The following is a 144,179-nucleotide window of genomic DNA, read 5'->3' on the forward strand; positions in this document are numbered from 1 at the left end:
TCCAGCAGATGGCACATTACTCCAGATTCCAGCCTCTGCAGTCTCTTGTGTCTCCATACTACTGTAGGTGGTTTATTTCCATGGTCTGAAAGGATTGGATCCATGCACTTTAAAACACAGGAAAGAGATTGCATAGGCATAGATATATTTCATGCAAGTAGGAGCAGAATCGTATGTACTATCACTCAGATATGTCCTGAAATTTGTTGTTCTGCAGCAGTCGTATAGCACAAAACATTAAAAAAAAGCTGTTATAATAAATATACACTTAGTGGCCACTTTATTAGGTATACCTGTACATCCACTCGTTAATGCAAATAGCTAACATACTAATCACCTGGCAGCAACTCAATGCATAAAAACATTCAGACTTGGTCAAGAGCTCCAGTTGTGTTCAGACCAGACATGAAAAATGTGATCAAAGTGACCGTGGAATGAATGTTGGTGCCAGACAGGGTGGTTTGAGTATCTCAGTAACTGCTGCTCTCCTGGGATTTTCATGCACAGCAGTCTGTAGAGTTTACAGGGAGTAGTGTGAAAAACAAACAAACAAAAAAAAATCTAGTGAGCAGCAATTCTGAGAACAAAAATACCTTGTTAATGAGAGAAAACAACAGGAATTCTGCAGATGCTGGAAATTCAAGCAACTTTTATGTGTGTTGCTTGTTAATGAGAGAGGTCAGAGGAATGACCAGACTGGTTCAAGCTTATGGGAAGCTGACAATAATGCAAATAACCACATGTTACAACAGTAATGTGCAGAAGAACATCTCTGAAATCACAACATGTCGATCCTTGAAGTGGAAGGGTTACCGCAGCAGAAGACCATAAGCATACACCTGGTGGCTACTTTATTAGGTACAGGAGGTAGTGTTCGTGGGTTCATTTTCTGTTCAGAGATCTGACAGTGGAGGGGAAGAAATTGTTCCTAAGACTTTGAGTGTGAATCTTCAGGCTCTGATAGTAGTAATAAGAAGAGAAGTACACAACTGTAAAGGAGAATGAAATAATTATTACTCTGGATATGATGCAGCACAAAATAACAGAGACAAAAAATAATATACAAAAGAAACTGCAAATACAAAAAGGAAATAATAATAAATAAATAAGCATTGAGAAAATGGGATGAAGAGTCCTTGAAAGTGAATCCATACATTGTGGGAACAGTTCAGTGATAGGCAAGTGAAGATGAATGAAATTATCCTCATTGGCTCAAGAGCCTGATGGTTCTGGGGTAATAACTTTTCCTGAACCTGGTGGTGTGGGTCCTGAGGCTTCTGTACCACCTTTCTGATGGCAGCAGCGAGGAGAAAGCATGGCCTGGGTGGTGGAAGTTCCTGACATGGATTTTGCTTTCCTGTGACAGCGCTTTATGTATATGGGCTCAGTGCTAGGGAAGACTGGGGATAGACTGGGCTATAATCTGGTACTTTTTGTAGAATTTTCCATTTCAAGGGCATTGATGTCCCATACCAGGCCATGAAGCAACCAGTCAATACACTCTCCACCACACATTTATAGAAGTGTGTCCAAGTTTTAGATATCACGTCAAATACCTGCAAATCTCCAAGGAAGCCCTGAGTTTATTTTATTGCACTTATGTGCTGACTCCAGGACAGATCCTCTGAAATGATAACACTGAGTAATTTAAAGTTGCCGACCCTCTCTACTGACAAGGACTAGCTCATGGGCCTCCAGTTTCCTCCCTTGAAGTCAAGTATCAGCTCCCTGGTCTTGCTGAGAGGTTGTTGTTGTGGCACCTCACAGCCAGATTTTCAGTCTCCCTCTTAGATGCTGACTCATCACCACTTTCGATTTGGTCAACAACAGTGGTGTAGTCAGCAAACATAAATATGGCATTGGAGATGTACTTAGCCTGACAGTCATGCATAAAGCTGGTAGAGCAGAGGGCTAAGCACATGGCCTTGTGGTGCACCTGTTCTAAAGGAGATTGTGGAGGAGATGTTGTCAATCTGAACTGACTAGGGCCAGCAAATGAAGAAATCCACATTCCAATTGCACAAGGCAGTATTGAGGCCAAGGACTTGATGCTTATTGATTGGTTTTGAGGAAATGATGGCATTGAAAGCAGAGCTGTAGTTGATAAAGAGCATTCTGATTTGTGCTTCTTTGCTGTCCAGATGTTTTTCTGTGGATCTGTTTTGCTGGGAGGCAAATTGGAGTAGATCCAAGTGGCTTCTCAGACAGGTATTGTTATGTTTCATCACCAACCTTTCAAGAGATTCACGAAATTGAGTGTATTAGCCACTTATAAGTGACTTATAGTTGACTTATCACCTAAATTCCGGTCATGATTAACACCCCCCACCCCATCAGCTGGTCCACAATAATTTTGTCAATATTAAACTGGTCCACGGTGAAAAAAAGGTTGGGGACCCCTGTCTTAAAACACTTCATTACAGTGGATGTAAATGCTACTGGACGATAGTCATCGAGGCCAGTTACCACGCCCTTCCACAGTGAAGACTGATGCAAAATACTTCTGAAGTTTGTCTGTCATTTCTATGTCCCCAATTACTCCCTCTCCAGTATCATTTTCTACTAGTCTGAAATCTACTCTTGCCTCTTTTACTGCTTATACATCTGAAAAACTTTTGGTATCACATTTTATATTATTGGCTAGCTCCCCTTCATATTTCATCCTTTCTTTGCTTTTGGCCTTTCTAGTTGTCATCTGTTGGATTTTAAAAACTTCCTAATTATCTAACTTCACAGTAACATTTTACTATATGTCCTCTGTTTTCCGTTCATGCTGTCTTTGATTTTCTTTGTCAGTTGTGGTTGTGTCATCCTCCCTTTAAAATGCTTCTTCATCTTTGTCAATGATCTAGTCTCTGCCTTCCAATTTGCATCCGGAAACTTCAGCCAGTGCTGTTCTGCTGTCATCCCTGCTAGTGTCCCCTTCCAATCAACTTTGGCCTGCTCCTCTCTCATGCCTCTGTAATTTTCTTTACTCCATGTTAATATTGATATATCTGATTTTAGCTTCTTCCTCTCAAACTGCCCGCTGAATGTTATTGTATTATGATCACTGTCTCCTGAGGGTTCCTTTACCTTAAGAACTCGAATGAAATGTGGTTCATTACACAATGCCAAATACAGAACTTCCTTTCCCTTAGTGCCAGTCCTGATGAAGGGTTGCAGTCCAAAATGTTGACTGTTTACTCTTTTCCATAGATGCTGTCTGGCCTGCAGAATTACTCCAGCATTTTGCGTGTGGTGGATTCAGATATAACAGCTTCAATCCCATATTTATCACCATTTTTATTTTTCTCAATTCTTCCCATTGACTGCAATTTTGCCCCATCATCTGCCTGTCCTTTGTCACAGCCCCACTATATACTATCTACTTGTATACCAATTGCCCCATCCTCAGCCCTATTACTTCAGTTCCCAACCCTCTGCCAAATTAGTTTGTACACTTTCCAACAGTTCTAGCAGATCTGCCCACAAGGATATTGGTCCCCCTAGGGTTCAGGTGTCACCCATCCATTTCATACAGGTCATGCCTTCCCCAGAACCTAATGATCCAGAAGTCTGAAACTCTGCCCACCTGCACCAATTTCACAGCAATGCATCCATCTGTACTGTCATCCTGACTAGCCTGTGGCACTGGGAGTAATCCGGAGATTACTACCTTAGAAATCACTACCTTAGAGGCTCTGCTCTTCAGCCTCTTCCCTAACTCCCTATGCTCACTGTGTAGGACCTTTTCCCCCTTTCTACCTGTGCCATTGGTGCCAATGTGCACCCTGATCTCTGGCTGCACACCCTCCCTTTGAGACTATTCAGCAACCGCTCTGAGACATCTTTCACCCTATCACTGGGGAGGCAACACACCATCCTGGCATCCATTACATGGCTAGAGAATTTTCTGTCTGCGTCCCCGACTATTGAGTCTCCTATCGCTGACACTTTACCTAACTGTATCCTTCCCAGCCAAGCCTCAGAGCTGCCTACCGTGTCACTGGCTTGGCTGCTGCGCCGTGAAACTACCCCCCCCCCCCACCCACAAACAGTATCCAAAGGGGTATATTTGTTGTTGAGGGGAATAGCCAAATTGAACCCTACACTAACTGGTACTCCTCTTACTTGTCCTGCTGGTCACCCATTTACTCTCTGAGGCCTGCATTCTGGATGTGACCACCTCAGTAAGAGTCTCATAAGGTTTTCAGCCTCCTGGATGGCCCTGAGTACATCCACCTCCAGCTCCATTTCCTTGACCCTGTCAGTCAGGAGCTGAAGTTGAATGTACTTCCTGCAGATTTAGTCATCAGGGAGATTGCTAGGTATCTTGCAGTCCCACGTTTTACAGGAGGAACATTTCACTGCCTTAACTACCATCCTGTCTACACTGTTATACCTTTGGCTCTAATTTCTTAGGCTTAAGTTGTACAATCAAGTAAATGATTCCAAATAACTCGGCATCCTTGACCTCCGGCTGTTCTTGCCGAGCCTTTTGAGCCAAAGCCTGCCCACTCTAACACTGGCCCACTCCTTCAGTGGCCGCTCTGCTTACACCTTGCTTCTTTTTTGTATTGGCCCTTGGTAATTTAATAGGTTACTAACAATCCAAACAATCTCCTGCTCAGCAGAGAAGTCTCGACAGGCCCCAACTGCTTCTCCCTGACAAGTTGGAATAGGGCATTCTTACTGAAAGAATCCAAGTGGACATATAAGTGCCACCTTCTCTTTATCAGCTTCATTCATGGGTATCTGATAATACCTACTCCTTAGGTCCAACACACTGAAACATTTGTCTCCACTCAGGCAGGCCAAAGCATCCTCGATCTGTGGAACAGTATATTGGTCTGGAATGGTACATCAGTTCGGTGTTCCATAATCAACCATCCCATTCTTCCTCACTGCCACTATGGGTGATGCATAGGGACTCCTGGACTCAAGTGATAATTTCAGCTTCCTTCAGTTTCAGATGCTGCCGGTGCCAGTGCTAATTGTCGAGATCTTTCTCTGAAAGGGGTGTCCTCTGTCACTCGAATATTAGAACATAGAAATTTGGAGCACATCACAGGCCACTCAGCCCACAATGTTGTGCTGTTACATGACCACGGTTTCGCTTACCATGGGTGTCACTTTAAAACCGGGATGAGGCGGGACTATGACGCCAGTATAACAAGCTGCGACAGACCGCTGGACTTTGAGGAGAAGGAGCGAGGGCGAGAAAGTGAGAAAGTTTTGGACTGCAAGCTGCCCGCAGGAGCTTGCTGCAACAATGGGTAAAGTCTGATACTTTCCCATGTCCAAAGGATTGGGTTGTTCAATGGCACACAGTGCATATTGGATGTGGGACTATCACTTCCTATGATCCATACATGGATTTTGTTTGAATACCCTGTGGCAACCACTTTTGTTAGCCCTTACACGGTTTCAGGTATCTTAAGTGGTAACCACTTGTGCTAAGAAATATTCCGTGACTGTCACCTTGTGATAATTCTACTGGATTTTGGGACAACTCGATGGATAAGATCTTTGGCGATCGTTACTTCGTTTTCTCAGCGTGGAACTTGTGAAATTCTTTGTGATCGCCTCCTCTCTACATTTTAATGTAGATTTACAAGTTTCTCCCCTCACCTATTCCGTGGATTACTGGACCTTTCTAGTTTGCCAACTTAAGACTTTAAGAACTGTTCCTAAACTTGACGATTTGGGAGCCACACACACATAAAACAGTTAACTTGTGTTTATTTCATTTAATTTTCTATATTTTGAGTAGATACTAATAAACAGTGTTTTAACATTAAAACCTGACTCAATTTCGGATCTATTGCTGCTGGTACGTAACAGTGCCGACAATATAACTTACTCTAGAGACTGCCTAGAATTTCCCTCTATTTCCCTAAGCTCCTTGTACCAATATTGTGGCAATTCCTCTTGGAGCAACCCACATCGAAGTCGACAATAGAAAAGACACCTTCGAACTTCAATATCTCCTCCGCTAGTCTCCTCGGGTACCAGGAGTCACCAAAGTTGACTGATTTACTGTTCAGTTTCCCGATCCAGGAAACTGTCTTTCTCCCGGTTTTCTCACTGGAAAACTATACATTACGGTCAGCGGGAGAAGATGTGCCAACAGCCTTCCACCTTTGAGCATGGCCTCTCTCTCCGGGCAGTTCCTGACTATCACTGTCATCCTGTTTACATGTACAGCCGGAAGTTTCTACAGTCAGGTCTCACCAACACTCCAGCAGGTAAGCGCGACTCTTCGTGATCCCCCGGATCGTTCACCAGGAGGGACTCGGCATCGGGTATTCTGGGGAATTAGGGGTTTCCCAACACTCTAGCTGCTGACCTAGGATGTAACATGACAGGTTTAGACAGGGTGTACCGCACATTTCCTCGTTTAAGCTCATCGTCCTGCCTAGGTGGAACTTGCGTTTTCTCAAAGCAGCTCTGAACACCAGGTAAATGGACACGGTTTTCAGATTATTCTCTCCATTTCTCTCCTTGCATGCTCCCACGAGCCTTCTCACAAATGCACGTATTCATCCCCACGTCAATGGAAGCGTCACCTTTTTCAACCAGATCCGGACAGACCAATTCTAATGTATCCAGGGCCTCAGCTACTCCAACACCTGCTTCCGAAAACTCCAGCACGAGGGCAAGCGACCATCGTACCGGTAATCATCAGTACTAAGACGCCAAATTTCTAGGTCACAGAGTGGCGTCAATGGTAAATGCGGCAAATACTGGTTGTAAAACCAACGGTACGGCAGAGTAACCTGAGAACCTGTGTCGAATATGGCTTTAGCATAAATACCCTACACCCAATTTTGATCCCACTAAACCTTCAAAGTTTTGCACATTAGTGTTTTCCTGGATACACTGATTGGAACGTGTTCTCTACGAGACGCCAGACCATTCTCTTATTGGGTCTCTCCGACGTTTTCAGACTTCCTTTTCTATTTAAACGACTGTTGGGTTACTTTCCGAAGAATTTCCTGCCCATCACGCTCCTGCTTGAAATGTCCATCCCCATCACATTTCTAACACAAAATACCAGTTGTTTCCCTCGTCAAAAGACCCCTGTCAGCAGCAGCCACCTGCTTCGTACGCCCTACCGGTGGGTCCGGTTTCCTTTCGAACTTGTCACGCCTGGTGACATCAACCTGGAGATCTCGACTTGCAGGTTTTTCACCACATTCTGCAACCCCCCCCCCCCCCCCCAACTTGTGTGGTATCAGGGGTCGCTTCAGCAACAGAGGCTACAACTGAGGACACTGCCCGACTGGTGGAGGCCTCCCGCTCCTCCCTCGTATTTTCTTCCTCTCTTACTTCTCTGATCAGTTCAACAAATGGGGGGGGGGGGAGATACGTCTTTGAGTCATTCGATGGCTTTACGCGATCACGTCGTGTGACAATGTGCCGCTGACAACTTGCTCCATCCTTAATCGATCTATCTCAGTCAGTTGAACGGCCCCCTCTACGGCACAAGCAATGCAGTTGTCTCTCTACCCTGAATACGTAGGAAAAGAGTTTCTCCACTTTCCCCTCAAATGTGAGTTTAAACCTCATCATCAGCTCCGCTGGGCTGTCCATCGTGCCAGAAACGTTTTCTAACGCTTGCACGTACTCCATGAATGGGAGCAACGGGTTTTCTGCCTTTAAAGACCTCAGCAACCTGACATTTTAAACTCTCTACCAGTCGCCATTTTTTCCCATATTATCTGAGCACTGCCACTCATCCAGTACCTGAGACATTTATTCACCCAAGCCTCATATTCTTCTTCCCCATGCGGGGTGGGCTTGACTCCCGAGAACCCTCTCGGCCTACTGTAACTTTGGCTCTCCGCATTTACCAACCAATGATGTCATAGCTGAAACCAGCTCAGAATTTACATCAACCTCTGAAGGACCCATTAGACCCCAGACAACTCCTTTCCCTCATTTTGCAGAAACAAGAACAACTTGTCTTTAAAGTCTTCAGCTTCAGCTATATGTAACTTGTCTTTAAAGTCTTCACCCTCAGCTACATTCCCCTTTCTCAAAAAAAAAAGAAAAAAAAAACAAACATGAACTGCCCATGGCCCCACTGCTACAGGATCTAACGTAGTGGACAGTGCAAGTTCAGTTACAACGCTGCTAGTCTGGACTAACACAACATCCTTACCAGCCAATTGGTCAAAACCACTGTTCAACCAGTGCAGCTTTCCCCAATACTTTTACAGAACTCAGCACTATGAGCAGCAGTTCGTTGGGGCTTCAAATATCCACCCTGTTCAGAACACAAACATTATTTGTCAATAACCTCTTAGAATTGCACTTCACACTGGGGTTTAAACATACAAACCTACAATTCACCTACCAACACAACCAATCGACAGATGATGCAATAGCCACAGCTCTACACACCGTCCTTACACATCTGGAGAAGAGGGATGCTTATGCACTAAGGAGAAGGATATTGAATTGTGTAAGGTAAAGGAAACAAGGGTAGTTATGGAAAGTATGCAGATTAGGAAAAGGGGAGGTGCAACGAGACCTGGGTGTCATTATACACCAGTCATTGAAAGTGGGCATGCAGGTACAGCAGGCAGTGAAAAAGGCAAATGGTATGCTAGCATTTATAGCGAGAGGATTCGAGTACAGGAGCAGGGAGGTACTACTGCAGTTGTACAAGGCCTTGGTGAGACCACACCTGGAGTATTGTGTGCAGTTTTGGTCCCCTAATCTGAGGAAAGACATCCTTGCCATAGAGGGAGTACAAAGAAGGTTCACCAGATTGATTCCTGGGATGGCAGGACTTTCATATGAAGAAAGACTGGATGAACTGGGCTTGTACTCGTTGGAATTTAGAAGATTGAGGGAGGATCTGATTGAAACGTATAAAATCCTAAAGGGATTGGACAAGCTAGATGCAGGAAGATTGTTCCCAATGTTGGGGAAGTCCAGAACGAGGGGTCACAGTTTGAGGATAGAGGGGAAGCCTTTTAGGACTGAGATTAGGAAAAACTTCTTCACACAGAGAGTGGTGAATCTGTGGAACTCTCTGCCACAGGAAACAGTTGAGGCCAGTTCATTGGCTATATTTAAGAGGGAGTTAGATATGGCCCTTGTGGCTACGGGGATCAGGGGGTATGGAGAAGGTTGGTGCAGGGTTCTGAGTTGGATGATCAGCCATGATCATAATAAATGGCAGTGCAGGCTCAAAGGGCCAAATGGCCTACTCCTGCACCTATTTTCTATGTTTCTATGATTAAAGAGGAAGTACTGGCACTTTTAAGGAATATAAAAGTGGATAAGTCTCCAGGTCCGGACAAGATATTCCTCAGGACCTTGAGGGAAGTTAGTGTGGAAATAGCAGGGGCTCTGACAGAAATATTTCAAACGTCATTAGAAATGGGCATGGTGCTGGAGGATTGGCATATTGCTCATGTGGTTCCATTGTTTAAAAAGGGTTCTAAGAGTAAACCTAGCAATTATCAGCCTGTGAGTTTGACGTCAGTGGTGGATAAATTGATGGAAAGTATTCTTGGAGATGGTATACATAATTATCTGGATGGACAGGGTCTGATTAGGTACAGTCAGCATGGATTTGTGCGTGGAAGGTCATGTTTGACAAATCTTATTGAATTTTTTTTGAAGAGGTTACTAGGAAAGTTGACGAGGGTAAAGCAGTGGATGTTGTCTATATGGACTTCAGTGAGGCCTTTGACAAGGTTCCACACGGAAGGTTAGTTAGGAAGGTTCAATCGTTAGGCATTAATATTGAAGTAGTAAAATGGATTCAGCAGTGGCTGGATGGTAGATGCCAGAGAGTACTGTTTGTCAGATTGGAGGACGATGTGTAGCAGTGTGCCTCAGGGATCTGTACTGGGTCCAATGTTGTTTGTCATATATATTAATGATCTGGATGATGGGGTGGTAAATTGGATTAGTAAGTATGCAGATGATACTAAGATAGGTGGCATTTTGGATAATGAAGATGATTTTCAAAGCTTGCAGAGAGGTTTAAGCCAGTTAGAAGAGTGGGCTGAAAGATGGCAGATGGAGTTTAATGCTGATAAGTGTGAGGTGCTACATTTTGGTAGGACTAATCAAAATAGGACATACATGGTAAATGGTAGGGCATTGAAGAATGCAGTAGAACAGAGGGATCTAGGAATAATGGTGCATAGCTCCTTGAAGGTGGAATCTCATGTGGATAGGGTGGTGAAGAAAGCTTTTGGTATGCTGGCCTTTATAAATCAGAGCATGTGTATAGGAGTTGGGATGTAATGTTGAAATTGTATAAGGCATTGGTAAGGCCAAATTTGGAGTATTGTGTACAGTTCTGGTCAGTGAATTATAGGAAAGATGTCAATAAAATTGAGAGAGTACAGAGGTGGTTTACTAAAATGTTGCCTAGGTTTCATCTCCTAAGTTACAGAGAAAGGTTGAACAAGTTAGGTCTTTATTCTTTGGAGTGTAGAAGGTTTAGAGGGGATTTGATAAAAGTGTTTAAAATTATGAGGGGGATAGATAGAGTTGACGTGGATAGGCTTTTTCCATTGAGAGTGGGGGAGATTCAAACAAGAGGACATGAGTTGAGAGTTAAAGGGCAAAAGTTTAGGGGTAATATGAGGGGGAACTTCTTTACTCAGAGAGTGGTGACTGTGTGGAACGAGCTTCCAGCAGAAGTGGTTGAGGCAGGTTCGATGTTGTCATTTAAAGTTAAATTGGATAGATATATGGACAGGAAGGGAATGGAGGGTTACGGACTGAGTGCAGGTCGGTGGGACTAGGTGAGAGTAGGAGTTCGGCACGGACTACAAGGGCCGAGATGGCCTATTCCCGTGCTGTAATTGTTATATGGTTATATGTTTGTTGTATGGCTATGTGAGAATGCTGTTCTTGGACTACAGTTCATCATTCAACACCATAGTTCTCTCCAGGCTCAACAAGAAGCTCAGACACCCGTCTTCATTCTGCTTTGTGTAGCTGGATCCTGGACTTCCTGTCCGATTGCCAGCAAGTGGTAAGAGTTGTCTCCCTCAGCTCTGCCCTTCTGACTCTCAACACAGGTGCCTCTCAGGGCTGTGTACTAAACCCCCTCTTTTACTTTCTGTATACCCATGACTGTGTCGCCACTCTCAGCTCTAATCTGCTAATTAAATTTGCTGATGACACTACACTGATTGGTCTAATCTGAAATAGAAATGAGGCAGCCTACAGAGAAGTCATTACCCTGACACAGTGGTGTCAAGAAAACAACATAGAAACATAGAAAATAGGTGCAGGAGTAGGCCATTCGGCCCTTCGAGCCTGCACCGCCATTCAGTACAATCATGGCTGATCATCCAACTCAGAACCCTGTACCAGCCTTCCCTCCATACCCCCTGATCCCTTTAGCCACAAGGGCCATATCTAGCTCCCTCTTAAATATAGCCAATGAACTGGCCTCAACTGTTTCCTATGGCAGAGAATTCCACAGATTCACCGCTCTCTGTGTTAAGAAGTTTTTCTTAGTCTCCAACCTCCCCATCAATGTCGCACAAAGGAGCTGGTTGTGGACTACAGGGGAAATGGAGTCAGGCTGCCCCCTATTGACATCAATGGATCTGGAGTTGAGAGGGTGAACAGCTTTAAGTTCCTCGGCATAAACATCACTGAGGATCTCACTTGGTCTGTACCTACTGGCTGTGTGGTGAAAAAGACACAACAGCACCTCTTTCTCCTCAGATGGTTGAAGAAATTTGGTATGGGCCCCCAAATCTGAAGAACTTTTTAATAGTGGCACCATTGAGGGCATCCTGACTGGCTGCATCACTGCCTGGTCTGGGAACTGTAATTGTCCCAATCGCAGGACTCTGCAGAGAGTGGTGCGGACAGCCCAGCGCATCTGTATATGTGAACTTATCACTATTCAGAACATTTACAAAGACAGGTGTGTAAAAAGGACCCGGAGGATCATTGGGGACCCAAGTCACCCCCAGCCACAAACTGTTCCAGTTGCTACCATCCAGGAAACATTACCACAGCATAAAAGCCAGGACCAATAGGCTCTGTGACAGCTTCTTCCACCAGGCCATCATGTTGTATTTCTATGTTATATTGATGGTCCTGTTGTACATACTATTTATTACAAATTACTACAAATTGCGCATTTAGTTGGAGACGTAATGTAAAGATTATTACTCATGTATGTGAAAGATGTAAGAAATAAAATCAATTCAATTCGATTTCAATTCAAACACAGAAACCACTTAATCAATCCTTGAACAGCATTCACACAGCATCCAAAAGCCTGGACGAACCTGCAAAAATGTATTTTTCTCACCAGGGCTCATATACCAGCTAGGCTCATTAGCTAGTTCTGTTTACAGCCATGCCACACAGCAGTGAGAAGGCCACATTCCATAAGCAATATGAGTCTAGGGTCAGTATATGATTTGGGGTTCAATCATTCAGGAACATTGAATTCTGATTAAAGGAATCTCAAATTGAACTGTGTAATTACAGCCCATACACAATTATCTGTTGCCAAGCAATAACAGATCATACACCGCATAAAATAGTACAGGAGTATTTACCAATTTCAGCTTTATCAAACAGTTACTCAGAAAAAGAGCCCATTACAGTTAAACAAGTTCAATGTAACATAAACGTTGGAGCCAATCTCTAGAAACTTCTCTCATCCTACAATCCTGATTAGCTGATAAAACATTCCTAAGTTTGACAACATGGTTCCTTATCTTTAGCTGAAGCCAAAATACTCTTTCCAACAGGAAATATTGCTTTTACAGAAAACTACTAAAATACCTCAGAGCATAGCAGTATAAATCTTAACCTGTTTTATATTATTGGCTAGTCTGCCCTCAGAAATCATCTTTCCCCTTCTTATAGATTTTTAAGTTGTCTTTTGTTGGATTTTAAAAACTTCCCCATCATCCAACTTCCCACTCACTTTTGCTATCTTACATGCCCTTTCCTCAGCTTTTATGCAGTCCTCAATTTCCTTTGTCATCCACAGTTGCCTACCCCTTTATATTAAGCTCCCAAATGAGATCTGAGTTATTACACAAAACCCAATCAAAGACCGCCTTTCCCCAAGTAGGCTCAAGCACAAGCTGTTCTAAAAACCCATCTCATAAGCACTTAACAAATTCCGTCTCTTGCAATTCAACACCAACCTGATTTTCCCCAATCCCCTTGCATATTGAGATCCCTCATTACAATTGTGTCATTACCCTTATTACATGCCTTTTTCAGCTCCCTTTGCAGTCTCAACTCCACATCTTGGCTACTATTTGGAGGCCTATATATGATCCCCATAATGGTTTTTTTTTTACACTTTCAATTTCTTAACTCCACCTTCAAAGATTCAACATTCTCTGACCCTATGTCACCTCTTTCTAGAGATGAAACTCCATCTCGTACCAGTAGAACCATACCACCAGCTCGGCATACCAGCCTGCCCTTTTGATACAAAGTCTATCTTTTGACGTTTGTTACGTAACCGGCAACAACGAATATTAATCCAGACAGGTTTTAAAAAGACAACCGAACATTTATTAAACACGTATAAACGATAAGGAGAAAAAACAAAGGAAAACTTTGACCGGAGGTTAAACAGGTACACAGCCGTTCATCAACTCCACTCGGCTCTGGTTCTTAAAGCGATAGTCAGATATAGTTCTTAAAGCGATAACTTCAAAAGTCCAACAGTTTCACACATTCAGTGGGGAGAGACTTCTCTGGAGAACGATTTCTTCACCGACGCACCTTTACTGCCGGTTCTGTCCACAGGATTCCTGATGCCGAAAATAAACAGTTTAAATCAACTGACCTTAAATTGTTTAGTGAGAGAGAGCCTTTATGCATGAACTCATTGCGCTATTGCAAGAGTTAACTCAATGCAGCTTCTCTTCAACGAAGACTCAATAAGGTCGATCCTTTATTAAACTGCCAACCGATGCCGACTTCTCTCGATCCTTCACTTCGATGAGTTCACTCTCCCTTCAAAACTGTCGGAATTGAGTAGATTGGCACTTCCAGCCACAAATTTCCAGTCCAAGTAATATGGAATCTTTCAACAGAATGCACAACCGTTTTAAAAATGAAACTGCGTCACAAAAACAAACGCAACAGAAACGGAGATACAACATGTCCTACCCGGAAATCTACAAACTCAAAATCCCACTGCGTCACCTGAGTCGACCCTTATATAGTCACCGCCCCACATGTCGTCACGTGACCCCACGACGGTGGGAAAGTCACATCAGGTGACCTCCAAAAGATCATTACAGCATTCTCACCAAAAAAACGGATCTCCTTGAGCATGTAACACTTTAAGCTTCCAACTATAGTCTTCTTTCAGCCATGACTCAGTGATGCCCACAATATCATACCGACCTATCTCTCAATGTGCCACACGTTTGTCCACCTTATTCTGAATGCTATGCACATTTAAACATGGTACTTTCAGTCCTGCATTCTTTGCCCTTTTGAATTTTGCCTCTGCGGTACAATTTAACTCTTCGCTCTGTTAGCATTTGTACCCAATTATTGGCTTGTCTTTCCTTATATTCATGTTACATCCATCATCTACTTGTAAGTCTGCTGGCTCATCCTCAGCTCTATCATCCTGGTTCCCATCCCCATGCCATATTAGTTTAAACCACTCCCAATAGCTCTAGTAAATCTGCCCGTAAGAATATTGGTTCCCTTTGGATTCAAGTGCAACCTGTGCCTTTTGTACAGGTTCCACCTACCCCAGAAGTTGTTCCAATTATCCAGAAATCGAATCCCTGCCCCCTACTCCAATTCCTCAGCCATGTGTTCATCTGCCACCTCATTCTATTCCCAACCTCAGTGTCATGTGGCGCAGGCAGAAACCCAAGATTACTACCCAAGAGGTCCTGCTTCTCAGCTTCCTTCTTAACTCCCTGTATTCTTTTTTCAGGATCTCCTCCCTTTTTCTTCCTATGTCATTGGTACTAATATGTACCTCCACTTCTGGTTGCTCACCCTCCCTTTTCAGGACACATCCAGAAACATCTCGGACCCTGGCATCTGGGAGGCAAACTACCATCTGTGTTTCCTTTTTGCATCTGCAGAATCATCTGTCTGTCTCCCTGACTGTAGAGTCCCCTATATCCTCTTCAGTTCCCTACCCTTCTGAGCCACAAGGCCAGATTCAGTGCCAGATGCACGGCTGCTGCTCATTCCCCCATTACAGCCCCCACCCACAACAGTACTCAAAATGGAGCACTTATTGTTGAGGGGAACGGCCACAGATGTGCTCTCCACTATCTGATGTTCCCCCTTCTCTCTCCTGACAGTCACCTGTTTATCTGTCTCTGTAGCCTTGGGGTGACTTCCTCTCTGTAGCTCCTGTCTATCACTGCTTCACTTTCCCTAAAAAGCCGAAGGTCATCGAGCTGCAGCTCCAGTTCCCTAACACGGTCTCTAAGGAGCTGCATCTCGATGCAACTGGGGCAGGTGTGGCCATCGGGGAGGCTGGGAGTCTCCTGGAAATCCCACATCTGACACCCAGAACAGAACACTGCCTCTATAGACATACCCGCTATTCTCTCTAGAGTTCAGTAAGAAACAAGGAATGAACTTGCCGAGACTCTGCCTGCTCTCGCCGAAGCCCTGCTTGAGCCAAAGCCTTCCTACTGTGTCTTAGACTACTCCAACAACTGCTCTGCTAGGCGGTACCTCTCTTTTAAAGAGGCTAGGTTCCCTGTTGAACATCTTAGGAGGACCTGCTCCTGTTGTGTCTGCCGCAGTACTCCAATGCATCTACCCTACCTCTCATAATTTTATATACCTCTATCAAATCTCCCCTCATTCTCCTACGCTCAATGGAATAAAGTCCTAACCTAATCAGCCTTTCCCTGTAACTCAGGTCCCTAAGTCCCAGGAACATTCTTGCAAGTTTTCTCTGCACTGTTAAAATCTTATTGACTGAAGTCAGTGATAATTGATTATGTCGGTGATGATAAATCTGATTCTGATTTATCGCTTTCCGTACCTAAGGGATACAGGTGTCCTGCTGAAGGTTTCAGCCTGAAGTGTCGACTATTCTCTTTCCCATAGATGCTGCCTGGCCTGCTGAGTTCCTCCAGCATTTTATGTGTGTTGCTCAGATTTCCAGCATCTGCAGATTTTCTCTTGTCGGTGTTCATCAAAACATCAAAACACTTCTTACACTCTGCCAACAATCCTTTACCCACTTTCTCAGCCACCTTTTTCTACTTGTACCATCAATTCATCAATCTTCTTTAATTTATTCACCATTTATCACTCTAATTGAAGTCTGGTGCATCTCCTCTGCCATTCAATAAAATCATGGCTGATCTGGCCATGGACTCTACTCCACCTACCTGCCTTTTCCCTATAACCTTGAATTCCCTGCTATGCAAAAAATATGTCTAGCTGCGTGTCTTAAATATATTTAACGAGGTAGCTTCTATTGCTTCCCTGGGCAGAGAATTCCACAGTTTGGCCACTCTCTGGAAAAAAGCAGTTCCTCCTCACTGCTGTCCTTAATATATTCCCCCAAATCTTGAGACATGTCCCCGAATTCTATTCTCACTTACCGGTGGAAACAGTTTTCCTGCCTCTATCTTATCTACTTTTTCCATAATTTTATATATTTCTACAAGATCCCTCTCATTCTTCTCTAACTGGAAATAAACACCAGTGTTTGTATGCGCCATCCCTTCCTGAGACACTCTTGTTGTTGGTTACCCACCTTACTCCCTGCGCCATCCTTTTTCTGCAACATTTCTGAGCTCTCCTGACTCAAATCTCCCCTGTCCTCACCACATTTATACAACCAAATGAAGCACTGTTCCTCTGGCCTCGGTGCACCCACAAAACACATATCATATACGCACATAAAACAAAAATTATATTTCAAAATTCATGTATTACACAGCACAGGCAAATAGTAAACAGTAAACAGTAGATAGTACAGTAAACAGCTCATTGCCTTGGTGACGAGACCTCGGTGGTGACAGGGTATTGATTAGTCTCTCAGTCTGAGGGAAGAAGCTGTTACCCAGTCTGGCAGTCCTAGTCCTGGAGCTTCTGTGTTCCCTTCCTGATGATAGTGGATCAAAGAGATTGTGGGATCCTCAACAATACTTCGAGCTTTTAATCTACAACACTCCCAGTAAATATCATAACTGGTGGAGAGGTGGTGATCCTTTTGGTGGAGTTTATTGTCCTCTGTAGCATCTTGCTTATGGAAGCCTTACAACTTCCGTAGCACAAAATGATGTAACCAGACAGGGCACTCTTGATGGTGCTCCTGTAGAAAGTTATTAGAATGGGGACAGGGAACCTTGCATAGCTCAACCTCCTGTGCAAGTGTAGACACTGCTGTACCTTCTTGGCTAATGAGGAGGTGTTGTGAGTCCCGGTTAGATCATCCATTATGTGCACACCAAGGAACTTTGTGCTCTTCACTCTCCTCAGGGCAGAGCGATGGATGTGCAATAGAGTGTGGTCGACCTGTGCCTTCCTAAAGTCCACAATCATCTCTTTTGTCTTGTCCACATTGAGACTCATATTGTTGTTTGACAAGCCTCTCTACCTCCCCTCTGTATGCTGACTTATCATTATTGCTGATGAGGCCAACCACTGTTGTATCATCAGCAGGTTTAAAAAAATGGTTTGAAATGGATCTGACAGTGCAGTTATGAGTTAACATTGTGAACAGAAGTGAGCTGAATGCACCAGTGTTCAGGACAAAGGAGCTTGAGATGTTGCTGCCAACTCAGTCTGCCTGAGGTTCTTCCATTAAGAAGTCCAAAATCCAGTTGCAGAGAGATGTTCAGTTCCAATGAGGGCAGTGTACCTGCCAGCCTCTGAGGGATGACTGTGTTAAATGTCAAGCTGAAGTTTGTTGTGTTCTTTATATTTATACGTACCGTGGCTTAACAATAAAGAATCATATTCTGGAAGAATTAGAACTTTTATTTACAGCAACGAAACCAAACCATGTTTTTACCAAGCCATGTTCCAGATCATTCTAACATTTCTGCGCATGCTCAGAACTTTCTCCAATCACATTCTGACACGACATTACACTTGATATCACCACAGAAGTTGATTAAAAATATCCCTGAGATCATGGTTGATTTATTATCCCTCTCAAACCCATTCTTCTGCCTTCTCCCCGTAACCTTTGATACCCTGACTAATCAAGAACCTCTGCTTTAAATATACTCAATGACTTGGCCTCAACAGCCATCTGTTGCAACGAATTACACAGATTCACCACACTCTGGTTAAAAAATTTCCCCTCATCCCTGTTCTAAAGGGACGTCTTTGTATTCTGAGGTTGTGCCCTCTGGCCCTCTTGTCCTAAACTACTCCACTAAAGGAAATACCTTCTCCAATTCCACTCTATCTCAGCCGTTCAATATTTGATAGGTTTCAATGAGATCCCCGCTCCCGCATTCTTTTAAACTCCAGCTAGTTAGCAAATCCTTAGAAAGTGCTGTCACAGGATTGGAAGATGTAGAATCCTTGTGGGTAGAGTTAAGGGTAAAACAACTCTGATGGGATTTATATGCAGGCCCCCAAACAGTAGTCAGGGTGTGGGATATAAATTACACCAGGAGATAGAGAAGACATGTAATAAGAACAATGTTGTGAGAGTCATGGGGGATATCAATCTGCAGGTCAATTGTGAAAATCAGGTTGGTGCTGGATCCCAATCTGTAGAATGCCCATGCGATGACTTTTTAGTGGGTTTGTGGTTGAGCCCACTTAGGCATCTTGCAACGGGTGTTGTGTAATGACCTAGCTTTGATTATGGAGCTTAAGGTAAAGAAACATTTATGAGGTCATTATCATAATATGATGGAATTCACCCTGTAGTTTGAGAGGGAGCAGGTGTATCAGTGTTACAGTGGAGTAAAGGGAATTACAGAAGCATGAGAGAGGAGCTGGTCAAAGTGCATTGGAAGGGGACACTAGCAGGGATGACGGCAGAACAGCAATGGTTGAAGCTTCTTGGAGCAATTTGGAAGGTGCAGGATAGATGTACCCTAAAAATGAAGAAATATCTTAAAAGGAGGATGAGTGACAAGGGGAGCCAGAGACAGCATAAAAGAAAATGAGAGTGCATATAACACAGCAAAAATTAGTGGGAGTTTAGAGGATTGAGAAGCTTTTAAAAAACAATGGAAGGCAACTAAAAAAAACCATAAGGAGAGTAAAGATGAAGTATGAAGATAAGCTAGCCAATAATATCAAAGAGGATACCAAAAGATTTTTTCTGATATATAAAGAGATGTGGGAGTGGATTTTGGACCACTGGAAAATGATAGTGCAATGGGGAGAAAGAAATATTGGACAAACTTAATAAGTATTTTGTGTCAGTCTTCACAGTGGAAGTCACTTGCAGTATGCCAGGATTTCAAGGGTGTCAAGGGGCAGAAATGAGTGCAGTTGCTATTACAAGGGGGAAGGTGCTTGGAAGCTGAAAATCTGAAGATAAATAAGTCAGCTGGACCAGAGGGTCTATACCCCACAATTCTGAAACAGGTAGATGAAGAGATTGTGGAGGCATTAGTAATGATCTTTCAAGAATTGCTAGATCCTGGAATGGTTGTGGAAGTCTGGAAAATTGCACTTTTTAAGAGGGGAAGGAGGCTGAAGGATGGAAATTATAGGCTAGTTAGCCTGACCGCAATGATTGGGAAGATTTTGAAGTCCATTATTAAGGATGAGGTGCCAGCGTACTTGGAAGTGTATGATAAAATAGACTAAAGTCAGCATGGGTTCTTTAGGGAAAATCTTGCCTGACAAATCCGTTTGAATTCTTTGAGGAAATAACAGGCAGGATAGATGAAGGAGAGCTGTTGGATGTTGTTTAGTTGGATTTTCAGAAGGTGCTTGACAAGGTGCAACCCTTGAGGCTGCTTAGAACCACAGAGCCATAGAACATTACAGCACAGAAACAGGCCTTTTGGCCCTTCTTGGCTGTGCTGAACCATTTTTCTGCTTAGTTCCACTGACCTGCACCTGGACCATATCCCTCCATACACCTCTCATCCATGTACCTGTCCAAGTTTTTCTTAAATGTTAAACGTGAGCCCATATTTACCACTTCATTTGGCAGCTCATTCCACACTCCCACCACTCTCTGTGTGAAGAAGCCCCCACTAATGTTCCCTTTAAACTTTTCCCCCTTCACCCCTAACTCACGTCCTCTGGTTTTTTTCCTCCCCTAGCCTCAGTGGAAAAAGCCTGCTTGCATTCACTCTATCTATACCCATCATTATTTTATATACCTCTATCAAATCTCCCCTCATTCTTCTATGCTCCAGGGAATAAAGTCCTAACCTATTCAACCTTTCTCTGTAACTGAGTTTCTCAAGTCCCGGCAACATCCTTGTAAACCTTCTCTGCACTCTTTCAACCTTATTAATATCCTTCCTGTAGTTTGGTGACCAAAACTGCACAAAATACTCCAAATTTGGCCTCACCAATGCCTTATACAACCTCGCCATAACATTCCAACTTTTATACTCAATACTTTGATTTATAAAGGCCAATGTACCAAATGCTCTCTTTTTGATCCTATCTACCTTTTGCCACTTTTAGGGAATTTTGTCTCTGTATTCTCAGATACCTCTGTTCTACTGTACTCCTCAGTGCCTTACCATTTACCCTGTATGTTCTACGTTGGTTTGTCCTTCCAAAGTACAATACCTCACACTTGTCTGTATTGAACTCCATCTGCCATTTTTCAGCCCATGTTTCCAGCTGGTCCAAATCCCTCTTCAGGCTCTGAAAACCTTCCTCACTGTCCACTACATCTCCAATCTTTGTGTCATCAGCAAATTTGCTGATCCAGTTTACCACATTATCACCCAGATCCTTGACATAGATGACAAATAACAATGGACCCAGCACTGATCCCTGTGGCACACCACAATTCACAGGCCTCCGCTCAGAGAAGCAATCCTCCACTACAACTCTTTGGCTTCTTCCATTGAGCCAACGTCTAATCCAATTTACTACCGCTCCATGTATACCTAGCGACTGAATTTTCCTAACTAACCTCCCATGCGGGACCTTGTCAAAGGCCTTACTGAAGTCCATGTAGACAACATCCACTGCCTTCCCTTCATCCACTTTCCTGGTAACCTCCTTGCAAAACTCTGATAGATTGTTTAAACATGACCTATTACGCACAAAGCCATGTTGACTCTCCCTAATAAGTCCCTGTCTATCCAAATACTTGTAGATCCTATCTCTCAGTACTCCTTCCAATAATTTACCTACTACCAATGTCAAACTTACCGGCCTATAATTTCCCAGATTACTTTTCGGTCCTTTTTTAAACAACGGAACAACATGAGCCATTCTCCAATCCTCGGCACCTCACCCATAGATACCGACATTTTAAATATATCTGCCAGGCCCCCTGCAATTTCAACACTAGTCTCCTTCAAGGTCCGAGGGAAAACCCTGTCAGGTCCTGGGGATTTACTTACTCTGATTTGCCTCAAGATAGTAAGCACCTCCTCCTCCTCAATCTGTATAAGTTCCATGACCTCACTACTTGTTTGCCTTACTTCCATTGACTCCATGCCAGTTTCCTTAGTAAATACAGATGCAAAAAACCCATTTAAGATCTCCCCCATTTCTTTTAGTTCCATACATAGCCGACCACTCTGATCTTCAAGAGGACCAACTTTATCCCTTACTATCCTTTTGCTCTTAATATATCTGTAGAAGCTCTTTGGAATATCCTTCACCTTGACTGCCAAAGCAACCTCATGTCTTCTTTTAGCCCTCCTGATTTCTTTCCTAAGTATTTTTTTGCAGTTCTTATACTCCTCAAGCACCTCATTTGCTCCTTGTTTCCTATACATGTCACACATCTCTCTCTTCTTTTTTACCAGAGTTCCAATATCCCTTGAGAATCAAGGTTCCTTATTCTTATTCACTTTGCCTTTAATCCTGAAATGAACATACAAACTCTGCACTCTCAAAATTTCTCCTTTGAAGGCCTCCCACTTACCGATCACATCCTTGCCATTGAACAACCTGTCCCAATCCATGCTTTTTAGATCCTTTCTCATTTCTTCAAATTTGGCCTTTTTCCCACTTAGAACCTCAACCCGAGGACAAGATCTATCTTTATCCATGATCAAGTTGAAACTAATGGTGTTATGATCACTGGAACCAAAGTGTTCCCCTATATACACTTCCGTCACCTGTCCTAACTCGTGTCCTAGCAAGATAAGAACCCACAGATTTATAGGAAAGATACTAACATGGATAAAGAATTGGCTGATTTGGAGGAGGCAAAGAGTTGAAATAAAGGGGCCCTATTGTGGTTGTCTGCCAGTGACTAGTGGAGTGTTGTAGGGGTCAGTATTGGGACCACTTCATTTCATGTTATTTGTCAGTGATTTGGATGATGGAATTGATGGCTTTGTGGATAAGTTTGTGATAATACGAAGATAAGTGCAGGGGCAGGTAGTGTTGAGGAAGCAGGGAGTCTACAGAATGGCTTGGACAGATTGGGAGAATGTGCAAAGAAATGGCAGATGGAATATAGTGTAGGGAAGTGTAAGATTATGCACTTTAATAAAAGGATTAAAGCCATAGACTATTTTCTAAATGGGAGGAAAATTCAAAAATCAGAGCTGTAAAATGACTTGAGGGTCCTCATGCAGGATTCCCGAAAGGTTAACTTGCAGGTTGAGTCAGTGGCAAAGAAGGCAAATGCAATGTTAGCATTCATTTCAAGAGAATAAGACTATAAGAACAAAGATATGACGCTAAGGCTTTATAACTCATTGGCCAGACTACACTTTGAGTATTATAAGCACTTTTGGACCCCTTATCTAAGAGAAGGTGCTGACATTAGAAAGGGTCCAGAGGAGGTTCATGATAACTATTCTGGGAATGAAAGGGTTAACATATGAGGAGTGTTTGATGGTTCTGGGCCTGTATTCGATAGTGTTTAGAAGAATGAAGGGGGGAGGTCTCATTGATCGGTCTGACCAGCTGAGAATTTGCGGCATTTTCTGTTTTTATTTCTGTACAGGTTGCTGTTGGTTTAGTTGAATGAAGGTTGAATTCTGTCCTGTAATTAGCTGGTCATGGATACAAAACTTTCCACATGTTGGTTAACCTTAACTCCAGTCTCCTTGCTATATGAACATCCTCTCAATGTCCACTCTATCTACTTTTCAATATTTGGTAGATTTCAATGATATTCCTCCTCCACGCCCCCCCACCCCTATTCTTCTAAACTCTAGTGAGTGCAGGCCCTGAGCATCAAACGCTCCTTGTATGTTAACCCTTTCATTCCTAGGATCATTTTTGTGACTCTTCTCTGGATCCTCTCTAATACCAACACATTCTGTCTTAGATAAGTGGCTCATAATGCTCACAATGCTCCAAATGCAGTCTGACCAAAGCTTTATGTAGCCTCAGCATTCGATCGTTGCTTTTATATTTGTCATTTTTTCCCTCATCTTTTACCCACCAAAAATAGTTTTTTAATTAATTCAAGGGTGTCGCCTTCAGAGACTGAGGCAGCATTTAATTGTCCATCCCAAATTGCCCCTTCAGAAGGTGCTTTCTTGAATTGCTGCAATCCCCTGGTGTGGCTACATCCACAGTGCTGTTAGGGAGAGATTTCCGGGGTTTCAACATGGAACATAGAACAGCAGAGTCCCTTCAGCCCATGATGACCTTTTAGTCTATGATCAATCTAACCCTTGTCTCACACAAATCCCTCCATTTTTCTTTCATCCATCCATCTATTTGAGAATCTCTTAAATCTCCCCAATCTATCTACCTCTACCACCAGCTCTGGGTGCACTCCCACCACTTTCTATGTAAAAAAAATCTAACTCTTATATTCCCCCTAAATTCTTTCCCAATCAAATTAAATGTCCTCTTGTAGTAGCCACCTTCACCTAGGAATAAAGGTACTGGCTGTCCACTCGATCTATACCCCATCATCTAGTACATCTCTATCAAGTCACCTGTCATCCCCCTTCACTCCAAAGAGAAAAGACCTAGCTCACTGAACCCTTGTCCATAAGGCATGATCACCCAGGATCACTCACTTTGTCTCATAATACATTTTGGTAAAAGGAACAATAGTGCAGACTATTATTTAAATGGGGAGATGGTTCAAACATCAGAGGTGCGGAGGGACTTAGGAGTCCTCGTGCAAGACTCCCAGAAGGTTAATTTACAGGTTGAGTTTGTGGTAAAGAAGGCAAATACAATGTTGGCATTTATTTCAAGGGGAATAGAATATAAAAGCAAGGAGATTATACTGAGGCTTTATAAGACACTAAGCAGGCTGCACTTGGAGTATTGTCAACAGTTTTGAGCCCCAAACTTCAGAAAGGATGTGTCGTCATTGGAGAGAGTCCAGGGGAGGTTCACAAGGATGATTCCGGGAATGAAGGCGTTAACATATGAGGAGCGTTTGGCAGCTTTGGGCCTGCACTCACTGGAATGTAGAAGAATGCAGGGGTATCTCACTGAAATCTACCAAATGTTGAAAGGACTAGATAGGGTGGATGTGGAGAGGATGTTTCCTGTGGTGGGGGTATCCAGAACCAAAGGGCACAGCCTCAAAATTAAAGGGTGACCTTTTAGAACAGGGATAAGGAGGAATTTTTTTTTAGCCAGAGGGTAGTGAATCTATGGATTGCTCTGCCACATACTGCAGTGAAGGCCAAGTCCATCCATATATTTAAGGTGGAAGTTGATCATTTCCTGATCAGATATGGCGAGAAGGCAGGTGTATGGGGTTGAGTGGGATCTGGGATCAGCCATGATGGAATTGCAGAGTAGATTCGATGGGCTGAATGGCCTAATTGCTCCTATGTCTTATGGTCTTATCTTTAATCCAGGCTGCATCCTGGTTAATCTCCCCTGCATCCTCTCCATAGCTTCCACATCCTTCCTATAATGAAGTGACCAGAACTGAACACCACACTCCAAGTGTGGAGCAGCAAAATTAGCTCGTACCTCCCAAACCCAGTCCCTGACTGATGAAGACCAATACAGCACATGCCTTCTTAACACCCCTATTAACTTGTGTGGTGATTTTGAGAGGCCTATGGATGTGGACCCGACGATTCTTCTGTTCTTCCACACTGCCAAGAATCCTGCCATTAACTCTGTATTCTCCCTTCAAGTTCAACTTTCCAGAGTGAATCACTTCCCACTTTTCTGCATTGAACTCTTGATAGTGTGAGTAAATAGCAGCACTCCCAGCTTCCGACTTATCCATCACAGAACGTTGGCTCAGATTCACACCTGAAGGTGACATCGGGTTGAATTAATCTACAATGAATAAGAAAGAAGCTATTCAGGAAAATATCGCCCTCCATGAAAATGCTGGAAAGATCAAACTTCCCTCAGCATCTGCACATCTTTTTGTCTGTTCCAGCAGGGTGGTACATTGAAAGAAAGAAACTCAAATATGTAAGTAAGCACATTGTCATCCCGGGGTAGCAGTCATGAGTCGTGCAGATGGTACAAATGGCTGCAGATATGTGTCTGTGGAGGAGTAAGTGAATGGTTGTGGGTTGTTTTGAAATATGCTCTACAACATTTAATTATTCCAGACCCAACAATCTGCTTGTGGGGTGGGGTGAGATTCCAGCATCCATTCCCCATTGCATAATGATATTTCCTGAGCTCAGCCCAAAGTAATGGGACTGTAATTTTGAGTTATTACCCTTGATTCTGCCTTCCCAAGAGGAGCTAGCAACAGATCTGGACAACACACACAAAATGCTGGAGGAACTCAGCAGGTCAGGCAGCATCTATGGAAATGAATAAACAGTTGACGTTTCAGGCTGAGACCCTTCATCAGGACAGAAAAGTCCACTGCTTATTCCTGTCCATAGATGTTGCCTGCCTTGCTGAGTTCCTCCAGCATTTTGTGTGTCTTGGTTTTGATTTCCAGCATCTGCAAGATCTCGTGTTTAAGATCTGGGTAGCCATGGTGGACTGTTACCTGTATTTGCAAAAGCAGTTACTGAACTGTAATGGATCGATTGTGGAAACTTCACTGGTGCACACGCGGCCAGTCGATCGTGCAGTTAACTGATTTGGGCCTCCAAAGTGTGGAGGGTTCTTTTTTGCGTGGGCTTTTGAGTGCGCATGTGGCTGATTGATTGTACATTGCATCGATTGGGCTTTCCTTACCCGAAGGGCTCTTTTGCTGGTGAACGCAGCAGGCCAGGCAGCATCTCTAGGAAGGGGTACAGTCGACGTTTCAGGCGAGTCTCGGCCTGAAACATCGAATGTACCTCTTCCTAGAGATGCTGCCTGGCCTGCTGCGTTCACCAGCAACTTTGATGTGTGTTACTTGAATTTCCAGCATCTGCAGAATTCCTGTTGTTTGCTCTTTTGATGGCGTGTGTTTTGGAGTTGTCATGTGTTTCAACTCAGTGGACCTGGTGCATCGATTCGGCACCGTAAGTTGCCCAGAGTGTACCTTCACGAAGACAGTAAAAACCTTTAATCATACTACTCTGCTGTCGTTCTTGCTCTGCGCATATGTAATAGTGCCTTTCTCTCTAACTAGTCCACCATTTCTTGGTCTCCTTGGACACTTCAGTTGGCCATTACTTTATTGTTTACACTTAAGCAGGTTCAAGCCTTCTCTGGTACCACTACCCAACTTTTCTCCATTAAAATGATGACTTCATTGGTGCTGCTTCCTGTACCCATGAAGAACTCATCAATTTTATCACCTTTGCCATTCCAACCAGATTCAAACCTTTCATCCTACAATCATCTTGGGTTAGGAAAATCATTTGGGTGCATATGAAGTTTGGCCTCTCTTGTCTTTGTTCCATTGACTAAACTCTCTGATTTCTCTGGGTGATCAATATTATTGGTGTTACTGTGGAAGGATTGGGGAGTGACTGAAGGTGGATAAGACACTTGGACCAGATGGACTACACGCAAGTGTTCTTAAAGAACTAGTTGAAGAGATTGTGGAGACATTGGTAATGATCTTTCATTAATTATTAGAGTCAGGAATGGCTCCAGAGGACTGGGAAATCATAAATGTCACTCCCATATCTATGATGGAAAGGAAGCAGAAGAAAGGGAACTATGGGCCAGTTAGCCTGACTTCAGTGGTTGGGAAGACGTTGGAGTCCATTATTAAGGTGAAGTTTCGGGTACTTGGAGACCCATAATAGAATAGGTTAAAGCCAGCATGGTTTCCTTAAAGGGAAATATAATAGAATAGGTTAAAGTCAGCATGGTTTCCTTAAAGGGAAATCTTGCCTGACAAACCTGTTGGAATTCTTTGAGGAAATAACAGGCAGGATAGACAATGGAGAGTCAGTGGGTACTGTTTACTCAGGTATTCAGAAGGGCTTAGACAAGATGTTGCACATGAGGCTGCTTAACAAGATAAAAGCCTGTGGTATTACAGGAATAATACCAGCATGGTGAAGATTGGCTGACTGGCTGGAGGCAAAGAGTGGGAATAAAGAGGGACTTTTCTGGTTTGCTGCTAGTGACTAGTGGTGTTCCGTAGGTCTGTTTTGGGACTCCTACTTTCCATATTATACATGTAATGCCCTGGGAAAGATTTCTACTGCAGTTTTCTGTAAAAGTACTGTGCACTGCTAGTAAGAGTATTTTGTCTTCAGCTAACAATAAGGAGCCACGTTGTCCAACTTAGGAATGTTGTGTCAGCCATTCAGGACTGTGAATGTGTTGTAACTTTCTGCTTAGTGGGATGTCAGAGAAGATTCTAGAGAGCTGGGTGGGATGAGATTTCTGAAGGACAGTAGCCTGGTTTGGGGTCTATTGGCAGATGGCATGGAGAGAAGAGCACCAGGGAAGATCCCATCTAAAAGGGAGACCCTAATGCGAGGAGTGCTTTGCAAGGTGAAGGATTCCAAGAAGAGAAGTTCTACCTGTGGTTGGTGATGGGAATTCAGTGCTGCGAGTAAAGCGATACACTCAGCTACTACAGAAACAAGCTCCAACGTTTATGTGCACATTCACAATGGTTGACTGTAATGAGCCCTTTTATTTATTTTCTTTCTTTTCCTATTAATTGTTCTATAAAGTTGAAAATTGGTAAATATATTTTCTTTGCGATTTTATACTGGGGTACGGTCTGTCATTTCTTAGTGACCATTAATTGTGTATGGGCAGTATTTACACAGCATTCACTACAATCAACATTCCCTAATTAGGACATACCAACCTTCTATAGACATATTTTGCTTTTGTAAAGTGGCCTTCTCACAGCTGAGTCAATTGGGTATTAGTAGAGTTAGCCAACAAGGCGAGTAGGTATATGAGTCAGGCGAGAGGGTTGCATATGTACATGATTTGGATGATGCAATTGATGCCATTGTGGCCAAGTTTGCAGATGATACAGAGAGAGGTGGAGGGGAAAATAGTGCTGAGAAAGTAGGAAGTCTTCAGAATGGCTTGGACAGTTTAGGAGAATAAGCAAGAGAGTGGCAGATGAAATACAGTGTAGGGAAGTATGTATATGGTCATGAACTTTGGTAGAAGTAATAAAGGTGGAGAATATTTTCTAAATGGGGAGAAAATTTTGAAATCAGAGGTGAAAAAAGAATTTGGGAGTCCTTGTGCATGATTCCCTAGAGGCTAACTTGCAGGTTGAGTTGTTGGTAAGGAAGGCAAATGCAATGATTGCATTCAAGAGGACTAGAATATAAAATCAAGCATATAATGCTGAGACTTCGTAAGGCATTGATCAGAACACATTTGGAGTATTGTGAGCAATTTTGTGCCCCATATCTAAGGAAGGACGCACTGGCACTGGAGAAGGCCCAAAGAAGATTCATGAGAATGACATCTGTGATGAAAGGCCTAACACATGAGGAGCATTTGATGACTGTGGACCTATACTTTCCAGAGTTTCGAAGAATGAGGAGGGTTCTCATTGAAATCTAATGAATATTGAAAGGCCTGGTTAGAGTGGACGTGGAGAGGTTGTTTCCATTAGTAGGAGAATCTCGGACCAAAGGGCATAGTCTCAGAATACAAGCATGTCCCTTTAGAATTGAAATGAAATGAAATTTCTCTCGCCAGAGGGTGGAGAATCTGTGGAATTTAGTGCCACAGATGGCTGTGGAGGCCAAGTCATTGGGGATATTTAAAGCAAAGGGTGATAGCTTCTTGATTAGTAAGGACATCAAAGGTTACGGGGGGAAGGCAGGAGAACGTGGTTGAGAGGGAACAATAGAACAGCTATGATCAAAAGGTGGAGCGGACTTGATGGCCAAGTGGCCTGATTAAACTATTGTGTCTTATGGAGTCGATGCTTGTGCCTTGTGGGGAAGGTGGGAAGGGGTTCTTGTGGTGTAGTCTTAAATTTTATTTAATAAGACTGGAAAACCTAGTGTTAATGCATGCTCCCAAATGTCTTTAACCACTGAGATGTAAATGATATTGATGTTACCTCCCCAATTATTATCTATTCTCATGTGTAATGGAGGCTTCTGTGATTAAACCTGCACTGAGCTATTCAGTCCCATTTACTTGTAATGACTAATCATCCATCTTTTCACTTGACATGATCTAATCTGCCGAGGGGCTATAAAAGGGGAAGGAATTGAACAGAATCAGAACTGTTACATGGGGACGACAATGTATTTCCTTCTGCCTTTGAGTTTCTTTCTTTCATTGTGCCACACTGCTGAATCAGACGAACGAATGTGCAGGCGCCGAGGGAAGTTTGATCTTTCCCACATTTCCATGGAGGGAGATGTTGTCCTGAATGGCTTATTTCCGATTCATTTTAGATTAATCCAACCCAGCGTCTCCTTCAGGTCTGAACCAGAGCCACCTTTCTGTGATGGGTAAGTCAGGAGCTGTGACCGGTGCTGTTTGCTCACACTGTCAATCACTCAGTCCAGGAAAGTGTGGAGTGATTCACTTTTGGAAAGTTGAACTTGAAGGCAGGGTACATGGTTGGGGACAGGATTCTTAGCAGTGTGGAGGAACAGAGATATTGTGAGGTGCACATCTATAAATTCTCCAAAGTTGCTGCGCAAGTTGTACGAGTGAAAAGAAGGTGTTCTGTCTTCTGGCATTCGTTAGCTGGGGGATTGGGTTCAAAAGCCATGAGGAATTCTTAGAGGACAAAGGAGAGCCAGGGGGTGTTGTTTACTTGGATTTTCAGAAGGCTTTTGAAAAGGTGGTGCACAGAACTGCTTACAGCTATAAAACCATGTTAGATCTCCCTTTTAATACTCTGTTCAGTTTTGGTCACCTCATTATAGGAAGGACGTGGGAGCTTTAGAGAGCGTGCAAAGGAGATTTACCATGATGCTGCCTGGATTAGAGGGCATGTCTTATCGAGAGAGGTTGAATGAGCCTGGGCTCTGTGGAGTGAAGAAGGATGAGAGGTGACTTGAAAAAGTTGTATGAGATGATAATTATTAATCTCTTATCTTTTAACCAGCATCCTTTTCCCAGGGTGGAAATCACTAATATGAGAGGGCATAACCCTAAGTTGATTGGAGGAAAATATAGAGGTGATGTCAAAGGTAGTTTTGTTCACAGAGTGAGTGGTGGGTGTGTTGAATGTGCTGTCAGGAGTGGTTTAAGTGCAGAGAAGAGACATAGGAGACATTTAAGAGACTCTTAGTCACGCGGATGAAAAAACGGGTTATGAGGGAGGGAAGCGTTAGATTGATCTTGGATTAGGGTAAAAGGTTGGCACAATATTGTGGGTTGAAGGGCCTGTATTGTGCTGTAATGTTCTATATTCTAGAAACTATTTGATCAAATAATGTGAATAAATATTTCTAGGTGGCATTAAAATCATTCACCTATTAAGTTAATAGGAAGTACAACAGAATTCTCTGTGTCTGCTAAAAGTAACCACTTAATAACAATGGTAAATTGGTAAATTAGACTGGTAAACTGGTTTATTTTTGCCACATGTACCAAGGGTCAGTGAACAACTTGGTTTTGCATACCATCTACACAGTGTGTTGAGGTAGTACAGGGGAAAACAATAACCAATGTAGAATAAAGTGTTACAGATGCAGAGGAAGTGCAATGCAGACAGGCATTAAGGTGCAAGGTTACGAAGAGGTAGATTCTGAGGTTAAGAGCCCACCTGATGAAGAGGCTAGAACAAGAGTTTTTGCATATAAGTGAAATTTGGGAAATTAAATTCTCTGAAGCAAGCGAGCAGGAAAGCTGGACCAATGTGGATAATGTCAGAAATTAGTGACAGGGAAGAGCTGGGAGCCTGGAAAATGCTGTAAATGTTCAGCACATCAGATAACATCCATGGAGAGGGGAAACAATTGTTTCAGTGTGATATCCTTTCATGAGAAATGAAAATGGTCAGCGATAAAGAAATTTAAGGAGATAAAGGAAATATGAATGGGAGGAAAGAGCAATGGAGCAGCTCTGTGAGAAGACTACATGGGGACAAGTGATGGCAGTACAAGGCAATAGGTCTATATAACGTAAGTGTGGACGAACCAGAAAGCTGATAAAAAGTTCACAATTTGAAATGAACTCAATGCTGAGGCTTGGGCATTTAATTTTGGGAGAAAGATGTATTATTACCTGAGATAACTGACCACCATTGACTACATCTACAAAGAGCACTGACATAACAAAACAGCATCGGTCACCAAGGACCTCCACTGTCCAAGCCATGATCTCTTGTTGCTGCTGTCATCAGGCAGGAGGTACAGGAGCCTTTGGTCCCACACCACCAGGTTCAGGAACAGTTACTACCCTTCAACCATCAGGCTCCTGAATCAGTGTGGATAATTTCACTCACCACAACACTGAATTGACTCCACAACTAATTGAATTGAATTGACTTTATTACTTACATCCTTCATATACACGAGGAGTAAAAATCTTTCCATTATGTCTCCGTCTAAATGTGCAATGTGCAATTTATAATAAATAGTATGTTCAACAGGACAGTCAAGATTACATAGAAATACAATTGTATCAGCATGAATTAATCAGTCTGATGGCCTGGTGGAAAAACTGTCCCGGAGCCTGATGGTCCTGGCTTTTATGCTGCGGTACCGTTTTGGAGGATCGATCAGTGGCTCTCGCAGTGTGAAAAGGATGTGACCGGGGGGAGGGGGGCAGTTATTCGTGTGTCCGACCCTCGCCTGGGTTGATAATTCCACCACAGAAGATTGATCCCCTTTGTTGTGGTCACAGTCAGTGACTTCTAAAGGATTTCAGGGAACAACGGGAAGATCGATGGTGTCAGCTCACCTGAAGTCTCAAACCTCTCTCTCTCTCCATCCCTACTCAACTCAATACCACACACTGAACTGAACTTTACTTATCATCGTAAGACTATTTACCCCTAGACTTGAAGAAGCTTGGTTTTCATATATTTCCACACTTATACGTATCTAATCATTGCTAACCTGTTTTATATATCTGATTTTATATTACTGTATTGTGTAGTTACTAATAAATACCATTAGTTAATAGCAATACTGGACTCCAAAGTGTTTTCCATCTCTGCTGGTTCTTGAATCCGTCACGGGGTATGTGACAAAATTGGGGCCTGCATCCGAGATATGAATAAATTGGTTGGGGGGGGGGGATTGTTTGAATTGATTGGGGAAAATCCCTTTTGATTTGGTTGTGCGGAAAAACAGCAGAAATGGACGTTAGTGCTGAGAGGTTTCTGTTGGAACCAACCCCTGAAGCACTGGATGATGCTACGAGGAATGTGCTGTTGGCAATCGCTCAAAAGTTAAGACTAAAGGTGTCCACTAGAATGGGGAAAGCTCAGATGCAGACGGTAATAGCTCAGCATTATATAGCTAAGGGAACGTTTGATGAGGAGGCGTTCGAGTTATTCGCTGAAGGTAAGGTACTTACTGAGGCTGAGGTTCAGTTGCAATTGCAATTAAAACAGCTCGAGGCTGATGAAGCAGAAAAGCAGAGGATCCATGAGGCTATAGAGGCAGACAAATGGAGAGAGTTTGAGAGAGAGATGGTGCGGCAAGGAGTTCCAGTGCCAAGCTGTAGCAGGGAGCCAGTTGTACTGTTTAATGTTAGCCGCAAAATTAAGTTGGTACCTCCATTTGGGGAAACAGAAGTCGATAGGTATTTCTTACATTATGAAAAAGTGGCCATAAATTGAACTGACCGAGAGATCAGTGGGCTGTTCTGTTACAAAGTGTGAATAAGGGGAAGGCCCAACGAGTGTATTCAGCGTTGTCTGTTGCCAGACGCAAATGATTATGATGTAGTGAAAGGTGCTGTACTTAAAGTTTACGAGTTGGTTCTGGAGGCATTCAGGCAAAGGTTCCGAAATTTGAGGAAGCCTTGGGACCACACGTATTTAGAGTTTGCCTGTGAGATGCAGATGTCCTTTGATCGCTGGTGTACCTCGAAAGGGGCAAGTGAGGATATTGACAACCTGAAAGAGTTGATATTGATTGAACAGTTTAAAGGTTGCATCCCTGATGGTATAAGGACATACTTAGATGCAAGACTGGACTCCAAATTGTTTTCCATTTCTGCTGGTTCTTTAACCCGTCATGGGGTACGCGACAACAGAAATGGATAGTTGTTGTTTTGGGTTGAGACCCTTTACTTGCACTGAAAAACAGTGGTATCATTCAGTCCAGATGAAGGGTCCCAATTTGGAACATCAACTGTCTATTTCCCTCCACAGATGCTGCCTGACCTGCTGTGTTCCCCCAGATATTTTGTGCATTGTTTCAGATTCCAGCATCTGCAGTCACTTGTGTCTCTGAAGTTTTATCATCTATTTCCACGTTAAATCAATTATAGTGCACTATTGTAGAACTTAATTTGATAATATTGAGAAAATGTGTCAGGAATACGTTGCACATGAGGGACCAATGAGACTGCCCTTTGAAAGAGTTGACTCGGACTCTATGATCCAGTTGGCCAATCTGTAGTCCTTGATGACACTGTACTGCTCATGGACTGTTCGTCCCACTCCCCTCAGGGAACAGACTACACAGCATCCACAACAGCATCACTAGACTCCAAAACAGTTACTGCCCCCAAGCCATCAGGCCGATCAACACCTCCCCCACTAACCAACCCCACTGCCCCCCAGCTTTATGCACATCATTACTCCTGTCATTTTGTGCTTATACTCCACACCTCATACATGCACTGATACTGTCACTGTCCTACTGTGTTTTCATATGCCCTGCTGCTACCTGGTATAACAGTTCTTTTTGCCAGGTCACTTTTTTCGGTTTATCATTTCCCGTCAGAGACACCTTATGAACAGATACACCTGCACCTAGCATCACTTTATGTACATACAATCACTCTGTATATATGAACTTATGTACGTACGGCCACACACAAGCAGTTTCTTGTTTTATAGGATTTCTTTTATATTTATAATTATTGTGTTCTTTATACTTATTGTGTATATTTATGCTGCATCGGATCGGAGTTACAGTTATTTTGTTCTCCTTTACTCTGAAGTAGTGTTGAATGACAGTAACCAATCTTGAATGTTGAATCTTGAAAAGACTCTTGTACGATGAGATGGACTCTTGACCTCACAATCTACAATGTCCTGGCTTTTCACTTTATTGTCTGCCTGCACTGCACTTTCTCTGTAAATGTAACACTTTATTCTACAGCTTGTTATGGTATTTCCCTTTTACTACTGTACCTCAACGCTCTTTTGTAATGAAATTATCTGTATAGGTGGCAAAGATCATCAAGCATTTTGTATGTTGGTGCGTGGACAAGTGGTTAAGGCATCGGTCTAGTGATCTGAAGGTCGCTAGTTCGAGCCTCAGCTGAGGCAGCGTGTTGTGTCCTTGAGCAAGGCACCTAACCACACATTGCTCTGCTATGACACCGGTGCCAAGCTGTTTGGGTCCTAATGCCTTTCCCTTGGACAACATCGGTGGCATGGAGAGGGGAGACTTGCAGCATGGGCAACTGCTGGTCTTCCATACAATCTTGCCCAGGCCTGCACTCTGGAAACCTTCCAAGGTGCAAACCCATGCTCTTACAAGACTAACGAATGCCTAAAAAAAAGTTTGAGTGAGCTAGAGCTTTTCTCTTTGAAGTGTAGGAGGATGCAATGCGACATGATAGAGGTGTACAAGATGAGAACGAGGCATAGATCAAATGGCTATCACAGGTGTAGTGTTGAGACTTTGAAACACTGGTGAGGTCTCACTTCGAGTATTTTGAGCAGCTTTAGGCCCCTTACCTTAGGAAGGATGTTCTGAAACTGGAGGGGGTTCGAAGGAGGTTCACAAAAATGATTCCAGGATTGAATAGCTTGCCATATGAAGAGCATTTGATGGCTCTGGGCCTGTATTCACTGGAATCAGAAGAATAAGGGGTGACCTCATTGAAACCTATCAAATGCTGAAAGGCCTTGATAGAGTGAATGTGCAGAAGCTGCTTCCTGTGGTGGGAGAGACTAAGACCAGAGGGCACAGCCTCAGAATAGAGGCTGACGAGGAGTTCCTTTAGCCAGAGATTGGTGAATCTGTGGAATTCTTTTCCACAGGCAGCTGTGGAGGCCAAGTCTTCATGTACATTTAAGGCAAAGATTGATAGATTCTTGATTGGACAGAGCATGAATGGATACAGGAAGAAGGCAGCAGATTGGAAAATTGGAAAATTGGATCAGCCATGATGAAATCGCAGAACAGACTAGATGGGCCAAGTGTTCCTATATCTTGTGGTCTTATGGATAACCAGTGAGTTTTATCTAATGCAGAAATGGCTAATACAAGAGGACATAATTTTAAGGTGGATGTCAAATTTTAAGGTGATTGGCAGAAAGTGTAGGGTGGATGTCAGTGTTGTTCTACGCGGGTGCGCAGGGTGTGCAACTTTAATGCTCCCATGCACGTAACCTTTGTTGCCATGCAGCTGGAATTTTCTTTAACCCAACGTTAACATAAAATGCTCCAATTTTCTGATATAAACCTTTCAAACAAAATCAACATTTACACTTGTTAACATAAAGTGCTGTGCAATTTTCAGGCCATGTAAAAACTTGCTGCTCAGAGCAATAGTTGGTCTGTGCAACTGTTAAAAAAATTAAAGGTAATGTTGGATGTCAGAGGTAAGTTTTTTTTTAAGTAGTGTGATGAATGTGTGGAATGGGCTGCAGGTAGTGGTGGTAAAGGCAGTTACATTTGGGACATTTAAAAAAACTCTTAGATAGGTATATAGATGGTAGGAAAATAGAGGGTTATATAGGGCAGAAGAGTTAGATTAATCTTAGAGCCGGTTAAATGGTTGGCACAATATTGTGGGCCAAAGGGCTTATCCTGTGCTATAATGTTCAATGTTCTATGTAAAACAAGCTTTTCACTATACGCTGTTAATAAACTGTATCGATTTATTCAAAGTGCTCAAATCTTCCGACATAAAGCTGCCAAGCCAAATCATCATCTACTCAACAGACACAAAATGCTGGAGGAACTCGGCAGGTCAGGCAGCATCTATGGCAGAGAGTCAATGTTGCGGGCCGAGATACTTCATCAGGACTGGAGAAAAAAAGATGAGAAGTTGGAGTAAGAAGGTGGGGGGGGGCAGGGGATGAAGAAATACAAGGTAGTAGGTGATAGATGAAACTGGGAGGGGGAGCGGTGAAGTAAAGAGCTGGGAAAAATGATTGGTGAAAGAGATGAAGGGCTGGAGAAGGGGGAATCTGACAGGAGAGGACAGAAAGCCATGGAAGAAAGGGAAGTTGGGGGAGCACCGGAGGGAGGTGATGGGCAGGTAAAGTGAGAGAGGAAAATGGGAATGGGGAATGGTGAAGGAGCAGGGGGCATTACTGTAAGTTGAAGAACATCAATTTCTTTTGCTTGTGATTGTTTAACTTCTACTCTTTAGTTTCAATTCAAGGTCATTTCGCTGGTTACAGACAATGCTCTTCACATTACAAGAAATAAATGAAGACTCATCGCTCCTGCCAAACATTACACTGGGCTACAATATTTACGACACATGCACCACTCCCGTGCACTCTATGAGGGCAGTATTAATGTTAGCTAGTGGACCAAATGAAGACGTCTCCAATTACAACTGCAAGGGGACCTCATCCATCCCTGTGATTGTTGGTGACTCCGGGTCCACCCAGTCACTGGTGGTGGCAAACATAATGTCACCTTTCAAAGTCCCAATGGTAAGATTTGTGTGGGGTGTGGGGTGTGTGTGTGTGTGTGTGTGTGTGTGTGTGTGTGTGTGTGTGTGTGTGTGTGTGTGTGTGAGAAGTTTTGTACACGGGCAATCTTAGAACGAATAAAAGAATTTGGACAGGATGTTGTAAAGCAACTACTTTTAATGTGTAGTCACATATACTTTATACTTTATTGTCGCCAAACAATTGGTACTAGAAAGTACAATCATCACAGCGATATTTTGATTCTGCGCTTCCCACTCCCTGGATTACAAATATTAAATATTAAAAATAGTTAAAATTAGTAAATATTAAAAATTTAAATTATAAATCATAAATAGAAAATAGAAAAATGGGAAGTAAGGTAGTGCAAAAAAACCGAGAGACAGGTCCGGATATTTGGAGGGTACGGCCCAGATCCGGGTCAGGATCCGTTCAGCAGATTCTGGTAAATGCAACTGATTCTAGTAAATGAAATTGGTGGGTTGGTTTGTTCTTGTCTCATACTGAGCTACAGTAAAAATCTTGTCTTGCACATTGTTCACAGAGATTATTTCATCATAACAGTGTGTTACAAAGCTAGTTACAGAGAAAGTGCAGTGCAGGAAGACAAGAAGGCCATGACAAAATAGATTGTGAGATCAAGAGTCCAACTTATCACACTGGGGGATAATCCAATATTCTTAAATAACAGGGTCAAAGCTGGCCATGTGCCTGATGATACGTGTTTTCGTGTTTCCCTATCATCTACCCAATGGGAGAGAGTCAAGAGAGAAAGCTCAGGGTGTGTTGGCTACTTTACTAAGGTGGTGTGCTTCGAAGGTTGGCTGGTTCCGGTGATGTGCTGAACTGTGTCCACAGCCCTCTTGCTGTCACAGGCAGAGCAGTTGCCATACCAAGCTGTGATGCATCTACAAACTTTGTAGATAGGACGCTTTCTATTGTGCATCAATAAAAACTGGTGAGGATCAAAGGAGACACCAAACTTCTTTAGCCTTCTGAGGAAGGAGATGAGCTAGTGAGCAATTACTTTTAATGTGCACTCATTATTGTTGGGCAAATGTGGAACTTATTCAGGTGAACAACTTTGGTGGATTGGATTATTATTGTCACATGTATCAAGGTACTGTCTTTAAAAGATAATACCCTGATACATGTGACAAAAGAAAGTCATCATGAAAATGCTTAAAGATATTAATATCGACGGAAAAGATCTAAGAATAATCAGGAATCTCTACTGACAACGAGGTGCAGCCAGACGGATAGACAACGAGATTGGTGAATATCAGCCAATAAAGCGAGGAGTCAGACCGGGTTGTGTTCTATCACCAGACCTGTTCTCCCTGTACAGTGAAAACAACATGAGAACCATACAAGACCTACCTGGAATAAGTATAGGAGGATACAATATCAACAACCTCTGCTACGCGGATGATACTGTACTGATAGCAAACAGTGAAGTAAATTTACAGAAACTAGTATCTACCGTCAACACAGAGAGCGAAAGACTTGGCCTAACCTTAAACAAAAAGAAAACTGAAGTAATGGTAATATCAAAGAAACCTGATATCCCAAGCTGTAGGATCATAATGGGAAATGAAATCCTGAAACAAGTTCACAACTTCAAGTACCTTGGATCATGGTAACATCCGGTGGCAAATGTGAAACAGACATAAAAGCAAGAATAGCAATGGCAAGAACAGAATTTACAGAAATGAGAGACACCCTAACGAACAAGAAATAGCAATTGACATCCGCCTTAGAACTCTCAGCTGCTACATTCTTCCTGTATTGATGTATGGCTGCGAGTCATGGACCATCACAAATGCAATGGAGAAAAGAATCAACATAGCAGAGATGTGGCTCCTCAGAAGAATGCGATGCATATCATATATGGACAGGATAACCAACGAAGAAGTTCTACAGAGAATGAAAACAAAACGTACATTACTTAAAAAAATCAGAAAACAGCAATCAAAATTCTTTGGACACATCATACAAAGCAAGACATTAGAACATTTAGTTACAACTGGAAAGCCGGAAGGAAAAAGAAGCAGAGGCAGACTGGGAATGAAAATGATCGATGGAATAACATCATGGTTAGAAACAGGGGAGGCAACAACTACAATTCAGAAGGTCAGGGACCGTGATGGATGGAGAGACATGATTGCCCATTTCAAACGGCAAGGCACCTGAATGAATGAAGGTACAGTGAGTGAAAAACTTCTCAAAAACCAAGGGGTATAGATTTAGGCTGAAAGGGGAAAGATTTAAAAGAGACCTGAGAGGCCACGTTTTTACGCAAGTGCAGTAACTATTTGGAATGAGCTGCTAGAGGAAGTGGTTGAGTCAGATACAATAGCATCATTTAAGACGTGCGTAGATAGGTACCTGAGCAGGGCTTGGAGGGATATGAGACAAACATAGGATGTTGGCTCTAGCTGGGTGGGCACTGTTGTCAGCATGGACTGGTTCGGCCAGAATAAGGATGATACACACTGCGGGCACTGCAGGCTAATGGTGGAGTGAATGCCTGTTTCGGGTGGTACATGGGTGGTCGATCAAGTAGCCCTGCTTTGTTTGGATGCTGGAGGAAGTCAGCACCTACAAAGGGAGGTGGCTCAAGAAGGTGGCATCCATCATAAGGACCCTTATCATTCAGGATCTGCCTTCTCCTCATTATGACCATTGAGGAGGAGGTACAGGACCCGGAAGACACACACTCAATGTGTTAGGAACAGTTTCTTCCCTTCCACCATCAGATTTCTGAATGGTTCATGAAAACTACCTCAATATTCTTTTTCTGAACTCTGTAACTTATAAAAAATTTTTTTGTCTTGCAACAAAAACTAAGTTTTACAACATACGTTCAGAGGTAGTAAACCTGATTCTGACACCGGTGGAGGGAAAGAAATTGACAAAATTTTGGGTCAAAACTCCATCCATCTCATTTCACCAGTACAGTGATTTTATATTAAATATTCAATATTTCAACACCATATTAAAGTGGCATATCTGCTTTAATTGTGCTATAATACATAGAGCACTACTGCACAGCAGGCCCTTCGGCCCCTCTAGTCCATGCAGGACTATTGATCTGCCTAGTCCCAATGACCTGCACCAAGACTATAGCTCTCTATACCCCTCCTATCCATGTACCTGTGCAAGGTTTTCTTAAATGCTTAAATTTAATCTGCATCCACCACTTCCTCTGGCAACTTGTTCCTCACCCTCACCACTTCTGAGTGACAAAGTTCCCCTTCAGGTTTCCCTTAAACATTTTACCTTTCACCCTTAACCTATGACCTCTATTTCTCATCTCACCCAACATCAGTGGGAAGACCCAGCTTGTATTTACCCTGTCTGTGCCCCTCAAAATTTTGTATACCTTTAATAAACCACCTCTCATTTTCCTACGCTCTAGGGGATGAAGTCTCAACCTGATCAAACTTTCCCTATAACTCAGGTCCTCAAATCCTGATATCATCCTTCTAAATTTTCTCTGTGTTCTTTCAATCTTCTTGATACATGAAGAGGTACCTGACGTTTTGACATGTGTTTCCACCAGGTTAGCTACTTCTCATCCTGCACCTGCCTCGGCGACAAGCACGAGTTCCCGGCCTTTTTCCGCACGATACCAAGTGACACTTACCAGGCCCAAGGTGTGGCCCAGCTGGTGCACCGGTTTGGCTGGACATGGGTGGGTTCGGTGGCCGGCGACGATGACTACGGCCGCAATGGCATTCAAGCGTTCAGTGATGAAGTCAGAAGGCTGGGGGTGTGCATCGCCTTTGCTGAGATAATTCCAAAAATGTACACCAGGCAAAAGATCCTTCAAATTGCAGAGACGATTAAAGCATCGACCGCCAGGGTCATCGTCATGTTTGCCATTGAGGGAGACGCGTATCCTTTAACCCAAGAAATCGTGAGACAAAATATCACTGGAAAGCAATGGATAGCGAGTGAGGCCTGGGTCACCTCTGCTTTGATAGCAGCCAGAGAGAATCTCGCCTCTCTGTCCGGGACAATAGGGTTTGCAATTCACAGAGGTGAGATTCCGGGCCTGAGGAATTTTCTGCTTGAGGCCCATCCATTCAAAACTCCAAACAATATTTTTGTGAATGAGTTGTGGGAAACAATATTCAGGTGTTCACTTAACAGCTCAGTTAAGCGCAAGGGGCAGGGGGAAGAAAAGTCATCTCTAAAGAAATGCACGGGGCTGGAAGAATTAAACAGCACCTACAATATATATTCTGATGTATCAGAATTAAGGATTTCATACAATGTGTATAAGGCAGTGTATGCAATTGCTCACGCCCTTCACAAATTTCGGATAAACAGAAATAATGGAGGCCTGTTTGACAATCGGACCTACGCAGACATCTTCAATCTTCAACCATGGCAGGTAAGACATTAGAGGGGCTTAAAAAATAATTTTGAAGTGTGCTCACAGTACTTGGTCCATGTTGACAAAGGGCAGAGAGAATGACGAGACAAAGGAACAAGTCAGGTTGGAAATCGGAAGGCCAGAAGGCTTGTTGATCTTCAAGCTGTTACTACCTCCAGCATACTGTGTCACCCCAGAGAAACCCCTCTAATAACAGTATGGTGTTAAAGTAGACTTTATTGCCCAATGCACAAGAACATAGCATCACAGGAACATAGCATCATGTAAGCGGCATTCACAAGAAAGATGTAAATTATACACAAATTTTATGAGAAAGGACACAATTTGAACAAGGAAGTCCATTTTAATGCAACGTGGTCATATTGCAAAACTGTTACGATTATGGTTTGGCTAGTTGCTTCAAGAACCAAGTGGTTGAAGGGAAGTAGATGTTCTGGAATGTAATCATGTGGTAATTTTTTTTATCTCCTGCCCGATGGTAACTGAGAATATGACATGGCCTAGATGGTGTGGATCTTTGAAGAAAGGTGTCGCCTTCTTGAGGCTGAGTTCTCTACACATTGCAGCTTCTTATTTGAAAAGGGTGATGAATGCAGGACTGAAGGTGTTATATTTCAATGCATGGAGGATACGGAATAAGGCAGGTGATCCTGTTGTGCAGTTTGAGATTGGCAGATATGAAGTTGTAGGCATCACTGAGTTGTGGATAAAAGAAGGTTATAGCTGGGAGCTTCGTATCCAAGGATACACCTTGTATCGAAAGGACAGGCAGATGAGCAGAGGGGGTGGGGTCACTTTGTTGGTAAAAAATGAAATCAAATCCTCAGAAAAAGATGACATAGGATTGGGAGATGTAGAACCCTTGTGGGTAGAGTTAAGCATCTGCAAGGGTAAAAAGACCCTGATGGAAGTCATATATAGTCCCTGAACAGTAGCCAGGATGCAGCATATAAATTTCATAAGGAAATAGAAAACGATTTAATAGGGACAATGTTATGATAGCCTTAGGGGATTTCAATATTCAGGTAGATGGGAAAATCAGGCTGGTGCCACATCTCTAGAGAGGGAATTTGTAGAATAAGAATATAAGACCATAAGACATAGGAGCAGAATTAGGCTTTTCAGCCCATCGAGTCTGATCTGCCATTCCATTATGGCTGATCCCGGATCCACTTAAGCCCATACTCCTGTCATCTCGCCGTATCCTTACATGTACCCACAGACTTGGCCTCCACTGCAGTATGTGGCAGAGCATTCCACAGATTCACTACTCCCTTTTGCTGAGAATATTTCTCCTTACCTCTTACAAACAAGAGAAAATCTGCAGATGCTGGAAATCTGAGCAACACACACAAAATGCTGGAGGAACTCAGCAGGCCAGGCAGCGTCTGGGAAAAGAGTACAGTCGGCATTTTGGGTTGAAACTCTTCGACAGGACTGGTGAAAAAAGCTGAGGAATAGATTTAAAAGCTGGAGGGAGGGGAGAGACAAACACAAGGTGATAGGTGAAACCTTAAGGGAGAGGGGATGAAGTTACGAGCTGGAAAGTAAATTGGTAAAAGAGACAGAAGGCCATAGAAGAAAGAAATGGTGGGGGGGGGGAGGAAAACCAGAGGGATTCAATAGGCGGGCAAGGAGATAAATTAAGAGAGGGAAAAGGCGATGGGAAATGGTGAAGGAGAGGGGGTGGTGGGGGCATTACTCGAAGTTGAAGAAATCAATCTTCATGCCATCAGTTTGGAGGCTATCCAAGTGGAATATAAGGTGTTTTTCCTCCAGCTAAAGCATGGCCTCACTATGATAGTGGAGGAGGCCATGGACAGACATATTGGAATGGGAATGGGAATATAGAACATAGAAGATAGAATAGTACAGCACAGTACAGGCCCTTTGGCCCACAATGTTGTGCCGACCCTCAAACCCTGCCTCCCATATAACCCCCCAATTTAAATTCCACCATATACCTGTCTAGTAGTCTCTTAAATTTCACTAGTGTATCTGCCTCCACCACTGACTCAGGCAGTGCGTTCCAGGCATCAACCACTCTCTGAGTAAAAAACCTTCCTCTACTATCCCCCTTCAACTTCCCACCCCTTACCTTAAAGCCATGTCCTCTTGTATTGAGCAGTGGTGCCCTGGAGAAGAGGCACTGGCTATCCACTCTATCTATCCCTCTTAATATCTTGTATACCTCTATCGTGTCTCCCCTCATCCTCCTTCTCTCCAAAGAGTAAAGCCTTAGCTCCCTTAATCTCTGATCATAATGCATACTCTCTAAACCAGGCAGCATCCTGGTAAATCTCCTCTGTACCCTTTCCATTGCTTCCACATCCTTCCTATAGTGAGGCGACGAGAATTGGACACGATACTCCAAGTACGGCCTAACCAGAGTTTTATAGAGCTGCATCATTACCTCGCGACTCTTAATCTCTATCCCTTGATTTACGAAGGCTAACACCCATAGTCATAGTCATAGTCATACTTTATTGATCCCGGGGGAAATTGATTATAAGCTTTCTTAACTATGCTGTCTACCTGTGAGGCAACTTTCAGGGATCTGTGGACATGTACCCCCAGATCCCTCTGCTCCTCCACACCACCAAGTATCCTGCCATTTACTTTGTACTCTGCCTTGGAGTTTGTCCTTCCAAAGTGTACCACCTCACACTCCTCTGGGTTGAACGCCATCTGCCACTTCTCAGCCCACTTCTGCATCCTATTAATATCTCTCTGCAATCTTCGACAATCCTCTACACTGTTCACTACACCATCAACCTTTGTGTCATCTGAAAACTTGCCAACCCACCCTTCTACCCCCACATCCAGGTCATTAATAAAAATCACGAAAAGTAGAGGTCCCAGAACCGATCCTTGTGGGACACCACTAGTCACAATCCTCCAATTTGAATGTACTCCCTCCACCACGACCGTCTGCTTTCTGAAAGCAAGCCAATTCTGAATCCACCTGGCCAAACTTCCCTGGATCCCATGCCTTCTGACTTTCTGAATAAGCCTACCGTGTGGAACCTTGTCAAATGCCTTACTAAAATCCATGTAGATCACATCCACTGCACTACCCTCATCTATATGCCTGGTCACCTCCTCAAAGAACTCTATCAGGCTTGTTAGACACAATCTGCCCTTCACAAAGCCATGCTGACTGTTCCTGATCAGACCATGATTCTCTAAATGCCCATAGATCCTATTTCTAAGAATGTTTTCCAACAGCTTTCCCACCACAGACGTAAGGCTCACTAGTCTATAATTACCTGGACTACCCCTACTACCTTTTTTGAACAAGGGGACAACATTTGCCTCCCTCCAAGCCTCTGAAGTGGAAACAAAATGGGTGACCACTGGGAGGTCCCACTTTCTCATGCGGATGGAGTGTTGGTGCCTGGTGAAGCGGCCTCTCAATCTACGTCGGATCTCAGCAATATACAGGAGGCCGCACTGTGAGCTCTGGACACCAACAGACTGAAAGGTGAAGTGTTGCCTCATCTGGAAGGACTGGTAGTGAGGGAGGAGGTGTAGGGGCAGGTGTAGCACTTGTTCCGTTTGCAAGGTAAATGCCAGGAGAGTGATCAGTGGGGAGGGACGAATGGATAATGGAGTCATGCAGGGAGCAATCCCTAGTTATAGGCCAATTGCCCTGATTTCAGTAGTTGGGATGATAATGGAGTCCTTTGTTAAGAATGAGATTTTGGGGTACTGGGAGGCACGTGACAAAATAGACCCAAGTCAGCATGGCTTCCTGAAGGGGAAATCTTACCTGACAAATCTGTTAGAATTCTTTGAAGAAATAGCAGGCAGGGTATACAAAAGAAGTAAGTGGATATTGTTTACTTGGATTTTAAGAAGGCATTTGACAAGGTGCCACATATGAGGCTGCTTAACAAGATAAGAACTCATGGTATTACAGGAAAGATGCTAGTATGGATAGAGGATTGGCTGACTGTCAGGAGGCAAAGAATGGGAATATAAAGGGCCTTTTCTGGTTAGCTGCTGGTGACTATGGTGTGCCACAGGGGTTTGTGTTTGGACCACTTCTGTTCATGTTATATATCAAAATTTCGATGATGGAATTGATGGCAATGTGGCCAAGTTTACAGACAAGGCAATGGTAGGTGGAGGGGCTGGTAGTGTTGAGGAATCGGGGAATCTGCGGAAGGACTCGGACGGATTGGGAGAATGGTAAAGAAGTGAGAAATGGAATATAGTGTAGGGAAATATCTGTTCATGCACTTTAGTGGAAGGAATAAATGCATAGACTATTTTCTGAACAGGGAAGAAAATTTAAAAAAAATAGAGGTCCAAAGGGACTTGGGAGCTCTTGTGTAGAACTTCCTAAAGATTAACTTGCAGGTTGAGTTAGTGGTAAGGAAGGAAATTGCAATGCTAGCATTTGTCTCATATGTCTAGAATATAAGAGCAAGGATTTGATGCTGAGGGTTAATAAGAATCTGATCATACTGCACTTGGAGTATTCTGAGCAGTTTTGGTGTCTTTGTTGAAGAAAAGGCATTGGAGAAACTCCATTGGAGGTTCATGAGAAAGATTCTGGGAATGAAAAGGTTAATGTGTGAAGAGTGTTTGAGGGCTGTAATCACTGGAGCTTAGAAGAATGAGGGGGCATCTCATTGAAACCTACTGAATATTGAAAGGTCTTGATAGAATGGATGTGGAGAGCATGTTTCCTATCGTTGGTGAGCATAGGACCACAGGGCACTGCCTCAGAGTAGAGGGACTTCCATTTAGAACAAGGACTTTCCATCTCATATTGTTGATACTTATTACTCATTTATTTATCATTAATACTTCATTATTTTTGTATTTGCACAGTTTGTGTCTTTTGTACATTGGTTGAACACAAGTTGCTGCTGTCTTCCATTGATTCTATTATGGTTATTATTCTATAATGGAATTACTGAGTAAGGATGCAAGAAAATGAATCTCAGGGTAGTATAAGATGACAGATATGTACTTTGATAATAAATTTACTTTGATTGTGACTTTGATGAGAAGAAATTTCTTTAGCTAGAGGCTGGTGAACCTGTGCAATTCATTGTGTATATTTAAAACAGAGGTTAATAGATTCTTGGTTAGCCAGGACGTCAAGGATTATGGGGAGAAGTTAGGAGAATGTGGTTGAGAAGGATAATAAATCAGCCATGATTGCATGATGGAGCTGACTTGATGGGCCGAGTGGCCTAATTCTACTCTTTCTTCTAGTCTTCTGGTCTTATTCATAGTAATATGGAGCTAGCAAGAATGTAGGTGTGAATGAATATACTGTAGGTTAATATAAGGAAAGCTGGATAAACAGGTGAAGACAAAAGGAGGAAGCTTACCAGCATGAGGTGGAAGGGAGGGATTTCTTGTGCATCAGCACTAAAGTCGATCACTTTGTCTACCTGTGAGATCCCTGTAGTTCTGTGAATGACTGTAGAACTGATAGGATTTGAGATGATGAATTGACAAAACTGAATAAGTGGGAAAACACACACAAAGTCTGGAAGAACTCAGCAGGTTAAGCTGCATCTATGGAGAGGAATAAATAGTCAATGTTTCAGGTCGAGACTCTTCAACAGGACTGGAAAGCGAGGGGAAAGATGCCAGAATATGAAGGTGGGGAGAGGGGAAGGTATTGGTGGAACTGTTGCTTTATGGTTTATCAGTTGATTCTGTGAAGACATTGTCCATCTGACCTAACTCTAACCCTTTGCTAAGCTCTTAAGTTACCTGAAGGGACTGAGATACACCAGTAAAGGGGGAGAAGAGATTTATTTTGACGAGAATGGCGATATTGTGGCAACGTATGACATTGTGAACTGGCAGAGGATGGAAGATGGATCAGTCAAGTTTGTGCGCGTGGGACGTTATGGTGCAGCTTCAGCATCAGGCCATGATCTCGAGCTGGATGAAAAGGCTATCGTTTGGACCAGTGGAAAGACTGTGGTAAACCACTCTAATTCTTCTTAAGGCGACAGGGAGTAAGTTCAGAAGAAAAATGATGGGCAGGAGTTGTTACACAGAGACAGAAACAGGCTGCCTGGGGTGGTGGTGGAGACAGATATGATAGAGGTGCTTAATAGGGACATGAATGTGCAGAGAATGGAGGGACAGAAAGGATTAGCATTGAGCAGAAAGGATTAGAATTTGTGGGCATTTAATGACTAGTTTAATTAGTTTGGCACAACATTGTAGGTCAGAGGGTCTGTTCCAATCCTGTGTCATCTACACTCAGTCGCCACTTTATTAGGTGTAAGCCTGTGGTCTTCTGCTGCTATATCCATTCACCTCAAGGTTCAGTGATGCTCTTTTGTTTACTATTTAGAGATCCAGCGGATATAGGCCTTTGTGGCCCTTTGAGCCTTGCCGCCCAGCAACCCACAAATTAAACCCAAGCCTAATCATGGGACAATTTACAATGACCAATTAACCTACTAGTCTTTGGACTATGGGAGGAAACCAAAGCATCCGGAGAAAACATACATATTTGACAGGGAGGGCATACAAACTTCTTACAGAGGATGCTGGGTTTGAACTCTGAACTCCAGTCCCTTGCACTGTAAAAGTGTCAAGCTAACCACAATGTTACCATGGCACTCTTCTGCACACCATTGTTGTAAGGATTGCTTATCAGAGTTACTGTCACTTTTTTGTCAGCTTGAATCGGTCTGGCCATTCTCCTCTGACCTCTCTCATCAGTTTTGCCCACAGAACTGCTGTTCACTGGATTTTTTTTTGTTTCTGTAAACTCTAGGGACTGTTGTGAGTGAAAATCCCAAGAGATAAACAATTTTTGAGAGACTCAAACCCATGTCTGGCACCAATAATCACTCCACGGTCAAAGTCACTTAGACTACATTATTATGTAATCTGTATTGGAAAAATTTGTGTGGTTGGTCTGAACAAGAACTTAAGTTCTGCTGGTATAGAGAGGAAGATTGATCTATACAGAATGGAAGCAGGCCTTTTGACCCAACTGGCCCGTGCTGACAAAACTGCTCATCTAAAATAGTCTCATTTACATATGATTGGCCCATATTCTTTCTCTAAACTATGTCCAATCTATGTCCCTTTCCAAATGTCTTGTAAAAGTTGGTTATTGCGCCTGTCTCAAGCACTTCCTCCGGAAGCTAGTTTCTTATACCCACCGGCCTCTTGTGCAAATGTTCCTCCTCAGGTAGATTTCAATCTTTCCGCTCTCACTTTAAGCTTATGCCTGGTAGTTTTTAGTTCCCTTTCCATGGTTATACAAATTCTGAGGAGTTATTCAAGTTAGGAAGGACGTGGAAACCTTAGAAAGGGTGCAGAGGAGATTTACAAGGATGTTGCCTGGATTGGGGAGCATGTCTTATGAGAATAGGTTGAGTGAACTCAGCCTTTTCTCCTTGGAGCGACGGAGGATGAGAGGTGAGCAGATAGAGGTGTATGAGATAATGAGAGGCATTGATCGTGTGGATAGTCAGAAGCGTTTTCCCAGCTAGCACGAGAGGGCATAGTTTTAAGGTGCTTGAAAGTAGGTACAGAGGAGATGTCAGGGGTAAGTTTTTTACGCAGAGAGCGGTGAGTGCGTGGAACGGGCTGCTGGCGGCGGTGGAGGTGGATACAATAGGGTCTTTTAAAAGACTCCTGGATGGCTACATGGAGCTTAGAAAAATAGAGGGCTATGGGTAAGCATAGTAATTTCTAAGGTAGGGACATGTTTGGCACAGCTTTGTGAACCGAAGGGCCTGTATTGTTCTGTAGGTTTTCTATGTTTCTATGTTTAGACAGTTTTTGAAACACACCAATTTCTCATTGTAAAAGAAATCAGCCTGGAATCTTATAATTGCACTAATTAAACATGAATTGTTCAGTATTGTTTCACTGAAATAATTGCGAGCAGATTTAATGAAATTATCCATGGTGCTGATCTGTATATTTGAAATACTTAAAAAATTAATACAGTGGATTCCAGTTAATTGGGCTATCAGTTAATCAAGGTAGCCACTTATTTGGGAAAACTTTTAAAGAATAAAAACTAATTGAGAAAATAGCTGGGATTCTCTTTGTTTATTTGGGACAGTATGTGGCCTAATTGGGAAAGGAGGCTGTTGCCGAAAAGATTCTACTTGTGTCAGTTGCGTGCAGTTGTGTGGCTGTTAGGCAGTACACCACGCTAAGAGCAAACTGATTTTAAATATCGTCATATCCGTGTACTTGTGTTCAAAAAGCAGTTATTGTCACTGGTGGTTGGTAAGAAATAAGCAGAACAACAATTAAGAACTGATCTGCTCACTGCAGTTTCAAGCATTGAGGCTTGGATATACTAGAAATGGCCGGGAGTGAAAAAGAAACTATTTTCCTAATTCAACTGCAAAGAATTGGTAGTTATCTTGAATGTCACTGTTGGTCCCCGTTAGAGACTCAGCTCTCTCTTGTGGCTCCAAGTAACTGCTTGTATGTGACAGCAGCCACACCGATTCACTGCTTTGACTGGCAGGCTAAACCAGGTCAGAGTAGCTGGCGGGTCACATCCCCGGTCTTGGTCTGTGAAGTCAGCACCAGCAGTTTGGGCAAATGAGATCTAAGGTGAGATCCAGCAGCCAGGAAGGTAGCTCTGCAATGCTATGTGAAGTGCGCAGGGCATAACAAGGTACAGAAGAAGTCATTGTCATCCATTGCAACCAGGGAAGACCCCAGCTGTGACAAATACTCATACCCCTGGACCTGGAACTCTGAGGTTGACAGAGTAGAACTGCCCCAGTGGAATAGCTTTTCCACTTTAAAAATTCTCCCACACAGGTTTCCTGTCACTGTCGGATATGATGGACAACCAGCAGTAGTATTGGTAGTGTTCTAATTTGTTGTGTATACATAATTTGTTTCTCAGTTAAATAGTCTTTATTATATTGTCTTATACTATATTGTCTTTATTATATCTTTTTAACTATTTCCATCAAACTTTGGCTGATTGGGGCAGCTGCTTAATTGGGCCAAAATGTTCTGGTCCGATGTGTTATATTAATATATTAATCTCAGTACTACTAATAAATTTGCACAAGGTATTTGTTCAGACGTTAGGGAATATATTTTAACTGAAAGAAATTAAATGAAATGACTATATTCTATTCCTTTTCTTCATCGACAAGATCCACATATATGTAATTAGATATGTAATTATGCAAATTAATTTCAGAAGTAACTATGTGGAAACAGTAAATGGGAAAAAGATTGGGACACATGACATACTATTTATTGAGCAGCAGATAAAGAGAGGAAAGTTAGAGAAATTTCCGTAGAAGTGGCAACTAACTGGACCAAACTTGAAGACCAAACTTCAGGATCACTGAAGGATGCTCAACGGTTGTGGCAGAGCTTCCATGCTATCAGCCCCTACAAAGTGAAACCAAGTGATATACTGTATGTGACAACAAGGCTTCACTCCTAGATCAGTTCACTGCCTTTTATGCTCGCTTTGACCATCAGATCACGGAGGCACCGTCACAAACTCCCACAGCCACGATGACCCTGTCTCTCAGGCCAACATGTGAGCATCCTTAATGAGGGTAAGCCCACGGAAAGCTTCTGGGCCCGACGGGATACCTGGCCATGTATTAAACACCGACAAAAAAAAGGAAAATCCTACAAAAATAGTGGATATGGCTCAGTCTCTCGTGGGCAAAGCCTCCCTGGCACTGGGCACATCTACATGGAGTGTTGTTGCAGGAAAGCAGCATCCATCATCAGGGATCCCCACCACCCAGGATATGCTCTCTTCTCACTACTGCCACCAGGAAGAAGGTTTAGGAACTTCGGGACTCAATCCACCAGGTTTAGGAACAGTTACTATCCCGCAACCATCAGGCTCTTAAACCAAAGGGGATGCCTTCACTTATTTCATTTAACCACACAACCATCTAACAATTACAGCACGGAAACAGGCCATCTCGGCCCTTCTAGTCCGTGCCGATCTCTTACTCTCACCTAGTCCCACTGACCTGCACTTAGCCCATAACCCTCCATTCCTTTCCTGTCCATATATCTATCCAATTTAACTTTAAAAAGACAACATCGAACCTGCCTCAACCACTTCTGCTGGAAGCTCGTTCCACACAGCTACCACTCTCTGACTAAAGAAGTTCCCCCTTACGTTACCCCAAAACTTTTTCCCTTTAACTCTCAACTCATGTTCTCTTGTTTGAATCCCCCACTCTCAATGGAAAAAGCCTATCCACGTCAACTATATCTATCCCCCTCTTAATTTTAAATACCTCTGTTAAGTCCCCCCTCAACCTTCTACGCTCCAAAGTATAACGACCCAACTTGTTCAACCTTCCTCTGTAATCTAGGAGATTAAACCCAGGTAACATTCTAGTAAATCTTTTCTGTACTCTCTCAATTTTGTTGACATCTTTCCTATAATTCGGTGACCAGAACTATACACAATACTCCAAATTTGGCCTCACCAATGCATTGTACAATTTCAACATTACATCCCAACTCCTATACTCAATGCTCTGATTAATAAAGGCCAGCATACCAAAAGCTTTCTTCACTACCCTATCCACATGAGATTCCACCTTCAGGGAACTATGCACCATTATTCCTAGATCCCTCTGTTCTACAGCATTCTTCAATGCCCTACCATTTACCATGCATGTCCTGTATGTCCCATTTGCCCCATCTTTGAAATGTTCCCACAACCAATAGACTCACTTTCAAGGACTCTTCATCTCCTGTCTTGATATTTATTGCTTATTCATTTATTATTATTCTTTCTTTCTTTTTTGTATTTCTTCGGTTTGTTGTCTTCTGAACTCCAGTTGAACGCCTCAGTTGGGCGGTCTTTCATTGATTCTATTATGGTTATTATTCTATACATTTATTGAGTATGCCCGCAAGAAAATAAATCTCATTGTTGTATATATTGACATTTATAGTAAGTTTACTTTGCACTTTGAACTTCTGAACATTGTGCTGGTCAGCTGGCTAGAGAATTCATTAATATCTTTAACCTCTCGCTTTGATAGTCTGGGGTACCCAACTGCTTCAAGCAGGCTTCAGTTTTGCTGGTGCCTAAGAAGAACGTGGTAACCTGCTTCAATGACAATTTTCCAGTGGCACTTACATCTACTGTAATGAAATGCTTTGACAGCTTGCTGTTGAAGCATATTAACTCCTGCCTGAGTAGTGACTTAGATCCAATCCCATTTGCCTACCGTCACAACAGGTCAACAGCAGATGCTATCTCATTGGCTCTTCACTCCCGGAACATCTGCACAGTGAAAATGCATACATCAGAATGCGCTCTACTGACTACAGTTCACATTCAATACTATCATCCCCTCAAAACTAATCAATAAGCTTCAAGACCTTGGCTTTCATACCTCCTTGTGCAACTGGATCCTCGATTTCTTCACCTGCAGATCCCAGTGAGTTTGGATTGGCAACACCATCTCCCCCACAATCTCCATCGGCACAGGTGCACCCCAAGACATAGCTCCCTGCTCTACTTGCTTTATATTAGATTAGATTAGATTATGAGGACACGCAGTCCCCTTTTATTGTCATTTAGTAATGTATGCATTAAAAAATGATACAATGTTTTTCCAGAATGATACCATGGAAACACATGACAAACCGACTTAAAAACTAACAAGAACTACGTAATTATAACATATAGTTACAACAGTGCAAACAATACCGTAATTTGATAAAAACAGACCATGACACAGTAATAGTCTCAAAGTCTCTTGAAAGTCCTGTCATCTCACACAGACGGTAAACCTCCAGCGCCGCCAACTTGCTGATGCAGCATACTGGAAGCATCCGACCACAGTTCGACTCCGAGTCCGTCCGAAAAACTCCGAGCCTCCGACCAGCTTTCCGACACCAAGCACCGAGCACCATCTCTGCCGAGCGTTCCGACCCCAGCCCCGGCAACAGGCAATAGGCAAAGTCGAGGATTTGGGGCCTTCCCCTCTGGAGGTTCTCAATCGCACAGTAGCAGCGGCAGCGAAACAGACATTTCAGAAGTTACTCCAGGTGTTCTTCGGCGCTTCTCACGGCTGTCTCCATCAAGTCTGGATTGTGCACAGCCCCCCTAGTTACATATAATCGATATCATTCGGAACGGCTGTGCGCACTGCGTTGTGCCACCATCTTCTCCTCCCTCCACTATATTTATGACTCTGTGGCTAAGCACAGCTCCAATACCAGATTTAAATTTGCTGATGACAACACTGTCAACTCAAGGGTAGTGATGGAGGGAGATTGAAAATCTGTCTGAGTGGTGCAGTAACAACAACCTCTCATTTAATGTCAGCAATACCAAGGAGATGATTATTGACTTGAGATCTATGAGCCATTCCTCTCTGGGGAATTGGTTGTGGTTGTGGTGAAGATGAGCAACTTTAAATTCCTCAGTGCTGTCATTTCAGAGGATCTGTCCTGGATTAAGCACACAAGTGGCACTATGAAGAAAGCATGGTAATGCCTCTACTTCCTGAGAAGTTTGTGAAAATTTACCATGTCACCTAAAACTTGGACAAACTTCTACAGATGTGTGGTGGAGAGTGTACTGGCTGGTTGTGTCGCAGCCTGTTCTGGAAACACCAATATCCTTCTATGGAAAGTCTAGAAACAGTAGTGGATATGGCCCAGCCAATCATGGGTAATGTCTTCCCAACTATTGAGTACACCTGCATGGAGCTTTGTCACAGGAAAATAGCATCCATCGTCGGGGACCTCCACCACCCAGGACATGCTCTCGTTTCGCTGCTGCCGTCAAGAAGAAGGTACAGGAGCCTTAGGAACCACACTACCAGGTTTAGGAACAGTTACTATCATCAGGCTCTGTAACAAGAAATGATAATTTTGCTTAACTTCACTCCCCCATCACTGAACTGTTACCACTGAACTGGACTCACTTTCAAGGACTCTTCATCTCATGTTCTTGGTATGTATTGCTTATTTATTTATTATTATTATTTCTTTTTTCTCTCTTTCTTTTTGTATTTGTACATTTTATTGCTTTTTTATTGCACATTGGTTATTGCCCACCCTGTTGGGTGCTACCTTTTACTGAATATATTGTGTTTCTTGTAGTGTAGGGTGACATATATATAATTTGATAATAAATTTCACTTGAACTTTGAAAGCATAGAACATAGAACATAGAATAGTACAGCACAGTACAGGCCCTTCGGCCCACAATGTTGTGCCGACCCTCAAACCCTGCCTCCCATATAAGCCCCCACCTTAGATTCCTCCATATACCTGTCTAGTAGTCTCTTAAACTTCACTAGTGTATCTGCCTCCAGAAAGCAGAAATCACAACAGGAACTATAAAGGGGAAACAGAATCTACAACAAGAATGGTCGGAAAAATTTTCAATTGACATGCAGCGTGAAGGCTTGTTATTTACAAATTATGTGAATAATACAATTTCAGTTACACAAGGGTATCAGCCAATCATTTTTGGCTCTAACATTGGCATGAGGAGATCAAATATCTTGTCTAAAGATATATCCAGCACTGACCTTGCTGAAAGTAGAGTTGTATTGCTCATGAAATAGTGGTGTGCATGTTTTTCACAAAGAGTTACATAAAAAGGAAATAGGACGTAGAACGTGGAATATTGCTGGACAGACACAGGCCCTTTGGCTCATGATATCTGGAATGACAATGATGCCAGTTCAACTCACCCCGTTTGTAGACTTTATAGAGTACAGATGCTGGAATCCAGAGCAACAAACATTCTGCTAGAAGAACTCAGTGGGGTGATCAGAATTTGAGGAGCAAAGGTATTGTCAATGTTTCAAAACAGCAGCAATTCCTTTCTTCCCTCTGATGCTTCTCATTTTGTCTCACAGAAGGCAACATCTATGATTAAGGACAATCACCACCCAGTATATGCCCTCATCTTGTTCTTACCATCAGAAAGGATGTACAGGAGCCTGAAGGCACACACTCAATATTTTAGGGAAGTTTCTTCCCCTCCGCTATCTTAGTTCTGAACGGACAATAAATCCATGAACACTACCTCACTATTTTTGCACTACTTATTTAAATTATTATATACGTTTCTTATTGTAATTTATAATATATTTTATGTGTTGCATTGCACTGCTGCCGCAAACAACACATTTTATCAGCATACGTCGGTGACAATAAGCCTGACTCTGATTCTGAGTTCTCCCAGCAGATTGTTTGTAGTTCCTAGCCCCATCTGCCTACACATGGTCTGTATCCCTCCATTCCCTGCCTCTTCATGTGTCTGTCTCAACGCCTCTTAAACACTTCCATGACTTTCCTTGACAACATGTCGAGGCATCTCTTACTCTCAGTGCAATAAAAATTGTATCCCATAAACCACCTTTAATTCTCCTCTCTCTTGCCTTAAAGTTATGCCTTCTAGTACTAGATACTTTGAACCCGGGGAAAAAAACTCTAACTAGCTACCTTATTTATGCCTTTCATTACTTTAGAAACTTCTGTTGGGTTGCCCCCCAGCCTCCGAAGCTCTAGAGAAAAGTTCGTCCAACCTTTCTTTATGGCTAATCTTCTCTAATCCAGGTAACATTATGGTGAACCTCTACACACCCTTTCCAATATAGAAGTAAAAATAAGGCAGCATTTTAACAGTTTTTGTAGCACATCACAAATGGAGGAGATAGAATCATAGAGTCATAGAACAGTCCAGCACAGAAACAGGCCCTTCGCTCCATCCAGTCTGTGCTGAACTATTATGCTGCCTAGTTTTATCAACCTGCACCTGGACCATAGCCTCCCATACCCCTACCATCCATGTACCTATCCAAACTTACCTTAAATGTTGAAATCGATCCTGCACCCACCACTTCCACTGTCAGCTCGTTCCACAGTTGCACCACCCTTTGAGTGAAGGTGATCCCCTTAAACATTTCACCTTTCACCCTAAAACCCATGACCTCTAGTTTGAGACTCACCCAGCCTCAGTGAAAAAAAGCCTGCTTGCATTTACCCTTTCTATACTCCTCAAATTTTGAGTACCTCTAGCAAATCTCCCCTCATCCTCCTACACTCCAGGAGATAAATTTTAAATACATGCAACCTTTCCCTATATCTCAGGTCCTTAAGACCTGGGAGCATCTTCGTAAAATTTTATCTGTACTCTTTCATTCTTTCCCGTAGGTAGGTGATCCAAGTTGCATACAACACTACACTCCAAATAACTCCACTATATACCCCAAATCTTCAGATCCAGATTGTCTTATGCGCTAGGGTGCAGTGAGATTTCATATGTGAAGCTCACAGAGTAAAGAGTCATAATGAATACATCAATAAATACAGCACGGAGCACGGAACAGAATGGTGCAAAAGCTAGTAATGCAAACTGAGGTTGTTCGAAAAGAAAGACTGTAGTGTCAATAATGGAATAACTGAGAGAGGTAGAGTTAAGAGGTAGTATTCCTTAGGACTGATGGAAGTTAACCAGTGCTTTGTACTGCAAACTGTGCTGAGATCACACACAATTTCTACTACAAGGACAAAAGATTTTGGAGATACTGGAAATCCAGAGTAATGCTGGAAGGACTCAGCAAGTCAGGCAGTATCGATGGAGAGGAATAAAGGGTTGGCGTTTCGGGCTGAGACCCTTCATCAGGACAGTTTCTACTTTTTGCCTTTTTGTTAATATATCAGGTTCCAGAGTCATTCTGCAGTAGAAGCTGTCCCTCGGGAACAAGGAAAGCAAGTCGGACTGGAGAACAGGTCTGCTGCTTTGACTGCCTGGCATGTGCTGATGGTGAAATTAGCAATGACACAGGTATGATTTGCCTCCTGGTGGTGTGTTTCTTCCAGTAATAACTCCCTGGTGCCAATTCACTGGCTGACGACAGATGGAAAGCAATTTTTATACATCAAGTTAATACCTGAAACATGCTGCATAGAAGTCAGATTCAAGGATGTTCGAAAGGGAGTTGGACAATTTCCTGACGAGGAATATTTTGTTGGCCTCTATTTCTATAAGTTTACAGTTTTCCTTCATGATAAGAGGTATAGATTGAATGGATAGCCAGAAACTTTTTTTTTCTCAGGGCAGAAAAAAAGGGGGGATCATTTTAAGGTGAATCAAAGAAAATATATGGGGGATGCCAGAGATAAGTTCTTTACACAGAGTGCTGGATACAATGGAATGTCCTGTCAGGGTTGGTGGTAGAGGCAGATACATTAAGGGCATTTAAGAAACTCCTTGATAGGAATATAGAAGATAGAAAATTGGATGGTTATGCAGAAGGGAAGGGATAGATTGATCTTAGAGTAGTTTAAAAAGTTGGCACAATATCATGGGTGAAGGGTCTGTGCTGTGCTATAATGTTCTGTTCTTTTGTGATTATCTTACAACATAGAAGGACCCATTGATCCCACAGGGTCACGCATACTGTGGAAGGTGCAAATGGAAATTAAGTCAGGATCAAGGATTAATTCTGTTTTCTTAGTTATTAGCTTGAATACTCTTAGTACCTCTTGTACTTAATAAAGTGGTCACTGAGTGCATGTCTGCGGTCTTCTGCTGTAGCTCTTCCACTGCAAGGTTTGCTGTGTTGTGAGTTCAGAAATGCTCTTCTGCACACCACTGTTGTAAAGTGCCATTATCTGAGTTACTGTCACCCTGTTAGCTTGAACCAGTCTGGCCATTCTCCTCTGACCTCTCTCATTAAGAAGGCATTTTCAGCCACAGAAGTGCCACTCACTAGATTATTTTGTTTATTGTACCATTCTCAGAAAACTGTAAGGACTGTTGTACGTGAAAATCCCAGTCCATCTGGTATCAACAATCATTCCATGGTCAAAGTCACTTAGATCACATTCCTTCCCCATTTTGCTGTTTGGTCTGAACAACAACTGAACCTTCTGACCATGTCTGCATGCTTTTATGCATTGAATTGCTGCCACGTGATTGGCTGATTAGGTGTTTGTAACCATGAGCAGGTGTACAGGTGTACCAAATAAAGTGGCTACTGATTGTATATTCAGTCTGGTTCTTGCGCTTACTATTTTAAAATCTCCCTAATTTAATTTATTTCAAACAATGTGACATTTAGACTATAAGACCAAAAGATACAGGAGCAGAATCAGGCCACTGGGCCAATTGATTCTGTTCTGCCATTTCATCATGGCTGACCCATTTCCCTCTCAAACTCATTCTCCTGCCTTTTCCCCATAACCTTTTACCCCCGACTAATGAAGAACCCCTATCAACCTCTGCCTTAAATGCACCCAGTGACTTGGCCCGAACAGCTGTCTGCGTCAACGAATTCCACATATTCATCACTCTCTGACTAAAGAACTTTCTTCTCATCTCTGTTCTAGATGGACATCCCTCTATTCTGAGTTTGTGGTTCTTAGCAACTTGCAAAATTCTGGAGGAACTCAGCAGTCCAGGCAACATCTATGGACAAGAATAAACAGTTGAGCTTTCAGGCTGATGAGGGGTTTTGGCCCGAAACGCTGACTATTCTTTTCCATAGATGCTGCCTGGACTGCTGAGTTCCCCCAGCATTTTGTGTGTGTTGCTTTGGATTTCCAACACCTGCATGTTTTCTTGTGTTTGTGATACTACTACTGCAACTGTGAAGTTTCCTCTGGTCATTAGTTTTGTTCGTTTGTGGATTGAGAGCTTCATTGGCAAGAACCCATCCTGAATTACTGTCAAACGAGATGGTGACCAACACCAGTCTTCTGGTCTTCTGGTTGGTCACCAGATAACTGCAGTCTTCTGGTGAAGGGACTCTCACAGTATCATCGGGTACTGATTTAGACCCAGTGAAGATGAAGGACCAGAGATATTTTTCCAGATCAGGTAAACAAAAGTAAAACAAAATCAAGATTGAATTTACTGTCACAAATACATGTGTGCACAGGTGCAATGAAAAAACTTAATTGAAAGAGCATCACAGAGACATAGCATCATATAAGCAGCATTCACAAGACTAACAATTTACTAGAAAGAACATAATTCAGACAAATAAAAGGTTCATTTTAGTGTAAAATGATCAGTGTTGCTAAACTGTAGTGCTGTAGTGATTGGTGTCTTGCCAGTTGGTTCAAGAACCAAATGGTTGAAGGGAAGTAGCTGTTCTTGAACTTGGTGTGGGGCTTCTGTAGGTCATGCCCATTGGCAGCTGCAGGAAGATAGCATGCTGTAGATGATGGAGGTCATTGCTGATGGATGTTGCCTTTGGTTAACAATGTCTCCTGTAGATGGCACCAATGGTGTTGGGAGATGTGCTGCGTACACATTGTATTGATACTTAAGCACCTCAACATTGGAGATTGTGGTAATCCCATTCATCTGATGCCCTGGTCTTTCTCAATAGTGGGTTTGAGAGATGAGTAATACTCAGGAATATCACAATACAGAAAGAACAAATTCCTTTGCAATAATGTAGAGTAAACAACTTAGATTGGTTCAGGATGAGGGAGCTTCATGTTGTGCTATGTCTATCCTGTCTGGAGATGGTGATGATACTAAGTGTTTTCCAAGAATTAAGCCACCTGTTTATCCAAGTTCATAATTCATCAGAAATAGGCTCTGAAACAAACAAGATGTCGCAGAAACTCAGTGGTCAGGCAGCAACTGTGGAGGGAAATGGACAGTTAATCTTTCATGTTGAGACCCCTCATTTATGGACTGAAAGATAGAGGGGTGATAGCCAATATAGGGAGGTGAGGGGAAGGGGTGGAACAAGAACTGGTGTGTCCAGGTGAGATCTTGCTAGCTCTTGCCTTGCCTATCCCCCTCACCTGGTTATCTCCCTGCTAACTTTCAGTCCAGATGAAGGGTCTTGTCACAAAACATTGACCCTCTACAGCTGTTGCCTGACCCACTGAGATTGTCAGTTACTTTAGGTTCAAGGACCGGTAGTCCCTGTGTCTCTGAACACTTTATCATATTGGGCTGGTTTATTATTATTGTTGTCACATTTACTGAGATACAGTGAAAAACTTGTTTTGCACACTGTTCATACAAATCACATCATTACACAGTGCACTGGGGTAGAATAAGGTAAAATAATAACAGAACTTAGAACTGTGGAGCACAGTAAGAACTTTTGGCCCACGGTTTTGTGCCAAACTTTTAACCTACTTGAAGGTCAATCTAATCCTTCCCTTCCACATAGCCTTCCATTTTGCATGCAATGCCAATTGTATTCAACTAATGTACTGTTTAATTGTGACTTGCAAACTGTTCAACAATGTTTTTAAATATTATCTCAGATTCGGTCAACTGTATTGCGTGCGCACCAGAAGATTGGCCCAACCCAATGAGGAATGAGTGCATCCCAAAACATCTGGAGTTCCTGTCATTTGATGGTACCATGGGGATCAGCTTGACAACCGTGTCCCTGTTGGGAGAGGCCAGCACGATGGGCGTGGCGGGCGTGATCTGGTACTACATGAAAACCCCCATCGTCCGAGCCAACAACTCCGAGCTCAGCTTCTTGCTCCTCTTCTCGCTGGCTCTGTGTTTCCTCTGCTCGTTGACCTTTATTGGGCAGCCCTCAGTCTGGTCTTGCGCGCTTAGACACACGTTGTTCGGCATCAGCTTCGTTCTCTGCATCTCCTGCGTACTGGCCAAGACCCTGGTAGTGCTGATAGCATTTAAGGCAACTCTCCCCGGCAGCAACGTGATGAAATGGTTCGGGACCCTGCAGCAAATCCTGGGGGTCTTGCTCTGTACAGCAGTCCAGCTGGTGACCTGCCTGGTGTGGCTGCTCTTCGCCGCCCCATTCCCAGTGAAGCAGACCAAGTACTATAAGGAGAAGATTATCTTTGAGTGTGATTTAGGCTCCGTGGCTGCCTTCTGCTGTGTTCTGGGTTACATTGGCTTTCTGTCATGCCTCAGCTTTGTCCTCGCGTTCTTGGCTCGGAAACTCCCCGATAATTTCAACGAAGCCAAGTTCATCACCTTCAGCATGCTGATCTTCTGTGCAGTGTGGCTGGCCTTCATATCGGCCTATACCAGCTCTCCCGGGAAGTACGCCGTGGCCGTCGAGATCTTTGCCATTTTGGCCTCAAGCTTTGGCCTGCTCATCTGCATATTTGTTCCCAAATGTTACATCATCCTGCTAAAACCAGAGCAGAACACCAAACAATATCTTATGGGCAGAACCTTTCCCAAAAAATCAACTTAATTTGAAGTTTCCCCTGTCTGATTAAAATCAGGTGTCTTGCACTAATTGACGTATTGCACGTTGAAACCAAGGATGATGTAGAATGTCTTGTATTGAATCAGTAGGTGATTCCATGATACTTAAAACCATTAGACCTAGGAACAGAATTAGGCTATATTGCCCATCAAGTCCGCTCTGTCATTTGATTATGGCTGATACAGATTCCTCCCTACAGGTGGCACAGATATCCTGGCAGTTTGCAGAACACTATCACAGCACGTGGACCTGGGTTCAATACCCGCCACTGTCTGTAAGGAGTCTGTACGTTCTCCCTGTGACTGCATAGGTTTCCTCTGGGTGGTCCAGTTTCCTCCCACGTTCTAAAGACATGCTGGTTTGTGGGTTCATTGGTCACTTGTGTAATTGGGAGGCGCAGGCTTAAGAGTCGTAAGAGCCTGCTACCAAGCTGTATTACAGGAGAAAACAGCTCTCCATCCCATTGTCCTGCCTACCCCCATATCCTTTGACATCCTATCGATACATTCATACTTTCCCAATCTTTTCCCAATATGTACCTTGCTCCTGTGAAGTGGAAAGCAAAAGCCTAATCTCCAAGGATTTACCCTGTCTAATTTGGACTTTATTTGATATGTGCATTTGATGATTTATTAGATTATTCTTATATCATATATTAAAATAATTTTTGAACTCCCTTTCCCTGGAGATTTCCTTTCTGTTAATGGAGTGTTTAAATTCAGATAATGGGCAGTGATACCATGAAATAGTATGAAGGTCACAGAGTAAACAGTACATATGTCAATAATAACCACAACAGTAAGTAGAGTGACCAGTGCAAAATGGACAAATGCTGCAAAGACAGTGGTGCAATCTGAAAGACTTTAAGAAGAATTGCTAAATTGTTGATAACAGTATAACTATGGGAGGTAGAATTGGGCTGTAGAAGAATATGGCAATGCCTCAGGAAGGACATGCCCTCTTCTCATTGCTACCGTCAGGGAGGAAGTACAGAAACTTGCAGACATGCAATCAATGTTTTAGGGACAGCTTCTTCCCCTCCACCATTTCTGAACTGACAACGTACTAACCCATGAACTACTACTACTACCCACTACTTCTCTGCTCTCCTTTTGCACCATTTATGTAATTCAATATTTCTTATTGTAATTTATAGGGATTTTATTTGTTTCACTGTGCTGGCAGCCCATCATATCTGATAATGACAGGAAACCAGTGTGGGAGAGTTTTAAAGTGGAAAAACTGTTCCACTCTCTCAACCTCAGAAGTCCAGATCTATTGGTATGAACAAGCATCACAAAATGGTGTCTTACTTGGTTGCAGTGGATGACCATGACGTCTTCTGTGCCTTTGTTCTCCATAGATCGTTGCAGTACTGCCTTCATAGCCCTTGGATCTCTCTGTAGACCTCAGCAGCCAAGGGTGCCAGAACTGACTTTGCATGTTAGGACAGGCATGTCCCTATCACACAGGGTTATGAAGCCACCGATGACCCTGACCTGGTTCAGCTGGCCTGCTGAAGCGGTGTACTGGGGTGTTGCATGCAAACGGCTACTTGGAGAAGCAGGAGAGAGCTGAATGCCAGGGACCAAAGGTGAGGGAGTTGACCCTGAATGGACACAACAAGCCCCTTCAGCAGAGGTGCTATCCCTTCCTGGGCACCCCATATACCCCTGATGCATAATAACAAATTTCAGCCAGCGATATTAAACCAGATTCTGATTCTAATTCTGATGTTGCTCTTTCTGAAGGTTTGCAACTCCCTCCCCTCTCAAATTTGCCAATAGTTTCAAAAAGATGAGTCGGTAACAGAATAACCAAGACGGCCAGAATTGGGTTTTAGCAGAGTATGCTCTCCTCTGTGAGAGTCCGCCCCTTGACAGAAAGGGCAGGAAGAGGATGGCAGGAGGTTTACATATATTCTAAATGGACACTGGGACACAGGGTGGATCAGATTTTAGACCTTAAGACATAGAAGCAGAATTAGGCTATTCAGCCCATCTAGTCTGCTCTACTATTTCATCATCACCATCACCATCAGATTCATCACTATCTGGCTACAGAAATTCCTACTTATCTCTGTTCTAAAGGGATATCTTTCTATTCTGAGGCTGTGGCCCCTGGTCCTAGACCCTCTACTGTAGGAAACATCCTCTCCACCTCCAACGTATCTCAGCATTTCAACATCCTGTAGGTTTCAATGAGATGCCCCCCACCCCGTTCTTCTAAACCTTATAAAGCCTCAGATTTTATGGCCTCATCCCTGCTTTGTAGTCTAGCCCTCTTGAAATGAATGTTAACATTGCACTTGCTTTCCTTTACACCTACTGAACCTTCAAGTTAACCTTTAGAAAAACCTGCATGAGGACTCCCAAGTCTCTTTGTACCCCTGGTTTCTGAATTTGCTTCCCGTTTAGAAAATACTCTACACCTTTACTCTTTCTAGCAAAGTGCATGACCAGACACATCCCTACACTGTTTTCCAAGTGTCTGCTTGGTAGTGTGAGAATGTTTGCGTGGTCCACTTAGTTTGTGTGACAAGTGCCAGAACATGAGACTAGATGGAAACTTACTAAATTTATAACAATTGCAAAGGTGTTTTTGTCTTATTCACAGATACAGAGTCATACAGCATGGGAACAGGCCCTTCAGCCCAACTCATCCATGTTGACCAAGATTCCCATTTAAGCTAGTCCCATTTTCACAGATTTTGTCATATCCCTCTGAACCTTTCCTGTCTATGTATCTATTCAAGTGCCTTTTTAATGTTAATGCCTGAGGCAACCGCTTCCTCTGACAGCTGCTTCCATATACAGGATGTATCGCACTTTTGCCCCTCAGATCCACATGAAAATTTCCCACGTCACTTTAAGCCTATGCCCTCTAGTACTTAATACCCCAACTCTGGGCAAAAGGCAGTGTCTTCCCTATCCGCCTCTGCTCCAAATATACCCAATGACTTGGCTTCCACAGCTGTCTGTAGCGATGAATTCCACGGGTTCACCACCCTCTGGCTAAAGTCATTCCTCCTCATGTCCTCCTGTGTTCACTGGTCTTAGTCTCCCCCACTATTGGAACCATCAATGTCCTTTTTTTGCTGGTGGGGGGAGGGGGAGGACCGTTGCTTGCTGCCGCTTACGTGCGGGAGGGGGGAGCTGGGGGGGTGGACTTTGGGGTTCTCACATTTAACTGTCGTTCTTTCTTTGGGGCACTTCTGTTTTCGTGGATGTTTGCAAAGAAAAGGCATTTCAGGATGTATATTGTATACATTTCTCTGACATTAAATTGGACCTTTGAACGTTTGAACCTTTGATCCTCTCCGCATACGTTGTATCTGGGCCTTTCAATATTCGGTAAATACATATGGAGTTGGTGCAGTGTAAATTGCAGGGATAAACCACCCCGAAGGCCAGAAGGCATTTTGAAAATTGACACCATAAACTTGCAAGTTTTTCTGATATTTTCCTTCACACTTACAGTTTTGATTGGCAAAACCATTTAGAGAATTGATAAGAAGGAAACAAAGGAATAATTTTTGCTGGCAAACCCTGAAAAAGTTGGAAATGAAGAACACGGTAAAATCACCAACACTCTTTAGCTCTTCATACAGAATAGATCAGGAAAACATTCTGAGGGGACTAGAATATAAAAGCAAGAGTGTATTGCTTAGACTTTATAAGGCATTGGTCAGATTGTACTTGGAGTATTGAGCACTATTTTGGGCCCCTTATCTACGGGAATACTGTATGTGCAAGGTCCACAGGAGGCTCATGAAAATGATCCAGGGAATGAAAGGGTTAATGTTTGAGCATCGTTTGATGGTTGTGGGCCTGCACGCACTGGAGTTTTGAAGAATGAGGAGGTGTCTCATTGAAACCTATCAAATGTTGAATGATCTAGATAGAACGGATATGCAGAGGATATTTCTAAGAGCAGGAGGAGTCCGGGATCAGAGGGCACAGCCTCAGAATACAGGGACTTCCATTGAGAACAGAGACTAGGAGGAATTTCTTTAGCCAGAGGTTGGTGAATCTGTGCACTTCTTTGTCACAGATGGCTATGAAGGACAAGTGATTGAATATACTATATTTAAAGTGGAGATTAATATGTTCTTGGTTAGTAAGGGTGTCAAAGGTTACAGGAAGAAGGCAGGAGACTGGGGTTGAGAGGGATAGAACTGATGGAATGAAAGCACAGACTCGAAGAGCCAAATGACTGAATTCTACTCCTAGTCACATAGCTGCTGTGTGACAATTCAATTCATTATCTATTGTGGTTGCTCTGCTGTGTTTAATTCAGCCTGGAGAAGGAGACCACATTCTTCCTGTCTATTCCTTTGGCTGTTGATCAAAGTTTCCACTTCATCACAAACATTTGTATATTTATCATCATAAATAACAAGGCTTCAGATGTCAGGCAGGTTCTGAAACAAGACCATAAATGAAAAGACAAAGGGTCATATATAGGCTATTCAGCCCGTTGAGTTTGCACTGTTCTATCACGGCTGATTTTTTATTCCTTTCACCCCCATTCTGCTGCCTTTCCCCGCGTAACCTTTGACACTCACTAATTCAGAACCTATCAACCCCTGCTTTAAACATAACTAATAACTTGGACCTCTACAGCCCTCTGTGGCAATGAATTCTACAAGTTCACTACCCTCTGGCTAAAGAAATCCAACAGAAAATATATTTGGTCTGGTCACTGGTTCAGACAGAGCGACTGTCAGGATCTGGTTGTGCTTTGCAAATCCCTCATCCCTCCCCAACACCACTAACAAAGTAAACAACTGTACAAATGTAAGTTATGACATTATAATGTTTTCTTGGTGATCTCAGCCATATAACGATTTTGCTTAAGCCTCTGGGGCACGTCTCCCAGATGCAATACTTGCTCAGTTCTCATCTAAACACGACTGTGTGGCAGCACTGGTTAACTAAATCACTCATTCCCTGGTGAGTTGTCTAAGTTAGATCAATACAAATTACAAAATGCACATCACAAACTCATACAAGGGCATACAAAGCCTTCGGGCCTGACCCACATGCAATATGATCATGGCTGATCTCTGCCAGCCTCAGATCTTCTTTCTGTTCCATTTCCCCTTAACGCTCTGTTCTCTGAGCTTAACTAAAAACTGAAAATCAGAATAAGAATCTGTTTTAATATCATTGGCATATGCTGTGGTATTTGTTGTTTTGTGGCAACAGTACAGAGCAAACATAAAGCTATAAATTATAATAAGAAATATATATTTAACAATTAAATGAAATAAATAGTGCAAAAAGAGGGCAAAAACACTGAGGTGGTGTTCATGTGTTTGTTCATTGTTCATTCAGAAATCAGACGGTGGAGAGGAGACATGTTCTTAAAACGAATGTTTGTCTACAGACTCCTGTAGCTCCTGCCTGATGATAGCAATGAGAAGAGGGCATGTCCTGGGTGACGAGATCCCTTAGTGATCGAGGAATCGCCTTTTGAAGCTGTCCTTGATGTTGGGGAGGCTAGGGCCCGTAATAGAACTGACTGAGTTTGCAACCTTCTGCAGCTTTGTTGATCCTGTGCAGTGGCCTCTGCATCCCAGACTGCGATGCATACAGTTAGAATGCTCTTAGGATTTAGTGCTACTATCTCCATCTTAAATACTTCTAATTTTTGTGTATCAAAATAAATCTTATTCATAATAAAAGCAATTACAAGAATAGACTGTGCAATGTCTTTTCATTCTTACGTTCATTATCAATGCATTAAGTCGTGTTGCCCTACAACCACCTTGACAAAGATTTTCCTACAATGTCACCTTTCCATCTGAAGGAAAGACATGTCTTATGAGGATAGGCTGAGTGAGCTAAGTCTTTTCTCTTTGGAGTGAAGGAGGATGAGATGCGACTTTATAGAGGTGTACAAGATGATAAGAGGCATAGGTCGAGTGACTAGCCAGGGACATTTTCCCAGTACAGAAATAGCTAACATGAGGGGCATAATTTTAAGGTGATGGAAGGAGAGTATAGGGGGAGATGTCAGAGGTAGTTTATTTTACACAGAGAGTGGTGAGTATATGAAATGCCCTACTAGGGGCTGTGGTAAAAGCAGATACATTAGGGGCATTTAGAACCTTTTAGATAGGCACATGGATGGTGTAAGTATGGGGGGGGGCAAGTGAGAGGGAAGTGTGAGATTATTCTTAGACTAGCTTTAAATGTTAGGCACAACATTGTGCGACAAAGGGCCTGTACTATGCGGTAATGTTCTGGTTGGGACCGCTGCTCTCAAGCATCCAGCTCCCTGTCCCAACAGTTCAGAGCATCTCCTACAATGCAAGCAGACACAACAGACTTCAGATGTTGGAATCTGGTGAGGGAAAGCAAACTGCTGGAGGAACTCAGCGTGTCAGGTGGCATCTGAAGTGACAATAACACTGATCTTATTTCAGATTAAGATCTTGCATCAGGACTGAAATGGATGTTAAGTTAAGTGGCTAGGCACCTTTTGACTTCATATGTCCAGTGGAAATTCTGAAACAGAGAAGTGAACTTCCACTAAACTGTTGAAGAAGGCAGAGGGTCATTGTGGAGGGAGTACATTCAGATTGGAGGGTTGTGACTAGTGGTGTCCCACAGGGATCTGTTCTGGGACCTCTTCTTTCCGTGATTTTTATTAACGACCTGGATGTGGGGGTAGAAGGGTGGGTTGGCAAGTTTGCAGATGACACAAAGGCTGGTGGTGTTGTAGATAGTGTAGAGGATTGTCGAAGATTGCAGAGAGACATTGATAGGATGCAGAAGTGGGCTGAGAAGTGGCAGATGGAGTTCAACCCGGAGAATTGTGAGGTGGTACACTTTGGAAGAACAAACTCCAAGGCGGAGTACAAAGTAACTGGCAGGGATACTTGGTAGTGCGGAGGAGCAGAGGGATCTTGGAGTACATGTCCACAGATCCCTGAAAGTTGCCTCACAGGTAGATAGGCTAGTTAAGAAAGCTTATGTGGTATTGGCTTTCATAAGTCGAGGGATAGAGTTTAAGAGTCGCGATGTAATGATGCAGCTCTATGAAACTCTGGTTAGGCCACACTTGGAGTACTGTGTCCAGTTCTAGTCGCCTCACTATAGGAAGGATGTGGAATCATTGGAAAGGGTACAGAGGAGATTTACCAGGATGCTGCCTGGTTAAGAGAGTATGGATTATGATCAGAGATTAAGGGAGCTAGGGCTTTACTCTTTGGAGAGAAGGAGGATGAGAGGAGACATGATAGAGGTGTACAAGATATTAAGAGGAATAGATAGAGTGGATAGCCAGCGCCTCTTCCCCAGGGCACCACTGCTCAATACAAGAGGACATGTTAAAGTAAGGGGTGGGAAGTTCAAGAGGGATACTAGAGGAAGGTTTTTTACTCAGAGAGTGGTTGGTGCGTGGAATGCACTGCCTGAGTCAGTGGTGGAGGCAGATGCACTAGTGAAGTTTAAGAAACTACTAGAAAGGTATATGGAGGAATTTAAGGTGGGGGGTTATATGGGAGGTGGGGTTTGAGGGTCGGCACAACATTGTGGGCTGAAGGGTGTGTAATGTTCTGTACTGTTCTATGTCCTATGTAATAGATGACCCCAACAGACTCACAGGTGAAGTCACCTCACCTGGAGGGACTGTTTAGGACTGTTAACAATCTTTCCAGGTGAGGCGATTTCACCTGCTAATGGTAGTGAGGGAGAAGGTGTAGCACTTGTTCCGCATGCAAGGATAAGTGCCAAGAGGGAGATCAGTGGGGAGGGATGAATAGACAAGAGAGTTGCATAGGGAGCGATGTGCAGGAATGCAGGAAGTGAGGGTATGGGGGTGGGAAAGATGTGCTTGGTGGAGGGATCCCATTGGAGATGGCGGAAATTACAAAGAGTTACGTTCACGTCAATTACCAACACAATCGGAGGATGTGATGGGGCAGCCTACAAGTGATACCATGAATCGTGCCAACATAGCATGGTATATAATAATTGTGTGGGGTGTAGATAGGGTAAACGAAAGCCAGCTTTTTCCACTGAGATTGCGTACATCAAGGAGTAGAAGTCATAGGTTAAGTGTGAAAGGTGAAATATTTAAAAGGAACCTGAGCAGGAACTTCGTCACTCAGGGGGTGGTGAAATGTGGAATGAGCTGCCAGTGGAAGTGGGGGATGCAGGTTCGATTGCAATATTTAAGAAAAAAATTGAGTACGTACATGGATGGGAGATGTATGTAATGGTTTGATCCAGGTGTGAGTCAAAGGGACTAAGCAGAGTAACAGTTTGGCATGGACTAGATAGAGTGAGATGCTTGTTTCCAAGCTGTAGCACTCCAAATATAAAGTTCTTGAGAATTTTATCAGGACTTAAAACAAGAAGAAGCATAATGAGGGGAGTCTCCTCTTAGGACTGATCTGAGCAAAATTCATTTCACTCAATTGTAAATCTTCATAGTTCCCAAACCATAGGGCTGAGAATGCTCTGCTATTTTATATGTTGTAGCCCTTTCTTTGGATTACATGGAAGTTTAGACGCTTGACTAAAAAATGGAGGTGGTGGGATTGCCAGAGTAGAATTCGAGTGCTTTTATATAGAATCAGAATTCAGAATTCAGAATTAGAATCAGAATCAGGTTTAATATCACTGATATATCTCATGAAATTCGTTATATAGCAGCAGCAGTGCACTGCAATACGTAAAAAGCTATAACTTACAATAAGAAATATATAAAACATTAAATTAAATGAGTAATGCAAAAAGAGAGCAAAAATAGTGAGGTAGTGTTGATAGGTTAATTAATTTTCTGCTCATAAATCTGATGGCGGAGAGGAAGAGGCTGTTCCTAAGGTGTTGAGTGTGTGTCTTCAGGCTCTTGTACCTCCTCTCTAATGGTTGTAATAAGAAAAGAGCATGTCCATAAGACCAGAAAACACAGAACAATTAGGCAATCCAGACCATCAAGTTTGTCCGCTATTCAATCATGACTGATTCATCATCCCTTGCAACTCTATTCTCCTGCCCTCTTCCCATAAACATTGACACCCCTTACTAATCAGCCTCCATTTTTAATTGTATCATACTTCATGGATATCTTGTGACTGTCTTATGAGGATGATGTAATGGTCTTGCAGATGTCACATGACGTAATTTTCCTGCCAGTGAGGTCACATGATGACCTGCTCTCAACCGGTATATAAAAGAGACTCCTGATGCGACGCGGTTAGGATTTCAGTTTAGTTTTGTGTTAGATACTCCGTTTTTGCTGCGTATTTGGCTGATGGGGTAGTTTTGTTTCAAAGTGGAGTTCTATTTTATATTATAAGTAGTACTGGAGAGTGAGGACCTTACCAAAATTCAGGAATTCGCCAAGTCGAGTAAAGTTGGTGTCCTTTGGCAGTTTTGTAAAGGATCGACCTGATTGATTCTTCGGTCAAGAGATAGTGACCAAAATAACTGAGATAACTCCTGCCAAAAGAGCAAGGAAGTTTGTGCAAGGTTCGCTCATCAGGAAAAAGGTCAAACAACAGGAATTCTGCAGATGCTGGAAATTCAAGCAACACACATAAAAGTTGCTGGTGAACGCAGCAGGCCAGGCAGCATCTCTAGGAAGAGGTGCAGTCGACGTTTCAGGCCGAGACTCTTCGTCAGGACTAACTGAAGGAAGAGTGAGTAAGGGATTTGAAAGTTGGAGCAACTTTCAAATCCCTTACTCACTCTTCCTTTAGTTAGTCCTGACGAAGGGTCTCGGCCTGAAACGTCGACTGCACCTCTTCCTAGGAAAAAGGTCAGTTCCTTTTAAGCCATTCATTTCCGTCGCTGTGAATCCTGCGGACAAGGCAGGTTCCGGCTGGGATCAGCAGTAACGAGACGTCTTTGAGGAATTCTTTACTTCAGGAAAGTCTCTCCTAATTGACTGCACAAATCTCTTGGACTTTCGAATTTACCATTCTAAGAACTGCGTTCGAATTTACCACTTTAAGAGCTGTTTTCGCATTTACCTTTTAAGAACTGTTCCAGAGTTGCCGTATAGCAGCTAACTTCCAGTTAAGTTAGTCGTTTAAATACAATTCGCTATTTTTGAGCAAAGTTTAATAAATGTTTGTTTGTCTTTATAAAACCTGACTCAATTCTATATTCATTGTTGCAGGACACATGACAATTTGGGGGTGCGTCTAGATTTGTTCCAATTTTGAGCTGAAGTGCTTGTTTATTTATCAAACTGATTTGGAAAAGGGAAATACCTAATTCTTTTGTTTGATTGTCTGTGGGTGGTTTTCGGCAGCAATGACTATTGACGACTTTATGGAATCACCAAACCCGGAGTTTTTAGCAAAGGCAAATAAGGGTGATGTACCCAAGATTGCTAGAAGGCTGGACCTTAAAGGAATTATGAAGGTTACAACAAAGCCCGTAATTCAGAGAAAAATTGCGGAACATTATATCCATTTGGGTGTTTTTGATGAAGCGGAGTTAGATAGGTTTCCTGTAATTAAAGGAGTTGATTTTACTGGAGAAATTTGAAAGGAGCACTCCTGTTGAAGTGAGGACATATTTAAATGAAAGGGACACTGCTACATTGCCAGAGACTGCTAAATTAGCTGTTGAGTATGCTTTGATTCTTAAGAATAAATTTTCTCCAGGTAGGACTTTTAAAAGGAAAAATAGCACAGAGAGTCAAGGTAAACCAGAAATTAAATCTGAAGTTAGTGAGAAAGGTAAGGATGAAGGGAGACATGTGAAGGAAAGACATTTTGGTCCTATTTGTAAGAAACCTGGACATGTAACAACTACACGAGGAAATCTGCAGATGTTGGAATTTCAAGCAACACACATAAAAGTTGCTGGTAAATGCAGCAGGCCTGATGAAGGGTCTCGGCCCGAAATGTTGACTGTACCTCTTCCTAGAGATGCTGCCTGGCCTGTTGCATTCACATGTGACAGCTAACTGTTTTCGATTGAAGAAGAAAGAGAAAGAAGCCGTCCCAGATGTTTGTGCGCAGCATTTTGAAACACCTGTAAATCCACAGAGTTCGATAAATACCAATGAAGTTTTGTCAGACTCTGACCAAGTTAAGAAGGGATATGAAAATTTTGTAACTGAAGTTTTTGTATCCTTGCAAGAGGGATCCAATCCTGTACCGATAGAAATACTTAGAGATACTGGAGCTTCTCAATCACTAATATTAGACAGTGTTCTATAGTTTAGTGATGAGTCTGACATTGGTGAGGTAAACTATATAAGAGGAGTTGGGAGTGCCCTTATGCCGATACATTTGCACAGAGTAAATTTAAGGTCAGGGTTAGTTACAGGGCTTGTTAAAGTAGGACTACGACCCAGTTTACCTGTGAATGATGTTTCTCTTTTGTTAGGAAATGACTTAGCAGATGGACTAGTTTTTCCTGAAGTACATTTGACAATAAAGTCTAATTCTGAGGTATCACAGATGGATTCTAAAACAGATTCTTCATGTGTTGTAACCTGAGCTATGGCTAAAAAGACCGATGTACAGGATAAGGTTGTTACCTATGACTGTTCAACTGGGGATGCAAATTTTGAGGATGTGTCAGAAACTTTCTTACCTTCATTATTTGATCAGGATTTTGGTAGTAAGTCTGACCATGAAGATTTGTCTTTATCTCGGAAGGAGATGATAGCACAGCAGGGTAGAGATCCGGAGATAGTTAAGTTAAAGGAACAATCTCTTCCGGATAGTGAAACTGAGAAGGTGCCAGTAGGATATTATTTTGAAAAGGGGTATTAATGAGAAAGTGGAGATCATCTACAATTCCTGCAAGTGAGGAATGGGAAGTTAATCACCAGGTAGTAGTTCCTAAAGTTTAACGAAATGAGATTTTAACTATGGCTCATAGTATGCCTTTGGGTGGCCAACTAGGTGTAAAGAAAACTATGGACAAGGTTTTAAAACATTTTTACTGGCCTAGTTTGAGAAAAGATGTGGCGACATTTTGCAGGACATGTCATACTTGTCAAATTGTAGGTAAACCTAATCAAGTTACTCCAGTGGCCCCACTGCAACTAATTCCAGCATTTGGTGAGCTGTTTTCCAAAATTATTATAGATTGTGTAGGCCCATTGCCAAAAACTGAAACTGAACATCAATATTTGTTGACCGTTATGTGCACAGCGACTAGGTTTCCAGAGGCAATACCTCTTAGGAATATAACAGCCAAAACTGTGACGAGGGCTCTTATAGAATTCTTTACTTATTTTGGGTTGCCTAAGGAAATACAATCTGATCAAGGTAGTAATTTTATGTCTGGATTGTTTCAGCAGATAGTTTATAAACTGGGAGCAAAACAGATGACCTCATCTGCATATCATCCAGAATCACAAGGAGCACTGGAGAGATTCCATTCTACCCTTAAAACTATGATTGGGACGTATTGTGTGGAAAATGAAAAGGACTGGGATGAAAGCGTACATTTACTACTTTTTGCAGTACGAGAGGCAGTACAGGAATTATTAGGTTTTAGTCCTTTTGAACTTGTGTTTGGGCATCGAGCTCTAGGACCTTTGGCCTTGTTGAAAGAAGAGTGGATTAATAAGGAGGTACACACTAATTTCCTGGATTATGTTTTAAAATTCAAGGAAAGATTATATAAAGCTTGTAGCTTAGCTAAGGAAAATTTAAAATTGGCTCAGGAGAAAATGAAAACTTGGTATGATAAGGAAGCTAGGATGAGGTTATTTAAGCCTGGAGATAAGGTGTTGGGTCTTTTCCTGGTGCAAATGAACCCATTACAAGCTAACTTTCATGGTCCTTATGAGATTAAATCTAAAGTAAATGATGTGGATTACGTGATTAAAAACTCTAGATCGAAGAAAGCCAACACAGCTGTGTCATATAAATATGATAAAACCGTATTATGAGAAACAGGCTGCTACTATGACTGTTGTGGTCAATAATGAGTCTGATCTTTCTAAAAACTTAATGGATGATTCATCTGAAACTCATTTGAAATCCAACATTATTTCTGCCAGGTTACCAAATTCAACAATTCTGGAAAATATTGATGAGAAATCAGCTCATTTACAGCCAGAGCAGAGAGAGCAGAAGAAACAGTTAATTTTAAAATATAGGGATTTATTTCCAGACGGTTCCTAGAAGAACCACCGTAGCTTCACATGAGGTAGATATTAGAGATGCAAAACCCATAAAACAACATCTGTTTCAGATGAACAGGGAGAAATGTGAACTTGATGAACAAGAAATTAAGTATATGTTAGAGAATAATATTATTAGACCTTCTAATTCGAATTGGAGTTCATCTTGTGTTATGGTGCCTAAGCCAGACAATAGTATTCGGTTTTGTACAGATTGCAGGAAGGTGAATGCTCTGACAAAAACGGATGCATATCCAATCCCTAGGGTAGATGATTGTGTGGATAAGGTTGGACAAGCAAAGTTCCTTACAAAGATTGGTTTGTTAAAAGGTTATTGGTGTGTTCCATTGAGGGAAAGGGGTAGAGAGATTTCTGCATTTGTAACCCCATCTGGATTATATGAATATAATGTTCTTCCATTTGGTATGAAGACTGCACCAGGTACTTTCCAGTGGATGATTAATAGTGTGATTCATTGGTTAAAAGATACAGATGCCTATATTGATGATTTAGTGACGGGAAATAATACTTAGAAAGCACATATACTGCGGCGGAGAAACTATTTGAAAGACATTCAAAAGCTAACTTAACTATTAACTTAGCTAAAAGTGAATTTGGTCATGCCACAGTGACCTACCTTGGTTATGTTGTAGGTCCGGGCTCAGTTAAAAAAAATGGTTAAGGAAATAAATCAAACTCCAATTTAGCAACAAAGTTTGATGTTACAGGAGTATAATATTTTGATAACTCATATTAAAGGTAAAGATAATGTGATTGCTGATTGTCTATCTAGATGTTAAATGTACAACGTAAATTTTTTTTTGTGGAGTGATATTTTAACCTTTGTAACATTCCTGTATATTAGTTTGCAAAATGCTGTATGATAATACTGTGTATATCGTGTAAGTTGTAAATTTTATACATTTGTATTTTTTTTTGTAAATAGTTAATTGTTAAAATTTTGCTCCTAAAAGACCAAAGTATTTTTTTGGCGGGAGTTGTTACATACTTCATGGATGTCTTGTGACTGTCTTATGAGGAAGATGTAATGGTCTTGTGGAGGCCACATGATGTAATTTTCCCGCCAGTGAGGTCACACGATGACCTGTTCTCAACAGGTATATAAAAGAGACTCCTGATGTGAGGCAGTTGGGTTTTCAGTTTAGTTTTGTGTTAGATACTCCGTTTTCGCTGCGTATTTGGCTGATGGGGCAGTTTTGTTTTAAAGTGGAGTTCTACTTTCTATTGTAAGTAGTACTGGAGAGTGAAGACCTTACCAAAATTCAGGAATTTGCCGAGTCGAGTAAAATTAGTGTAGTTCGGCAGTTTTGTAAAGGATCGACCTTATTGATTCTTCAGTCAAGAGATAGTGACCCAAATAACTGAGATAACTCCTGCCAAAAGAGCAAGGAAGTTCGTGCAAGGTTCGCTCACCAGGAAAAAGGTCAGTTCCTTTTAAGCCGTTTATTTCTGTCATCGTGAATACTGCGGACAAGGTAGGTTCCGGCTGGGATCAGCAGTAACGACACGTCTTTGAGGAATTCTTTACTTCAGCAAAGTCTCTCCTAATTGACTGCACAAATCTCTTGGACTTTTGAACTTACCATTCTAAAAACTGTGTTCAAATTTACCACTTTAAGAACTGTTTTCGCATTTACCTTTTTAAGAACTGTTCCAGAGTTGCCTTATAGCAGTTAACTTCGGGGTTAAGTTAGTCGTTTAAATACATTTCGCTATTTTTGAGCGAAGTTTAATGTTTGTTTGTTTTTATAAAACCTGACTCAATTCTATATTCATTGTTGCCGGTCACGTGACAAATATCCTCAATGACTTGATCTCCACAGCCATCTGTGGCAATGAATTTTACAGATTCACCACTCTCTGATGAAGAAATTCCTCCTCATCTATGTTCTAAAGGGGTGTCCTTTAATTCTGAGACTGTCCTCTCTGGTCCTAGGCTCACTCACTACAGGAATCATCCCATCCATACCCACTCTATCTTGGCCTTTAAGTATTCAATAGGTTTCAATGAGATGCCCCCTCATTCTTCTAAACTCCAGTGAGCACAGGTCCAGAGCCATCAAACGCTCCATGTACATTAACCCTTCCTGAGTGTTGTGGGTGATGAGGGTTTATAGCAATGGATAATGTCTTTTTGAGGCATCACCTTTGAAAACGTCCTCAATCCTGGAAAAGTTATTGTCCATGATGGAGCTGGATGAGTTTGCAGCCCTCTTCAGAAATGTGCTGGTTCGTAAGTTAATTGTTTATTGTAAATTTTCTTGTGATTAGACTAATGTTACTGGGCATTGTGGTTTGTTGGGCTGGAAGGGCTCGATCCATGCTGGATCTCTAAATAAATAAAAAGTAAATAAAATGTCAGCATAGTGGCAGTGGAGAGACTACACGTGAAAACTCTAGACCAACCAGTGATGTTAATGTGATCACCAGGTTCAGGCACAGCTCTTACCCTACAACCATCAGGCTCCTGAACCAGCGTGGACAACTTCACTCACCCCAATGCTGAAATGATTCTACAAAAAATGAACTCACTTCAAAGATTCTACAACCCATGTTCTCAGTATTATTTATTTATTTATTGTTATGATGATGAAGATTAATATTATTATTAGTTTTTTTCTATATTTGCACTGTATGTTTTGCACATTGATTGTTTGTGTGTAGTTTCTTATTGCTTCTGTTGTATTTCTTTGTTCTACTGTGAGTTCCTGTATGAAAATGAAGTCAGGACAGAAATGCTGACTTCGATAATAAATTTAATATGATTTTTGACTGTCCATTAACAGGATGGGTCAAGTTGGCCTCAGGGTAGAAGCTCCAGCTTTTTAAGGTCAAGATTAAGATTCAGCTTCAGACACTCTAGAGAAGACAATCCAAGTTTGTTCAGCCTTTCCTTAATCTCCTGGAGGGAGTTTAAGTTGGAGAATAAGTGCTGGTGTGGCCAATGAGATCCACATGCTTTGAGAGAATAAAGAAATCCAGATGATTTCATGCTCCTTAAGGTAATAAAATAGGGTGCTATGGTAACGTAGCAGTTAGCACAACACTATTACAGCTCAGAGCATTCCAGAGTTCAGAGTTCAATTCTGGCACCGTCTGTACCTTCTCCCCGTGACAATGTGCGCTTATTCTGGGTACTCCATTTACCTCCACAGTCCAAAAATGTGCCAGTTAGTAGGTTAATTGTTTATTGTAAATTGTCTTGTGATTAGACTAAAGTTAAATAGGTGGGTTGCTGGGCATTGTGGCTTGTTGGGCTGGAAGGGCTTGTTCTGTGCTGGATCTCTAAATAAATAAAAATTGAATAAAATGTCAGCATATTGGCAGTGGAGAGACTCTAGACCAGCCAGTGATGTTAATGTGATGTAAATGCTGTTACCTACTTTATGACCCTTCCAAGGCTCATGTTTTTTGTCACTGTCAGTGCACAGACCCAATCTAACAGCAGCAGAGAAGTCCACAGTGAACAAGGATCTGAGATATCACCACAGTTAGAAAGTGACAGAAGGCACCTACAGCACCCAGGCAAATTCAGATCTATTTATTTATCACATGTATATTGAAACATACAGTAAAATGGGTCATTTGTGTTCACAACCAACACAACCTAAGGATGTGCTGCGGGCAGCCTGCAAGCGTTGCCACATATCCTAGTGCTTATTATAGCTTGCCCATCGTGTCCAGAGAACACACACAGCATCAGTGACATAGACTGGGAGGTGATAGGTGGAGTGACATACTGAGGAAGGAACCTGAGAGAGGAAGAAGTCAGAGCATGGAACTAAGTGAGAATCATGGGGAGGGCAGTTGCGAACACAGTCAGAAATACAGAATCTATTGGGTAGGCAACTGGGTTGGTGCTTTGGAGCAGTAAGTCTCACAGTTATATTATTTTTTTATTTCATAGATATAGCACGATAAAAGGTCCTTCGGGCCCTATGAGCCCACACTGCAAAATTACGCCCGTGACAAATTAGCTTACTCACCTGTTTGACTTTTGGATGTAGGAGGAAACCCATGTGGTCACGGTGAGAACATACAAACTCCTTGCAGACAGCATCGGGAATCAAACCCAGGTTGCAGATGCGATAAAGTGTTACGCTAACCGCCACGCAGCTGAACTGCCGTTCCCCCCACCCCGTTATAATGTCTCTTCCCTAAAGCATTTCTGGATGGATTGCTCCCAGTTACTTAGTCTCTCAGCTGTGTCTGTCTTATCCCTTCTTGGTAGGGCCTTTCCCCATCAAACTCTGCTTCGTATTCTCCTCCGGTCTGAACAGGATAATGTAGCACTTGGGAAGAAAAATGCAGAAAAGCAAACCGAAACTGGATGACAAAATTGTGAAGATCTCAACGGCGACGATGTACTTACCAGGTGAGCTGACATAGGCGGGGATGAAGGTCAGCCAGACAGCACAAAAGATCAGCATGCTAAAGGTTATGAGTTTAGCTTCGTTGAAATTACCAGGTAGGTTTCTCGCTGAAAAAGCCAGAACGAAACACAAGCCGGATAAAACGCCAATGTAGCCTAACGCACAATAGAAAACTACTAGAGACCCCACATCACACTCCAGAATAACCTTTGCATGATAATATGTCATGTTTCTCGCAGGGAATGGTGGGGCCATTGCGAGCCACGCCACACAGATCAGAACTTGGACGAGAGTGCACGCACAGAAAGTGGACCTCTGCTGGGCAGCCCCGAACCACTTCATCATGTTCTTCTGAGGAATGGTTGCCTGAAACGCCTTCAGCACTACGATCGTTTTCACCAGAATGCAGGATACGCACAGGACAAACACAATGCTGAACAGCGTGTGCTGTAGTACACAGGGCCAGACGGAGGGCTTGCCAATAAATGTCAGCGAGCACAAGAAACAGAGTATCAAGGAAAAGAGCAGGAGGAAACTCAGCTCACAGTTATTGCCTTTAACAATGGGTGTGTCCTTACAACACACGAAGACAGTCAGAATAGCCAGAGTGGTAAATGTTCCAAATAATGCTACAGTCGTCAGTATAATTCCCATGGTATCTTCAAACGAAAGAAACTCGACTTCTTTGAGTATGCACTGTTGTCTGTCGTCACTGGACCAGTATTCCAAAGGACATTTCATGCATTCAACTGAATCTAGGAGAATTCAATCATTTATTAATCAACCACATTTGCTTTATAAGTCATGACCTTTCATAAAAACATAAGAACAAAATTAGGCAATTTAGCCCACTGAATCACTGTTCTATCATAACTGACTTACTTTCTCTTTCAGCCCTGTTATCTTGCCTTCTCTTCGTATGTTTGACAGCTTTTTGAATCAAGAACCTATCAACCTCAGCTTTAAATATACCAAATGACTTGGCCTCCACAGCAATCTGTGGCAAAGATTTCCACTCTTTGGTGAAAAAATTCTTCCTAAATTCCATTCAAAAGAGACATCCTTCTGTGCTGAGGCTGTGTCCTGTGGTCCTAGACTCCCCCACAATTCAAAACATCCTCTCCATATTCACTCTTTCAGTATTCAGTAGATTTCAATGAGATCTCCCCCCTTCCACCCCCACCAAACTCATTCTTCTAAACTCCAGTAAGTACAGGCCCAGAGCCATCAAATTCTCCTCGTACACTAGTCTGGGGTCCCCAATCTTTTTTGCACCGCGGACTGGCTTAATATTGACAATATTTTTGTGGACCGGCCGACAGCGGGGGGGTGGGGGGCGGTGGTTGTTGTAGGGTGGAACTCACCTCAACATGTCTTTTACAGTTAGGGTTGCCAACTTTCTCACTCCCAAATAAGGGACAAAAGTAGCAGTCAAATCCCGGGACACTTGTGTTTACCCCAGGAAAGACTATCATGACCATGAAGCCTTGCGTGTACACCTGTGTGCCCATGTGCATACGTGCCGATTTTTTTTCCACAAATCGATTTTGGCTTAATCTTCCCGACTATACTGTACATACATAATTTCTTCTTTATACACGCTGTGTATTTATCAAATAATTCCTGCTTTTACTATATGTTAGTGTTATTTTCGGTTTTTTATTTTTGGTATGATTTGGTATATTATTTTTTGGGGCTGGGAATGCTCAAAAATTTTTCCCATATAAATTAATGGTAATTGCTTCTTCGCTTTACGCCATTTTGGCACGAAAGGTTTCATAGGAATGCTCTACATTAGTGGGGGAAATACAGGACTAGGGTGGTCCCGTATGGGATAAACCAGTTTAACCCGATACACGGGATGTCCCGGCAAATACGGGACAGTTGGCAACCTTATGTTCAAGTTCAACAGTGTGTGACAGGGAATGAGGAAAGGTGCAGCTGACCCATATCGTTTCCTCACGGCCCGGTAGCACATGCTTTGCGGCCCAGTACCGGTCCATAGCCCGGTGGTTGGGGACCGCTGCACTAGTCCAATCATTTCCAGGATCATTCTCGTGAACCTTCTCTGGAGCCTCTCCAACGCCAGCAAATCCTTCCTTAGACATAGGACTGAAAACTTCTCAAAATCAAATGTGGTGTGACCAATCTCTTATAAGTTTTTAGCGTTATATTCTTGCTTTCAGTACATAATTTTGAAAATTGGTATTAATGCTGCTTCTACCATCCTTTTAGCTGATATATTCCTGATCCTAAGAACTGCCATCTTTTTATGAGTCAGCTTAAATCTAAGATGATCCTCCTGCTAGTAAAATCAAATGTTCTATTTTAATACTTTCTGATGGTGAGAGTCAGCAGCCTGTTGGAGTTATTTCATATGCCGTGGAACTGGATAAGTGGCTATCATGTTGTGTGTTTGGGCTAACCATGTGGAATTTACCAGTGTGCCTACCCTTTCCTGGGTGGTGGTTCCCTTGAAGATGGTCCCCTTTGTGATAAGCTACTGTTGGTGATACTTCATGTGTGGAGAGGAACAACTTTGGAGATAAAACCTACTGCTATTGTTATTTTGTATTGCTGTCATGGAATCTGCGGAATATCGACGTAATTGCCTTCTCACAACATTCGCCTTTGGATTACAAATATCTTGCATTAATTAACCTGAGGATTGAACTGAACTTTCTCACATACCATTGTGAGACTGTAACTCTTACCACCTGAGCCTGAATAAGTTTGGAAACTTTATCTATACACATATATATGCCTAACACCTAACTCTTGGTTTACCTGGTTTAAGATACTGTATTACATAGTTACTAATAAAGGTAGTGTTGTTTAACATCAAAACCAGACTCTAGGTGTGCTCTATTGCTGCTAGTACTTTTAGTGTTGTGTGTATGTAACTGGTACTTTCTCCAGGGTTACATGCACATAACATTAAGTTCCAAAGAACTTTCCAAGAAATATTATTCATGAACCTGTTACATTGCTGATTTCTCCCGCAGCACATAAGATGCAGTCAAAACAACAAACAGGTTGTCCATTTTGTGCAGCCTTCCTCATTCCAGGTGGGCAGCTTTCACTGCAGACGGACGGAGGGACCTACACGTCACGAGGGATGGAAGATATTAATAGAACCATATTGGAAAACAGCATGGAACCAGGCCCATCGGTCCAATAGGTATCTGCAGAATTGTGGACACATCACGGCAACCACCCTCTCTCCATGGATTCTGTCTATACTTCCCACTGCCTTGGTAAAGTAGCCCACGGTAGTATGGTAGCATAGTTGTTAGCGTGACAATCTACAGTGCTAGTGATCGGAAGGGGGTTCACTTCCTGCCGCTATCTGTGAGGAGTTTGTACGTTCTCCCCATGACTGCGTAGGTTTTCCTAGGGTGTTTCCATATTCCAAAATACGTACAGGTTAAGGTTAGTAAGTTGCAGGCATGCTGGTGTCACAAACGTGGCAACACTTGCAGATGCCACCCAAAAAATTTGAAGATTGTGTTGGTTATTGATAGAAATGACACGTCACTGTATGCTTCTACATTTTGATTTGTTTTTGACAAATAAAGCTAATACTTTTTTTTTCTGAAATCATTCACCATCAGGCTCAAGGACAACTTTTACTCCATCGTTATAAGACTATTGAACGATCCCCTAGAGGGTTAAGGTGGATTCTTCACTTCTCAATCAATCTTGCCTTTGCATCTTATTGTTTTCCTGCATTGCACATTTCCTGCAACAGCATCTCTTTATTCTGCACTCTGTTATTGTTTTTCCTTTAATACTTCAATGCAAAACCAAGTTTTGCAACGTACCTCAGTACATGTGACATAATAAACCAATTCACCAGTTCAAGTCGGTGCTTACCATTACCACACATTTCAACTAATCATAGACTGCATTTAATGCATTTGTTCCTTTAAACTAAATAGTGGGGAGGTTGGTTCAATAGATTGAGAGGTATGGATAAAGTTTAAAAAAATGTGGATAAAGATAAAGGAAAAGATAAAAAAGAGAAAAGTGAGAGTGGAGTGAAGAAAAGTGAAGTGTAAAAGAATAAAAGATTGCTGGATTTTAAAAGCACACTGGGTGTAAGGACACTTCATTTGGCTGTAGTATTCGAAACAAGGTCAGTGAACTTGTGGCACAGATCACTGACAAGGGGTATGACTTAGTGGTCATTACAGGGACGTAGATGCAGGGTGGAGAGCATCGGGAATTAAATATCCAAGGATATCAGGTAATACAGAAGGATAGGTGGGAAGATAAGGGAGTTAACACACTTAATTAAAGAGATCAGGGTGATAGTGAGAGATAATGTAAGATCTAAGGAGCAGAATATTGAATCCATCTGGGTAGAGATTTGGAGTAGTAAAAGGAAAAAAAAATCACCGGTGGGAGTTGTCTATCGGCCACCGAATAATAACATGACAGTGGCACAGGCAATTAACAGAGAAATATCTGAGGCATGTAAGAATGGTACAGCAGTTATCATGCCGGAATTTATCTTGTTCATAGATTGAGTGAATCAAGTTGGTTGAGTTAGTCCTGAGGATGACTTCATAAAATACATGTAACCAAATTACCATATAACAATTACAGCACGGAAATAGGCCATCTTGGCTCTTCTAGTCCATGCCAAACTCTTACTCTCATCTAGTCCCACTGACCTGCACTCAGCCCATAACCCTCCATTCCTTTCCTGTCCACATAGCTGTCCAATTTAACTTTAAACGACAACATCAAATCTGCCTCAACCACTTCTGCTGGAAGCTCGTTCCACACAGCTACCACTCTCTGAGTAAAGAAGTTCCCCCTCATATTACCCCTAAACTTTTGCCCTTTAACTTTCAGCTCATGTCCTCTTGTTTGAATCTCCCCCACTCTCAATGGAGAAAGCCTATCCATGTCAACTCTATCTATCCCCCTCATAATTTTAAATACCTCTATCAAGTCCCCCCTCAACCTTCTACATTCCAAAGAATAAAGACCCAACTTGTTCAACCTTTCTCTGTAACTTAGGAGATGAAACCCAGGTATCATTCTAGTAAATCTTCTCTGTACTCTCTCTATTTTGTTGACATCTTTCCTATAATTTGGTGACCAGAACTGTACACAATACTCCAAATTTGGCCTCACCAATGCCTTGTACAATGCAACATTACATCCCAACTCCTATACTCAATGCTCTGATTTATAAAGGTCAGCATACCAAAAGCTTTCTTCACCGCCCTATCCACATGAGATTCCACCTTCAGGGAACTATGCACCATTATTCCTAGATCCCTCTGTTCTACTGCATTCTTCAATGCCCTACCACTTACCATGTATGCCCTATTTTGATTAGTCCTACCAAAATGTAGCACCTCACATTTATCAGCATTAAACTCCATCTGCCATCTTTCAGCCCACTCTTCTAACTGGCCTAAATCTCTCTGCAAGCTTTGAAAACCTACTTCATTATCCACAACTCCACCTATCTTAGTATCATCTGCATACTTACTAATCTAATTTACCACCCCATCATCCAAATCATTAATATATATGACAAACAACATTGGACCCAGTACAGATCCCTGAGGCATACCACTAGTCACCGACCTCCAATCTGACAGACAGTTATCCACCACTATTCCCTGACATCTCCCATCCAGCCACTGCTGAATCCATTTTACTACTTCAATATTAATACCTAACGATTGAACCTTCCTAACTAACGATCCCTGTGGAACCTTGTCAAAGGCCTTACTGAAGTCCATATAGACAACATCCACTGCTTTACCCTCATCAACTTTCCTAGTAACCTCTTCAAAAAGTTCAATAAGATTTGTTAAACATGACCTTCCACGCACAAATCCATGTTGACTGTTCCTAATCAGACCCCGTCTATCCAGATAATTATATGTTGCAAGGGAACGTGCTATCTCAGATCTGATCCTGTGCAATGAGACGGGTAAAATTAGTGATAGAAACATAGAAAACCTACAGCACAATACAGGCCTTTCGGCCCACAAATCAGTGCCGAACATGTCATTACCTTAAAAATGATCCAGGGTTACACACAGCCCTCTATTTTTCTGAGCTCCATGTACCTGTCCAGGTGTCTCTTAAAAGGTCCTATTGTATCCGCCTTCACCACCATCGCCGGCAGCCCTTTCCATGCATTCAACACTCTCTGCGTAAAAAACTTACCCCTGACATCTCCTCTGTACCTACTTCCAATCACCTTAAAACTGTACCCTCTCATGCTAGCCATTTAAGCCCTGATAAAAAGCCTCTGACTATCCACATGATCAATGCCTCTCATCATCTTATGCACCTCTATCAGGTCACCTCTTATTCTCCGTTGCTCCAAAGAAAAAACGCCCAGTTCACTCAACTTATTCTCATAAGGCATGCCCCCCAATTCAGGCAACATCATTGTAAATCTCCTCTGCATCCTTTCTATGGTTTCCACATCCTTCCTGTAGTGAGGTGACCATAACTGAGCACAGTACTCCAAGTGGGATCTGACCGGGGTCCTATATAGCTGCAACATTACCTCTCAGCTTCTAAACTCAATCCCATGATTGATGAAGGTTAATGCACCATATGCTTTCTTAACCACAGAGTCAACCTGCGCAGCAGCTTTGAGTGTCCTATGGACTCGGACCCCAAGATCCCTCTGATTCCTCTGAACTTGTAGATAGGGACCCTCTTGTAAAGAGTGATCACAGTATGATTGAGTTTTTCATACAAATGGGAGATCAATAGTTCGATCTAAAACCAGTGTATTATGCCTAAAGAATGGAGACTACAATGGCATGAGGGAAGATTTAGCTAGTGTAGACTGGGAACACAGGCTATTTGGTAGGACAGTTGAGGGACCGTGGAAGACATTCAAGGAGATTTTTCATGGTGCTCAACAAAAGTATATTCCAGTTAAATGCAAGGGCAGTAAGGGTGGGGAAATCCAGCCTTGGATAACTAAGGAAATAAAAGAAGGCATCAAACTAAAAGCTCGTGCCTACAAAGTCGCCAAGAGTGGTGGGAAACTGTAAGATTGGGAAAACTTGAAAAAGCAACGAAGAACCACTAAGTGATCAATAAAGAAAGGAAAGCTAGATGATAAAAATAAGCTAGCACAAAATATAAAATGGATAGTAAAAATTATTATAATTATATAATGCAGAAAATGGTGGCTAAAGTGAACGTCGGTCCCTTGGAGGACAAGAGGGGGAAATTAATATTGGGTAATAAGGAAATAGCAGAGGCTTTGAGTGACAACTTTCTGCCAGTCTTCATGATGGAGGACACATCTAACTGCTGAAATTAGATGTTATGGATGCGATGGGAGGTGAGGACTTCAATACAACAGCTATCACTAAAGATGTAGTGCTGAACAAATTTATGGGCCTGAAGATAGATAAATGCCTGGTCCTGATGGAATGCATCCCAGGGTACGGAAAGAAATGGCAGAAGTTATAGTAGAGGCTTTGGTTATAACTTACCAAAATACTCTGGACTCTGGGCAGGTCCTGGCAGATTGGAAGGTGGTGAATGTCTTGCCACTGTTCAAAAAAGGTTGTAGGCAAATGCCAGGTAACTATAGGGTAGTTATTTTAACATCTGTAGTTGGGAAAATGCTTGAAGCTATAATTAAAGAAGACATAGTGAGGCATCTGGAAAGAAATGGACCTATCAGGCAGATGCAGCATGGATTTAGCAAAGGCAGGTCCTGTTATACAAAATTCAGGAGTTCTTTGATGATATGATGCAGGGGTCCCCAACCTTTTCTGCAACGCGGACTGGTTTCTTATTGACAATATTCTTGCAGACCGACCGAACCGTTGGGGGGGGGGGTGGTGGTGGTGGTGGTGGTGGTAGGGTTGCTGATGGACAAGAGTAACAGTCAAATACGTTATGTTTACCCCGAGAAAGACTACAATGACCATGAAGCCTTGAGTGGGCACCAATGCGCACACTCGTTCGTGACCTGCTTTTTTTTCCTGCAAATCGTTTTTGGCGATTCTGTTCGGGGGGCGGGGTGTTAATCACGACTGGAATATAGGTGATAAGTGGCTAATACACTCAATTTTGTTTCTAAAAGAGTTTATCTAATGAATTTAATATTAAACACACAGCGCATATTTTTCTCGCATGAATATAGTGATAAGTCAATTATCAGGGGAGCTTGAAGTAAGTGTTGAACGAACTTCCAGTAGAAGTGTCAGAAGCAGGTTCAATATTATCATTTAAAGAAAAATTGGATAGGTATATGGACAGGGAAGGAATGGAGGGTTATGGGCTGAGTGCAGGTCGGTGGGACTAGGTGAGAGTAGCGTTCGGCACGGACTAGAAGGGCCGAGATGGCCTGTTTCCGTGCTGTAATTGTTATATGGTTATATAAGTAAGTCAATAGTATCATAACATTTTAAGTAATGTTTGGATATTAAACACACACATATTTTCCCCGTATGAACATATAAAATCATTGCAACACACCAATATCGCTGAATCAGTGGGAGCCTGGGCTTGTTTTCCTGCAACAATACGGTCCTATCGAGGGGTGACGGGAGACAGCGATACTCGAAAGGGGTTCCTTATGTCCAGTCTATTCCGCAATTTAGTTTTCGTTGCATTCATTGCAGAACAATGTTGGAAATGGAAGCAACGTTTTCAGTGCTTTCGTGGCTATCTCAGCATATTCAGCCTTGACTTTGATCCAGAATGCCGGCAGAGATGTTATGTCAAACATACTTTTCAGCCTGCCATCACTTGCAAGCTTGAGGAATTGATCTCCTTCCCGCGCTGACATGGATGACGTGCGAGTAATGACCTCACGTGTGTTCAAGCTCAACGGTGCGTGACAGTGAATGAGGAAAGGTGCAGCTGACTCATATCGCCAAATCATATCGTTTCCTCGCAGCCCGGTAGCACATGCCTTGCGGCCCGGTACCGGTCCGCGGCCCGGTGGTTGGGGACCGCTGATATAATGAGCGCAGTGGATAGAGGGGAGCATATGGAAGTTATTTACTTGGATTTCCAGAAGGCGTTCAGTAAGGTGCTACATAAAAGAGATCCATAAGATAAGGATGCATAGAGTTGGCATTGATGTATTTGTATGGATAGTGGATTGGTTAACTAATAAAAAGCAGAGAGTTGCGATACATGTGTGTTACGCTGGTTGGTAATCAGTGGTGAGCAGTGTACCACAAGGTTGGTTCTGGACTCCAACTGTTCAGGAAGAGGGGACCGAGTGTAATGTATCTTTTTGCTGATGATACTAAATTGAGTGGAAAAGGAAATTGTGCATAAGATATGAAGAGTCTGCAGAGAGTCATAGATAGGTTAAGTGAGTGGACAAGGGTCTTGCAGATGGAATAAAATGTTGGTAAATGCAAGGATATCCACTTTGGAAGGAAAAATGAAAGAGCAGATCATTAATTAAATAGTAAAAAACTGCAGCATGCTGCTATGCAGAGGAACTTGGGAGTACTTGTACATGAATCACAAAAGGTTGGTTTGCAGGTGCAGCAGGCTAACAAGGAGGCAAATGCAATGTTGGCCTTCATTGCTAACAGGACTGAATTTAAGAGCAGGGAGGTTATGCTGCAACTGTATAGGATACTGGTGAGGCCGCACCTGGAGCATTGTGTGCAGTTCTGGTCTCCTTACTTGATGAAGGATATACTGGTTTTGGAGATGGTGCAGAGGAGATTCACCAGGTTGGTTCCAGAGATGAGGGGTTTAGACTATGAGGAGAGATTGAGTCGCCTGGGACTGTACTTGCTGTAATTCAGAAGAATGAAAGGAGATCTTATCGAAACATATAAAATTATGAAAGGGATTTTGATAAGATAGAGTCAAGAAAGTTGTTTCCACTGGTAGGTGAGACTAGAACAGGGAGACAAAGCTTCAAGGTTCGGAGGAACTGCTTTTTCCAGAAAATGCTGAATCTGTGGAATTCTCTGCACAATGAAGCAGTGGAGGTTACTTCAGTGAATATATTTAAGAGAAATCTGGACAGATTTTTGTATAGTAGGGAAATTAAAGATTATGGAGAAAACGCAGGGAGGTGGAGATGAATTCATAGCCAGTTCAGCCATGAACTTATTGAATGGCGGAAGAGGTTCAATGGGCCAAATGGCCTACTGGTGCTCCTATTTGGACTTTGGTTGTGGAAAATTAAGCCCTAAATTAAGTCCTTCAGAAAGCCAGCATAGAATTATTGGGCTGAATGGTCTCCTCTTTCTTTGGATAATTTAACTGACCTGGCCACGCTACCTCAAATCACTGCCAGTTTTCTCCACATTTGTACATGTCAGATCTGTATGCAGAGTTCTTGCCATAATGGCCAACAAAACCCATCCTGTATTCCAGTAGTGTGGCCAGAGCAAATGGAAAGTCCCCACTGGTGGACAGAGCAGAAGGAAGGGTCCCATTGGTGGATAGAGCAGAGGAAAGGCTCCCACTACGGCCAGAGCAGAAGGAAGGCTTCCTTTGGTGGCCAGGGTAGAGGGAAGGTTCCCACTGGCCGCCAGAGCAGAGGGGAGCAGTATCAAGCTCCTGGATGCCAACATCTGGTGAAGGTCTATCCCGGGCCCAATTTATTGATGGAATTGCAAAGAAAGCACGACAGTGACTATACTTCATAGGAGTTTGAGGAGAATTGGTATGTCACCAAAGACTCTAGCAAATGTGTATAGATATACTGTGGGGCGCACTCTTACTGGTTTCATCACTCTTGGGTATGGAAGCACCACTCCACAGGATTGGAAAAAGCTACAGAATGTTGTAAAATCAACCAGCTCCATCATGGGCACTTGGCTCCGCAGCATTGGGAGCAGTTTCAAAATTTGATGAATCAAAGAAGTGCTATCCATCATTCAGGATGCCCATCACCCACGGCGTGCCCTTTTCTTATTGCTACCATCCAGGTGGAGGTACAGGAGCTTGAAGCCACACAGTCAACATTTCAGAAATAGTTTCTTCCCATCTGCTATCAGATTTCTGTATGGACACTGAACCCATGGACACTACCTCACTATATTTCCCATTCTTTTTGTAGTAACTATATATCTATTGTAAATATAGTTTTTATTATTATGTATTGCAATGTACTGCTGCTGCAAAGGAACAAATTTCATGATACATGGCAGTGATATTAAATCTGATTCTGATTATCAGATTATCTCATTCTGAATCTATCAGCACACTGAAGTCCCGTCACAAACCATGTCTGGAAATTTTGACAACTGGCGAAGTCGCATGCTCTCCTTTACCAGCTATGCCAACTGAAAGGGCTTTCAATAGTTTTGTTTCAAATAACTTTCAGAGACAATTAATAACTAATGAAACAAAGAAATGGTTTTTAAGTTTAACACTTAAAATGTTAACAAAAAGCATAAAAATTAACAATATTTGTAAGGAACTTATCTTTGCCCTTTTTTTAAACCAGCCGTCCCACAATTTCCATTTAAAGTGATCGAGTCTCATGTTTCCTCAGCAAACTTGCTGTCAAATCCTAGCAAGATGGAGGAACTCTTGATGTGATCCAACAGATTTGGAACACAAGAGACTACAGATAATGGAGCCTGGAGCAAAACAAAAAGGAGCTGCTGGAGAAGCTGAGCAGGTCAGGCACCACCTTTTGGGGAAACGTACAGTGAAAGCTTTGGGTTGAGACCATTCATCTAGACTCCTTTAAAAGAAATGGTGAAGACTGTACATTTCCCTACAAAGATGCTGCCTGCCAAAGCACTGACTCTTTATTCCTTTTTGTAGATGTCTGACCTCATGAGTTCCTACAGCAGCTTGGTATTTGGAAGCCATACTTGTCTACAGTTTCAGGACCCCTGCATTTAGACAAGGCACAGAAACAAAAGCCAGGATCTCCAGAAGTTTGCAACACCATTGTTCTATTCCAAACTTTCAGCTTTTCATAACAAGATCCAGGGAAGTGATTTCTACTACATGAGCAATATCAAGTTTATTGCCTTGAGCAAAATCACCTATTTATAAATGCCATGAAAATTAGTTGTTTTTTCAGACACAGCACAATATATTGGGAATTACTCCCTGACTTTAGGCCAAGTGATCCAGAGCTTTAAACTTGTACAGCTGGCTATTGCTCTTCCAGTGATGACACTTTCAATAAAGAATACTTTTAAACAGAGGCTTACTGTGCTTTGGTTCCTGTGCCACAGAATAATATCTTCATTTATCTTAAATTCCTTTCCCGGTGCTGCAGATGCATCAAAATAACCAACTGTAACATGTTCAACCAAGCCCTTGTCATTCAGCTGCCAGTTTATAATGTCATATGATGCAGGTGGGTCCCCGTTTGGATCAAAATAGATGAGTTCTCCAAGGCAGTTGGTAAATCTTACATTTTTCAAGTGATGGAGGAGCTAAGGGTGACAATGAGAAAACAAAAGCTAGGCTTTTTTAATATCTTCATTTTTGAATCTTGATAGCACATTAAGACCATAAGATATAGGAACATAATTCGGCTAATCGGCCCATTGAGTCTCCTCTGCTATTCCATTATATCTGATTTATTATCCCTCTCAATCCCATTCTCCTGCCATCTTCACATACCTTTGACAATTTTACTAATCAAGAACCTAGCAACCTCTGACTTAATACAGCAAATGACTTGACCTCCATTGCTGTCTGAGACAGTGAACTCCACAGATTCACCACCCTCAGTCTAAAGTAGTTCCTCATCAACCCTGTTCTAAAAACAGATCCTTGTATTCTGAGGTTGTGCCCTCTGGTCCTACACTCCCCAATGTATGAACCATGATCTCCACATCGACTCTATCTAGGCTTTTCAATATTTGATAGGTTTCAATGAGATTCCATCCCAACCCATTCTTTTAAACTCCAGTGAATGCTATCAAATGCTTACAAGTTAATCCTTTAATTCCTGGGATCATTAAAATTAAGTAATCAAATTAAAATAATTCTTGAGATCATCCTCTGGACCCTAGCAGTTCAGAAAATAATGAACAATCTAATCTGACAGTGCATTAAATATAGAATTAAATATAGAATGCTTCACATGCTTCACAGGATCAAAAGCTACTGCTAGCACAATTCACTAATTGCCAATATTTTCCACAGCCAAATATATAGTTATTCATGATGGGCAACCAATAATGGTTAGAATGTGGGGCTTATGGAGAAGGCATTGATCCATTTAAGGAGGACTTGGATAAAATATAATAGTGACGGATATGTGCAATACTGTATACACTCTGTGGCCACTTTATTAAGTACACCTGTACACCTGGTCATTAATGAAATATGTAATCGCCAATCAATGCATAAAAACATGCAGATATGGTTAAGAGGTTCAGACCAAATATCAGAATAGGGAAGAAATGGGATCTAAATGACTTTGACTGGGGAATGATAGCTAGTGCCAGACGGGGTGGTTTGAGTATGTCAGAAACTGCTGATCTCCTGACATTTTCATGCCAACAGTCTCCAGAGTTTACAAAGAATTGTGCATTCAACAAACAAACAAATAAATAAAACATCCAGTGAATGGCAGTCCTGAGGGTGAAAACGTCTTGCTAATGAAAGAGGTCAGAGGAGAATGGCCAGACTGGTTAAAGCTGATAGGAATGTGATAGTAATTCAATCGCATTACAACAGTGGTATGCAGAGAAGCATCCCTGACCACACAATATTTTGAACTTTGAAGTGGATGGGCTGCACCATTACAAGACCATGAATATACACTCAGTGACCTCTTTATTAGGTACAGGAAGAAGTGGGCTGCTATTAGTTCTCTGTCAGGTGAGGTCCAAGTATCTCCATTCGGTGCTTTGAAGTTGAGGACATATTTAAAAAAAATTGAAACACTCATGCAGTTTCAGAGAACTTTTTTTAGGGGTATTTCCAATTTTTGTCATTAAGATATTCATCAGTTTATTTTCTTACCTGCCATGGCTGGACGTTTGAAATATTAGTACAAAGGTTGGATCCCAGCAATTTATTCCGACAAGGTAGCAAGCTGTGGGGTGCATGAGCTATGGCATAAACTGCCTTGTAGACGTTATAGGACGCTCTCAGGTCACTGGTGTCAAAGAAGGTATTATTCACCTGCTGTAAGTTCTCTTTCCCTGAGCATCTCTTAGAGTCATGTGTATCTGCCTTAAAAGTGCAACCAAATAACGTTTCCCAAAAAGCAGTTATAAAGCTATCAGTTGAATTTGGAGGGGGTAGGCTAAAAAGAAACTTTTGAAATTCGGGGATTTTCATTTTGTGACTTGCAAATCCTATAGCGCCCCCGAGAGATTTGAAATTTTCCTTGGTGGATGGTCTTGCGGCTGTAATCCAAGCTTCACTTGCTATCCATTGGATCCCCGTCATGTTCTGATGCACAATTTCTCTCAGCAAAGGGTAGAAATCACCCTCGGAGGCAAAAGCTAGAATAACCTTCACAGTTGACGTTTTTATAGTGTCAACAATCTTGAGTATCCTTTCCTTGGGGTCGGTTCTGAGGATCGTTTCCGCAAAAGCGATGCAGACTCCAGCGTGCTTTACTTGCTCAGAAAATGACAGAACCCCGTATCGCACGTATTCATTGTCTCCTGCGATGGTTCCAATCCAGGTCCAGCCGAAATGCTTTACAAGCTGAGCTAAAGCCTTGGCTTGAAATAAATCGCTTGGCACAGTTCTGAAAAACGTAGGGAATTCTTTCCTGTTGCTTAGGCATGCACAAGTAGAGAAATAACTAATCTGCAGAGAATCAAAGAAAAAAATCAATCGATTTATGATGTGGTCGAAAAACGATTGTTTTTTTGCTGAGTGAATGGCAAAAGGAAGGTTAATGGAAATATTTTCATTTGCATTCATTTCAAACATGACCTTGGCACTTGTGGATGGAATAGGGAGCATTGCAGATGGAGAAGTATGTGATCTTAAGGGTTAGTGTACAATCCTGGATGCCATCTTATGTTTTAAAATTCCCTTTAATTGGGCTAGATTTTGATGTTGAGACACAATGGTAATCTAGACTGATGAACTAACAATCTGAAATCATTTCCAAATCTAACTGTGGTTGCTGGGGAATTTAAATTTTTAATTAAATAAAACTCGCATTAAAAAATACAGTTTAAGCAGTGGATGCCATTGATACAGTCGGAATAGGAAATGGAATTGGCATTGGTTTATTATTGTCACATGTACCAAGATACAGTTAAAAGCTTGTCTTGAATACCGTTCATACTGATGAAATCATTATTCAGTGCATTGAGATATAACAAAGTAAAACAATGACAATGCAGAATGGGGTGTAACAGCTACAGAGAAAATTCAGTGCAGGTAAAGAATAAGGGGCAAGACTATAACCAGGTAGATTGCGAGATCAAGAGTTAATTTTATCATACAAGAGATCCAGTCTATAGTCTAACAACAGCAGGATGGAAGGTGTCACAAAGCGTGGTGGTTCATGCTTTCTGGATTTTGTATTTTTTACCCATTGGGAGGAGGAGAAGGGAGAATGTCTGGAGCGGATGGGGTCCTTGATTATACTGGCTGCTTTGGTGAGGCAGCAATGTGATGATTTCTGTCCGCCAAGTATTAATAGGTCTCTGGGTGAAGGGTGGGAGTTTTTTTTAAATATCGATGAATTGCAAGTTGACATGGTTGGCAATATCCGCATGTTTTCTCCATCACCATTCTGAGTGAGGAGGCAATCTGCTGTCAATCATATTGACTGTCCCTGGCACAAAGTGAAGGACAGATTGAATCTATTGGAAATGATTCGATGAAGCATACTGGATGGGCCAGTACGTTATTGCCATAATAGATGCAGACCATCATATACAATTGAAATCAGGTGGGCTTCGCAAAGGCCTTGCTGCCCTTCACCCAGTATTCTGTGTTCACTTCCCTAGGAAGTGCAAAGGTTCAATATGTCTAAACTATGCCCGGAATATATACTCAATTCATCTGCTAAAAATCCCTTTGAGACAGTAATTCAAAAGCAATACAAAATACAGAAACCAGAATCTCACTTCCTGTTCTCAATCCAAACATCTAGAGACTCCAGAATTCTCTGTTTGAACCCTTTCACGGATTGGTTTCTGGCCCCAGCACGGAAATTCTCGACCAATTGTCTACAGGAGGTACTTAATAAAGTGGCCAATGAGTGTATGTTCGTGGTCTTCTGCTGCTGTAGACCATCCACTTTAAGGTTCTTATGGTCTTATGTTCCTATATTGGGGCACGCAGAAATGAATGCATTATAATAAGTAACTTCTGTTGTATCACTGTTGACAATTGACTTTAGCACTTCAATGCACTCACTCACTACTTTTACGTCAAGGGTGGTTTTAGTAAATTATCTTACCATTGAAATTCCAAAGGGTGCAACTGCTCTTGAAATGGTTATGGACTGGGTTGATCCAGATTCTCCAGTGATGACGGGGATAGGGGCAACTCCATTGCATTTAACTTCAGGAATAACTTTCTCCTGGCCATTAACTAGCGTCAGGGCCGCCCTTAGAGACTGCGAAGGACAGGCGCATGAATCATGGATCCGGTATCCAAGTGTCACATTCGGGAGGAGGTTTTGATCTCGGTTTATCTCCTTTATAGCAAAGATCATGATCTGCGTCCAGCGAAATGCCCTGAGGTCAAAACTAGGAGGTGGTCAGCAGCAGGGTTTGCAAAAATGAAAACTAGAAATTAGAACAACCTGTAGCATTAAAATTGGGATGAACTGAAACAGTTGTGATTAAAAAGTCTTCAATAGCTATTGCTAGTTGCCTTTTGTATACAACAATAAAATATTTATTAGTATTATAATAGATCAAACCCTCAAATTTGCAAACTATAAATGTTATCAGAAGATGATATTAAATGTAGATTAAAATACTGAATGAACACAATAAATCAAGCAGCATCTATAAAGAAGTCTGAGGGTTAATGTTTTGCCATCATTTCAGGATCGAACTTGTTTTCCTCGCTCGGTGGATGCCTGACTTGGTGGGTGTATGCAACATATTTTCTTTGTTTCATATTCACACTCTTTTTACAGATCACGGAAACTGATTTTCACTGTACTGTATCTACGAAATCCTTATAATTATTATAGGTATTTTTATTCTCCAATCGAAACATAATGATGTAACATTTAGAATTTAAGATCCTAGAGAATTTAGCATCTTCTTCTTAATAAGATTAAGTATTTGTTTTAGGAATAAGATTAATAACTTTAAATAATAAGGTTTATAATTTAAAATCTAGCGTATGAATCCTAATGTAAATTCTAGATCAGAGAGACTGGTTTTGAGAAAATGGGTGAACAGTCTAGAGGAAGGTTCTCAGTCCCTTTATTCATTTCGACCGATGCTGCTTGACCTGCTGAGTTCCTCTAACATTTTGCGTGTGTTGTTCTGGATATCCAACATCCACAGAGTGTCTTGTGCTTATAAAACAAAATATATTTTTGATGGCAGTAAGATAATTGCATATTCGGAATTGCAAATAACCAGAAGAGTCAGCAACAGCATAAACTCCCCAGATTCCGTTACACCTCACCTGACACAACGGGAAGGTGTAGGTCTGGTTTTAAAAGAGGGTTCTTCCTCCAAAGCCTTGTTGTACACAGGGAATACACCTCCAATTATGATATCTCCATCTTAGTGCAGCCCAGGCAAGTGAAACTCCCTGAAAAGTTTACAGGTCGAGCTTCCTGCTCCCAGAACCGGGAGAGCTCTGGAAATCCCAAAAGAAATGCCATCGTCTTCTAACTTGAAGTGAGGTGTGCAGAAAAGTATCATTCACGATCTCGTGTCTCAAGCAACCCTTCCACTTGGGATACCAAGCCGGGAAATAAAACAACGCATCGCTTCGTGGGAACTCTTACCGATTAAAGTAAGCACATTTCTGGTTCAACGGTAGAACAACATATCAGGTGCCTCCTGTATCTCGTAAAGTGGCCACCGAGTGTATGCTCGTGACCCTCTGCTGCTGTAGTTCATCCACTTCATGGTTCGACGTATTGTGCATTGAGAGATGATTCTCTGCACACCACTGCTGTTGCCCGTGTTTACTTGAGTTTCTGTCGCCTTCCTATCAGCTAGAACCAGTCTGACCATTCTCATCCGATCTCTTTCATTAACAAGATATTTCTGCCCACAGAACTGCCGCTCAGTAGATTTTTTTCTTTGTTTTTTTGCACCACTCTCTGTGAGTTCTAGAGACTGTTGTGTGTGAAGATCAGCAGTTTCTGAGATACTCAAACCACTCCGTCTGGCATCAACAATCGTTCCACCGTCAAATTCACTTAGATCACATTTTTTTTCTCCATTCTGATGTTTGGTCGGAATCAGAACTCAACCTCTTGACTATGTCTGCATGATTTTATGAATTAAGTTGCTGCCACATGATTGTCTGATTAGATATCTACATTAACGAGCAGGTGCACAGGTGTATCTAATAAAGTGGCCGCAGAGTGTAGAACAGGAACTGACTCTCTGACATATAATAAATAAATCCCGCCCTGCTATCTCCCTCAGGTCCTCCACTCTTGTCCTTATGCACATAAAATGTCGGGGGAACTCAGCACGTCAGAGAGTATCTACGGGAGGTGGTGCGGAGTGTCCATTCATCAGGGACTGGACCTGAAACTGCAACTGCTCATTTCCCTCCACAGATGCAGATTGGCCTGTTGAATTTCTCCAGCACTTTTGTAAATAGTTCTCAAGATTCCCAGCAGCTGCAGAATAGCTTGAGTTGCTTCCTTTCCCCGAATTCCCATTCCCCCCATTACCCACCACAAACAAGAGAAAATCAGCAGATACTGGAAATCCAAGCAACACACACAAAATGGAGGAGCTCAGCAGGCCGGGCAGTATCTATGGAAAATGGGATGGGGAGTGGGAGGGGTATCACGAGAAGTCCCAGAAATCGACGTTCATGCCATCAGGCTGGAGGTTACCCAGATGAATAAAAGGTGCTGTTCCTCCATTGTCGTGATGAGGCCACACTCAGGTTGGAGGAACAACACCTGATATTCTGTCTAAGTAACCTCCAACCTAATGGCATGAACATCACTTTCTCGAACTTCTGGTAATGCACCCCCCCCCCCACTTCCCTATTCCCCATTACCATTTCCCTCTATCACCTTATCTCCTTGCCTGCCCATCGCCTCCCTTTGGTGTTCCTCCCCCTTTTTTCTGTCTTCCATGGCCTTCTGTCCTCTCCAACTAGATTCTCCCTTCTCCAGCCTTGAATCTCTTTCACCAAACAACATTCCAGCTCTTTATTTCACCCCTCCTCCTCTCTGTTTCACTTATCACCTCGTGTTCTCCCACCACCCACACCTTTTAACTGTACTCCTCATCTTTTTTTTTCTCCAGACTTGCTGAAGGGTCTCATCTGGAAACGTCCATAGATGCTGCCTGGCCTGCTGAGTTCTTCTGGCATGACCCACCTTCCTCCCCTTCCCATTCTGGTTCCAATCATCCAAAGTGCACAATGTTACCTGCATATTCTTCCCCACTCACCTATCGGTTTCTGGTTCCATTTGCCATTCACCTCTCCCCTAATGTTTCACATTCTCTCCTCTGCTTATCGGAGTCCAGCACTGGCAGCCCTTTGTGTTCCTGCTTAACTCTCTCCATCAGCTGCCTCCAATCATCATGCTCCGTTCCCCCACCTCGCTCCATCTGCCTCTTATTTATTTTAACTCTTTCTCTCTCTGTCTGCCTCCATCCATCATCCACCTGTCACTGTCTCCCAGCTCAATCCTCGCTCAACATTCCTACCTGGAACCAACTGTCTATAATTTTCTACGCATCTGCAGTCCACCAATCACCTCAGAATTCTTTCTCACCCTTCCTCCTCCCCTTGCTGCTATCCATCGCCATTCTCCACTCTCCATCCTGATAGAGGGTTTCAATCTGAAATGTTGGCAGTTGATTTCAACCCCACAGAAGCTGCTCAGTCTGTTAAGTCCCTCAAGCAGATTGTTGCTTCAGATACAGCAACTGCAGTCACGTGTGTCTCCATTGGAACTAATCTCATAGAAAGTTTGTTCTTCAATAAAAATCATTGCGATTTGTGATCAAAATCTAGAAACTGCTTTCTCCGCATACTTGACAAAAAAAGCGATAATTCTTTTTCACTGCCTGCTGTACCTGCATGCTTACTTTCGGTGACTGATGAATAAGGACACCTAGATCTCGTCGTACTTCCCCTTTTCCTAACTTGACACCATTCAGATAGTAATTTGCCCTCCTGTTCTTGCCACCAAACATGTTCCTGATGTTGGTGGAGTCCAGAACCAGAGGCCACAGTTTAAGAAAAAGGGGTAGACAATTTAGAACGGAGTTGAGGAAAAACTTTTTCACACAGAGGCTTGTGGTTCTGTGGAACACTCTGCCTCAGAAGGCAGTGGAGGCCAATTCTCTGGATTCTTTCAAAAAAGAGTTAGATAGAGCTCAAAGATAGCGGAGTGAAGGGATATGGGGAGAAGGCAGGAAAAGGGTACTGATTGTGGATGATCAGCCATGATCACAGTGAATGGTGGTGCTGGCTCGAAGGGCTGAATGGCCTAATCCTGCACCTATTGTCTATTGTCTAAATCCAACAAAGGTCCCATACGCTGAGGCCATTTGTGAAGAAAGTTCCAATTTTTTTATTTGCTCTAGACTGGTTGGAAGACCATAAGACTATAAGGTATAGGAACAAAGTTAGTCCATTTGGCCCATCGAGCTTGTTCCACCATTCATCATAGCTGACCCAATTTTCCTTTCAACCCCAATCTCCTGCCTCCTCCCGTATCCCTTCATGCCCTGACCAGTCAAGAATCTATCAACCTCTCCCCAAATATATATAAAGACTTGGCCTCCACAGCCGCCTGTGAGAAAGAATTTCACAGATTCACCACTCTCTGGCTGAGGACATTTCTCCTTATCTCCATTCTAAAAGGACTCCGCTCTATTCTGAGGCTGTGTCCTCTGATCTTAGACTCTCCCCACATCCATTCTGTCGAGTCCTTTAACCATTCAATAAGTTTCAATGAAGTCACCCATCATGCCTCTGAAATCCAGTGAATATAGACCCAGAACCATCAAACACTTCATATGACAAGCCATAAAATCCTGGAATCATTTTCCTGAAACTCCTTTGAACCCTCTCCAGTTTCAGCACATTATTTCGAAGATAAGGGGCACAAAATTGCTCGCAATGCTTCAAGTGAGGCCTACCAGTGTTTTATAAAGCCTCAATATTAAATCCTTGCCTTTATATTCCAGACCTCTTGAAATGAATGCTAACATTGCATTTGCATTGTTCATCAAAGACTCAACCTGCAAATTATCCAGCAGGAAATCCTGCACAAGGACTCCCAAGTCACTGTGCACTTCTGTATTTTCTCTGCATTTAGAGAATAGTCAACCCTTTCCTTTCTTCTACCAAAGTGCATGACCATACACTTTCTGACACCATATTCTATCTGTTATTTCTTTCTCCATATTCCTAATCTGTCCAAGTCCTTCAATAATCTCTTACTTCCTCAATACTATTCGCCCGTCCACTTACCTTTGTACCCTGAGATCTCATTATTAAAAATCAACCCCAACATCTTCCCAACCACTGAGGTCAGGCTAACCGGCCTGAAGATTTCTTTCTTATTCATCTCTCCCTTCTTGAAGAGTGGAATGAAATTTGCAATTTTCCAAGTCTTCTGGAACCGTTCTAGGGTCTAGTGATTCTTAAACGATCATCACTATTGCCTCCATGATCTCTTCAGCCAACTCATTCAAAACCCTGGGTTCTACAGCATCTTGTTCAGAGGAGTTATCTTCCTTCAAACCATTCAGTTTCCCAAGAACCTTCTCTCTAATTATAATAACTGCACACACTTCACGATTTCTGACACCGGGAATGTCCACTGTACTGGTAGTCTTCCACAGTGAAGACTGATGCAAAATACTTATTCAGTTTGTCTGCCATTTCATTGACCGCATTACTACCTCTCCTGTATCCTTTCCCAGCAGTCCGATATCCACTTTCACCTCCCTTTCACACCATGTATCTGAAGAAACTATAGGTATCCTCTTTAATAATATGTACCAGCATAATTTTGCATTTAAGACTAATGAGCTGGTGGTAGACCTGAGGAGAGCTAAGGTACCGGCGACCCCTGTTTCCATCCAGGGGGTCAGTGTGGATATGGTGGAGGATTACAAATACCTGGGGATACGAATTGACAGTAAACTGGACTGATCAAAGAACACCGAGGCTGTCTACAAGAAGGGTCAGAGCCGTCTCTATTTCCCGAGGAGACTGAGGTCCTTTAACATCTGCTGGACGATGCTGAGGATGTTCTACGAGTCTGTGGTGGCCAGTGTGATCATGTTTGCTGTTGTGTGCTGGGGCAGCAAGTTGAGGGTGGCAGACACCAACAGAATCAACATACTCATTCGCAAGGCCAGTGATTTTGTGGGGATGGAACTGGACTCTCTGACGGTGGTGTCTGAAAAGAGGATGCTGTCTAAGTTGCATGCCATCTTGGACAATGTCTCCCATCCACTACATAATGTACTGGTTGGGCACAGGAGTACATTCAGCCAGAGACTCATTCCACCGAGATGCAACACAGAGCGTCATACGAGGTCATTGCTGCCTGTGGCCATCAAACTTTACAACTCCTCCCTTGGAGGGTCAGACACCCTGAGCTAATAGGTTGTTCCTGGAATTATTTCCTGGCATAATTTACATATCATATTTAACTATTTATGGTTTAATTACTATTTAATTATTTATGGTGCAACTGTAACGAAAACCAATTTCCCCCGGGATCAATAAAGTATGACTATGACTATTTCATCTTTACCTTCTTAGTGAATTTTCAGTTGCCTTCTGTTGGTTTTTAAAAGCTTCACCATCCTCTAGCTTCCCACCAATTTTTGATCTATTATATGCCCTCTCTTTGGCATTTATGTCGGCTTTGACTTCTCTTGTTAGCCATGTTTGCCTCATCTTTCCTTTAAAATACTCTTTCCTCTGGGATGTATATATCCCGTGCCTTATGTATTGCTTCCGGAAATTCCAGCCAATGCTGCTCTGCCATCATTCTTGCCAGTGTTCTTTTTTAATCAATTCTGGCCAACTCCTCTCGCATGACTCTGTAATTCTTTTTACTCCACTGTAATACTGATACATCTAACCTTAGCTTCTCTTTCTCGTGTTTTAGTGTGAATTCGACTATATTATGATCAGTTTCCCAAAGGGTTGCTTTACCTTAAGCTGTCTAATCAATTCTGGTTTATTGCACAACACCCAATCTAGAAACGCTGATCCCCTAGTGGGCTCAACCACAAGCTGCTCTATCCAAACCACCTCGTAGGCACTGTAAAATATCCCCCTTTTGGAATCCAGGACATGTAGAATTATTTCTCATCAAAGTTGCTGGTGAACGCAGCAGGCCAGGCAGCATCTATAGGAAGAGGTACAGTCGACGTTTCGGACCGAGCCTCTTCGTCGGGACTAACTAAAGGAAGAGCTAGTAAGAGATGCTGTCTGGCCTGCTGCGTTCACCAGCAACTTTGATGTGTGTTGCTTGAATTTCCAGCATCTGCAGAATTCCTCGTGTTTAGAATTATTTCTATCAGCTTCTATCCGGCTGTTGCACCAGATTCTTACACGGTCTTCAAGCAGCTGCCTCTAGTAACATTTCACGCAGATGTGGCTGCCCGTGAGAATCTGGGTCTTAGGACTCCAACATTTGGCTTGAAGAACACAGAAAACCAAATATCCCTGACTTAGTAATTAAAAAAGGAAACTTAACAGAAACTTAACCGGACAACTTACCCAGAGCCAATGCCTCTTCCTAGCCGAAGCCCAATGCCTGAAACTCCCACTCTCATCATTGGTCCACTGTCAACAATGGCAGCTCCGCTTGTCCCTTCTGTACTTCTGTTTACATCTTTCTGTGCTGCTCCTGCTGCTGACTGGACCGCCATAATGATACCGAACGTCCGAGAAGCTCTCCTTATAAACGACCGCCGCCGACCTGCGAGAAACCTCCTCCTTGCGCGGTGCTGCAGCCGCTAATTGAACCGCTGGAATGCTGCATCGGGTTAAGATAGGATTCCGACTGGGTTACTGAAGGACTTCAGTTTTCTTCATTTGAAGCCACTTCATGGTTGCTTTGGCAGTGGGTTTGTGTCGTCCTGCTGAAAGACGAACTTCCTCCACAGCTTAAGCTTTCTGGTAGAAGATAGCAGGTTTTATCCAGGATTTAGCAGCATTCACCTCCCTATCAATCCTGCCCAGATTTTCAGTCCCTGCTGTGAAAAGCATTCCCCATAGCATATTTTACAGTAGGGACGGTGTTACCTGGTTGACTTGCAGTATTAGATTTAATACTGCACGGACCGCTTAATGTTGAAGCCAAAAACTTCCATTTTAACCTCACCCGACCATAAGTCCTTCCCCATGTTTACAATACCTTCTAAATGAAACTTTGCGAAACTTTTACGGGCAAGGATATGCTTTTTTTTTTTGTCAGGGCTTCTTCCTTGCCGCTCCTCCATAAATACACTTTTAGTGAAACGCCTTAAACATTGTGGAGCCATGAACGGCGTCTTCAGTTGCAGCCGTCGTCTTCTGCAGTTCGCTCAGAGTGATTGTTTGCGTCACGGTAGCCCCTCTTGCAAATACCATTCTTCTGTTACGACTACATTTAGAGGAGAGCCGTGGCCTATGCAGTGTGGCCGTGGTTTCATATTTGTTCTACTTTCTTACAATGCGCTGCACTGAGCTCTGAGGTATATTTGGTGACTTTGATACAATGTTGTACCCATTCCCAGATTTGTACTTCTCTATTATAATTTCCTTGATTTGTCTTGAGTGCTCCTATGCCTTCATTTTGGTGTGGTCAGTTGAAAATCTACCATACTGTTACAGAGAGATCTTACAGAGAGAGCGTGTATCTACCAGGTGATCATCCAATTTTGCACTTCATCAAATTGAGTAAGTTGGTAAGGTAGTACGTATCTTGCAGCCGAGAAAAGTTAATGTAGTAATTATAAAGGAGATAAATATTTTGTCTGCCTCCCAATTTTAGTTTCTCATTTTTAGTAAAATGTTGACAGGTTTTGGAATTTTCCTTTGATTTGACAGGATGCGCAGGGTATCACAGGTTAACTCAAAATCCTACTTCAATGTATTTCAAATATAGGATATGAGCCAGCAACCAGTGAACATAGTTGTGGGGAATGAATATTTTTTCAAGGCACTCTATGTGCGACGGTTTGTAATTGTCATATAGGCCACACTTGGAATATTGTGTTCAGTTCTGGTAGCCTCATTGTTGGAAGGATGTAGAAGATTTTCAGAAGGTGCAGGGAAGAACTTTTAGGATGCTGACTGCATTCAGGAGCATGTCTTATAAGGATAAGTTGAGTGAACTAGGGCTTTTCATTTTGGAGCGAAGGTTGCTGAGTCGTGACTTGATAGAGGTGTACAAGATGATAAGAGGCATAAATCAACTGGACAGCTGGAGATCTTTTCCCAGGGCGGGAATGGCTCATACAAAGGGTATACTTTTATGGTAATTTGAAGAAAGTATAGCGGGGATTTCAGAAGTAATTTTATTCTTTCGCATGGAGTGTGCTGAGCACGTGGAACGCCATTCCTGAGGTCGCGGTGGAGGCAGGTACTTTACAGCCATTTAACGCACTCTTAGCTAGGCACATGAATGATAGAATAATAAAGAGCTATGTAGGACGGAAGGGTTAGATTAATATTAAAGTAGGTTAATAGTCGAAGCAACATCCAATGGTCTCTACTGTATAGGCGCTACGATAGCCTAGCGGTTAGGGCACTGCTATTACAGCTCGCTGCGTCCGAGATCTGAGTTCAATTCCGACATCGTCCGTAAGAAATAGAATCCTTTTGAAATGTAACAATTTCTACCTTATTGGAAAGAAACTGTCCTACACCAAAGGATCGCAAACCAAAGGTTGTTAATAATAAAGATTAGTGTTTTTCAATGATGAAAAATTTCTCGGGTGCTGAGGCAAAGTGTTCCGAACTTGTAGGAAATAAGTCAGAATTATATTATCGCAGCAAGCGACAGTATAATATTTCGGAACTAATGTCGGTTTAGTCTTCGTATTCAAGACCCTAGCACGTTTATAGCGAGTTCTTGTCTCTGTTAAACATATGATGCACAAGTTTCAGAGATGTAGCTGTCAACACGAATCTCATGTACTAACTTTAAGTTGTCTCTTTCTTATTGTCCTTGGTGTTCTGAATTTCCACTTCAGGACATGTAAACAATTGAAACAACAAAGAACACTCCGTGGCCGTGCAGACATGGTGATGATTTTCAATTGTTATTCAGGCCAAAGATCAAATCTAACTCACTTTGGTCGCAGAATGGTTACTGGCGCCGGCCAACGTGGTTTTAGGATCTCAGAAACTGCTGATACCCCCGGTATTTTCACGCATAACAATATCTGGAGTTTACAGAGAATGGTACAAAGCACACACAGACACACACACACAGACACACACACACACACTATATATCCACTGAATGGCAGTTCGGTGGGCGGAATAAGCCTTGCTAATGAGAGAGATGAGAGCAGAAAGGCCAGACTGGTTCAAGCTGACAGGAAGGTGACAGTAACTTAGATAAGGACGCAGTACAACAGTGGTGTGTAGAAGAGCGTCTCTGAACGCACAACACATCGATTCTGGAAGTTGATGGACTGCAGCAGCAGATCACGATGCTACACGTAGTGGCCAAATGTATTAGGTACAGCAGGTACCTATTAAACAGGCCACTGCTTATAGTTGTTCCTTTTTTATTGTCTTCCATTTGCCTGTGACACACTTCTCAGAACAAATTACTGTCATAAACTTGAAAGACTATATATAGTCAAAGAATAATCCAGCACAGAGACAGGCTATTTAGCCCCACGAATTCATGCCGACCATGACGCCCATGAAAGTGGGTGTATTCGCCTGCAGTTAGTCAATATCCCTCTAAACCCCTTTTACCAGAGTACTTACCCAAACGTCTTCAGAATATAAATCTCAAGTTTGAAATTTGAAGTTTTCTGCGGGGCACGAGTTCCTTGTTGAGTTTCTATGTAAAAAGCGAATGGGCCTGTCGGGACATTTTGTCGAGCTTGAGATCTCTTTAACTACTAGTCACTTGGCAAGGGCCAATAAAAAGTAAGTTAGGTTTAAGCGGACCAGCCATCGTGGTATGCCGTAGTATGAGTGGCATTAGATTCGAGTGGGGAACAAAGTCAAAGGTAGTGACAAGGAGAAGCGGAGACAAGGATAGGATTTCTCTAACATTATTTATTAGCTTCTAACAAGAATAGTGAGGATGAATTCCAGGTCAGTGGTGTGCTTCTCATGCAAGATACTGGAGATCTTGTCTCCGTGATTGCTACATCTGCCAAAAAGAGCACTTGGAAGTAACGCCCAGCAGACCGCGTTAGGAAATTAGAAGCTGGATAACGTTTGTCCCATTCAGGATAAGGAGCAGATATCCTACAGAGAAGTAGCCACACATTTGTTACAGGAGGCAAACTGCACCAGGAGTTAGCTTGATGACTGCTTGGGGAGGGATAGGGAATAGGCTGGTAGGTTTTGATAACGACTTCTGCAATGACCAGATATTTACATTCTTTCCCATTTGATCTTGCTCTTTTCCCAATTTTAGAAACTCTAATTGCTTTAAAATATATTCTCAACTGGCCCTGCAAATATCAACAAGATATTCACTCTTCTTGCCATGATCTTGTTGATCTGCCCAATTTTAAAACTGTCCTTCATTAATCCCTCTTTTCCCTGGCAGAATCATAAGTACATAATACCATAGAAGCAGCATTCACAAGAAAACACATAAACGAGGCGGTGAAGGTGGCGCGAAACAGTGACTGCTTTGCTTGCATCTTTGGAAACAGCTCTATTTCCATCTTTGATATCTTTATTTTTCCCTTTCAGGGTTCTTTTGAAGACCTTGACAGGGAGTTACACGCAGACTTCGGTTCTTTGCGGGAATGCAACCCGCTCTCGAGGTTTCAGAACCGGTCTTGTTGTTTGGCACTCCAAGGATTCGGCCTGAGAGTCCGGCTCGAATTCGAAAGCCCGAGATCTCGGGGCTCTGGAGACGGGCGGAAAGAGGGTCGGTGTCACCGCAGGATACTCGTGCGTCGTCGGGGAGGCCGGAAAATCTTTCATTGTGGGCCCGAAGACCCAAGATCTTTGCGATCTTCAGGCACACAGCTCGTAAAACAGCGACGAAATGAACTTTTTAACATCGCAAATCATCGGGTTGTTGTTCCGTCTCCTGCTCGCTGTGAAAATGGGGGACAGCTCCCTCTCCCTTATTAGGGAGAGAGAGAGAACCTGCGGTTTGTCGAATGCCGGATGAAATGCGATATTCTTTGGGGTAGCTGCAAAATCTGTGTCTTTGCTATCACCTAGATCATACTCGTGCTCGGTAGCGTGCGCTTTTTTTTTGCTGGGGAGGGAGGAGGGGAATCGTTGCTTACTGCCGCTTACGCGCGGTATGGGGGAGCTGGGGGGACTTCGGGGTTCTTATGATTAACTGTCGTTCATTCTTTGGGGCACCTCTGTTTTCGCGGATGTTTGCGAAGTAAAAGCATCTTAGGATGTATATTGTATACATTAAATTGGACCTTTGAACCTTTGAAACACAAATTATAGTGGTAAGCACAATTAGAACCAAATATAGCAAAAGTCTTTAACAGTTGAAAGTTGTCAAATTGCCACAGTGTTCCTAAACTGGACTAATTAGGATGATGCCGGTTGGTTTAAAACCGAATGGGCCTGGTAATATGGGACTTCAGTCCCGATGGCAGCTGCGAGAAGTTGACATGGTTCGGGGCTGGTCGTTCGGTATTTCTTCATTTCGGACGCTGTGGAGGCTTGCCCGTTGAGTGCACTATTTGCCTGTGCTGGCTTTCTTCATATTCTCCTTAGCCAGATTAACACAACATCAAATGGTACTTTTACAGAAAACTGGTTTGTAATCCATGCTATTTTAATGTTTCAGACAGAGATCGATGCGTTTATAATGCAATTCCATATTATAAACATGGAAACATAGAAGACCCACAGCACAATTAGACCCATCGGCCGCAATACTGTGCCGAACATGAACTTACTTTAGAAATTACCCAGGGTTACCCACATCCCTCTCTTTCTCTAAGCTCCATCGAGCAGTCTCTTAAAATACCCTGTCGTGTCCGCCACCCCACAGTTGTCAGTAGCCCATTCCACGCACTTACCACTCTCTGCGTAAAACAATTACCCCTGACATCTTCTCTGAACCTACTTCCGAGCATATTGGTGAAGGCAATCTGCATTGCTCACACAACAGTGAAATAATTACTTAATGAACTATGAACTAAAGAATGGGACGGACTTTTAATAAAAGGAAAGGAATGCAACAGATGAAGCCTGTTTACTCCTATTGTCTGCCCTTTGAAAGAAAGATCCATTTGGTGGAAGTTTTACAAATCCTTGCAGTTCTTTTCCGTATAATTAGAAATCTATTTCAAAAGCTGCTATTCAACATACATCCATCGGTCTTTCAGTCAATGCATCACATTCTCAATGTTTGATACCTGCATTTATCTGTCAATAAGGATTATTCCTTTGCTCTGGAATCGAATTACAATAAATTTATTGTACAGTGCACCATGAATGTATTGAAAATACATAATCAGTAAATCAAAATTGTAATCCACGAGGCCATTAACCGATGAAGGATTGCACAGTAATTGCAATGCGGGACTTCAATATGCAAGGATATTGGGAAAATTACTTTAGTGTCGGATCACAAGAGAAGGAATTTGCTGAATGCCCAAGGGAGATCTTTTTAGAGCAGCTTGTGCTTGAGCCTACGTGGGAAAGGCTATCTTAGGTTGGGTGTTATGTCATGACCCAGATCTTATTAGGGAGCTTAATGTAAAGGAACCCGTGGGAGGCAGTGAGCATAATCTGATTTAATTCACACTGCAATTTGGGAGGGAGAAATGTAAGTCACGTGTATCTGTATTGCAATGGAATAAAGGGAATTATATAAGTATGAGAGAGGAGCTTTCGCAGGTGGATTGAAGGAGGATACCGGCGGGGATAACGGCAGAAACGAGATGGCTAATGTTTCTCGGTGTAGTTCACAAGGCGCAGGATAGATATGTCCCACTGAAGAGGAAGTTCTCAAATGGCAGGGGTAGGCAACCATGGCTGAAAAAGCAAGTTAAGGACTGCATAAAAGCCAAGAAGAGGGCATTTCAGGTAGCAAAAGTCAGTGGGAAGTTAGATAATTGAGAAGCTTTTAAAATCCTATAAAAGGCAACTCAAAAGATATAAGAAGGAAAGAGATGAAACATAAGGGTAGTCTAGCCAATAATATAAAGCAGGATACCAAAAGATTTTTTTTTTCAGTTCTATAAAGATTGAAAGGGAGATGAGAGTTGATACTGAACTACTTGAAAATGATGGTGGTGAGGTAGTAAAATGGGAGATAAAGAAATAGCAGATGAACCTAACGGGTACTTTGCATCTCTCTTCACTGTGGAAGACACTAGTAGTGTGCCAGAGGTCCGTGAGGGTCGGGGAACAAGAGTGAGTGACATTGCTATTAGAAAGGAAAACTTGCGAGGCAAACTCAAAGCTCTTAAGGTGGATAAGTCACCAGAGTTTGATGGACTACATTCCAGAGTCCCGAGAGACGGCGCTGAAGTGATAATGAATGGATTGGTTATGATCTTTCAAGAATCACTTGACTGTGTCATGGTCCAGGAGGACTGGAAGATTGCAAGTGTGACTCCACTCTTTAGGAAGGGAGGAAGGCAAAAGAAAGGAGATTATAGGCCATTTTATCCTAAGAGTGGTTCGAGTCATTATTAAGGATGAGGTTTCGAGGTACTTGGAGAGTAATGATAAAATAAGTCAAAGTCAGCATGGTTTCTGTGAAAGGCAATCATGCCTGACAAATCTGTTACAATTCTTCGAGGAAGTAACAAGTAAGGTGGACAGGGGAGATGCAGTGGAAGTCAGTCACTCGGATTTTCAGAACGCATTTGAGAAGATACCACACATGAGGCTGCTTAATAAGATAAAATCCTGTGCGTTACAGGAAAGATACTGGCATTGATAGTGGAATGGCTGACAGGCATAAGGCAGCGACTGGGAATAAAAGGGACCTTTTCTGGTTGGCTGCCGGTGACTAGTGGTGTTCCCCAGGGGTCCGTATTGGAACTGCTACTTTTAACATTGTTTGTCATTGATTTGGATAATGGAATTGATGGCTTTGTTGCAGTATTGCGGATGATACGAAGATAGGTGGAGGTGGAGGATGTCAAATTGGAAGAATGGGCAAAAAAGTGGCAAATCAAATACGGCGTTGGGAAATGTATGATAATGCATTTATGTACAAGGAACAATAGTGCGGACTATTATCTAAATGGGGAAATGGTTCAAACATTAGAGGCACAGAGGGACTCAGAAGCCCCCGTGCAAGACTCCCAGAAGGTTAATTTTCAGGTTTAGCCTGTGGTAAAGAAGGCAAATGGAATGTTGGCATTTATTTCAAGGGGGATAGAATATAAAAGCAAGGAGATAATGCTGAGCCCTTATAAGACACTAGTCAGTTACACTTGGAGTATTGTCAATAGCTTGGATACATATCTCAGAAAGGATGTGTTGTCATGGCAGAGAGACCAGAGGGGAGGTTCACAAGGATGATTCCAGGAATGAAAGAGCTAGCATATGGAGCGTTTGACTGCTTTGGGCCCGTATTCACTGGAATTTATAAGAATGCGGGGTTATCCAATTGAAACCTACCGAACATCGGAAGGACTAGATAGGGTGGATGTGGAGAAGGTGTTTCCTATGGTGGGGTATCAGAACTAATTAGAGAGCACAGCCTGAAAATTGAGGACGACCTCTTAGAACAGAGGTAAGGAGGAATTTTTTAGCCAGCGAATAGTGAATCTGTGGAATGCTATGCCACAGAATGCAGTGGGGGCCAAGTCCGTGGGTATGTTTAAGGCGGAAGTTGATCGTTTCCAGATCGGTCAGGCATCACATAATATGGCGAGAAGGCAGGTATATGGGGTTGAGTGGGATCCGGGATCAGCCACGATAGAATGGCGGAGCAGACTCGATTGATTGAATGACGTAATCCTGCTTCTATGTCTTATGGTCTAAAATTTTATGATTTTACATCTGAAGTAACATTTACCAACAGTTTTACAATCCAACTGGGTTCTGATCTTACACTTTACTGGTTATCTGCGCTGCAGTTTCTCTGCAGGTTTACTCTTTCTCCTTGCTCCACCTTCGATGCACTATGTAGCCATATGAACAATATGCAAAAAGGTTTTCCACTGCTATCTCGGCATAGCTGATAATAGTAATCCAATATCAATAAACCATAACAAATACTACTTAAGACTTTTAGGAAGACAATTTCCCCATCAAATGTTTCTTTGTATTTCTCTCCGGCTTTAACAATATGATGTAACATTTAGGAGCAAAGATACAGAAAAGTAAGCCGAAACTGGAAGCCAAAATGGCAAACACTTCCACCGCCACAGCGAATTTCCCGGGGGAACTGATGTAAGCTGGAATGAAAGATATCCAAACAGAACAGAATACCAGCATACTAAATGTGATGTATTTCGCCTCATTGAAATTGTCCGGTAAGTTTCGTGCCAAAAAGGCAACGGCAAAGCAAAGCAATGACAGGCAGCCAATGTAACCCAGGACGCAGTAAAATGCTGCATCCGATCCCACATCACATTCCAGAAGGACCACCTTGTTCGAATAGGCCATGTTTTTGACGGGGAGGGGTGGGGATTTGATGAGCCAGACGGTACATATTAGGCACTGCAGCAGTGTAAGAAGAAACACAGTCAGGCGCTGTTGTAGGGGACCAAACCACTTGGCCACATTATTGCTGGGTAGTTTTGCCTGAAATGCCAGCACCACAACAATCGTTTTGCCCAAAACACAGGAGACGCAGAGAACAAAAGTAACGCCAAACATTGTGTGGCGTAGCATACAGGACCACGCCGATGGCTCACCAATGAATGTGATTGAACAGAGGAAGCAAAGACTCAATGCGACGAGAAGAAGGAAGCTGAGCTCAGCATTGTTTGCCTTCACGATTGGAGTATCTTTGTGAAACAAGAAAATACCACCAATGGTGGCAGTGAAGCAAGTTCCGATCAGCGCCAGCGTGGTCAGAACAATCCCCATCACCTCGGTAAATGTGAGAAAGTCAAGCTGCTTGTTTATGCATTGGTCTTGTCGGTCGTTGGACCAGGAATCACTGGGACACCTCATGCACTCAATTGAATCTTGAAGGAGAAAAGGGAAAATTGATTTAACAACTGCTCTGGAGACCCCCGTGAACACTTTAACATTGAAGTTATTAGTGGTCCATACCTGTGGCGTTGCTGATCGCCCCTTGGGCACAAGGAATGCAATCAAAGCAACAAATAGGCTGTCCCTTGCGAGCTGCTTTTCTTGTTCCAGGGGGACAGCTGTCCGAACAAACTGCCCGGGGCACCTCGTGGCAAACAACGATAACCTGTTAATTTCTTATTTTTATCAAAGACACATCACCCTGACGGGGAACGAACTGCAGGGCTTAAGGTGTAGACTCGGGTAGATTTATAAGGGACATGTGGGGCAACTTCTTCACGCAGAGGAAATAGCACTCGGAGGAAAGCAAAACTACCGGGATAGGTTTAAATTGTGGCGTAAGAGAGATATGAATGGACCTGTGAGGCAGCTTTTTCAAGCAGAGGGTGGTACGTATCTGGGAAAAAAAAGCTGCCAGAGGAAATAGTGTAGGCAGTTGCAATACTAACCTTTAGACGGATAGACAGGTACATGGATGGGTAGCGTTCTAAAGATGTGGGCCGAGCTGACAAATCGGTGGAAATCTCGGTCAGCCGGGGTGAGTTGGGCCAAAGAGTCTGTTTCTGTGCTGTATAACTCTATATCTCAGAATGTCAGTACCTTGGCTAATCCTACCTACATTCCTGTATACAGAGAATAAATCACGACTACCCTCGTCGTGGATCTTCCTCCACTAATTCGGGGAAATGTTAAGGCCAGATAATTTTTTGACAACCTCTCTCACGGAGGAATTAGATATCGCCCAGGGAATTGCAGGTTGTTCACAACACTGTATGTAATTCCTGTACGACCCTCAGGTTCATATCTTATCTGCCAAATTTCGTTTAGTTTTAGGAATCAAGAAAGCCCAGCTTTCGTGACTCTACACATAGCGTTCCCGGGTACCAAACGGATTCCGTTTTACAGATGTCCGAAATTTGATTCTGTCCGTAAATCGGAAAGCACACAAAGATCATTCGATATGCTTACACTACTGTTATGAATACGATCAAAATCACATAAGTCTGATAATATAGCACAATCCTAAAAGTTGAAAGAGAGAGAGAGAGACAGGGAGAAAGGCGAGAGAGACAGAGAGAGAGAGAGAGAGAGAGAGAGAGAGAGAGAGAGAGAGAGAGAGAGAGGTTGAGAGAGATTGAGAGAGAGAGAGAGAGATTGAGAGAGAGAGGAAGAGAGAGGGGGAGATATAGAGAGTGAGAGAGACGGGGAGGAGAGGTGAGGGAGAAAATGTGTGTTAAAGAGGACACGGCGATAGATAGATAGATAGATAGATAGATAGATAGAGAGAGAGACAGAGGGAGACAGAGAGACAGAGAGCAGAGATGTAAGTAGCATGCCCTCGGCAGAAATAAAGATCGGTAGGGTAGATCCGGTGGGTTTTAGAACTTAATAGTATTATGAAGCTGGTTATCAAGTCGAGCTGTCTATAACTCAACAGGTCATAACCGGAGAACCGCCTGTAGTTAAGCTGTTCAGTTACATCATGAATCTCAATCCCGTTTACAGAAAGAAATATGAAGCTTCGCTAGCTGTTAAACTTCAAGATTACTTGGCTTACGCTACAGTCGCATTTTCATGCATTACCTCTCTGCGACCACCAGTCCACACAATCGATCCTTTATTTATTATAACTTGTTCAGCTGAAGGCGCGGATCCGTCATAATGTCCAACTATCAAAACAGCGGCATCCCCCTCGCTATTCACCTGCCAGTTCACAATGTCGTACGTAGGCACTGAGTCTCCGTTATCGTCGAAATTTACCCTTTCCCCGACCTTGCTTGTGAAATTTAGCGATTGCATATAATGCAAAACCTACCAGGGGACGACACAGACGATGGAACATGACATCGATCAACCGACAATTCACATAAACAAAGAATATTAATTGGACTATGTTCGAATGTCTTAGTCAATACTACGTACCTGCCATGGCTGAAAATTTGAAATGTTCGCGCACGACTGATTGACAAATGGACCTTCGCCACTTTTACACGAAAGCATATTGTGAAGTGCATGGGCTATAGCATAAGTGGCCTCATAAACTTTGTTGGTCACCCTCATCTGAGATGTGTCCGTGTAGGTGTTAGACACAGTCTTTAGGCTCTCCGTTCCTGTACATTGACGAGGTTTTGCGGTTGTCGTTGTGCTTCCTGTGCTGTTACCTGTTCTTTTCAGGCTACAACCGAAGGTCTTTTCCCAAAATTCTTCGACTAAGATATTACCGGGATAAGCAGACGGATGAAACCGCGTTAAGAAGTTTTTGAATCCTGGAATATTCACGTTACGTATCGCAACCCCGATGGCGCCAGTTACAAATCTTTTGTTCTCCTTTGGAGATAAAAGCGAAGTTGTGATCCACGCCTCACTACCCACCCACTGAATACCAGAAATGTTTTGTCGGACTATTTCCCTCAATAAAATGGCCATGTCGCCTTGAGCGAGAAAAGCCACCACGACTTTCGTGGACGCTTTCCGAATAATTCCGGTAACATGAAGTAACCTTTCTCTCGAATACGTCCTGTGGAAAGACTCGGAGAAGGCAATGCAAACCCCAAGCTGCTGAACCGTCTCAGTGAAGGCCTGCATCCCAAAGTTTCCATAATCGTTGTCGCTTCTCACTGTTCCAATCCAAGTCCATCCAAACCGCTTGACAAGTTGGGCCAACGCGTGGGTCTGGAAGTAATCGCTTGGGATCGTCCGAAAAAATGAGGGGAATTCTCGCCGGTTGCTGAGACAAGCACAGGTGGAGAAATAACTAACCTGCTCAGAAACCAAAATGGAAACAGAAAAAAGAAAATAGTAAAATTAGTACAGTCTTGGGGGAATAAGTCGGCGCGAAGAAATGTCTCTACGTAGAGAATGCTACAACTGGCATCTTTCATTCAGATAGAGTCATAGAGTAGTACAGCAAGGACATAGTCTTCTCAGTACACCCCTTACATACCGATATTTCCATGAAACTACAGCTATACGTCTGCTTTCTATATGTCCCCATTTCCTTCTAAAGAATTACTGTCAAAGTGTCCTCTAAATGTAATTGTCGTTGGGTCAATAGCTTCCCCTGGCAGCTCGTTCCAGCAAACCACCCCCACTAACCTGCCTTTGTACTCCAATACCCTGCAGTTCTTCATTCCCGAAACCTGGGAAAGAAGTGGTGAATTTACCATCTTTAGGAAACGTCAATTTTAAACAGAGAATGGAAGAAATAGTCATAGATCAGACAATCAAAGAGAATGTGAAGAAAAGAATCTCGTCAAAGAGCGATCAGCAGTTTTATCTCAGCGCTGTGAGCATTCTGGAATATATTTCATTGTTTGTTAATTTACTTCTGGTAATATTACTTCACGTGTTGTGTGTGATCTATATGCATTGTGTTGTGTATCTCGTCCAGAGGAAAGTGTTTTTTTTCGTTTGGTGGTATATATCTGCAAATATCTTAGGCACATAGGTGGAGTTAGGGTGCCTAAGACTTTGCACAGCACTGTATTTGTCAACGTGGAGCGGAGAACGAGTTTGTAAACCTGGCGGGAGCAAAGAGTGTTGGGAATGGCGAATGCAGTACGTCGTGCGAAGATTGTGGGACAGCCGGCAGAGGACTGCCAGGGGCAAGAGTCAGTGTGAGTGTAGACGCACCCATTTCAGAGACGCCAGACAAGATCCTATGTTTATATGTATGTGCCTGTGCGCGCCTAAGAGTTTTGAACAGTACATATGGTTGAATAACAATAAACTTGAACTTGAACTTGAACTTGTACTTGCTTTGCTATTTCCAATTTCAAATATCCAGCTCTGACAGCCTTCTAGTTTCAAATTTAACTTTCTAGAGCAAACTGAGTCAAGGCGTATTCCTTCGAACACCTCCTCATATGGTAACCGTTTTGTATTGTACCCCGAAAGCTTTGCGAACTAAAACAGTTGATGTCACTTCAATAGCACATGCTCACCATGCTTGAAAAGGCGGTGTATAATTTAGGTTTAGAAACATAGAAACATAGAAAAATCTACGGCACAATACAGGTCCTTCGGCCCACAATGCTGTGCCGAACATGTACCTATTTAGAAATTACCTGGTTACCCATAACCCTCTATTTTTATAAGTTCCATGTACTTATCCAGGAGTTTTTTGAAAGACGCTATCGTATCCACCTCAACGAACGTTGCCGGCAGCCCATTCCATGCACTCACCACTCTGTGTAAAAAACTTACCCTTGACATCTCCTCTGTATCTAATCCTAAGCACCTTAAAACTGTGCCCTCTCGTGTTATCCATTTCAGCCCTGGGGAAAAAGCCTTTGACTATCCACACGATCAATGTTTAGTTATGTTTTTGTTGCGAATGCTACTTAGCTTATGGTATGTGCTTGTGAGGCTGTTGCAAATAAGTTTTGCTGTGCACCTGTTCGTCCATGTATTTGCGCAGATCGCGATTAACTCGACTTTGACTTTGATAAGTGCTTGTTTCTGAGGAAGTTATGTTTTAAGCGGCTGCTGTCCGACGTACATCCTCTATCTTGCCCCAAAGCTATTGTTGATCCAAACATGATCGGCATTTTGGCTTACCGATTAGTGCAAATGCAAGACTGCAGGTACTGAAATCTGGACCAATAAATAAGATGCCGGGAGACCTCAGCGGGTCAGCCAGCAGCTGTGTATGGACATGTGTAGTCGACTTTCATCTACACTGGCAACATCCGGTCTCTTCTCCAACACACGTGTGACCTGTGCACTGAATTTGAATCGCCTCTACCCGAAACGTCTACTGTTCATTCCACTCCACAAACCTTACCTGCTCCGCAGAGTACCACAAGCATTTCTTTTGTTACGCCAGTTAGTGCTGTTGCCTCACACCCCGATTCGAGTGTCTCCGTCTGCGTGGAGTTTACATGTTCTCCCTGTGGCTAATAGGTTTGCCCCGGGTTCTCTGCTTTTCCCTACAGCACAACGATGTGTTTAAGTGCAGTTGGTACTCTAAATTACTCTTCAGTATATAGAAGTGTCACCAGGATCGAAGAGGAGCTGATAGACACGTGAGAGACTGAATCGATGGCTGGAATGGAGGGAATCGAGACGGGAGAGGACTGATGTGATTGGTCAGTTTACATCCATAAGACCATAAGACCATAATATATCGCAGCAGAATTAGGCCACTTGGCCCATCCAGTCTGCTGTGCCATTCAATCATGGGTGGTCCTTTTTTCAATCTCCTCCTCAAACCCAGTTCCCGGCCTTCTCCCTATAACCTTTGATGCCATGTCCAATCAAGAACCTACCAACGACTGCCTTAAATACACCCAACGACCTGGCCTTCACAGCTGCATGTGGCAACAAATTCCACAAATTCGCCACCATTTGTCTAAAGAAATTCATCTGCACCTCTGTTTTGAAATGGCGCCCCTCTATCCTGAGGCTGTGCCCTCTTGTCCTAGACTCTCCCATCATAGGAAACATCCTTTATACTTCTACCCTGTCTCGGCCTTTCAACATTCGAAAGGTTTCGATGAGATCCCCTCTCATCCTTCTGAATTCCAGCGAGTACAGACCCAGAGACATCAAACATTCTTCGTACGATAACCCTTTCATTCTTGGAATCATCCTTGTGAACCTCCTCTGGACCCTCTCCAATGGCAGCACATCTTTTCTAAGATGAGGGGTCCAAAACTGTTCACAATACTCAAGGTGAGGCCTCACCAGTGTCTTATAAAGCCTCAGCATCACATCCTTGATCTTGTATTCTAGACCTCTTCAAATGAAAGCTAACATGTTATTTGCCTTCATCACCACTGACTCAACCTGCAAGTTAACTTTCAGGGTGCCCTGCACAAGGACTCCCAAGTCCCTCTGCATCTCAGACTCCTGGATTTTCTCCCTGTTTGGAAAATAGTCCACATATTTATTTCTACTACCAAAGTGCATGACCATGCATTTTCCAACATTGTATTTCATTTGTCACTTTCCTGCCCATTCACTTTATACGTCCAAGTCCTTCTGCACCCTATTGTTTCCTCAACACGACCTGCCCCTCCACCAATCTTCGTATCATCGGCAAAGGTGGCAACAAAGCCATCATCTAAATCATATGTATCCGACAGGGGATAACGAGCAGAATAGTATTTAAATATGGTGATTGCCACATACAATAAAAAGACGAAGACTATTTGAGGTTGAATCACCTGTGAGCAATAAACTAATTTCTGGCAATGAAAATCGTGTAAACATTCAGTAGTATTTCAAGTCAGAAGAAACAAAAAGGACACGTGTTATATTCCAGGCCGCCGTTTTACGCCAGCAGATGTATTAAGGCTATTTGCTAAGAACACGCCTTTAAAAATGAGTGAGTTCTCACCATAGGAACTTTCAATGGACCGATTGACGCCGCCAAAGCCAGAGAGAGCGAAGATTCCGATTCCGCCACGATGGCGGGGACCAGTGAGCGCGGAGTACATGCATGCTGCGGGAATATTGGGTCCAGTCCGTTTATCAGGTCGAAAGCCGCTTTCACTGAGAAGCGAGGCAGACTGCACGAATCATAAACCCTGTAGCCCAGTGTAATATTTGGAAGGAGAACGGGATTCCTGTTTATCTCCTGAATCGCAAATATCATCGCCTGAATGTAGCGGAACACTTGGAATTCCAAACTGCAAGGAGATGCTTGGTAAATTAGTAAATCAGGTTATTACTGCCACATGTATAGTGTAAACTGTGTTTTACATACATAGAAAATAGGTGCAGGAGTAGGCCATTCGGCCCTTCGAGTCTGCACCGCCATTTATTATGATCATAGCTGATCATCCAACTCAGAACCCCGCAAACCACACAGAGATTTTCATAACAATAGTGCATTAATGTAGATCAAAAGAAAACAAGGGAGGGAGGTCGACAGCCCTCAGTAGAAATAAAGATGTGTAGGTGCGGCAGGTTTTAGAACTTAGTAACATTATAAAGCTCACTACTAAGTAGAGCTGTCAATAGCTCGGCCGTTCATAACCCGAGGAGCTCCTGTAGTTTAGCTGTTCAATTACATCATGAATCTCAATCCGGTGTACAGAAAGAAATTTGCTGCTTTGCTAGCTGCTAAACTTTTGAATGATTGTGAGTTCAAGAATCCATCCTATCATACAGGGGACAGCAGAGAGGCACGAATCAACATCGTGATACGAGTTGTCCTTGAGCCTGTCCTTGTCCGAGAGAGAGAGAGAGAGAGAGTTTTGTAAGTTACAAGAAAGTTTTAATTTCCCATTTTGCAGCATTTTCTATTTAATTTAAATTCCTAGAAATTTTGGAATCGTTATTAATTCCTTTCGGAACACAAAAATTTTGAGCCATTATTGCCACAACGCCCAGGGAAAGTGCTAGTCAGGAACAAAAGGTGAGCTGCTGGAGGAACTCAGCGAGTCTGACAGAATCTATGGAGCGAAATGGACTGTCAATGTTTGGGATTGAACCCTTTAGTTGGCTTGTGTGATCTGCTGTCATTGTGCACACGTTCTCCCACAATGCAGATATTAAAGAAAAACACATTGTTCCCCATTTAGCGCCAGTCTGTACGTACTTTACAATTCTGAATTTATACACGGTTAAATATTGACATCATCTTGGTTATATGTTCTTACATATGTATTAATTCTATCTGGTTTTAAGAGAATATCAATGAATTATTCGGAACGGAATTTGGTTCGCATGTCACTAAAACTGCCAATGTTATAAAATCCAGCCTAAATTCTCTCAGTTCTGATTATTGTAACCTCAAACTTTGTATTCCGATTCCAGCATCGAATCAGGAACTTCCGAATCGTTTGGTGTAATTCATTTATAAATATCATGAAGGAAATTGAAGACCTAAGTATAGAGGGAAAAGATGTGTAAGGGATTTCTTTTTTTGTGTGTCACTGCGTACTCTAATTAAAATGGCTGCTTTGTTATATTATAATTGAAAGGGCTTCTTTGTTATGTTAACTGCTGAGAAAGTTCTTCCCGCTAGCAGTTGTTTGAATCACGTTACTGATAAGAAGATGTTATGAACCAATTGCGATAGTTGTTATGTTTTTGGTGTATTTGTAAGATATTGTATGCGCGGGGTTTTTGGGAGAGAAGGCGGGAGAGGGAGACAGAGGATGGATCAGGTGCTGTGATGTCTGCTAACGGGGTCGGACCCCGAGCGGGGCGTTCTGCGAGGAGAGGAGACGGAGACGGACTCGTGTGGAGCGTCTGGTCGACCACCGTTGATGGTCCCAAGCGGCAGGTCGAAGTGGTCCGAGGGGTCGCAGGGTGAAGAAGAAGGGCCCTGAGCTCCAACTGTTTGTGCACGAAGGTTGAACTTTGACAGGTGTGGCGCCTTTTATTTTCCTTTTATATTTTATTCTCTCTTAATTATATAGTTCCAGTAATATCTATAAACTGTAAATCATTTAATCGTATCTGGTGTATTACCTGTTATTTGGGCGGGGTGGGGTACATCACACAGCATCCACACAAACTTATTATCCAGTTTGGCGGGGCCGAGGGCTGTTTCCCTAAACGACAGCGAGCCGAACGACCCTGTGGCTGGCCAGGGGGGCTACAGATCAATAGGTTAAGACTTTTTCTGTGGAACGTAGAGGACTGAAGGGAGATTTGATAGAGGAATACAAAATTATTAGGGGTATATATAGGAGTAGAAACAGGATAATCTCACTGCAATTTGGTGAGAGTACAACTATTCTTGGATTGAGGGAGAAAGGTGAAACATTTAAAGGAACGTGAGGGGGATATTCACTCAGAGAGTAGTGAGTATGGAACGAGTAACGAGGGCAAATAGTGGATGCGGGGACTATTTCAACATTTAGGTTAAATATCGACAGGTACTTGGATGAGATAGCAATGGAAGGTTATGGAGGTGCAGTTCGATGGGTCTTGAGAGATGAATGGATCGGGATAAACTATATGGACCGAAGGGCCCGTCTCTGTTATGTAGTTCGAGGACTCTATGGCTCCATAAAATAATTTGTCAGTGTTGCGTCGATCCTACTAAAATTATTACCGCTTATTCTTGTCATATTATCTAATAACTGCGAGAAGCCTATTTTGCATACTGATCATACAGATGAAATCATTGAACAGTGCATTGAGGTAGAACAAGGCAAAACGAAATGCAGAATAGGGTGCAACATTTACAGAGAAATTCTAGTGTAGGTAACTACTAAGATGCAAGATCATAGCGATGTGGATTATGAGGTCAAATGGCCATCTAATTATATTTGGGAACTATTTAGCAATCTCATAACACCAGAGTAAAAAAGTCCTTGAGCTAGTCGTTCCGTACGTTCAGGCTTTTGTATCTTTTGCTTGATGGGAGGGGAAGAAGATGTGTATTTGCGACTGGGGTCTTCGATTATGCTAGTTGCTTTACTGAGTGAGAATGGAGTATTGACAGAGAATATAGGGGACACTGGTGTCCACGTTCTGATGAGATGTGTCCACGATTCTCTCTATTTCTATGCTACCATGTGGAGAGCAGGTAGCCTACCCAACCATCATCCAGATAGGATGATTTCTGTGGTGCATCGAGATAACGAATCATGTTGAGTGCGATTTGTTTTGTAAAGGGAACTATTCGGTCACTATCACTAATGATTTCTGACATTTTTATTGAGAATACAATTCACCAAACAGAACAATTATTAGCTATTTCTCAAAATACTCTTCAGCTTCATGGTTTGTGGAGTAGGTTTCATAACATCTGCATTTCTGTTATAGATTAATTGGAAATAAAATATATAATAAAAGAAACCATTTTTTTTCCTTCTCCTTATCATCACAATAAATACAATTAATGCCAAGAACGATCGTATTGGTGGAATCTGTGGAAGGATCTAGTCTAGTAAACGATGTTGGCTCTATGAGAACACATCCATGCTAATAACAATGTCGAAACGTGATTAAATTCTGGACTAAACTTTTAGAGAAACACTCCGGAACGAGAAACAGGCAAACGGACAGAAACTGAAATTGATTCTAGCGCACCAAATGTTACTCCAGCTAACGAACTCAATATCAAAACCAGTAAGGGCTGGAAATGCCTATCGGGAGATAAAGCGTATTTCCAGCAACTTCTGTGGAAAGAGATTCTGGGTTAAAGATCCAGGTCTAAGATTCCCCACTAGAACACCATAAGGGAGAAAGTTAAGTTAGTTTTAAGTTACAGAGAAACGATAGACCCGGCAATCAGCGCACTAATCTGACCTTTCACATTTCACAGTTCTCGGTTTGATATCAAATGGGAGCTCCGAATCCTCTGTACGAGAGTGCAGACCAAAAATTCCACCGATGTCGATGTCTCCTTCCTTCGATAAACTAGACAAATCAAACATTTCTCTGCGTTTACATATCAGGCTGCCAGTGGACACAGCAAGGGGTAACAATAACCTCCAAAGAACCACACCCCACATATTTGCTTTCGTTCTCACTCTTGCTGACAAAGGACCACGGAGTTTTGTCGCTGAGCTCATGCTTGGGCGAGCAATGTTGTTTCCCCTGACGAAAGAAATGACAAATTGGCACTTTAGTCTAATTCGAGACATAAATAAATATATCGTGTCACGCTATATGGCCATAAATAGGGACACGTGATTACGGCTGTGTTGATGTTTTTGAAAACAGTTAAATAGCCAATTGGGCACAGCTGAAAGCTAGTGTTCATAGGGATCATAATAACTCCATCTTTCGCTTTATTGCCTCCTATCTCACTAATAATTTTATTGTGAAACACCATAGCCTGTGTTAAAGGGAGCGAATCGATTGTTGAATCAGTCGAAACCTCAAAATAACATTGCAAGGAGTAACCTGTGTTCTGTAGTAATATGATGGACGCACTACAGTTGGAACCGACAGTGGTGAATTCACGTTAGTTATATATTTCCTGCTGGATTAAATGTCAATTTGATGGACTAGATTTGCGTATTTCCTTCAGAATAGTAAGGCCACATGCTTTACAGAAATGATAAATCTGGAATTTTGTAGCTTTTTGTTGGCTCTACATATCACCTTCCAGTTTCTATCACAATACCCACTCTTCTCTGCGCATCTGCCTATCACCTGCTTTCAGTAGACACTGTGGACTTGAATGGGACAGTCGAATGATGTGCTCCCTCCCAGGTGCCAAGGTTAGGGACGTCGTGGATCACGTCCGCAGCATTTTGGAGGGGGAGAGAGAGCAGCCAGGTGTTTGGTGCATATTGGTGCCAATGACAAATGAAGGAAAAGCAAAGATGTTTTCAAAAGAGAAATTAGAGAGCTGGGCAGGAGGCTGCGAAGCAGGACCTCCAGGGAGATAATTTCTGGATTGCAGCTTGCGCCCCGTGCCTGTGAAGGTAGAAACAGGATGAAATGGCAGATTAATCCGTGGCTGAGGAGCTGGTGCAGGGTGCATGGTTCAGGTTCTTGGATCATTGCATCTCTTCTGGGGGAGGTATGCCCTGTACAAAAGTGACGGTTTGCACCCGAACTTGAAGGTACCAATACTCTCGCGGCAGATTGATAGAGCTGTCGGGGAGGGTTTAAACTAATTTGGCAGGGGTGTGGAAACCGAATTGAAGGGACTCAGGATAGGACGGATGGTAATAAAGCTAAGATTGAGCACCGTCAGACTGTGACGTAGGACAGGCAGATGAAAGAACAAAATTGCAGCCAGCAGGATGAGTATCAGTGCATTCGGGATGCAAAATTAAAAGGGGTAGCAAATACAGTGCTGAAAGTGTTATATCTCAATGCATGGACCATTAGAAAAAAGGTGGATGATCTTGTTGCATTATTGCAGATTGTCAATTATGATGCTGTGGCTGTCACTCAGCCGTGGCTGAAAGATGGTTGTAGTTAGGAGCTGAATGACCAAAGTTACACATTGCGTCGGAGGGATACGAAGGTAAGCAGAGTGTGTGGTTCTGCTGGCAAAGAATGGCATTAAATCAGTGGAAAGATTAGATTAGATTATGAGGACACTCAGTCCTCGTTTATTGTCGTTTAGAAATGCATGCATTAAAAACTGATACAATGCTCCTCCAGAATGATATCACTAGAAACACAAGACAAACCAAGACTAAAACTGACAAAACCACATAATTATAACATATAGTTACAACAGTGTAAAGCAATACCGTAATTTGATAAAGAGCAGACCATGGGCACGGTAAATAAAAGTCTCAAAGTTCCGATAGCCTCATCATCTAACGCAGACGGTAGAAGGGAGAAACTCTCCCTGCCATGATCCTCCAAGCGCCGCAAACTTGCTGATGCCGCACCATTGGAAGCACCCGACCGCAGCGGACTCTGAGTCCGCCGAAAACTTCGAGCCTCCGACCAGCCCTCCGACACCGAGCACCGAGCACCATCCTCTGCCGAGCGCTTCGACCGCGCCCCGGCCGCCGAACAACAAGCAAAGCCGAGGACTCGGAGACTCCCCCTCCGGAGATTTTGGATCACACAGTAGCAGCAGCAGCGAAGCAGGCATTTCAGAAGTTTCACCAGATGTTCCTCCGTGCTCTCACGTCTGTCTCCATCAAATCAGGATTGTGCACAGCACCCTACTTTACAGATAACAGACATCACCACCGGAGTGGCCGCTGCGAGCTGCGTCGCGCCACCATCTTCTCCTCCCGCCCATAGATGTGACACAGGATCGGAAGATGTTGAATTCTTGAGGGCCGAGTTAAGAAACTTCAAGGGGACAAGGATCCTGATGGCAGTTATATAGAGACCTTCCAACAGTAGCTGGAATGTGGACTACCGATTACCGCGGGAAATAGAAAAGACGTGTCAAAAGGGCAATGTTGAGATACTCATGGTGGATTTCAACATGCATGTCGATTGGGAAAATTGGGATGGTAAAGGATATTAAGAAAATTAGCTTGTTGAATGTCTACGAAATGGTTTTTTTTTAGAGCAGTTTGTCGTTGATCCCACTAGGGGATCAGCTATACTGATTTGGGTCTTATGTAATGAACCGGATTCGGGAGCTAAAGGAAAATAATGTAAAATGGAGGCTACGGGTAACCCCAGGAAATTTACAAAATAAGTACATGATCACACAGCATCGTCGGCCGAAGGACCTGTGCTTTGCTGTAGTTTTCTATTTTTCTATGTCTAACATTAAGGAGCCAGTGAACACAATATGATGAGGTAACTTGAAATTTGATAAGGAGAAAGTAAAGTCTAACGTAGTAGTATTTCAGCGGAGTAAAGGAAATTACTCCACTGAAATTAAAGGTATGAGAGAAGAGTTGGAAGGAGATGTTGGCAATGATGACTGCAGAGCAGTAATGGCACGAGTTTCTGGGAAAAATGAGGAAGATGCAGGATAAATGTAATACAAAAAGAGAAGTAATGCTCAAATGGCGAAATAGTATGTCTGTGGCTCACAAGGGAAGTAAAAGCTAATGTAAAAGCAAAAGCGAGGGCATACAGCAAAGTATAAATTTGCGGGAAGTTAGAGGATTGGGGATCTTTTAAAAACCTACAGAGGGCAACTAGAAGAATCATTAGCGGTGAAATGACGAAATATGAAAGAAAGCTAGCAAACAAAGTCAAAGAGAACAGTAGTCTTTTTCAAGTATGTAAAAATATAACAGAAAGATGAGAATGGATATAGGAGTGCTAGAAAATGAGGCCAGAGAAATATTAACAGGGGACAAGGAGATGGCAGATGAACTAAGTAGGTATTCTGCAACAGTATTCGCTGTGGAAGACACTAGCAGTGTGCCCGATGTTGAGGAGTATGGGGGAAGAGAAGTGAGTGCAGTTACTGTTACAAGAAAGAATTTGCTCAGAAAACTGAAAAGCCTGTGAGTACATAATTCACTCGGACCAGATGAAGTACACCCTAGGATTCTGAAACAGGTAGCGGTAGAAATTGTGGAGGCATTGGTAGCAACTTTTCGAGAATCGTTGCCTTCTGGCATGGTACCAGAGGTTGAAAAATTCCAAATGTCACTCCCCACTTTAAGAAAGGAGTATGGCAGTCGAAGAGAAATTATAGACCAGTGAGCCTGACCTCACTGGTTGGGAAGATGTTGGAGTCAATTGTTAAGTATAAGGTTATGGATTACTTGATTACACGGAGCAAGATAAGACAATGTCAGCATGTTTTTCTCAAGGGAACCTGTTGGACTTCTTTGAAGAGATTACAAGTAGGAAAGTTAAAGGGTATGCAGTGGACGTTGCATATTTGGATTTTCAGAAGGTCCTTGATAAGGTGCCACACATGAGGATGCTTAGCAAGTTAAGAGACCATGGTATTACAGGAAAGCTACTGCCTTGATTAGAGCATTGGCAGATTGGCAGTGAATTGGAATAAAAATATTCTTTTCTGCTTGGCTGCCAGTGACTAGTGGTGTTCTGAATGGAGCGGTGTTAGGACCGCTTCTTTGTATGCTATATATATCTCAATGATTCAGATGATGGAATAGATGATTTTGTGGGCAAGTTTTCAAATGATAGGAACATTGGTGGAGGGGAAGGTAGTGTTGAGGAAACAGGTAGACTACAGAAGGACTTAAACAAAACATGCGAATGGGCAAGAAATCGGTAAATGAAGTATAATGTTGGAAAACGCATGGTCATGCACTTTGGTAGTAGAAATAAATGAGCAGACTATTTTTTAAACAGGGAGAAATCCAAAAACCTGAGATGCAAAGGGACTTAGGAGTCTTTGTGCAGAACAGCCACCCACTTCAACTCTGCTTCCCACTCCCATTCAGATATGTCCATACATGGCCTCCTCTACTGCCATGATGAGGCTAAACTCAGGTTCGAGGAGCAACACCTAATATACCGTCTAGGTAGTCTCCAGCCCCTTGGAATGAACATAGACTTCTCCAACTTCCGGTAATTTCCCCCCCCCTCCCTTCCCCTATTCCTATATCACTCTGCCCCCTCCCCCAGGTGCCTATCACATCCCTCATTGTTCCGCCTCCTTCTACTACCCATTGTGTTTTCCCCTATTCCTTCTTCACCTTTCCTGCCTATCACCTCCCTCCCTCCCCTCCCCCACCCCTTTATCTTTCCCCTTACTGGTTTTTCACATGAAACCTACCGGCCTTCTCCTTCCCACCGGCCCCCACCTTCTTTATAGGGCCTCTGCCCCTTCCCTCTTCAGTCCTGATGAAGGGTTCCGGCCCGAAACGTCGTCCGATCTTTTCCACGGATGCTGCCCGACCTGCTGAGTTCCTCCAGCGTGCTGTGAGTGTTGCTTTGACCCCAGCTTCTGCAGATTATTTTGTGTTTACGAACCCCTCACCAGGATCCATACCTATCACCTGCCGTTGTTGGTCTACTGCTTACCCCTCATCTCCTCACGCTTGCCATCTTCCCTCGATCTTTCAGACTAGACGAAAGATCTCAACCTAAAATCTGGACTGTCCACTTCCCTGCGCAGACTATGCCTGACCTGTTGTGTTCCTTCAGCGTTTGTATTGTTGCTTTGATCTCTATGCACCGTGCAGATCCAATTATCTGTGGGAATGTCACGGTCCCGATCGGTTATTCCCTGATACCCTTTAAATTTCCTTCGTGTCATGTTCGGGACCATTGACTCCATGTTTTCCTTTAATTCATTGTTTTCCCGTGTTTCTTAAGCTCTGTAATTAAAGACACTTGATTCTCTGCTGAACGGTCATTATGCAGTGTCGCGCTAACTGCTGCTCAGGGCTTGACCGTCACGCCAATGAAGCAAGTGCGAGCAAGTTACATCGCCGGAGCAAGTCAAGTCTCCTCTCCGAAGCGAGTGCCAGTAAGTTGCCTCTCCTCGCTGGAGCGATCCCATCCGGTTACCGCGCCTCAGCGAGCCTGCTATGCTGCCTCGCCGGAGCAGATCCGTCAAGTTAACCCGCCAGAGTGAGTCAAGAACCGCTGTCTGTAGTTCCGGGACCGAGTCGCGAGCTTGCCGCTACTGGGAGCCACTTCGTTCCAAGATAAGAGAAATGTCTATCGTTGTGTGGTTTTGTCTCTTCGTGTCCCTGTCTCCACTAGGTAGGTCCGGCCGTTTGCCACTATCTTGAGTTGAAAACTGTCTCTCTGTGTCCTCGCCTCCGCTGGGTAGGTCTGGCTGTTTGCCGCTACCTGCAGTTGGGAACTGTCTTTTTGTGTCCTCGCCTCCACTGGGTAGGTCCGGCCGTTTGCCGGTACCCTGAGTGGGGAAATATAACTTTGTATTCTGTGTCCTGTGTCCAAGGAAGGGTCCCGGCTCTGTGACCTGTGTCTAAGAAGAGTCCCGGCTCTGTGACCTGTGTCCCCGAAGAGTCCCGGCTCTGTGTCCTGTATCCAAGGAAGAGTCCTGGCTCTGCGTTTCGATGTTCCGAGTTCCAAATCCCAGTCCAAGTCCAAGTTCGGGTCTCGAGTCCCAAGACCCAGTCCAAGTCCAAGTCCGGGTCTCGAGTCCCAAGCCAAGCCACGTCCTGAGTCCCAGTCTAAGTCCAGTGACCGAGCCCAACTTCAGACCTGCATATTCCCGCTTCACTTCATTCACTCCTTGATGTCTCTCTGTAAAATTCTTGCTTTCCTGCTTTCCTAGTTAGTATTAATATACTCTATTTTTGTTAACACTCCAAAACGTGTTTGCGTCCTACATTTGGGTCAACCCTTGCTCCGCACTTGTGACGGGGAAGAGATAACTGAGGACAATGACATGTGTATACGCCCTAGCAGATGATAGTCCAGAACGCATTTTGTCTTTAATGTGGGGCAATGAAAGAGCGATGTGTTGCAAACAAGCAGAGTTTAACTGGAATAGAGGAAGCATATGTTACAAGAATTGCCCCTTGTAATAATGATCAGTGAGGCACAGAGAATCTGTTGTTACCAACAAGTAACTGTTATTGTTTCAACTAAAAGCACGTGGGTTCACAAACTGTCGCTGTGTGTACCCTACTAGAACTCCCTGACTGTCCATGATCAGTCAATGAAGAGAAAAGAATATTACCCGGGAAAGGGGTCTACACTGGCCAGGTTTTCCTCGTGGTCCCGATCTCCATGTGTCCGTGGGGTCCTCCTTATCCGCGATGGTTGGTCTCTGGCTGCTGGAGAGTTGTCGCCCCTGAGTATTTGGAGCTCCTGAGTCTTGTACTGCTCCTCATCAATTGAACCATTGGATCTCCATCCCATTGGCTAAGGGTCACCTGACCTACCTGGGTCACCTTCTTACTGGTCATTGTACAGGGCTACAGCCAACATTGTTTTTAGCGCTGCCCACCCCAGGCTTGTGTATTTGTGTCTTTACACTCTGACTGGTTCAAACCAGTTAAATGAGGCAGCCAAGACACAGTCTAACGAGATTACCTATGGCAGGTCTGGCATTTTACGAAACAAGTAGCTACTCCCTTGAGAAAGGTCTCAGGCATATTGCTCTGATTAGATTGTTCCAGAGCAAGGACTAGTTCAGAGTCCATGTCCTTTACATAACAAATGGCTATTTGTTTGAGAATGGTCTCAGGTTTAGAAGATCATTACCTGAAGCTTCCTGTGTCCACATTCAGTTGCTCTGATTAGATTATCCAAGAGCAAGAAACTGTTCAGAATCTGCAAAATGGGGGAAACAAAGTAATTTGTTTTCTTCGCCTGTCCTTGACCAGACTGCAGTTTCTTCTGGCCAACACACAGAGCAGCTTGGTTCGACACAGGAATCACATGTAACCTTTGTCCTGGGAAAAAACTTTCCAAATTTACTCCATTTTGACACAATTTGCAAGTGAAAGTTATAATGGTGACGAACATATTAATTTCCAGCCCAGATATTATCGACATCCCCTACTCTCCGATCTGTCAGAACACCTAATAGCCTGAAAACTTACCACCAGTCGCTATCCCGGGCTTATAAGTCTATCGCACAGTTCAGCAATACGACAAGATGGACTCCGGACCTCACAATTTAGCTCGAAATGGCCCTTACACATTGTTGTTTGCTTTTCCGTAAACTTTCTCTGTAACTGAAACAACTTATTCTGAATTCAGTTATTCCTTTTGCATGCTGTGCTGATGTGAAGAAAAGAACTGTACGGATGGCTTCATCCGAGAAGTGTGCTATTTCTTCACTTAAGAACGCACTCAAGACGAAAAAGGCAGCGCTTCGAGGCATTCTATCAGATTTGGTCTGCATCCGATCCATGAGCAGGAATCATTATAAAGGGCGAATAAGAATAAGGCAGAGGCAAGTGGAACGGCTATTGTTGTGTGCGGACCAGTGTCAGAGTGCTGAGGCTTTGGCGAGATCACGCTTGGGGGAGGTTGATACCTGTTAAGTTTCTTTTCATTCATTCTTATTCTTCGTCTGTTCAGGCACAGTCAGTGCCGTGAGAATGGCTCCATGGGGCTGTGGTTTGCCCGCTCTGTGAGATGGGAATGCTGGGCGACCTCCGGCCTTTCGAATAACCAAACCTGGACCAGGCACACCGAGCTACAGCTCAAGAACGTGCTAAGGAACTGGAGTTGCTGCTCAATAACCTTTGGCTCAGACGGGAGACTGGGAAAGTGATAGGTAGGAGCTATCACCTCTAGGTTACAGGAGGCAGGTAACAGGGTGACTGTCAGCAGAAGAGTTCCCCACGTGGCTGTTCCCTCCAATAGTAAGTATACCACTTTGGATACTGTTGAAGGATACGAACTACCGGGGGAAGCCGCAGCAGATAACATTGAGTGGGAATTTGTACAATTTGTACAATTGCTATAGTTAGTGCTAAGCAACTGCATGGGTAAGATGACCCCCACAGAAGTTATACACAGACCCCTAAACAACGCGAGATGGAAAATAAATGTCAAAAGAGCAATGATACGGCAGTCCGAGCAACACACACAAAATGCTGGAGGAACTCGGCAGGCCAGGCAGCATTTATGGGAAAAAAGTACAGTCGAAGTTTCAGGCCGAGACCCTTTGCAGGACTGGAGAAAAAAAGCTGACGAGTAGATTTAGAATGTGGGGATTGGTGAGATGAGGTGAGAGTGGGAAATGGAGAAGGTGGGGTGGGGGGGGGGGAGTGGTTGGTCGCATTACCGGACTTTTCAGAAATCAATGTTTATGCCATCAGGATGGAGGCTACCCTAACGGAATATGAGGTGTTGCTCCTCTAACCTAAGTGTGGCTTCATCTGGAGAGTGGAGGTTATGGGTAGAGATACAGGAATAGGAATGGGAAGTGTAATTAAAATAGGTGTCTCTTCCAGAGGTGCCGATTCTGAAAAAGTTTAAACCTTCCCTCCGACGGGAGTTCAGTTAAATTCTCTTTCACTGCTCCCCCGCTGTGGTCCCTGCTGCTGTCCAATTTTTTAAAAAAGAGCATTTGGCGGGGCTCCTTGAATTAGCGGCGGACCAATCAATTCGCCGAGAGATCGAGATTCGTACAGATGCAAATAAAAGTAAAGCGGAATTAAAGCAGAGCGGCCATTGTGTGAGGGGACCAGTTTAGGAGTGGGAACGAGACTTTGGCGAGGGGGAGCAGTTTAGTAGCAAGTAAGGCTTTTGTAGTGATTGAATAAAGAGTTCCTAAATTACAGCTAATTAAATAAAGTAGGGATGATGCAGGATCTGACGATCTGCTACAGCGGCATAATGTGGGAGCTGGTGGAGTCTATTGTTGATCCTGGTGACCACATCTGCGGCAAGTGTTGGCTGGTCGAAGAATTCAGGCTCAAAGTTGATGACCTGGAATCTGAGTTTCAAACACTGTGGCCCATCAGGGATGGGGAGAGTTTAATCTCTATTCTCTGTTTCAAGAGGTAATTACAACCATTAGATAAGCTGCCTCAAATTCAGCTTAGGCAGGTAGTGATATCTAAGAGACCATGCTGGAGGAGCTTCAGCCCTTGAGCTTGTCCAACATGTCCGAAATTTTTTCCCTGTATGCATGAGAGTTGGGGCTGTAGGAAGGATGAGTCGCCTAACTGTGACACCGTAGTTCAGGGAACCATTCAAGAGGGGAAAAAGAAGAGAAATGTGGTGGTAATTAGGGATAGTATAGTCGGGGGAATAGGCAGAATTGTCAGTCGCGAGGATTGAGCATCTCGAAGGCTGTGTTGCCTGCCCGGTGTCCGGATTCGGGACATCTTACCTGAACTGCAGAAGAATTTGCAGAGAGAGGGGAAAGATCCCGTGTCATGATGCATGTGGGTACCAACGACTTCGGCAGAAAGCGGAAAGAGTTTCTGCCGGGGGAATTTGAGCAGTAAGGGATGAAATTAAAAAGTAGAACCAAAAAGGATTACTACCTGAGCCACTGCAAATTGTCATAGGGTCAAGAAGATTAGAGAGTTAAATGTGTGGGAGAACATGGGTTTGAATTATTCGGAAATTGGCACCTGTATTGGGAAAAGGAAGTGTACCAATGGAACGGGCTCCGCCTGAACCGTGATGGGACATGGATTCTAGCGAATCGCATGACTAGGTCTGTGGATATGGCTTTAAATTGAACAGTGGGGAAGGGGTGTATTCAACAGATTGGTGAAGTATGGATAAAGTATAAAAGAAAAGTGTGGTGGATGAAGATAAAGAAAAAATAGAAGATAAACTGAGAAAAGTAAGAGTGAATTGAAGAAAAGCCAAGTGCAAAAGAGTAAAAGATTACAGGATTTTAAAAGGACAATGAGTGTAAGGGCACTTTACTTGCATGCCAATAGGTTTCGAAACAAGGTCAGTGAACTAGTGACTCAAATCAGTACAAGGAGAATGATTTAGTGGCCATTACTGAGACGTGGTTGTAGGGAGGAAAGGATTGGGAATTAACTATCCAAGGATATCAGGAAATAGGGAAGGATAGGCAGGAAGGTAAGAGAGTTGTGGTGGCGCTCTTAATTAAAGACGAGATCAGAGCAACAGTAAGAGACGATATAAGATCTAAGGAGTAGATTGCTGAATCCTTCTGTGTACAGTTGAGGGATAACAAAAGGAAAAATCAATGGTGGGAGTTGTTTATCGGTCACTGAATAATGACAGTACAGCGGCACAGGCAATAAACAGAGAAAAATCTGAGATCTGTCAGAATGGAACAGCAGTTATCATTGGGGACTTTAACTTGCATGTAGATTGGGAAATCGAGTTGGTCGAAACAGTCTTGAGGAAGACTTCATAGAATGCATATGTGATAGCTTTCTTGATCAGCATTTTACTGAACCTACAAGGGCACATTCTATCTTACATCTGCAATGACACAGGAAACATTAGTGACCTTGTAGTTTGGGATTCTCTTGGAAAGAGAGAACTCACTATGAGCGAGTTTCTCATACAGATGGAAGGAGCAATTGTTCGATTGAAAACCGGTGTATTATGCCTAAACAATGGAGACAACAATGGGGTGTGGGAAGATTTGGCTAGCGTAGACTGGGGACACAGGCGGTTGAGGAACAGTGGAAGAGTTTCAAAGAGATTTTTCACGGGGTGCTCAGCAAAAGTATATTCCAGTTAAAAGTAGGGACAGTAGGGGTGGGGAGATACAGCCTTGGATATCCAAGGAAACATTTTGGAGAGGGAGGGAGAGCAGACAAGCGACTTGGTACATATTGTTACCAGTGACATAGGAAGCAAAGAAATCCTGAAAAAAGAATTTAGAGAGCTAGGTAGAGAGTCAGGGCTTCCCGGGTAGTAATTTCTGGATTGCTGCCTGTGCCACGTGCCAGTGAGAGTAGAAACAGGATGATTTGGCAGATAAATGCGTGGCTGAAAAGCTAGTACAGGGGCAGAGCTTCAGGTTCTTGAATCATTGGGGGAGGTATGACATGTTCAAAAGTGACAGGTTGCACCAGATCCCTGGGGCGACCAATATTTTTGCGGGCAGGTTTGTTAGAACTGCTGGAGGGTGTGTAAACTAATTTGGCTGGAGCGTGGGAAGCGGAATGAAGGGACTCAGGATAGGATGGATGGAAAGAAAGTAAAGATAGCGTGCAGTCAGACTGTCGGGAAGGGCAGACAGGTGACGAGACTTAGTTGTAGCCAACAGGCTTAGTATCAAAACATTAGGGGTGCAGAATCAGAAATGCTCGGGAATACGGTACTCAAGGTGTATCAAAATGCACGTAGTATAAGAAATTAGGTGGATGATCTTGTTGCACTATTGTAGATGACCAGGTATGATTTTTTATCCATCACTGAATCGTGAATAGGAATGGTTGTAGTTGAGAGCTGAATGTCCAAGGTTACACGTAAATCTGAGGGATAGGAAGGTAACAGCGGGGGTGGTGTGGCTCTACTGGTAATAATGGCATAAAATCAGTAGAAACATGTGACATAGGTTTAGAAGATGTTGAATCCTGGTGGGTTGAGTTAAGAAACTTCAACGACGTTGATCGCAGCTGTGTGCAGGGCCCCTGACACGGTTGGGAGGTGGACCACCGATTACAACAGGAAATAGAAATGGTGTGTCAAGGGTAATGATATGGTAGTCGTGTGAGATTTTAACATGCAGATCGATTGGGGAAATCAGGTTGGTAATGGATTTCAAGAGAGTGAGTTTGTTGAATGCCTAAGAGATGGCTTTTTAGAGCAGTTCGTCGTTAAGCATACTAGGGGATCAGCTATACTGGACTGGGTGTTATGTAATGAACCGGAGGTGGTTGAATGGCGGAGCAGGCTGATCGGGTCCTACTGCTGCTCTTATTTCTTCTGTTATTACGTACGTGATTACCTAGACCCGATACTACAGCCATGTATCTTTTCTGGGAGCATGTCTTCACCTCCAGCTTATAGCACCACACGGTTTACAGATTCGTTTTCAAGCTGCTCGATTTACATCCTCCAAGGACCCCAGGCACTCACATTCAATTGGCTGCTTCTCCCGTTGTTTCCGCGTCGCGTTTTACGCGCCACGCTTTCCGCCATGAGGAGGTACCTGGTGTCCCTATTCCAGTCACTTGCATAACTCCGGGATTCCATCTCTGCCGCTGGTAATGGACTTGTCCTCTTCTTTAACCACCGCTTGATCCATGCTTTCAATCGCCAGTTCTTTGACTTCCTCCTGTCCTTCAAGGATCGGAAGATTGCTCGTCTACAAACCACCGAATCTGATGATTCCAACCCCGGCAGGCCTCGATGTCTCTGGACTGCGATCCCTACTGCTGACCTGAACAGCTCTAACAATCCACAGGAGACTCATAAACCGGCTCCACTGCCATTAATGCAGGCACCAAACACCTCGGACACCTCCAAAGTGCCGATTGCGCAACCTCCAACTCCAACTCCGACCTTGATCTCCAGGCCGGGTCCTCACCAGCTGCCGCTGGAACCTCCGTCTCTTCTTCCCCCAACACTACTCCACAGTCCCTTCTCTCCCAGCTCCTACTGCCAGCTCTTGGATCCTCGGAGACTCCATCTTCCTCTCACACCACCATCCCTGAACACCCCAAACTTATTTTCCCCCTCTGATCCCATCTCTTATCCGTGCCGGGTTTTGACCACTCCCACCAACCTTCCCCTCTCTGAGGCAGAACGTTCTCTCCTCAATAAGGGCCTCACCTTTGTTCCGCTCTGTCCACACCACATTGAGTTCCGCGCCCTCCACGACACTGAGCTCTTCCTCCGACTCCTCCGTTTTCGAGTCTTTTTTTTTTGGCAAAGACTCTCCACCACGCCCTGATGACCCCTTCTCCCGCTTTCAACCCTGCTCCTCTTCCTGGACGTCCCGCCTTGGTCTTCTGCCTGCTCTAGACTTTTTTTATTGCCAGGTACTGGCGGGACATTAACCATCTCTAGACTTCAACGCTCCTATCTCCTATTCCAACGTCACTCTTTCCGAACGCTCTGCTCTTCATTTTCTCCGCACTAATCCTAACTCCACCATAAAACCCGCAGATAAGGGAGTGCTGTAGTAGTCTGACTTACTGATCGGTACATTGCTGAGGCCCAGTGCCAACTCTCAGATACCTCCTCTTACTTACCCCTCGAACAGGACCTCAGTAAGGAACACCAAGCCATCGTTTGCCACATCATCACCAATCTTATTGACTCTGGGGATTTCCCATCCACCACCAATAACCACATAGTTCACGCACAGCCGCACTTTCCGTTTCTACCTTCCTCCCAAGATACACAAACCCGCATGTCCAGGTAGACTCATTGCTTCAGTTTATTCCTGTCCCACTGAAGTCATATCGGCTTACCCCGACTCTGTTGTATCCGCCCCCCTAATTCAATCCCTTCCCACCTACATCCGTGACACCTCACACACTCCTGATCTTTTCAAGGACTTCAAGGACCCTGTTCCCCATCATCTCATTTTTACTATGCATGTCTAGTCCCTATACACCTCCATCCTTCAACAGGAGGCCTCAAAGCTCTTCGTTTCTTTCTGGACCTAAACAGTTCCCCTCCACCAGCACTCTTCTCCGCCTAGCGGAACTTGTTTCCACTGTCAATAATTTCTCCTTTGGCTTCGTCCACTTCCTTCAAACAAAAGGGGCAGGCATGGGTACTCGCATGGGTACCAGCTATGCCTGCCTGTTTGTTGGCTACGTGGAGCATCCCATGTTCTAAACCCACACCGATGACCGTCCCGCACTCTTCCTACGCTACATCGACGACTACATTGGTGCTATTTCCTGCACTCGTCAGGAACTCTGTGGACTTCATTCACTTTGTCTCCAACTTTTACCATGCCCTCAAATCCAACTGGTTCATTTTCGACACCGCTCTTCCCTTTCTCGATCTCACTGTCTCTATTTCTGCAGGCAACTTATCCACCGATAACTATTGCAAACCCACGGACTCTCACAGCTACTTAGACTACTCCTCGTCCCACACTGCTACCTGTAAAAACGTCATCCTCTTTTCTCAAATCCCCCGTTTCCGCCGCGCCTGCTCTCAGGATGAGGCTTTTCATTACAGTATGAAACAGATGTCCTCCTTTTTCAAAGAAAGGGGCTCCCCTTCCTCCAGCATCAACGCTGACCTTAACTGCATCTCTTCCATTTCACGTATTGTCTGCTCTTATCTTACCCTCCCGCCACTCTATCAATGATAGAGTTTCTCCTGTCCTCACCTACCACCCACCAGTTTCTGCGTCCAGCATATAATTCTCCGAAACTTCCGCCACCTCCAACGGGATCCCATCACCAAGCACATCCTCCTACCCTTCTTTCTGCTTTCCATAGGGATCGCTCCCTGTGCGACTCTCTTGTCCACTCGTCCCTCCCCACTGATCTCCCTCCTTGTAGTTGTCACATTTGTGAAGGAGAAGCTAAAGTCTGGTAAAGTCAGTGAGGTAAAGAGAATTTCAGAGGCACGAGAGAGGAGCTGGCCAAAACTGACTGAAAGTGAACAATATCAGGATGAAGGCAGAACAGCAATAGCTGGGATGTCTGGGAGCAATTCGGAAAGCGGAGGATATATTCATCCGAAAGAAGAAGTATTCTAAATGACAGATGACATAACAGGGTCTGCCAAGAGAAGTCAAAGGCAACATAAAAGTCAGAGAGATGGCATGTAATAGAACAAAATTTAGTGGGAAGTTAGAGGATTGGGAAGCTTATAAAAACCAACAGAAGGCCACTAAAAAGGCATAAAGAAGGAAAAGATGGAATACGAAAGTTAGCTAAGCGATAATATTAAAGAGGATACCGAAAGTTGCTTTAGACACATGAAGTGTAAAAGCGAGGCCAGAGTACATACCGTACCGCTGGATATGGTAGTGGAGAGGTAGTAATAGGGGACAAGGCGTTGGCGGGATGAATTGAATAAGTACTTTGCATCAGTCTTCATCATAGAAGACACCAGCAGTATGCGGGAAGTTTGAGAATCACGGGGCAGATGTGAAGTTGAGATTACTAGGGAGAGGTATCTGAGAAAGAGAAAGGAAAGGAAGGTCGATAAGTCACCTGGATCAGATGGTGTACACCACAGAGTTCTGAAAAACGTGGCCAGAGAGTCTGTGGAGGCATTGGTAATGATCTTTCAATAATAAATTGATTCTGGCATGGTTTGGAGGACTAGAAATTTGCAAATGTCATGCCACTCTTCAATAAATGAGGGAGGCAGAAGAAAGGAAATTAAAGGCCAGTTAGCCTGACCTCAGTGTTTGGGAAAATGTTCGAATCGATTGGCAATGATGTGGTTTTGGAGTACTTGGAAGCACATAATAAAATAGACCGTAGCCAAGATGGTTTCCATTAGGGAGAATCCTGCCCGACGAACCTGTTGGAATTCTGGAGGGGCACATAGTTTTGAGGAAACAGAAAGGCTACAGAAGGACAAGCGAGAATGGGCAATGAAGAGGGAGATATATTACATTTCGGAGATTTCTAAATGGACATTGAAGCTTTTCACACTAATTCACTTTTTTAATATACAGTATTTCTGTTTTTACACATTCTTTTAAATATACTCAATATACGTAGTTGATTTACTTGTTTATTTATTATTATGTTTTATTTTACTTATTATTTTTTTTTCTCTCTCTGCTAGATTATGTATTGCATTGAACTGCTGCGGCTAAATTAACAAATTTCACGTCACATTCCAGTGATAAATAACCTGATTCTGATTCTGATTCTGGGACGGTCATGCAGTTTGTTGGAAGAAATAAAAGCGAAGACTGTTTTCTAAATTTAGATCAAATTAGATTAGATTATGAGGACACGCAGTCCGCTTTTATTGTCATTTAGTAATGTGTGCATTAAGAAATGATATAATTTGTTCCTCCAGAATGATATCACAGAAACACAAGATAAACCAAGACTAAAAACCTGACAAAATCACATAATTATAACATAGTTACAACAGTGCAAGCAATACCGTAATTTGATAGAAGAACAGACCATGGGCACGATAAAAAAATCTCAAAGTATCTCGAAAGTCCCATCATCTCACGCAGACGGTAGAAGGAAGAAAACTTTTCCTGCCATGAGCTTCGAGCGCCGCAAACTTGCCAATGCAGCATCCTGGAAGCACTCGACCGCAGTCCGACTCCGAGTCCATCCGAAAACTCCGAGCCTCCGATCAGCTCTCCGACACCAAGCACCGAGCACCATCTCTGCCGAGCGCTTCGACCACGGCCCCAGCAACAGGCAATAGGCAAAGCCGAGGATTTGGGGCCTTCCCGCTGAAGATTCTCGATCGCACAGTAGCAGCGGCAGCAAAGCAGGCATTTCAGAAGTTTCTCCAGATATTCCTCTGTGCTTCTCACGGCTGCCTCCATCAAATCAGGATTGTGCACGGCATCCTACTTCACAAATACGATATCAATTTGGAGCGGCCGCGCGCGCTGCGCGGCTCCGCCATCTTCCCCTCCCCTCTTTAGAGAAAATTTAAAAATCTGAGGTATAAAATGACTTGGGATTTCTCCATGCTTATCCTAAAGGTTTATTTGTAGGTTGAATCTGGGGTGAGGAACGCAAAGCAATGTTAACTTTCATTTCTAGAGGACGAGAATATAAAAGCAGGATGTAATATTGAGGGTTTATGAATCATTTGGAGTATTGTGAGCAATACTGAGGTCCTTATCTAAGAAAGCATATATTGACAATGGACAGGGTTCAAAGGATGTTAACGAAATGAATCCTGGATCGAAAGGCTTATCATATGAGGAACGTTTGATCGCTCTCGGTATCCCGTCACTGGAATTCAGCAGAATGAGCGGCGACTTCATTGAAACCTATCGCATGGAGAAAGGCCTCAAAAGAGTGGATGTGGGGGGATATTTCCTATGATGGCGGACCTTGTGATCAGAGGACACTGCCTTAGAACGGAGGGGCGTCCTTTTAGAATGGAAATGAGGAGGAATTTACTGAGCTAGAGAATGGTGTAGCTGTGGAATTTATTGCCAAAGGCGCTGTGTAGGCCAAGTCATTAGGTATACTTACGGCAGAGGTTGATAGATTCTTGATTGATCAGGGATTGAAAGGGTATTGGGAGGAAGGCAGGAGTGTGGGGCAGAAAGGAAAAATGGCGGGATGAAATGGCGGAGCGGACTCGATGGGCCAATAGCCTAATTCCGCTCCTATATCTTACGTCCTTATGGTTCAAAAACAATGTTTTTCACTGGACCTCGATGCACATGGCAAGAGCAGGTCAATTTAACAATGTGACCACTGGTTATCCATTACCGACATGCATGGTTTTCGACACCATTATCCACTCAGACAACTTCGACTACAGCTGGATCTTTAATTTTACTTGTTTAGACATACAGCGTTGTCACAGTCCTTTAAGTGCTCAATGAGCCTGCGTCCATGGACAATTAAATTACTACCCGTACGTCTTTGGGATATGGCAGCAAAATGGTTCACTGCAGTAAACGGTCCTGGGTAAAACATGCAAATTCCTTCCTGAGAGCGGCGGGAATTGAATCCGGGTCTCTGGCACTGTAAGGTGTCATGCTAACCGCTGTACTACCGCGTCGCTTCCACGGATCCATGACTTCCTTATCAGGAGACCACAGTCAGTGCGAATCTCTAACAATACTCCTTCTTACTAACAATCAACACAGGCACTCCTCAAGAAAGCACGCGTACCCATTCCGCTATTTTCTATGCACTCGTTTCTGTGTGCTTAAGCACAGCACTAACACCTTAAATAAATTAGTCGATGACACAACTTTTATTGGTTGAATCTCAGATGGCAACGAGGTGGCGCACATGATTGAGTGATGTTGCATCAAAAATCTTCCTCTCAATCTCAATGAATTAATCGTGGACATCAGGAAGGGGGCAAGTCGGGATAATACATAGCAGTCGGCACTGAGGCATCAGCCATTGAAAGGTTGAGCAGCTTTCAGTTCCTTGGCGTATTCATGTCAGAGTGTATGTCAGAGTGTTTACCCTGTGCTGAAAACTTCGTTGCAACCACCAAGAAGGCACTCCAGCGACGACATTTCTTTAGGAGTTTCAGGAAATATTGTACGCTAGCAAAGTTTCTTGCGGATTTCTGTTGATGTACAGTGGAGAGTATTCTGACAGCTTGATTCACAGACAGTAATGGAGACCCCAACACACAAGATCGGAAGAAGCCGCAGAGGGCTGTGGACTCAACCAACTCCATCACGGGCATAACTTTCCGTTCCGTCGAAGGCATCATCAAGAGGTAATGAGTGAAGAAGGCAGCATCCTTCATTATCCAGAACATACTCTCTTCCGATGACCACCATCGGTGAGGATGTACAAGACCTGAAGACCTACACTCGATGACTAAGGTGCAGATTCTTCCCCTCGGTCATGAGTTTTCTGAAGATTCCTGAGGTTCATCGGACCTGCTGATCACACCAAACTCTCTGCAAGAACTTTCTGCAAACGACTTCAGCTGTTATGATATAGTTCACCAGATGTAACATCAACATATAGAACGTTGAGTTTCACAAAAACAAAGTGTTTGGCCGATAATATCTGTATCGAAACCGGTGCCAAAATAAACTAAATGTATTTTGCCTACAGAGAACCCATATCATTCATTCCATGCATCTTCACACATCTGTCTAACTGCCTTTTAAGCATCATTTTTTTGAAGAATTACCCTGACAGACCGTTTCAAGCATCTACTATTCTCTGTGCCACCTCGCCCATATATTCCCTCTAAAAATTTCCCTTCTCATCGGAAAACTAGTAATGGTTTTAGACATCGCCTCCCACCTTACCGGGAGAAGTGCCGAGGCCCGAAACGTCAATTGTTTATTCCTCTCCGTGGATGTTGCCTGAAATACTGAGTTTATCCAGAACTTCGCGTGTGTTCCTGAAGATATTCAGTATTTGCAGAATCTTTTGTGTTTATTAAATCAGGCTCACTGGTAAAAGTATCGGAATTGTCAAGTGGAATAGTCTCTTCACACAGCAAGTACTTGAGGAATAGAATGCACAATAGATGAAGTCGGGGAGAAAGATGCAACCGTGACCAGGAAAGGGAAACAAGGTAATTATCTGAAGGGACAAAAGTTAAGGTCTGTGGACAATGGATGGTTGAGAGAGATGAACTCGACTTCTTTTACTCAGAGACCTTATAGACTCATTAGGTGGACTCCATCCTTTATGTTATTCCAATGTTGAGACAATCAGCACCCTGCTGCCCAACAGTACTCGCTGCACAAATCAGCAAAAACCCTAGAGTTCGTCAAATCCACTTCATTTCCAAAAATTGAATCACAACGAATTATTGAACAATCTTGCAGACGATGTGATCCGTGACCTTCTTATTCACCTCAGCCCAGAGCCTGGTCACAATGGTCCACAGTCCCAGACCTCGACCAGCAGCCACCTAGAATCCCAACACTCATCAATAATTTGAAACCCTTCCCAATCCTCTCCCAGGCTGCTAAATGTGATAGCCTATAATCAGGAGTATTGTTGATAGCAAGGGGGTCTTGATGATAATTTGTGTGTTTTGTTGATAGTGAAGTGGGTGAACCTGATCAGGTAGGTGAAGAGTGGCAAGAGGTTTTCGAATCTGATGAGTATGAAGTGATGACTGTAGGACACTCACAAGAGGGTGGAAACTATATTGTGAATGGGACGGCATTGACAAGTTTGGTGGATTAGAGGGGCTTTGCAGTGCAATTGCACAGTAGGCGAACAGTGGCTACGTAAGGAACGTCCGTCTGGAGTAAATGTGCAAAACATAATGCATACATTCACACTCAGCACATAGCTCACATAGTAACGAGAGCACATACAGTCACAAAATAATATTCGCACAAGCTGAGTAGCATGGCCTGAACATTGTTGGTGTATGGGATGTTGTTCTGCAGACACGATTCTGTAAGAACAAGTAGGCAGCATTTCCTTAACTAGCGCTGGGTCAGTCGCAGATCATGTTAATCCAGCTTGTCTTCCAGAGAGCGAACAATGGAGAGCAGCGCCGATGGAAGAGCTGGCTACCAGGACCAGCTCCAACCTACTATGGATTCCAGCGCGCCGGCCGGACCTTATTCTTTGCTACACTACCCCCAGGGCTACCTTCACCAAATGGTTGTAACGGGAGGCACCGTAGCATGACAGCCTATTCCGCGCATCAATCGTGCCCCCGCCGCCGTTCACGACGTTGAACTAATGAAACGGACTTTCAGTAATCATATTACCAAAGTCCATCAGGGGCTTGCGATCATAAGAAAATCGTCGCTCGGACGCTGTGGATAATCAGTGGGAAGGGAAGCATTGACATTGTTGGGTGAAAATCCCTTCAGGTCTGACCTCCATATGATAAGGGGTTTTGGCGTTCTTATATTAGAGACCATACACTCGCGTTTTCCCCTCCCTCTCCGGCTCCCCTGCTGGGCGAACTGTGTTCACACTTTAGAACTCAACTTGTTGAACCCCAAAGAGAGCACAAAACGAGAAACAAATGGGCCCACCACTCTCCAAAACTGTCAAAAGGGCAACGAAGTGAGTAGAAAACGGCGTGATACATGAATAACGGAGAGGACAGTCCAACAGACGAGGGAACAAAGGTCCAGTTTAGAAGGGAACTAATCTTCACCCCAGAATTCTCCGCGCACTGTTGGCGACAAACCAAGCATCCTAGAGGATGAAGAAAGATGAAGA

The 144,179-nt window shown here is 43.0% G+C and overlaps 3 protein-coding genes across 3 annotated transcripts; 1 reads left to right on the forward strand and 2 right to left on the reverse strand.

The window, feature by feature from the left end:
- The first annotated feature begins 5,127 nt into the window (after positions 1–5,127).
- On the forward strand, positions 5,128–61,738 carry LOC140196989 (extracellular calcium-sensing receptor-like). Its single transcript, XM_072256922.1, has 8 exons — positions 5,128–5,258; positions 29,799–29,855; positions 36,874–37,165; positions 40,728–41,104; positions 41,180–41,564; positions 47,298–47,525; positions 57,243–57,366; positions 60,822–61,738. The coding sequence occupies exons 1-8, from the start codon at positions 5,128–5,130 to the stop codon at positions 61,736–61,738; spliced, it is 2,511 nt and encodes an 836-aa protein (XP_072113023.1).
- A 17,369-nt stretch (positions 61,739–79,107) lies between these two features.
- On the reverse strand, positions 79,108–96,956 carry LOC140196990 (extracellular calcium-sensing receptor-like). The gene is made up of 6 exons (XM_072256924.1): positions 96,820–96,956; positions 95,627–95,918; positions 93,211–94,011; positions 91,440–91,667; positions 82,245–82,368; positions 79,108–80,021 (listed from the first exon to the last, which is right to left on the reverse strand). The coding sequence occupies exons 2-6, from the start codon at positions 95,882–95,884 to the stop codon at positions 79,108–79,110; spliced, it is 2,325 nt and encodes a 774-aa protein (XP_072113025.1). The 5' UTR covers positions 95,885–95,918; positions 96,820–96,956.
- Positions 96,957–111,750: 14,794 nt separating this feature from the next.
- LOC140195840 (extracellular calcium-sensing receptor-like) lies at positions 111,751–119,350 on the reverse strand. The gene is made up of 5 exons (XM_072254478.1): positions 119,066–119,350; positions 114,646–115,482; positions 114,307–114,534; positions 112,744–112,867; positions 111,751–112,655 (listed from the first exon to the last, which is right to left on the reverse strand). The coding sequence occupies exons 1-5, from the start codon at positions 119,321–119,323 to the stop codon at positions 111,751–111,753; spliced, it is 2,352 nt and encodes a 783-aa protein (XP_072110579.1). The 5' UTR covers positions 119,324–119,350.
- Between the last annotated feature and the right edge of the window lie 24,829 nt (positions 119,351–144,179).

Source organism: Mobula birostris, chromosome 4, assembly GCF_030028105.1.
Source record: "Mobula birostris isolate sMobBir1 chromosome 4, sMobBir1.hap1, whole genome shotgun sequence".
Taxonomy (NCBI): domain Eukaryota; kingdom Metazoa; phylum Chordata; class Chondrichthyes; order Myliobatiformes; family Myliobatidae; genus Mobula; species Mobula birostris.

What these genes read in the sequence shown, in the direction of transcription:
- LOC140195840 (XM_072254478.1), bottom strand. Translation starts at nt 119,323, where the DNA reads ATGATATTTGCGATTCAGGAGATAAACAGGAATCCCGTTCTCCTTCCA. An exon ending in GTCCATTGAAAGTTCCTATG is followed by an intron (nt 115,483 to 119,065) that starts GTGAGAACTCAC and finishes GTTTCTGAGCAG; the next exon opens with GTTAGTTATTTCTCCACCTG. An exon ending in GGCGATCAGCAACGCCACAG is followed by an intron (nt 112,656 to 112,743) that starts GTATGGACCACT and finishes TTCTCCTTCAAG; the next exon opens with ATTCAATTGAGTGCATGAGG.
- LOC140196990 (XM_072256924.1), bottom strand. Translation starts at nt 95,884, where the DNA reads ATGATCTTTGCTATAAAGGAGATAAACCGAGATCAAAACCTCCTCCCG. An exon ending in CAAACGTCCAGCCATGGCAG is followed by an intron (nt 91,668 to 93,210) that starts GTAAGAAAATAA and finishes TGTCACCCTTAG; the next exon opens with CTCCTCCATCACTTGAAAAA. An exon ending in AGAAATCAGCAATGTAACAG is followed by an intron (nt 80,022 to 82,244) that starts GTTCATGAATAA and finishes GAATTCTCCTAG; the next exon opens with ATTCAGTTGAATGCATGAAA.
- LOC140196989 (XM_072256922.1), top strand. Translation starts at nt 5,128, where the DNA reads ATGAGGCGGGACTATGACGCCAGTATAACAAGCTGCGACAGACCGCTG. An exon ending in TCAATCTTCAACCATGGCAG is followed by an intron (nt 41,565 to 47,297) that starts GTAAGACATTAG and finishes CCCTTTGCTAAG; the next exon opens with CTCTTAAGTTACCTGAAGGG. An exon ending in TGAAATTAGCAATGACACAG is followed by an intron (nt 57,367 to 60,821) that starts GTATGATTTGCC and finishes ATATTATCTCAG; the next exon opens with ATTCGGTCAACTGTATTGCG.